Source organism: Heloderma suspectum, chromosome 16 (assembly GCF_057233095.1).
Source record: "Heloderma suspectum isolate Gila_16-S chromosome 16, 16-S_ref, whole genome shotgun sequence".
Lineage (NCBI taxonomy): Eukaryota > Metazoa > Chordata > Lepidosauria > Squamata > Helodermatidae > Heloderma > Heloderma suspectum.
The window spans coordinates 8661071-8790988 of NC_139473.1; the positions used below are offsets into that span (position 1 = coordinate 8661071).

Sequence of the window (129918 nt, forward strand, 5' to 3'; positions counted from 1 at the left end):
GTTGCTGTGCTAATTGCTGATGGGCAACTTGAAGGCCTTGCTTGGCCTCAAGGACACAAGAACACAAGAAGAGGCCTGCTGGATCAGACCAAGGGTCCATCTAGTCACAAGAACATCAGCGAAGCCCTGCCGGATCACACCAAGGGTCCAACTAGTCATAAGAAGGGCTGTGGTGGATCAGACCAAGGGTCCCTCTAGTCCAGCATTCTGTTCACATCACGCAGTGGCCCAGCCAGCTGCCCGCAGGCAACCCACAAGCAGGACACGAGTGCAACAGCACCCTCCCGCCCATGTTCCCCAGCCACTGGCCTTCTTACCGTTCTTTGTTTTTCAGTTATTGAACAGCCCTTCAGTTAGAGGACGCCTTCAAATAGAGGACTGCCCTCTGTGAAGTAGTGCACATGGCTGGAGGCACTGCTCTGTTGACCAGCTGGCCAGGCTCCAACTATTTATAGCAAGCCCAGCCAATCCAGAAGGTCTTTGTTGGCAGCCAGTCACAGAGGCTGTTGTTGCTCACCTCTGCTCCTTTCTCTGCCTGAAGGAGGCACTGAGGTCCAAAGCGGATGCACTGCAACCTACTGCAGATCACTTTCGATGGTATCCGAAGTTCTGATACATGAGAGAGAGGGAAGCATTCACATTCCTCTGCTTGCTCCACGATATCCACCATTTCATAAACCTCTATCATGTCCCCAGGCCGGCACCAGCACCGGGCATACTGGGGCATTGGCCAGGGCCCATGCAACCCTGGAGGGCCCCACTGACATCGGAGCCACCAGCCTCCCCTGGTCCACCCCACTGACTGCAATTGTGGCTATTTTCATCGGGCAAACCTCCAAGAGGAACGGAGCGCCGCCCCATCCCAGCCAGGCGAACGCAACAATGGATCTCACAGACACCAGCACGGATGCTTGGGGAGTTAACAATGTGTACAAACACAGAGGCGAGTCTCCGAACGCAATCAGTTTCTTCTGAAATCTTCTCGGCGTGCCACCGAAGAAAAGCGGGGGCTCAGGCTAAGCAAACCTCCTGGCTGGCAGACTTCAAAGGACCGGCAGGTATTTGCTGTCTGCAGGACAGCCACAATGGCTTTTCTCTTTTGACCCAGCTCCTCATCAAAGGGGCTCTGATGCCACATTTAAGCATTGTTGACAGGGAGGCGTGAAGGTGTTTGCTAGAGATGCTCTGGCATCGTCTCCTCTGATGTGCCTTCTCGGGGACTTCCTGTTGCTTCACAATTGGCTTCTCTTCGTGCAGTGCATTCTGGGAAAGCACCCTGTTACTCAGCAACTCTGATCTCTCCCTGCAGTGTGTGAAGGAAAGGAAATGTCACTCCTCAAGTATCATCTCCCACCCGCAATGCATGCTGGGAAACTCCCTGACACTCCACAACTAGCACATCTCCCTTGCAATGCATGTTGGGAAACTCCCTGTCACTCCACAACTAGCACATCTCCCTTGCAATGCATGCTGGGAAACTCCCTGTCACTCCACAACTAGCACATCTCCCTTGCAATGCATGCTGGGAAACTCCCTGTCACTCCACAACGAGCACATCTCCCTTGCAATGCATGCTGGGAAACTCCCTGTCACTCCACAACTAGCACATCTCCCTTGCAATGCATGCTGGGAAACTCCCTGTCACTCCACAACTAGCACATCTCCCTTGCAATGCATGCTGGGAAACTCCCTGTCACTCCACAACTAGCACATCTCCCTTGCAATGCATGCTGGGAAGCTCCCTGTCACTCCACAACTAGCATATCTCCCTTGCAATGCATGCTGGGAAACTCCCTGTCACTCCACAACTAGCACATCTCCCTTGCAATGCATGCTGGGAAACTCCTTGTCAGTCCTCAGGTTTCATCCCTCACGTTTCGTCTCTCGCTGCAATGCATTCTGGGAAAACTTACCCTCCTCCCTCCCAATCCCTTTTCCTTTTGTGCCATGTCTTGCAGATTGTAAGCCTGAGGGCAGGGACTGTCTTAATATTCATCTTTGTAAGCCACTCTGGGAGCCTTTCTCTGCTGAAGAGTGGGGTAAAAATGCCCTAAATGATAAATAAAGCTCCCTGTTACTCTTCAAGTATCGTCTGCCTTGCAATGCATTCTGGGAAACGTATTTATTCATTTATTGTTATTACATTTATATCCCTCCTTTTTTGCCCTTGTGAGGAACCCAAGGCAGCCTGCATGATCCTCCTCCTCTCCATTTTAGCCTCCCAGCAGTGTCTCTCCCTGCAATTCATGCTGGGAAACTCCACAACTAGGCATCTCTCCCTGCATTGCATGCTGGGAAGCGCCTTTCCCTCCACACATAGCATCTCTCCCTGCAATGCATTCTGGGAAACTCCTTTCCCTTCACAACTAGTGTCTCTTCTTGCAGTGCATGCTGGGGAACTCTCTATTGCTTCTTGCATTCACAAAGAGGGGAATTGTGCTGAAATGGCGAGGCCCCTCACACAGAGACAATCCAAGACCTTTTGCTATCAGAGGCAGAAAATCCTAATGGTGCCCACCTGTAGTGGTAAATATATAACAACAAACTAAATTGACTTTCCTGCTCTTCAGTAATGCCCCCAGACTGCCTCATCCTGCATAATGCTTGGGCAGTCTTTCCTCAAAGAGGAAACAGCAGTGCCCTGCTAGAACTGAGAAGAGGTGAGTAGACTGTCTTATCTACCAGGTGACTGTTTTATTTTTTAAATTTTCTGTCAGGGTAGATTCCTTTTGCCTTCACCCCTTCTGTAATTACCCCAAAAGGCAGTTTCTAGAGGCTACAGGTGTTGGTCTTTTGTAGCAAAAACAACACAGAGCCTTGTGGAACCTTAAAGATTAATACATTTATTCTGGCATAAGATTTTGTAGACTATGAGCTTTTCTATAGGAGGTGTTTATTGTGTGTTCTTCATTCTCTACTCACAGTTGATTACAGGTTCTTTAGATGATGTTGTGACCCTTATGTGTCTAAAGAGCACTTTCAGTGATTTTTTTTTTTTTTTAAGAGCAGGGAAAATGTGGTATTCTTTGTGAAAGCAAAAGAAAACCTCTTTTCACATGTATATTTGTGCCATTCTACTATACCACAGTGCCACCTAGGGGTTATATAGTGGAAAAAAGGAAAGGAAATGCTCGTCATGTAGTGCTCAGATCTCAGTTCTGTGACAAAACTGAAAATAGATGCAGCGCATTAACAGCCTCATGTAGAAAAGCCCTGTACTTCACTTCACTTCATCAGATGCATGGAGTAGTATGGAGAGTTTCAGGTTTTAATACAGTCCATATGCTGGTGGGGCTGGTGAGGAAAGAATTGTGAACAGTGAGGTTTATGGAAATGAAATGCAGAAAGTGGCCATAATATAATTATTGTTGGTGGTCATTTACAATGCAGTTGTTGTTGGTCATTTACAATGCAGTACACATAGGTAAGTCAATTAATCCATGTAGTGTGGTAAAAATCTTTTATCCTGATTTGAGCCGGGTTGTTGTGAGGATAAAATGGAGAGGAGGAGGAATATGTCAGTTGCCTTGGGCTCCTTGCAAGAGGAAAAAAGGCAGGATATAAATAATAATGATGACACAGAGAGACAGACAGAGAGTGACAGAAACTTTTTTTTTTTAAGCAACAACAAACAGAACTCAATCTTGCTCTGGATCCCTGTAAGGATTCAGTTAATCACTAAGTGTGTGTGTGTGTACACACACACACACACACACACACACGTAACTGTGATTAACAAACAGAGATTTCAATTTAACTAACAAAACGTTGTGGCCTCCACCTTCATCAGCTGTTAAGAACTTAGAAATAGCATTTGTATCTTAACAGCTGATGAAGGTGGAAGCTGAAACGTTTTGTTTTATATAGAATCATAGAATAGTAGGGCTGGAAGGGGCCTATAGGACCATCGAGTCCAACCCCCTGCTCAGTGCAGGAATCCCAGTCAGACCATCCCTGACAGGTGGCTGTCCAGCCTCGTCTTGAATGCCTCCAGTATGAGAGAGCCCACCACCACCCTAGGTAATTGGTTCCATTGTCGTATTGCACTCTCTCGCTCTCTGTATCATCTATCTATCTATCTATCTATCTATCTATCTATCTATCTCTGTCTGTCTGTCTAATGTAAATAGAAATACAGTACCTCTCACCTTAGTGTGGAAGACTGTGACCAGGTGACCTGTGTGTGTGCCCACCCACTCAGCCTGCTGTTCAAGGGCTAACTTGTTAATGGGCAACACACTTCTTATGGTTCATTATCTTTAAATCGGTCTTAGACTGGACAGCCCTTCAAACAGAGGACGCCTCCAAAATACAGTCCTCCGGCAGCCCTGCGAATAGAGGACTCTCCTATGTAGAAAAGGACACATGGCCACCCTCAATGGTGTGCTCTGCCATGCCTTCTAGCAGAGGCCAGTGGCTCCGATGACAGTGGGGCGGTGAACCCGCTTCAGGTTTCAGTCAGAACCAGTCAGAACTCTAAAGGAGCTCTCCAAGGTGCTTCCTTTAGAGTTCTGATTGGCTCTGACTGAAACCCGGAGCAGATTCACTGCCCCGCTGACATCGGAGCCTCAGCTTCCACTGGTGACTTCTCATGACTCCATGGCCATCATTGGGCTGTTTTGGAAGGTTTCCCTCTTCCCATTAGATTTTTTCCCCTAAAGATTTTGTTTGTTCTACTTCTGCAAACCTTGGGGTTTCCCCGAGTATCCTGTACCACCCTCTTGTTTCTCAGGGATAAACTGCACACTATGATAAATGCATAGTGTATATGTGATCCTAACTTTTTGCTCTACTTTAGTGTAAGCGTGTGGGCCCCTGATCTGAATTGGGACCAGCACTTATGGCGCATCCCCTCCTAAATGTGTCCCTTCTCCACAGGGGCTAAAGAAAGGGGGAAACTCCACTGATGCTGACTGAGTTATTTTTCTTCCTTTCTTCAGCCCTTTCTGCAAGGACAAACTTAGGAGAGAAAGGAGCTGGGTGGAAAGGTTTAACACCCCCCCAACTGTCCCTGCGCATGGTGGTCCCAATTGGGGGCCTGTGCACTTACACTAAAGTAAAACATAAAGCAAGAATCACCTACACCTGCCTCCCCGAACATAGCCCCTTCCAGATGTTTTGGACTACGACTCCCAGCATTCTTGTCCATTGGCCATGCTGCCTGGGGCTGATGGGAGTTGAAGCCCAAAACATCTGGAGGGCATGAAGTTGGGGAAGGCTGATTTCCATGCTATGCATTGAATGTCACAGTGGCACTGAGCTCTCAGTAGCTCTGTTTGGGCGACTTAGGCATCGTAACCCAGCACCCGATTTTGTGCTGGATATATATGGTTTTATTTTAGCTTGGCCGGTGCGTGTGGGAGTTGGCGATTAGAAATCCAGGGTCCGTCAGCTCACAAGTGGGTTGTGACCTCGATGTGTGGAGTGCCGGCATCATACCGCCCTGCCCCCCAAAACAGAGCTGCTGCACTGTCAAAGGCCCTAATGCCAGGGCTACAGTAGGAGTCGGTAAACTCGCTGTGACCCAGCTGATCTGCCCGCCAATCTCACCGGTGCTGCTGCAGAGCAAACACTAGGTCTGTTGGCAAAGAGGATTTGCCTGTCTGAACAGGTGTGGGCTGGGCCTCACTTTCTTCTGGGGGCGGTGAGCCAGAGGTCATCTGCTTTTCCCATCGGCTTTGGGACGTTCGCCGCAGCCGCCGATGGGTCCCTGGCCTCACAGCAGAATTTTCAGTACAGTTGCCAACCTGGTTCCTTCCTGATCAGCATCTTCTCATCGGGGCCACTGGATGAGAAGTCTTGCGGTACCTATCCTGGCTCTTCTGCTTGACGGCGTGTGGCCTTTTCGAAGGATAATCGCAGAAGCGAACGGTCCCGGTCTTCCTTAACCTGGTGCCGTCCAGATGGGTTGGACTACAACCCCCATCATACCCAGTCCAATCCATCTGGACAGCACCAGGTTGGGAAAGGCTGCAATAACTGGGTATGCAGAATAACACCAGCATAATAAATCATGGCCACGTTGGTCATGAGCCAGTCCTGAGTACAGCTCAAAGGGCAGCCGCCTACTCCCATCAGGCCAGGGGCTCAGTTGTGTTCCTTATTATTTATTTGTTTATTTATTTACAGCATTTTTACCTGCTCTTCAGCCAAAAAAGCCCCCCGGAGCACCTTGCAAAGATTAACACTAAGACAATTCCCTGCCCTCAAGCTTAGAACTGAAAATACATGTTGTTGTTCAGTCGTTAAGTCGTGTCCGACTTTTTGTGACCCCATGGACCACAGCACGCCAGGCCTTTCTGTCCTCCGCTCTCTCCTGGAGCAAGAGGAAAAGGGATTGGGAGGGAGGAGGGGAAAAAAGCAACCTGGCCACCACTGTTGGATAAGCCCAGTGGCTTGTGGGCAAGCATGAGGAGTGACTCAAGCAGCAGCAGGCACAGGAAAGGGGACCACCAAAGCCAGCTTTTCCATGGCCCCCCAAACGCTAGAGCCAGACTCGCATGTCCCCACCCCTCCATGGTCTGTTTTTTTTTTCTAAATGAAAAAGACCCAGATACTTTAGCCTGATCTATGATTATGATTTTGTTTACATTACGTTACATGTTAATGTATTACATTACAGATTAATGTAATGTAATATTACATGTCAAAGATTAATACTGATTAATATTGATTAATATTAAGACCCTGCCCTTATTGATGATTATGATTTCGTTTACAGCATTGTTACCCCCCTCGTCAGCCAAAAAGGGCTCCCAGAACAGCTTACCTAGATTAATATTAAGAACGTCCCTGCCCTCAGGTTTACAATCTAAAAGAAACGACACAAAAGAAGAAGGAACTGGGAGGGAGGAGGAAAAAAGCAAAAACTCAGCTCCAGTTCTTAGTTTCAAACTTCTTCTTGGTGAAAAAACTCAGGCACCAGTTCTTAGTTTCAAACTTCTCCTTGGTGTTCTTTCTAGGAAGGAAGGGCAAAAGAAGCTCCCTGCAGTTGTTCTTTCTCTGGCCAATGTATGAGGCTAGTTTGGTTTCCCCCTGGCATGACATTTACCCTGGGAGTCGAGGAGGTGCAGTCTCCAAATGGACCTTGGTTCTCTGGCTGTCGGATGAGTCCAGAGTCTGCAGTCCCCGGGAACCGCCGGTTGGAGCAGAATGTCCTTTCTGGCAGGGCGGGGCGAAGCGAGCCCCGGCAGTTGCTCCCTCCCTGGCTGTTGCTTGGGGCTAGGCTGGTCAATTTAATTTAATTTTATTTCATTTTACCCTCTCGTTTATCATTAGGGTAGAGGGTTGGGTAATAACCCTAAATGTAAATGATGGCTTTTTGTTTGGCAAGCTCCCCAAAGCCATGCCGCTGCAAGCATCAACATGGAGTTATCCAGAGCCATCTCGTGTTGTTAGGTGAAATTGTCATCCAGAGGAAATGCCCTTATAAAGCATTTTTTTCTAAAACCATAAAATAATTACCCTGCCTCATAAAAAACCTCTGTTGATCATGAAACGGCCTTTGTCACGGAATCTGCGTTAGAAGAAGAATGGCTGAGTGGAGCCCTGTACCACCCTTCTTGAACCCAGTGCCCTCCAGAAGTCTTGGACTGCAACTTACATCATCCTCAGCCAGAATGGCCAGCGGTTGTTGTGATGGGAATTGTAGTCCGGCACATCTGGAGGATGCCGCGTTGGGAAAAGCTGCCTTATATGCTGTCTTGTCTGCCTGGGAGGAAATGTGGGGTATAAGTGTAAGAAATGAATTATCTTGGCATGTGTACAGGCCTGGCACCACAACCTGGTATCTTAGGGCAGCTGCTAGGGTCCCCAAACCCCAGCCGGACCCACTCTGGACACCTACCTTAAAAATAAAAAAAACCCTAGGGTAGCCATATGTCCTACTTTAGAGAGGACCATCCTCTATTTGAAGGCATCCTCTATTTAAGGGCTTTCAAGTCCTAGTCCAGTTTCAAGATAAAGAATAAATAAATAAAAAGGGAGAGGAGAGGGCTTGAACGTGGACCACCAACAGCTCGCAGACGGAGCAGGAACACAGGTCACCTGGTCAGTCTTCCTCACTATAATCCCAGGGCATCGCCTGAAGGCACATGGGGCGGCCACCTTGCTGAAGCTCAGCAGGTCTGGGTCTGGTCGGTGCTTGGAGGGGAGACCACCTGGGAACCATTTGGAGCCACCTTGAGTTCCATGATGGAAGAAAGGTGGGATATAAATGTAATAAATAAAAATAAATAAATAAATATGGTGAGATGTATTGTATTTCTATTTAAATAATAGTAATTATTTCCAAATGTGCATCTATACATATAAATTAGAACATGCACATCTTATGCAAAACGGCACCCTCTTTTAATGGTGGTGCCTTTTCCTCATTTTTCAGTGACTCATAAGTGGCTGCCCTCTTCTAACAGGATCATGTCCGTGGCCATGTTTGTTCAAACAAGGCCCCAGAAGTCGACTCAGCTCCATTCGGGAACCAGCATGACCACTGTAAGCCCCCAAGGACCCCCACACACACCCTAGATGGTGCTCAGCCCACCATTTTAAAAAGGGGGCATCAATCCTAGAGTTGGCCCTGCATTATCTGAGTGTATTATATGTACAGATGCAAGCCCTGTTTGCTTAGCACTGGCATTAAAGTGACAACAGATTTAATTAAGTACCACCCAGAGCTATTTTGCGTTGTTAGGAGCAGCAGTTGGGACTGTGATGGGACCAGCAGCCCTTCGGGGAAGCACACAATGGCAGAATTCCACAGTGCTCACATGGAAGTCTGAATCCATTGTTCAGTTATTTCACTGAGCTGCCATTTTTTTTTGTTTTTTAACCAGGTTGTGCCCCTCTCCTTTAACACTAGCTTGATCTGCAGACATGAACAAGCAATCCTGTTTCCCTCCATGCAGGGAAAACCTACACCTCCTGATAGTTATAGGTCGAGCGGCTGACAAGGCACAAGAGCAGGCCACACCAGTTGTTTCTGGTCAGGTGGCGACCTCATATCTACACTACACATTTAGATTAGTTTTATATAATTCCATTGCCAGACCTCCCCCTTCTCCTGGCTCCGACTGCCAGACAAGAATTCTGAAAAATGTAATTTGATGAGGATGCTGAGGATCAACTTGTGCATTACAGGAAATGCATGGCAGCCACACAAGAGAAGCAGTGTAGTGTAGTAGCTAGAGTGCCAAATCAGGGCAAACCCACGTTCTAATTTGCCCTCCACAACCATGAAGCTTGCTGGGTGAACTTGGCCATCGCTAACCTGGTTTGCACGTAAAAGCTCCAAGAGTTCACAACCCAACAACAAACCATAGGTTCTCTTCCTGGGTTGTTCGTGGTTAACAACCCATAGTCAAACCATGGCGCAGGGTTTGCACATAACAACCACCCATGGTTCAATGATAAATCATGTTCAGGGTTGTTGTTAGGTGTTGATCAGACCATACAGGGTTGTTGTGAAGATAAAATGGAGGTGGGAGGTGGGAGGCACAGAGTGGTGCAGCGAGGGCTAGAGTTTAGAGCTAAAGTGCAGGGCCTCAAAGCCAAAATGACCACCCAGAGAGTGGCAGGTGCAGAAACAAACTCCATTTTATTCCTGCCGTCATGACGGTGCTATGATTTAAGCAAGTTTAAAATGCAAAACTGCACACGTGCTCAGTGTGTGTGGGGGGGTTATATCGGGGTTGGCAAGCAGGCGTATCAGGAATGTAGAAGCAGTTTGGAAGCATGGAATGGCAGTTGGAGGGAGTGGGGGGACAAACGTTAGTTGTTTGCTTCACAAATGAAGTAATACAGATGGCCATTGAAAGACACCCCCCCCCCCCGTAATAAAACCATTAAGTCCAAGATCTAAAATGACCTGGTGAGGAACAAGGAAACCAGGTGTGTTGCCTTTTGGAGGAAGGCAAGGATAAAAATGAAATAAATCCAAATGAATAGACGGAAGTCATAATCCAAAGGATCTGGAGGGCACTGACTCGGGGAAAGCTGATGTAGACACAAGTCCAGGGTTGGGGGAATAACCATTCCATGCCCCTCCAAGCCTACACCCCCTTCTCTGAGGATTGGAGATCCTTCAAGGGATGGCCCACCAACTTTGGAGTCAAGTCCCTGCTGGATGTGCTCCCTGTACCCAAGGTTGCAAGACAGGGCAGAGCTCCTGCCCCTTTAATTGCTGTGCAGAAGAGGGCATTTGAGCTTGCTGGACAAACTACACCCACTGAAATTCCCTCTTCTGCACAACTATTAAAGGTGCAGCAGTCCTGTCCTCTTTTGCAACTGGTCACCCTCAGAGGCTCTGGAGCGAGAGAAGTGCCTCATGCAATGGGGCTCAGTCCCATCTCGGGAGTCTCAACAGCCAGGAGTGGACTGGATATCAGGATCTGGTGCCTTGCACCTCTGCAGGTTGCAGTGGTGATCTAGGGTTAACTAGCTCATCCTCTGGGCTTCTCCACACAGAGGCTTTTTATCCCTCCATTTTACCAGGACTTCTGCTTCCAGATTCTTCGCAGGATTAAGATTGGCTCTTTACATGCGCTTCCCTTTCCCCCATCACCTTTCCCCCCTTATCTGCAAGTTCTATATGTGTCATTATGCAGCCACTAGATGGCGTTGTTGATATAGCCCCACTTCCTCTTTACATAGACAAATTCAAACTGATTCAACCCGCTTCTTTTTATTAGCTCATGATTTCCGTTTCAAATTAAGCCGTGGAAATGGTCGGAAACCACAGGAGAGTTGCTGGAGGTTGACGACATCATGTAAAGGACCCGCAAATTTCTGTGAGTGACCAATCTCAATTGCAGGATAACAGCCCCATGTGGAGAAGCCCTCTGTCTCTGAGTCCAAGGCAGGGGTCGTGACAGCCCCCTTCACAGAACTACAGCACCCCCGGGGAGATGGAGCAACTACTCAGCTCATACGTCTATAGTAGCAATAAACTCAAAGCTTAGACTAGCCATTCACCCATTGTGAAGTAGCGCTTGGATTAGGGGGAGTGGGGAAGGCCTGCCTGCCTGCCTTTTGGAATACCGCTCTTAACTACGTTTACAAGGCTACAGTCAGGGGTAGCGTGATTTGGCTAAAATTAGAAGAGATCGGGGGGCTGATAGATCTTATTAAGCACCCCTACCTTATTTCCAATACTTTGAACACTGCTTCCTGTCCTCACTTTTGACAGTTGGCCCAGAGCCTGTGCTGGCTGCACTGGTTTTGACAGCCCTTGGGCAAGACACCCTCCCTCAGTGAGTCCACCTCCTCACGGCCATGGTCACCAGCTGCCCTTGCTCCCCCTCCTCTTCCTCATCATGGCTCCCACTTGCTGGCTTGATAGGCAGAGAGCCAGGGAGCAAGCAGGCTGTGGCACCTCTGCTCCCCTTCTCACTACCACCGTTGTCGGGGCCAGAGCAAGAGGCAGGTGAGCAAGCAGGTTGCAGTGGTCAAGAGGAAGAGCAAGTCCAGGGGGCTCTGGTCAGTGGGCCCCTGCTGGGGTGTGGGCCCTTGGCAAGTGCCCGACCACACCTACCTTTGATGCCACTGTGGAAAGGCACTGACACTTTCCACACCCCCCCCATCTAAAACACATCATACAAAATGCCGCTAAATTATCATCCTTCGCCAAGGTTTTTTTTTCCTCTAGTGTTCATCAAAAACAACAACCAAGGAACATTGCAAATTAAATCTTGTCCTTACAAAACAAAACAAAAGAGAAATAATAGATCTTGTGACGCTATGTACAGGTGTGGAACATTGCACTTAATTTCTTATACATCCATTGGACATTAACTTCCTTTAATATAAATCTCTGTGGATAGACCATGGGGAAGGGAAAGAGAGGAGCCAAGAAATGGAGTTCCTCTATATACAGTTCAGTCGGCTCAGTTCAACGGCACAGGGGAATCCTCCTTTGCAACCTGAAGTAACAGCTCCAAACTCTCCCTCCAGTCCACTTTGGCAGAGGAATGTAACTTTATAAATATGATTGATCATCAACTTTGCACTCTCTCCACGCTCCTTCTCAGTTCAGTATCCATTTTGTTCTTGTGTCTCTTGCAAGAAAGGAATGCCCTTGGGAAGGAAAATACTTCTGAAATCCTTAAGATGAGAAGTCTTGGAAAATACTGTGGGGAAAACCCTGTCTTTGGGGACCGGGGCCACGCGGCTGCGATTTTTGATCCCGTTACCACAGGTCACCCAAAGGTGTTGTTTTGAAACTCCCTGCCCTCTCTCCAGATTGAGTGGGCTGGAAAAGCAGTCCGAGCTTTGCTATGGCAACTCTCTGGGCCCCAAGACTCTTTCGTCGGTCACTGGCAGGATGATGTGGACAAAAATCAATTCCGGTTGCTAGATGCAAAGGAAGTGAAGTGTGGAGCATCACCAAGCTTGAAGTGGACACTAGAAAAAGAGAGATGCAGAGGTTATAAGTCATCCATTAAACGTTACCTTGGGGAGAAGCAGAAGCATTATGGGGAGTGGGAAAGAAATCGCATTTCCTGACACTTGAGGAAACAGGATTTCTCCGTGAAATTTTCAAGGCATTTCCAAATGGCTTTTGTCAATGAGGCTGAAGTTGATTACCAGTTCCCAGTTCTTTATGTGAAAGTTTGAAACGGAGCAGTGCATGGTTGGTCTCAATAAGGAACTGAGGTGCATATGCCCTTAGTGCAAACCTTATTCTGGGTTGTGCATGAGCATATCCACTTACTGAGGCTCTTTATTGTGCAGCTGTATTTTGAATTTATGAATAAAGAACCGGGAATTCGTAGCAACGAACATCCCTCTCGTCTTTAGTGGTGGGAACTGGAGATGCTCGGAGTTGCTGTGCTGAATAGACTTGTTCTTAGGGATATATGGGAAACGGCTGACTGCTGGTGATTATCCCAATCAGCTTTCTTTCAAGGTAGACTGAGTTTTCTTCGCCGCCACTGAAGCCCCCGCTAGGCTCCCCAGCAAGGCTGAGCAAGTAGCATCTTGCTGAATTTTGATTAAGGGAACGCTTCCTGAATTTCGGCGGGCTTGTTTCAACAGGCAAGCATCAAAGTCAACTGGAGGGCAAGATGGAATAATCAATCAAGGGCAAAGTTAGGGTTGAGCGCGTGGCAGATGAATCGATAGAGCCTCTCGAAGGAAATGGTCTTCCCCAGGAGCACCGACGCGCCTGGTTGCTTGACTAATGGCGATTGGGAGGCAAGCTGTTTCCCTGACTGGTTACAAAGGCTGGGAACCCAACGGGAGTGGCGGGCCTCGAAAACAGCCCCTTTGCCTTCAAATACAGGGAGATCAATGTTGCTCAGGCCTGATACTCTCCCCACCAGTGGAGACTTAATTCCCAGATAACTCAATTACACAGGATGGTGTGAAAACCCAAGCAGAATGTGAAGAATTCCACAAGGAGCTCGCCAGACCAGGTGCACAGGCCACAAAGTGGCAAATGAGGTTCAAGGAAAGTGAGTGGGCCCAGGGCCCAAATCCAGCCCACCTTGGGTCCCAATCCAGCCTTCCAGGGTCCCCCAGATAGCCACACCGCTTTCCCCGGCCCCACCCACTTCCACCAACTGGTGATCACTCAGTGGTTTCCTGGCTTTTGCGTAGTTCCCACCAAGACCACCACCATTCTTAGGGCTTCTCCACACAAGGCTGAAATCTCGCACCCTTACCGGAGCTTCTGCTTCTGGATTCTGTACGGGATTAAGATCGACTCCTTTACACATTTTTTTTTCCTCGGGGTTATTTTCTTTCTGGGCAAGTTCCACAATGGAACCAGTTACCTAGGGAGGTGGTGGGTTCTCCCACACTGGAGGCATTCAAGATGAAACTGGATAGCCATCTGTCAGGGATGCTTTGACTTGGATTCCTGCATTGAGTAGGGGGTTAGACTCGATGGTCTTATAGGCCCCTTCCAACCCTACTATTCTATGATTCTCTATGGTTCATTATACAGCCACTAGATGGGGATGTGGTATAGCTTCAATATAGCGGGAAATTCACTGGAAATGTATCGTGCTTCAAAGCACAGTAAAATCTCTTATTGCATTGTCCCCATTAAGAATAATGTCGCTATAATGGCCAGAAAGCATGGGAGGGGCCCTGGAGGTTGACAGCGTCATGTAAAGGATCCACAAAAAACCATGAATGACCAATCACGAGCGCACAATAAAAGCCTCGTGCAAAAATGCCCTAAAAGGTTGAAATAGGCTGTTGTTTTGGCCCTGTGCTTTTTGCCTTTAGCCCCACCCACCTCTGGAATGTGGCCCCCAAGAGCTTCTCTGGAATGGAATTCAGCCCTTGGGCTGAAAGAGGTTCAACAGCCCTGGTGTAAAGTAATGCTGGAGTTAAACATTTTAAAAAAACATGCACACTGATTTTACATAGATGTTGATGGGACCTGAACTGTCTGTAACAGACCAAAGGCCCATCTAGTCTAGAGTCTTTTCCCAAGAGTAGCCAGCCAGCTCCTTTCAAGAAGACAATAGCCCCCTTCACTGGTGTTCAGAAATAGACTGCTTCTGAACCTGGAGGCTCCATGTATAGCTTATAAATATTGACAGACCTCTCTCCTGCTCCATGAATTCGTCTCATTCATTCCCTTTTAAAGCTGCCCAAGCTGAGAGCCATTACCAGGGCTGGAATCAAGAGTAAGCTTGGTTGGGCACCTGCCAAGGGCCCATACCCCAGCAGGGGCCCACTGACAAGAGCCCCCTGGACTTGGTCTTCCCCCTCAGCCTTGCAACCAGCTTGTTCCCCTGCCTCTCGCTCTGGCCCAGACAACAGAGTTGGTGAGAAGGAGGAGCAGGAGATGCCACGGCCTGCTTGCCCGCTGGCTCTCTGCCTGTCACGCAAGCAAGCGGCAGCCATGATGAGGAAAAGGAGGTGAGGCAAGAGCAGCTGGTGACAATGGTGGTGCAAAGGAAGTCTTCCCGAGGGAGGGAGCCCATTGAGGGTGTCTTGCCCAAGAGCCCTCAAAAACCTGGATCCGGCCCTGGCCCTCACCACATCTTTTAGCAGCAAATTCCCTAGGCTGATTATTCACCGTGCAAAGGGCTTTCTTTTATCTGCGTTGAATTTACTGCTAGTTTACTGCCCTCAAAGCCAATAATGCAAGAGACAACAAGCAGCTGGAAGCTGGAAATAAAAGCCCAGCAGGTAGGCAATTGGGTGAGAAGGACATGGACTGATGCCTCCATCTCCACAGCCATGAACTTGAGTCACCTCGGTTAAATTACTCTCTCTCGGCCTCAGGTCCCCATCTGTAAAATGGGCACAATGGAGACCTCTGTCTTTCTATTGCGGAGACAAGCAATAATAACCAGAAGGCAGGAGGGAGAGCGTGGCGTGATGTAAGTCACGGGGCAGGAGAGGAGGCAGAGAAGTTCACAGCTCAGGTCTCTCTGTAGCAATGCTCGAATGATAGGGGGAGAAGTTAAGGAGGCCCTACATTAAATGCTCAAGCCTCACCCTCTGACTTCACCCCAATTTTAGCCAAATTATGCCCCTTGTAGTTACAGGAGAGCATCACAAAAGATGGAGATGACAAGGATACACCGCCCCCCGTAAGTCAAGCTACGCAGGTTCCCAAAGGACTACTAAGCTCATCCTCATTTAGAGGCAGCACCAAGAATGCCAATCATAAAGTTGCCACCAACATTTAACCTCAAGTGAAATATTAAGTGGATTTGGGGGTTCTTTCTCAGACACGCCATCTAGAAGAGGAGCCAAAAGTATCTTTTCACAAGACTAGCAAAATGTTTTGGGGGATGTGTGTCCCTAGGCTGTTATTGCTGGAGACTGGGTGAGGTTCGGCAATGATTTGTCTTTTGTCTCAAACGAAAATGATTGGATGAATCTTGAAAGAAATTGGAGCTTTGATAAGGAGCAACATTTCTCAAGGGGGGTTCACACAGATCTCATTGAATGCGAGTGGCTACGGTCACTAGGCTGTCCAGAAGATTGTGCTAGTCTATTAGAACTAGCAGCAGTCAACATAGGGCTTCTTCACACAGAGGTTTTATCCTGCTATTGAGATTGCTCCCTCACGGAAGTGTGCGGGGCCTTTTAGATGACATTGTGAAACTCCAGGGCGTCTCCTGCACTAAGTGACCTTGATTCCATTGTTTAAAAGATCGGAGATAATGAGCTATGAAATTACTGCGCTTGAGTTTCTTCCGTGCAAAAGGAAAAGCCACAATCAGAGGAGCGAGACCTATCTCAAGGAGCGCCTCCAGCAACATCAGACAAGCCGCTCAACAAGATCGGCCTCGGATGGCCTTCTCTCTGTCCCATCAGCCAGGACAGCTAGGCTGGTGAGGACGAGGGAGAGGGCCTTCTCTGTGGTGGCCCCCACTCTGTGGAACTCCCTCCAGAGGGAACTCTGCCATGCTCCCTCTTTAATGAGCTTCCGCCAACAAGCATTGAAAACTTGGTTGTTCAGGCAGGCATTTGGGGTGGGTTAGGGTATTTTTAGACAATGTTTTAATGTGTAATTGTAGTGTTTTAAATTGCATTGTTGTACATCGCGCAGAGTGGCTAGGTGACGGACCAGATAGGTGATTAAGAAATTTAATAAATAAATAAAAATGAAACATATGGAAGGCTCAGATAAGGAGGAAAAGGAGGGGGAAAGGGGGGTGAAGGAAGCGTAAAGGGAGTCCATTGTGATCCTGCATTTAAAGCAGAAGCAGCAGAAAGCCCCGTTTTAAGTGTGAGATGCTCATAGTGACTTAGCAGGGTGGGGTCAGGCACATGGATTTGATGAATCTGACACTCATGCAAGCCCAACTAGAAGCACCCACAGACTTCTCATCAGCTCTGCAAGCTCTGAGCACACTCCAGGAAATGTTGGTCCTCGTTGGAAATCCAAACTCTCATTCCAAACATTCTTGAACCCACCCCATTACTATTTTTTTTGGCACACCGAGGTGTGTTTTTTTTAAGTGCAGAAGCTTATCTGTTGAGAAGTTCAAGGTTTTCTCTCCTACCTATCTACTAATCGATAGAGGCCACATATTTCTCACACTCTGCAAAGCTGCCTTTGAAATAGGCGTGCACACACACGCGCGCACACACAGACACAAAGTAAGAAAAGAAGCCCTTTTGTCTGCTCTGGAATAATTTTTCATCGCGAAAAGCATCATGGCAGGTTTACAGCAAAAAGGAACCCTCTTTTTTTCTTCCTTCCTTTCAGGTTGATATAGCTCAGAACTTCCATAAAGTGGGCAGGTTTAAGGGCCAGGTTGTCCTCACCCAACTTTTCCAGTATTTGGCTTCATACTGGCTTCCCTCCTCACTTATTGCTGCAAAATGTACAATGGTTTGTTTGAGACACATCTCCCACCCCCACCCCTCCACCCCAAGATCCACTTTTCCTGGGAAGTCTAGCTGAACCCTTCAGTCCTTCTTTCCCTTAATGCAAGGCAACTTTCTGCTTAGCATGAGAGCTTGTACTATTTGCTTTGCCCCATGTCCATCAAGTTCCACCCCTGCAGCTCTCCCCCTGGCCCAACAAGTGTCATCCATTGGCCTTGCTAGGAACCATTAGGCCCTGCCTCATCCTACTAAGCACAACCCCTTAGCTCCCAGGCCCCGCCTCCTGCGCCTCAGGCGACCTTAGCAAGCCTAGAGGTACACCAGCGTTCTCCATCATTTAGGCCAGAGCCACCCTTGTGTGTGAACTGGCAGAACTCCAGCTCACATCAGGCTATGTTTCGAAGCTGTAACTTAATTTGGCGCATGTGTGGGCAACCCGTACCCCACGGGCCTCATGCGGCCCTCAGCCACTCTCTGAGCAGCCTGCGGAACCCGCCCACTATTCCCCGCAACACAGCTGATCAGCCTCTCTTCTCTCCCCAACCCCAGCTATCCTGATCAAGACTGCTGGGGAGCGGGGGGCAAAATTGAAGCCTCTTCCCTCCCTGCCCCCAGCAATCTGGATCAAGGTCACTGTTTCTCTGCAGCAGTCCTGAAGCTGAATGTGTGTGTGTGCTCTGGCTCCAGTCACCAGCAGCCCCGGCCACTTTTGCACTCCCCCAAAGGTTTCTGCCGTGGCCAATGTAGCCCCCTCACCCCACGAGAAGGCTGCTCACCCCATGAAAAGGCTGCCCACCCCTGATTCCCTTAGCAAGACTTGACTCCTCATTTACCTGTTTACTGGAAGACATATTGGTTAAGGAACTGATGCTGCTGGTATCCGTGACTACCATGGCCGAAGGGAACCGGGATGTGTGGGAATACTGAGGGAGTTCCTGCTTGTGCGCATACACTGTGGAGGGAAACAAAACAGCCATTCTGTAGCGCAAGGCTGAGAGAAAGACTGACAGTCATCTGAGAGCACAGCCATAAACTGTCCCTGTGCAGGAAGCCTCCCTCCACACATTTCAAAGCCAGATCGTTGTTTCTAGAACCTTCTTGGGTGAAACCAACAACTCCTTTGAACTTTGGCGTGTGTAATCAGAATAAGGGTTGAACTACACGTTACATTAATTGCCCAATGTGTAGCTGAGCCTTTTGTTTCTAGAACCTGCTTGGGTGAAACCAACAACTCCTTTGAACTCCGGCATGTATAATCAGAATAAGGGTTGAACTACATGTTAACAATAATTGCCCAATGTGTAGCTGAGCCTTTTTGTTCCTTGAGAGTAAGTCTGTGCAGCCCCAGTTTGGACTGAGGTCAATGGAGGCTTTCCCCCACTTCTTTTTAATCCTTGCGTGGGGGTGGGGGTCCAGGAAGCAAACGGATGGGGGGAAGGTTTAATCCTTCCCTCCCGTTGCATGCTGGTCTTGATCCAAATTGAGGCTGAGCACATTTATTCTCAAGTAAAACAGAGAGAGAGAGAGAGAGAGAGAGAGAATATTTATTTATTTATTTATTTATTTATTTATTTATTTCATTTCTATACCACCCAATAGCCGAAGTTCTCTGGGCGGTTCAGCTCTCATAGGCTCAGCTACATGCTATACAAGTAATGTAATATGTGGCTTGACCCCAACACCGAAAAAATGGGACTGGTAGCATCCACGTTTGATCAAGATACGCTAGAAAGCAGGTCAGCCCATTTTCCTGAATGAGTTCTCCTTCCCTCAAATCATTCCTCAAACCAGTCTTTGATTTAGTTTTCATGTAGCGACAACCCAGAGCAGGAGTTAAATATGGGTTGTCATTGAATCATGTCACTGTTCATATAGAATTGTGGGTTGTCATTATGTGCAAACCCTGCCCTATGGTTGAACAACGCAGCATTCACAACCCAACAAGAAAGCATGGGTTCTCTTCCTGGGTTGTTTGTGGTTAACAACCCATAGTTAAACCATAGTGCAGGGTTCGTATGTAAAGACAACCCACAATTCAACAATCCGTACTCAACCTGTACTTTGGTTGTCAAGCCTTTGTCTTAAACCCAGTTCAGTGGGACTTATTCCCAAGTAAGTATGTATAGGATCGTAGTCTTATTCCCAACAGAAACAAAACCTAATTATCATTTTTATCCCATCCTTCCTCCAAGTAACTCAGGGTAGTGTATATAGTGTCTCCCCACCTCTTATCCTTGCAACAAACCTGTAATGTAGGTTGGGCTGAGAAATAGTGACTGGCCCCAGTGTCACTCAGTAAGTTTTCAAGCTGAGTGAGGATTTGAACCTAAGTCTCCTTGGTTTCAGTGCAGCAGTCTAACCCAGCCTTCCCCAACCTGAGTGTCTCCAGATGCTTTGGATTACAACTCCCATCAGCCCTAGCAAGCATTGTCAATGGTCTGGGATGATGGGGGATGGTGGCCCAAAACATCTGGAGGAATCCAGTTTGGAAAAAAGGCTCCTGAATGTGTAGCTCTGTTTGCTCATATCCATTCCCCTGTTTTTCTCTGTCTTTCCTCCCATGTTCCCTTCCCTCTATTGTCTCCCCTGTCTGTTTCAACTGTAAGCTCCTTGGGGCAGCAATTTGTCCTTGTTTGCTGACATTACTCCATAAAGTGCCAGGTATAGTCATGATGTTATATTAATAATAATAGTTTCCAGTAATTAGGAGGACTGCGTAGCTCTTTGCCCCTTCTCCAGAAGCAATCATGAAAAACTGTAAAAACAGCAGAATGATCTATGCAATGTTAGCTCAATCAAGCTATTTGGCTTAAATTACATAAGATATATAGGTTGCAGAATTCAGTTGCATTTCTGAGTTTGGGCTATGTTACAGCAGAATTTTGTCCCCCCCTTAAAAACAGGGGTGCAAAATCTCAGGGGTCCGAATCTGTTCCGCAAATGCTCACGCCCCCTTCCCCTGGCTCCAGACCCTTTCACCTGACCACCACTCGTTTGGTAGTTTCCTGGCTTTTGTGCAGTTCTTTCCCCATTCTAAAAGGCTGAAATGCCTCTCCTAAAGCTGGCAGTAAGAACTTTAAGCAAAAAATATGCTGGTATATTTTGGCCCCTCCCGCTTTGCATTTGGCCCTGCCCACCACCGGAATGCGGCCTCCGAGAGATTCTCCAAAATGGAATTCAGCCTTGGGCTGAAAGACATTCAACACCCCAGCTTTAAAAGTACATCACTCTGAATTTAGCCCCCAGATGCATGCTTAGTTGCTCCGTCAGACATATTAGCAGTTTCCATATTTCAGGCTCTTCCTTCATGCCAATACTAGCACCAAGGGTGCAAATCTCCAGGTGCTTAAAACATTCAGCCCGGGACCCTGGTGTATGGCGTTGCGGGGCAGGGGACTCTCAGACCAGGACATCCAGCAGCCATGCTCAGCAAAACTAGTGCTCTACTTCCCGCTCTGCTAGCACTCTTGGTCCTCAGAAGGCCAGATGGACTAGGCCTTCCGGGAAAAGGCTGCAGCTCCAGCCTAAATTGAATCGGCTGATTCTCCAAAACAACGAGGACATGCAAAGCCCTACGCAGCTCTTGCAGCCAAGCCAGCTCATCAGTCTGAGCAACTTGTCTGAAATCGGAGTAGTCTGCTTATTTGCCTGCTTCCTCTTCCTGAATGCTGGACTGGGACCCCTGCTTGCTTTCTGGCCCCTCCAGTCCTCCACTGCTGCCCTACAGCCCAACTTTCTTCCTGGCTCTGGTTCTACATTTGCCTATGGGCCTTTGCTTGGTCTTGGTGTCTGTGGCCGTGTCTACTGGTCCAGTCTCAAAGCTAGCCCAAGACCTGACAGAGGACAAGAACGTGGTTTCTCCTACCATGTGTGAGGAACAAGCCTGCAACCCCCAATCCTTACTTGCTCAGCTCTTAACCACATGCAGCAGCTGCTTACTGGAGGAAGGGCTCCCAGTTCAGAGACTAGTACTTCCTGGGAGGTTTGAACCCCAGGGCAGCTATCAAGGGACTTGCAGATGAAAACAAAGATAGCTCAGAGTATGTTCGCAGAGCTATAAGCCTCCATTTATATTTACGTGTGGCTGTAGCATAGCAGGGAATCAAATGCTGGTATATCATCTTTCCGGTATGTCATCCATCCATTCTGCCACCACCTTCTCCTGGGGACCCGAAAGGAAGCCTTCCGCCACACAACCCTGCTCAAAATTCGCAGCCATCTTTGGAGGCCGTCTTCCGTGTCTCCCTGCCATCCGTAACCAGACCCCGGCCTGTTCTCACTGACCAGAGTTTAAACAAACCACTGTCTCCAAAGTTTGGATGTCCCACTGAACTATGGTTTGTTCAAAATCTAAAGCGATCCATGGCAACGAAAGAGGAGAAGGGAGGGGGAGCGCGGCAGCCCGAGGTTTTTGCAGGCTCATTCATGGAGCACAGAGGTGGGCAACAAGTGGCCCTCTAGGAACATAGGAAGCTGCTTTAGACTGACTCAGACCACTGGTCAATCTAGCCAAGTATGGCTGGCAGCAGCTCTCTAGGGATTCAGGCAGAACTTTTTCCAGAACCTAAGAGATCGTTACCTTGTCGTGGTGCTGGAGCTTGAGCACCTCAATGACGTCATGAGCTAAACCGTGAAGGGACACCCAAGACGGGAAGGTCATGGCGGAGAGGTCAGACTAAATACGATCCCTGGGGAAGGAAACGGCAACCCACCCCAGTATTCTTGCCATGAAAACTAAATGGATCAGTACAACCAGAGATATGTTGGTGTACCATCGGAAGATGGGACTCCCAGGTCGGAAGATGGTCAAAATGCTACTGGGGAGGAACAGTGGATAAGTTCAACTAGCCCCAGATGTGATGACGCAGCTAGCTCAAAGCCGGAAGGACGGCTAGCAGCCGATGGTGCTGGTGGTGAACGACAAATCCGATGTTCTAAAGATCAACACACCACAGGAACCTGGAATGTAAGATCTATGAGATCTATGAGCCAGGGCAAATTGGATGTGGTTATTGGGGAGATGTCAAGATTAAATATAGACATTTTGGGTGTCAGTGAACTGAAATGGCCTGGAATGGGCCACTTCACATCAAATGACCACCAGATCTACTACTGTGGACAAGAGGACCACAGAAGAAATGGAGTAGCCTTCATAATTAATAATAAAGTGGCTAAAGCAGTGCTTGGATACAATCCAAAAAATGACAGAATGATCTCAATTCGAGTTCAGGGTAAGCCATTTAACATCACAGTGATCCAAATATATGCCCCAACCACAGATGCTGAAGAAGCAGAAGGAGATCAGTTCTATGAGGATCTGCAGCACCTACTGGATAGTACGCCAAACAAAGATGTTATTTTCATTACAGGAGACTGGAATGCTAAGGTGGGTGGTCAAACGACACCTGGAATTACAGGCAAGCATGGTCTGGGAGAACAAAGTGAAGCAGGACATAGGCTGATAGAATTTTGCCAAGACAACTCACTGTGCATAACAAACACTTTCTTCCAACAACCTAAGAGATGACTTTATACATGGACTTCACCAGACGGTCGACACCGAAATCAGATTGACTACATCCTTTGTAGCCAAAGGTGGCAGACATCTATGCAGTCGGTAAAAACAAGACCTGGAGCTGATTGTAGTTCAGATCACAAACTTCTTATTGCACAATTTAGAATCAGACTAAAGAGAATAGGGAAGACCCACAGATCAGTTAGATATGAGCTCACGAATATTCCTCATGAATATGCAGTGGAGGTGAAGAATAGATTTAAGGGACTAGATTTAGTAGACAGGGTCCCGGAAGAACTATGGACAGAAGTTCGCAACATTGTTCAGGAGGCGGCAACAAAAAACGTCCCAAAGAAAAAGAAAATCAAGAAGGCAAGATGGCTGTCTGCTGAGACACTGGAAGCAGCCCAAGAAAGAAGGAAAGCAAAAGGCAACAGTGATAGGGGGAGATATGCCCAATTAAATGCAAAATTCCAGAGGTTAGTCAGAAGAGATAAGGAATTATTTTTAAACAAGCAATGTGCAGGTGGAAGAAGATAATAGAATAGGAAGGACAAGAGACCTCTTCCAGAAAATTAGAAACATCGGAGGTAAATTCCAGGCAAAAATGGTTATGATCAAAAACAAAGATGGCAAGGACCTAACAGAAGCAGAAGAGATCAAGAAAAGGTGGCAAGAATATACAGAAGATCTGTATAGGAAGGATAATAATATCGGGGATAGATTTGACGGTGTGGTTAGTGAGCTAGAGCCAGACATCCTGAAGAGTGAAGTTGAATGGGCCTTAAGAAGCATTGCTAATAACAAGGCAGCAGGAGATGACGGTATCCCAGCTGAACTGTTTAAAATCTTGCAAGATGATGCTGTCAAGGTGATGCATGCCATATGCCAGCAAATTTGGAAAACACAAGAATGGCCAACAGATTGGAAAAGATCAACTTATATCCCCATACCAAAAAAGGGAAGCACCAAAGAATGTTCAAACTATCGAACGGTGGCACTTATTTCACATGCCAGTAAGGTAATGCTCAAGATCTTGCAAGGTAGACTCCAGCAATTCATGGAACGAGAATTGCCAGATGTGGAAGCTGGGTTTAGAAAAGGCAGAGGAACTAGAGACCAAATTGCCAATATCTGCTGGATAATGGAGAAAGCCAGGGAGTTTCAGAAAAACATCTATTTCTGTTTTATTGACTATTCTAAAGCCTTTGACTGTGTGGATCATCACAAATTGTGGCAAGTTCTTAGTGGTATGGGGATACCAAGTCATCTTGTCTGCCTCCTGAGGAATCTGTATAACAACCAAGTAGCAACGGTAAGAACAGACCACGGAACAACGGAGTGGTTTAAGATTGGGAAAGGAGTACGGCAGGGTTGTATACTCTCACCCTACCTATTCAACCTGTATGCAGAACACATCATGCGACGTGCTGGGCTTGATGAAGCCAAGGCTGGAGTTAAAATCGCTGGAAGAAACGTTAACAATCTCAGATATGCAGATGATACCACTTTGATGGCTGAAAGTGAGGAGGAGCTGAGGAACCTCATGATGAAGGTGAAAGAAGAAAGTGCAAAAGCTGGGTTGCGGTTAAACCTTAAAAAAACCAAGATTATGGCAACCAGCTTGATTGAGAACTGGCAAATAGAGGGAGAAAACGTGGAGGCAGTGACAGACTTTGTCTTTCTAGGTGCAAAGATTACTGCAGATGCTGACTGCAGCCAGGAAATCAGAAGACGTTTACTTCTTGGGAGGAGAGCAATGACAAATCTTGATAAAATAGTGAAGAGCAGAGACATCACACTGACAACAAAGGTCTGCATAGTGAAAGCAATGGTATTCCCCGTAGTAACCGATGGCTGCGAGAGCTGGACCATACGGAAAGCTGAGCGAAGGAAAATAGATGCTTTTGAACTGTGGTGCTGGAGGAAAATTCTGAGAGTGCCTTGGACTGCAAGAAGATCAAACCAGTCCATACTCCAGGAAATAAAGCCAGACTGCTCACTTGAGGGAATGATATTAAAGGCAAAACTGAAGTACTTTGGCCACATCATGAGAAGACAGGATACCCTGGAGAAGATGCTGATGCTAGGGAAAGTGGAAGGCAAAAGGAAGAGGGGCCGACCAAGGGCAAGGTGGATGGATGATATTCTGGAGGTGACGGACTCGACCTTGGGGGAGCTGGGGGTGGCGACGGCTGACAGGAAGCTCTGGCGTGGGCTGGTCCATGAAGTCACGAAGAGTCGGAAGTGACTGACCGAATAAACAACAAAGACCTTCTGCAAAGAAGGTGCTCCACCAGTAAACTATGGCCCCTTCTGTCTAGATGTTTTAGCCTACAACTCCCATCATCCCTCGCTACTGGCTACACTGTCTAGAGCTGAGGAGAAAAAGGTAAAGGTGTCCCCAACCAGTCATGTCCGACTCTAGGGTGTGGTGCTCATCTCCATTTCTAAGCCGAAGAGCCAGCGCTGTCCGAAGACGCTTCCGTGGTCGTGTGGCCGGCATGACTGAACACCGAGGTGCACGGAATGCTGTTACCTTTCCCGCCGAAGCAGTGCCTATTTATCTACTTGCAATTTCTTGCTTTCGAACTGCTAGGTTGGCAGGAGCTGGGACTGAAGACGGGAGCTCACTCCGTCACGCAGCACTCGGGTCTCGAACTGCTGTCCTGCCGACCTTCCGGTCTGCAGTTCAGCGTCTTAACCACTAAGCCACCGCAGCCCCTGAGGAGAACTGTCAGCCAAAAAATCTGGAGGCCCGCAAGATGTAATGAGAAACTGTGGTTTCCTGCTATGTCAGAACCAAGCCAACATCTGTAGAACCCGGATATCAGAAAAGTCGTCTCTTGCATGAAAGCGGTGATTGTCAGACTGTTCTGGAGAACCGGGAACTGAAGGGGAGAGCCAGCATGTGGCCGCTGTTCTGGCCCCTGCTCCAACCACCCCGCCCAGCAACACACACAACGAAGCACCTAAGTCCCGCTGTTCCCCATAGCAAATACCTGACAAGATCCTTACTGTGTGAATTCTGCAGCTGCGTCACCGTGGCCATGAACGGCTGCTGCGCCATGGGGTTGGGCGACTGCTGCATGATGGGCTGCTGGTGAGGGCTGTGCAGCTGCTGGGAGAACTGGACCGGCTGGAGAGCTGCCAGGCTGCTGGCGACGCTGTTGATGACGGGGACGCTCTGCGCTTGGGAACTGTTTAAGCCTGAGAGAGAAAGACGAGGAGGAACACAATTGGAGGCTTTCAGGGGTGGCAAGCGTAAGGCTGAAAGGCTGGAGGGGCTGTCATGGATTCTGTTAAGAGACTGTAAGAGTGGATCTTAACATGTTTGTTTGTACTGAAGCCACGTTATATTTTAATACATGTTCCCTTTTGAACAGACATTAAGGGCTTCTCCACACAGGGCTTTTATCCTGCAATTGAGATTGGTTACTCATGGAAGTTTGCGGGTCCTTTACATGACAGCATCAACCTCCAGGGCACCGCGTTAAATGACCTTCATCCCATTTTTAAAAGATCAGAGATAATAATCATGATTTCCTCATGAAAAGAGGAAACCCCGCACTAAGGGGAGCTAGATCACCCTGCCATCTAGTGGCTGTATAATGAAACGTATAGAACACACAGATAAGGGGGAAGTCGGGGGGGGAGCACGTGTAAAGGGAGCCTGTCATGATCCTGCAGTTAAAATGGAAGCAGAAAGACCCGGTGAAGTTGCAGGGTTTTAGCCTAGTGTAAAAATGCTCCAAGAGCACAATCCTATGTATATTTCGATAGAAAAAGTCCTACAATGCCCAGCATGCATGCTGGGAGTTGTAGGACTTTTTTCCTGACTAAACATGCAGAGGACTGTGCCGTTAATATTTCTGATATTTTAAAAAGAAAATCAGATTTCAATTTTTTAAAAATCTGATTTTTAATATCAGAGAGAGAGAGGTGAGAGGGAAAGCAAAGCCATTCCACCAGCCCTGTTGAAAGACTTATTTATTTATTACATTTCGGTTTTTTAAAAAAAAAATTAAATTATTTTTCCATTAAACAGATAACCAAAACTTTTAACAACACTTTAAAGTATAACAGCTCATGATACTGTATAAAGATCCACATTCAGTCTTGCAGTGCCCAAGTGACATTAGATAGGAAGAGTTGCACAAGGTATATATTCAACTCTGAAGACATTAAGTCTGTACAAAATGATCTCTGTGTGAGTGAAGGTCTGAAGTCATTTTCTTTTTCTGAACAAAAGTCAAAAATGGAAACCATATCTTTATGAAATTGTCTTGATTGGTCAAGCCCCCTAATCCATCTACTGTGATGAGTGAGCTTCTTCTATAGTGCCACTTGCCAAATTTTGGTATATTTAGGAAGCAACCCTATGCAAATTTAAACAGAAAAAAAGCCCACAACTCCCAGCATGCCCCAGCCAGCTGTGCTGGCTGGGGCATACTGGGAGTTGTAGGCTTTTTTTTAATCTAAAGTTGCATAGGATTGCACTCTTAGTACATTTCCAGTCTGTCCAATAACTAATGTTCTCTGGGCAGATTACAACCAGTTACAAAACTAAAATGCCATTTTAAAAGGAGGTGGTGGGCTCTCCCACACTGGAGGCATTCAAGACGAGGCTGGACAGCCATCTGTCAGGGATGCTGTGACTTGGATTCCTGCACTGAGCAGGGGAGTTGGACTCGATGGCCTTGAGGGCCCCTTCCAGCCCTACTATTCTATGATTCTAAACACAGTTTAAAATCCAAAAACTATACAAATATTTAAAAGAATAAAATACAATATAATGCAAAACAATAAACAGCACAGTAATCTATAAAGCAGGCATAATAATCTAGAATGACTACTACTACTACCAGTAAGCTAGTCTCCTTAATATTTTCATCTTCCCACCGCATCCCTCTTTCTTTGTGTCTCGTATCTTTTCAGACTGAAAGCATATGGCTAGGCAGGGACGGTCTTATTTTACTGATTACATGCAAGCTGCTCCGAGATAAAATGCTTTACATAAATACATATCCGTTTTTATTTGCCCTGCCCTCCACACCTCTCTCTTGCCTCTGGGTTCAGGCTCGGCATATCAGCTAAAAATAAAAATGAGACTGGGAGGGGCTGTAAGGCGGAAATGGCTAACCACAGGAGGATTTGCATCAAAGGGGGAGGGGGTGGTAGTGGGCTAATGAAAGTATGGGCCCTGAGAGGTGCATATAAGCAGCTGCAGCCTAGCCAGCTTCATCAGTGTGATCAGGATGAGCTCTGAGATCGGTTACACCTGTACTATCCACCTCCCATCCTTCGATCTACTGACCCCTGCCTCCCAGGAGGAGAATGACGACCACAAGCTGGACCTCTGCTGGGGACGCAACTCTCAGCTCCGGCCAACCAGTCATTTCTCCTGAAGAGACTTTCCTTGGAGTACCTGTATCCGCTGAACTGTGGCGGTTGGGTAACTGGCTGCACAATGCGTTGCGGAAGCATTACGCGAAAACGCTAGCGCAACCACGCTTGTGCACCCATAACCTTAGTTGGATTCTTCTCTTGCGCATAGTTCAGAACCTAGTTTCTGCTAGCGCAACGTCACTTGAGCTAATGGAATGACACAGTTGGATACTGCCCTAGGGCAGCAAAATAAAGCATCAGTGGAGGCTACGTGCCTATAATCTTCTTTGCCCCACAATGCCAATGGGCCCTGAAATTGTGAAAGATTTCTGTAAAAATGAAAGACAAAAGAGACCCCTGCTACCCAATGCCTGGTAAGCTTACACTGAGGGTAGAACTGGGGTGATGTGTGGGGCAGCAAGATAGTGCTGCCCCCCCCCCGAATGCCTTGCCCTCTCAGACCTGATGCTGGTTCCGTCTCAGTTGATGATAGGGTGGGAGGAGGTAATCCCTCCACCTTTCTTACTTCAAATGCCTCTTCAAAACCCATTGTTTCTATGAAGCCTTTGGCCTAACCCTTTAGTCGCCATTTGCTTCTCCTTCCTCAGTTTCCCGTGTTCAGCTTAATTTGCGCAAATCTGCACTTTTGCTAATGCACATCAGCGCTAATGTTCACTTGCGCTGATGCACATTAGCACTAATGCGCACTTGCGCTAATGCGCGCTTGCGTAAGTGGAACGAAATTCTTGTACATCCCTAAAAAAATCTGATTCTGTCAATGAGCAAACGACGGAACAAAAGATGCCTGTCAATCCACAAAACACAGACTGATGCAAACTGATGTTGATATATAAATAAATGCATATTAGAAGAAGAATCTAGTCAACCAGCATAACAGAAAAGCACTTACTTTGTGTGATAGCCATGACTCCTGATAATGGCGTCATAATGAGGTTCTGCGACTGTTGTGGATTGTGATGGGAAAAGCTGTGGATATTGGTGAGAGTACTGACTGGGGGGAGCCCACCTCCAGAAACCGTAATCTGCCAAGGAAAGGAAGAATGGAGGACAGTTCAAAGCTGAGGCATGGCATGGGTAGTCAACGGCAGAGCTGCAGTGCCTCATACTGCAGCCGAAAAGCAGAATATATTTTAAATAGATAGAGAAATAGATTGTTCCAGCACCATTTTTAGGAATGTGACTTGTTCTACCCAAAGCCCTTTAGCTACCCTTAGAATTCCTACAGAGGTTTGGTCTGAACTGGGCCTTCCCAATTTGCCTCAGATTTGGTTTTAGGTGAAAAACCAGTATCATTTCAGAGACATGAGATCTCCCCACCAACCTTGAGCGATTTTGCTAATCTTATCTCTAAATCCTTTTTCACTTCCCTCCAAACGCCTACAGATGTTTCACCTGAGAAAGAAAGGTCCTCCCAAAATTTGTCTCACATTGCACTTCAAGGGGTTGGGGGGAAATCCCCTTGGCAACGTTATTTCTAGAGTGCCGTGTGACCCTGGCCAAGGTAGTTAGAAAACGACTTTCTGGATGGAAAGCCAGGCTCTCTCAGAAGAGAACTATGCATCCCCAGCCAAGGGAGAGAGAGAGACTATAAAAATCACCCAGTGTGACATGAGTCAGTCGAGCTAGGCCAAGAAAAATAACCCCACAGGATGAATTTCTAGAATATTCTCACACTTCTGCCACTGAGGGCTGGCAGGGCCCAGACGAAGAGGGGGAATAGGTATAACTCTAGCAGCATCTAGGAACCCAGTACGAAAGAGCCCAAAGCGGTGTGTGTGTGTGGGGAAAAATAAACACCTCAGATTAAACCGTGGATGTTTGACATAGACTACTTCTTGGCAAGTGTGTTCGCGGCAACTGTTTTCAAGATGGCCGTCATGACTCTCGTTGGCAAGCTCCACCCGTCCGGCCCTGTGGCATCGTCACCTGTTCTCAGGTGCACATTGGCCAAGTTATGGGCCTCACTGAGAGCACATCAAGTACTCCTCTTTGGCTACACACCGAAGGGAAGATAGGTGGTGGCAGGCAAGCTCTCTTTGAGGGAAGCTTGTCCACCATTAGTGATTTTTTTGAAGATTGGCATCATCCTGACTCCCTTTTCTACTGGGCAGCTGCCATTTTAGTTGCCCATAATGTCCTGCAGCAGCACAACATCGCTGTGAGGCATTGTGGGGGAATTACAGTGGCGGCTGACTCATGTTCATCAGGACATTGCTGACAACATCGTCCTTCTTCTCCGTCAGCAGGTCTGCCCACTTGCCCCTGTGACTGGGTGGAAATAAACAGGGGAAGACGAGGCACCTGTCGATATAGGAGCCCACACAGACATGGGGGACCCCACACCAACATGAGGGCCCATTAGAGGGACTCATGGCAATGGCTCACTCAAACCTGGAGCCTGCACTGCTCAAGGTTCTTACTGAGGAACGTCAGATAAGCTTCTCCAAGGTTCACCATAGGGTGACAGTGTGTCCTCTCTTACAGCAGGAGTGGGCAACGTGTGGCCCTCCAGATGTTCTGGCCTACAATTCCCATGATCCCTCACCACCGGCTATGCTGGCTAGGGCTGATGGGAGTTGTAGGCCAAAACATCTGGAGGGTCACAAGTTGACCCCCCCCACCCTGTTTTAGAGGGCTGCCAGAGGACTGTCCTCTATTTGAAGGGCTGTTGGGTCCAATTCTAATTTAAAAATAAAGAACTGTAAGAACTGTTCACCATCCAGAGTTAGCACCTGAACAGGTGAGCACTCACATCACCTGGGCACAGTCTTCTGCACTATGGTGGGATGTACTGTTTTTCCATTTAAATTTTAATAATTGTGTCTAAGTTTGCATTGATATGTATAAATTAGCATATGCAATTTTTAAAATGCAAACCGTCCTCTTTTGTCCTCTTTTTTGGTGATGCATTTCCTCTTTTTTGCCATTTCAGAAAGGGCCACCCTAGTGCCCCAGAATACACACTGAATGCCACTAATGTATCCAGCCCTTGTGCTGAACATAAACTATGAAAAGAATCCAAAGTTACTTCAAAGCATGACACAATTCCTTATATTCTTACCCTGAGGAAAGAGACATTCCTCAAGGCCAGTTGGCCTCAGCCAGGCATGCGTGTGAAACAAAAATACGCCATTTACAAATGCCCATATAACGTGCCAGCATATCTTGGAAAAGTGATTAGGACAGAAAAATATGAATTAATAAGGACAGGGGAGCTGAGTCACCTGACCAGGAAAGAATTTGACCCCATGGTAACAAACAAAAGCTGCCAATGTACTCCCCAGAATTATGGCCCCGAGTGCAGAGTCATAAAAGACCGTGCCTGGAGAGACCAGACTAACACATGCCTAGAATTCAAACATCGGAATAATTCCTAGGCAAATTCCAATGCAAATTCTGATGATTATTATTTTAACCTGCCCAGGGCTAGGAGACAGATTTTAAAATTTATGTTGCGTTTCGCTACTTTTACAGTGCCAAACAAGGCATGTTTCCTCAGAAGTAAGCCCCACTGAATTCAAAGGGATTTTATCTTCTCCCCTACGTCCCAGTCCGCCACCGAACAAGCTGTGTTGTTTTATTGTTGGATTTTTTAAAAAATGTTTTTAGTTCAAAGTTGTTTTTAGTTATATGTTGTTTGTATATATTGCCCGTATGTCTTTATGTAAATGGTTTTTAAACTTTGCATATTGTATTTTAATGTTTTAACTTTTGTAAGCTGCCCAGAGAGCTTTGGCTATGGGGCGGTATAGACATATAATTCATCATTAGATGAATGTGCATGGGATTGTAGACTAAAGCCCCAAACAAGTGTATTTTAATAAATAGCAAGCGCCCCACACTGAAACAGACTGGGGGTGTGGGCAGCGTCTCCTACTTGCAATCGGAGGAAAACTCCAATGAGCGCTTTCCTCCCATTGCGAATAGTGGGTATCCCCCCCACCCCCACAATTCAGATAGGGCCATGGAGTGTGTGAATGGTTAAAGCCTCTCCCACGATCCTGATCTGGTGTGCCTCCCTCCCCATATTTGTTTTGTAAGAACAGCCATGCAAGGGCTAAAGACACAAAAACCGTCACATCTAGTCTCGCCCTAACACAGAGCATTTGTAGTAACGGTAATAATTCTATTGCTAAGTTATAAGCCCTAACAAAAACCGAAGGGACATTCAGGGTTGAGCAACAAATTTAGCTGTCAATTTCGTGGCTGGCACTGGGGCAGGCAAAGTAACATAGTTTTCACTATTAAACAACAGGAAACGTACAAGATCATTAGGTGTAACAAAATTCTTCCTAAAGTCAGACAAGTATTTTTCATGTGGATCTTTATAAAAAGGACATTCAGTAACAGAATGGCCAATATCCTCACTCAGATTTTTACAAACAATGGCAATTTTTTATAATGCCCTCCTAAGAAAGGAGGCATAACATTAAGCATGTTTGTAGTGGAACAGCCAGCCTGCCGATTCTCAAAGGTCTCCCAAATACAGTTGCCACTATTATTATTTTTCCTAAGAGGGAGAAAACCTCTGTCCCATTATTACTGCATGATAGGGCAAAATCCAACAGGGGCAGCTTTCCCGGCAATGATGGGGAAACCCGCTCCTGTTGAGTTCCTGTATACTGTGATAAGAACATATGTTTCTTTTCTCTTTTTCTTTTTTATTGATTTGTGGTTGGATTATTTTACTGACTGAAATTTGTAAGCGGCCCTAGATTGTTTTTAACAAGATAGACTGGGATATAATTTTTAAAAATAAATAAAGTCAATCTTGAGCACAGCCATGCCTTTGCCAGTCAAGCGCTTTGATCCAGCAGGGAGTATACATAACCCTTTAAAAAAGCTGAAATTCTGGCGATCCATCATTTGACAGGGAGAAGGGTGAATCTAGTCCCCGCTATACTCCCAACTGGCAGGATTTCCATTTCATTTACAGGGTGTACATGCGTACAGCCCCAGCTTTTGGATCAGGAAAGGGTGTTTACAACATCAGTTTTATTTCATTTGGCCTCATTGATCCTCCAAACGATTTCATTTCTTTAGATTGTGAGCCCATTGGGGACAGAACTAAAACACCGTTGTAAGCTGCTCTGGAGTTCATGAGATACAGCGGGATATAAATCATCTCTCTCTCTCTCTCTCAATGGGAATGTTGTCAATGGAGAAGAGCAAACAGAGATCCATCCCATCATTCCACTTTGGGAGGCTTTCAATCAATACACCGAGAACGTCTCTGTGTCACATTTATTGGCATGTTTCAAAGCCTATGCCATTACCCACTGCCATGGAAAGGTAAGGTCAGAGCACCGACTTTTACTGAGCGTACTCGGGGTTTTTCCCTCCACATCTCCACAAATGCTTCCTTGTTCAGTATAGGTCTTGTGCAAAAAAAAACAACAACCCCAATACCCAGACAGTTTCCAAAAAGTAGAAAAAGAAAGTCTTGTTTGCTTTGCCTGCTAAGCCATCTTATCTTATCAGCACCTCAGCTACAATAGGCCAGGTGTACTCACCATTTTGCCATCCGGTGAAAGCAGGCTGTGGCTGTGGCCTGGATCCAGACCGGCTGGAGACACTTGCTGCAGGACAGCCTGACTGGTGGTCACCATGGAGCTGTTCCCGTGGTGACTAATGGTGGAGGAGGAAGTGACTTCATTGCTCCCTGGTTGGCTGTAGCGGACTCCTGGGGAGAAGAAATAATAATGATAATACTAATAATAATTTTATTTGTGATATTTATATCTTGGCAGCCAAGAAGCTGCAGTCTCACCACATCAAGAATTATGATGTACTAGAAATCTAACCCTATTCGATATGGGTGGTCAACCTTTTTAGCATATGGTAGATATGGTTTGTTCTTAATAGCTTTCTTGAGTTTAAAAAAAAAATTTTTTTTATTTAAATCAAAGTTTTGTATTAGGAAAGGTTTCTTTCTTTTTAACATTGTAAAGGCCTATGGCCATACACAATAAAGTTTATAAGTCTCTATGATATTTATAAACCACTAAATATAATAAAATCTCTAAGGGAGCCATCCTTTGGCCACTAGGAGCGGCCATAGGATATGTCGGTTTCCGGGAACCGACCATCCTCCCCTTCTGCGCTGCTTCACAGACAGCACAGAACACCCCCGCACTCCGTGCTCAGAAGAGGAGCACAGAGCGGCCAAAACGGGGCGTTCCGGGGCGGGTAAGGCAGAAATGCCGGTACAACACATTCTATGTGTTGTCCGGCAGTCTCCTCCCCTACTCCACCTTCCCGTGGCTAGACAGCCAAAATTACTCCACCTTCCCGTGGCTAGACAGCGCCCAATACGCTATTTGCGTTCCCCTTTCTTTTCTTCATCTTAGTCTACGTAAATATTTACGTAGACTAAGACGAAGAAAAATAAGGAACGCAAATGGCAGCGGCCATAGCCGCCGCCATTTGCGTACGCGGGTTGTTGGTTTTTTTTACCCAGAGCCCTCTGTGGCCAGAAATCCGGCTGCGGACGGCCCTGGCCTGGGCCTGGCTGGCTGCTCCGCGGAGCCGCTGTGGAGCACAGCCAACTGTCAAGGATTCCAGGCAGGAGGACTGGATCACCTCCCCCCCCCGTCGAGGATTCCGGGGGGGTGGCGGAACGCCTCCCCCCCCATGAATAGAATCCGCGAAAAGGTAAGTGACTTTCATACATCCCTAGCGCTCGTCACTCACTTTTTTTGTGCATCCTTTAGATGACATCATCAACCTCCAGGACCCCTCCTGTGCTTTCTGGCCATTATAGCAGTGTAATTCTCAACAGGGAAAATGCAATAAGAGATTTTATCACGCTTTGAAATGCGATAAATTTCCAGTGGATTTCTGGAATCCTGCTTTACCACGGCACCATCTAGTGGCTGTATAATGAAACATAGAATTTGCCCAGAAATAAGAAACCTGGAAACAACCATGTGTAAAGGAGACGATCTTAATCCCGCAAGGAAACTGGAAGCAGAAGCCCCGGTAAGGGTGCAGGATTTTAACCTCGTTTGGAGAAGCTCACAGTGACTGGCCCTCAAAGTCAACCAATGAGCTTCATGGCTGAGTGGAGATTTGAACCTGGGGGTCTTCCCAGTTCTAGTTTGACACTCCATTGTCTACACCAAACAGGCTCATAACAACAAGAGTAGGTGCCTGTCTGGAGTCATAAGGCCTGTCATTGGGCTGTTTGGGGGGTTCTCCTGCTTAGGTTTTTTCTGAAAAGTTTTTTATACCTTTGCAAACACTGGGCCTTCCCCAAGCCCCAAAACCTCTTTCTTGTGCATGGGTGGTGTCGCATCAGCATCACACCTGAATATCAGAAATCGAGGGAATGATAAGAAGAGCCCTGCTGGATCAGACAAAAGGCACATCTAGTCTACTGTTTCCAACAGTGGGAAGCCAGGTGTTTCCGGGAAGCCCGTGAGCAGCCCTCCCCTGCTGTTTGGCCCCTAGCAGCTGATATTCAGAAGTACACTATCCTTGACTATGGAGGTTCCATGCCTCTCAGGAATGTCATTGTTCAGGCTGTTCATTACCATCCGATTTTAAGAGAGTCACTAATAAGGTCTAAAAATGGATGCAGTGTGGCATAGTGGTTGGAGTGTCAAACTAGGTCCAGAGAGCACTGGATTTGAATCCCCATTCAGCCACAAATGTTTCGGGGTGTTCTTGGGCCAGTCACTATCCGTTGGTCTAACCTAACTCACAGGGTTGTTGTGAGGATAAAAGGCAGGGCGGAGAACCACGTACACTGCCTAGAGCCCCTTGGAGGAGCGGTGGGATTATAATATCTCAGTAAGTACATAGTGTTTGCCCTTGAAAAAAACAGTGCTTTGGTTTTCAAGAAGAAAAAAAAGGATGATGTCAGAGTGACTCTGAGCATGCACAGACTGCTTTTCCTGAACGAAAATATATAGAGCCATAGACTCATACGGCCTGTTCACAGTGGCTGAACTGTGAACTGAGAAATCTCCAGTACAAATCTAATCTCTGCTTTGAATGCACAAGGGGACCACTCTCTCTCAGGGATAATAATGCTGGCCTACCTTACACAGCTGTTGTCATCCCTGTCCTACACAAAGCATATTTGTGCTACAGCAGCTCTCTCTGAGCTTTGCAGGACAAAGCCATGTGCTGAATGTTTGGTACACACATACTCCATTCAGGATGAATGAGGAATTAGCTCCTCATAGTGGGATGCTGAGCAAACAGCACGTACCAGCAACTTTCAAAAGACAGTACTTCACCCCCCAAACTGCCCTTGGTCCATGTTCCAAAGTTGTTGTTTTTGAGATTATGTGCCATGTTGTGGCTTTCTGCGATGTTCACAACCACAGTGCACAAGCCTGTAGCATCTAATACCAGGCAGAAATTCACCATCCAGGTAATATTCATTTTTACTTAAAAAAAAATCCATCCCATAAAGTTGCAACAATTAGTTCAAGGTCAGGACTGTGATAAAGCACATGTTTTCAAATCATTTCCAGAAGTGTTGAAAGACGCCTTATGAAAATCAGGCACCAATTTCATTTATGACTTACTTACCATATTTATAGATTACAGTTTTGTTTCATTTGCAAGTTCCAACTCCCACCGCCTCTCATCTCTGCTGCTACCTCCGAGACTGGAAATGGAAGCGGGGATAAAAAGTGGCAGGACTCACCCACACGGGGGGCTAGAGCACCTGCTTTTCCCCATGCACAGGTGAGTCCTAACCTGTGCATGGGGAATTTATGAGAATTGGTTGTATATTTAGCACACCTAGATAGATGGATGGACGGACGGACGGACGGACAGACAGACAGAGTTTCCTATAACCAATATTGTTTGGATCCTAACTCCTGCCTCTGATTGGAGACAGCAGTGTGGATGCCCTAAACCGTGCCCCCTGGAGGAACTCCAAGAGGCAGCACAGGCCGGGTTGGGATGCTCTGTGGGCCAGGGGTTCTGCAACCCTGGTGTAATGCATGTTCACCACTTTTCTTCCCAGAGCATGTCATTAATTATGTCAGGTACAAGCCAAATAGAAACTAAGGTTCTCCAGCCCAAATTCCAGTCCCACAAATCTCGACGTTTCCCGTGCTAGGAATGTATTCAATACACGCCAGCAATTGTGAGAAAAAGAGGTGCTGCATCTTGTTCAACAGGTGCACTTGGAAGGTATGAAGTGATTCATTGTACACATGTTTAACTTAGTTAAAAATAAATGTTCAGAACCTTCAGAGACAACCACAGGGCACCCTGGATGCCACACTGCAAAGTGCATCAGGCAGATCAGAAATAATTAACCAAGGAAGCCAGCTGGGAAAGAAAATGCCTTTTGTCAGTCCCGGGGCTCAAAGATAAATTTGGTATGAAGCGCCATGCACCACAAACCAAACGCGTCGTTAGAAAGCAAGACACAGAAAAGATGCAGTCTGGGCATCAGGTAATACTGGAGTAAATGGGCAAAGAGTCTGACTTCATAGGAGGCGGCTTCCCATGCTCCTACAGGAAGGACTGTAGCTCAGAGCAAGAGCTGCAGAAAGACCCAGATCCAGTCCCCGGCACCTTCAGGTGGAGCTCGGAAAGGCCTCTCATAGGAAGCTGGCTTACACTGAGTCCATCTAGTCCGGTATTGACACTGATTGGGAGTGGCTCTCCAGGTCCACCCCAGCCTGATCCTTTAGCTGGAGGAGCCAGGACTGTGGCCTTCTACATGGTCCCCCAGTTATGGTCCCTCCCCGTGACATGCACCCAAATGTAATCTCAGCATCACTTCACTGTGTACTGCTATGTATGTACCATCTGCTAACCCAGAGGAGGGGAGCATTTTTTCTGTCAGAGGCCACATGTCAGTGATGGGCAGGAGCAGAGCCAAAAGTGGACAACCACCCCTTTTCTCTCTTTGTCTCTTTCTACTACCTCCTTTTTGTCTCTGTCATCCCCTTTCTCTCTCTCTCTCTCTCTCTCTCTCTCTCTCTATCTCTGACACCTCTTTCTCCCCCCCTCTCTTCCAATCCTTCTCTCTCTGTCACCCCTCCTCTCTCTCTTTCTCTCTCTCTCTCTCTCTCTGACACCTCTTTCTCCCCCCCTCTCTTCCAATCCTTCTCTCTCTGTCACCCCTCCTCTCTCTCTTTCTCTCTCTCTCTCTGACACCTCTTTCTCCCCCTCTCTCTTCCAATCCTTCTCTCTCTGTCAACCCTCCTCTCTCTCTCTCTCTGACACCTCTTTCTCCCCCTCTCTCTTCCAATCCTTCTCTCTCTGTCACCCCTCCTCTCTCTCTCTCTCTGACACCTCTTTCTCCCCCTCTCTCTTCCAATCCTTCTCTCTCTGTCACCCCTCCTCTCTCTCTCTCTCTCTCTCTCTGACACCTCTTTCTCCCCCTCTCTCTTCCAATCCTTCTCTCTCTGTCACCCCTCCTCTCTCTCTCTCTCTCTCTCTGACACCTCTTTCTCCCCCTCTCTCTTCCAATCCTTCTCTCTCTGTCACCCCTCCTCTCTCTCTCTCTCTCTGACACCTCTTTCTCCCCCTCTCTCTTCCAATCCTTCTCTCTCTCTCTCTCTCTCTCTTTTGACACCCCTCTTTTCTCGTTCTGGCACCCATTTTCTTTCTCTATTTCTGACACCCCCTTTCCCTTCTTGCTCAGAGGGCTGCCATGGAAGGGGCAGATCATTCTTGTCAGAGCTCTGAACTGATGGTTTGGAGAGGGCTTTTAAAATTAGCCAGAGGGCCATGTGAAATTAGGCAAAGGAGGGCAGCAGATTGGCCACCCTGTGCTACTAGAACCTAGATATCAGCTAGCTTCTGTAGCAAACAGGGAGCCTGGATTAGATAGACTCTTGGTCTCATACAGTAGGGCTCTCCCTATGAATGCATCTGATAAACATTGAACCACTCATGCCATTCAAATCCACTGCATTGATTTCAGCCCTGAATATATGGTTGAATGCATAGAGCCAATGTTGCCAACTCGCTGAGAGGACTTCTTCTCAAGATGTCTTTGGCTCCCTCTCTTTTCCCATCCCTGATAATGGAAGAATGCTCTCTGACAAATGGACATTTGCCAGCACAAGTGGACGTCCCGGACGCGAACAGGGTAAACATTGCTCAACCTGAAGCAGTGTCACCCGCATTCTTGGGCTGTATTCCTAACCTCATGCAAAGGGTGCCCAGACTCGGGGCAGATCAGAAAATCTGAAACATTGTTTGAACAATGGGAGGGAAGATAATATGAACAAAGGGAGTCGGGTCTTTGTGGGCTGGGGTTTGTTTTTTCTTTAAAAGAAACATAAATAAAACCGATGCCTTCATTTTCCTCCTCCCCACACAATTCACACGGACTTTGCAAATTAAAAATTAGAGTTTGTGCTAAGGAATGTGATCGAGAGAGAGAGAGAGAGAGAGAGAGAATATATCCGTCTAAGGAGGGATAATTAGAGCTTTGTGGCACCATCCATAAATTATTTATTTGTTACATTTATGTCCTGCCTTTTTTCGTCCAAGGAGTCCAAGGTGGTGTACACGACCTTCTTCCTCTCCATTTTATCCTCTTGCAAGGAACCCAAGGTGGCTTACATAACCTTCCTCCTCCTCCTCTCCAGTTTATCCTTACAACAACCTTGTGAGGTAGATTAGGCTGAGGATCAATGACTGGCTCAAAGTCACCCACATGAGCTTCATGGCCGAGTGGAGACTAGAACCCAGGATGCCTAATTCCCAGTCCAACACTCTAACCACTCCTTTAATTAATATATATGAATAATAATGATATATTTACTATTAATAATTTAATAATACATTTTACTATTAAATAATGTGAAACATTAGGCCTCTGGCTCTTCTTGTGAGAATTCTTCCCTCCCACATTATATGGTAAATTTTTAAGCCCCCTCAGCCTAAAATTTCTAGCTATCGGCTTAGTTAAAGTGTAAATCCCCTTTTCCTTGATCCTGTTCTCTGATCTCCTGTGGTTTTTAATCTGGTGTTGTGTTTTATATCTTGATTTATGTTTTAAAAACAACATACTACATGTTTTAAAAAGCAAGTGGAATGCATCGTCAACTGGGTCTTATCTTGGATTCCCACCAACCACACGCTGTTCTTGGAGTGGCATTGGTTTGGTGGGAAACCAGCATATCAATAGAGGAATAAACAAATTATACTCTAATTGGTTTTTAAAAAATTGAGAGCCACTGCAGCAAGCTGGGATGGTAAAAGATTCCCTTGCTGCTCATGTCTTAGGATAATGTATAGCGCAAAGGATGTTGAATGTGGTTTATGGAAAACCTGGTCATAGCAGCCATTGAAAACTCCAGCCTATTGTTCACTCTTTTCCCCTGCCGCAGCTTGAGACAGCCCCAGTGTAAAGAAATTTAATTCTTCCCTGCGTGTTCCCTCCCATTAACTCTTGGGCCGACAGAAACCTGCCCATGAATGCCCTCCGGTCTGCGTGACTAGGCCGTGCTTCGTGGATACAGCTTTACTAGAGTTGCAGACGGAATATAAAAGTCTGTTTACGGGACCTGGCCTATTGTTGCCGACACCGGGTTGCAGAGCCCATGAAATGCCTTTATGAGCTTTGCCGTGGTGTTTTTTTTTTTGCTGCCAGTTCCAACCTGAGCCCAGAAAATGCCAGCGTCCAACCATGTGGGCTCGCTCAACAACTTTCAAAGGCAGGCTCCGCCTCAAGCTGGGCTTGAGGGAGACGAAATTGTTACGTGAGGAAGCGATGTGCCAGTGGTGTAGAGTCATGGTGGCTAAGTGTGAACTAGGAAGTCTCCCCTGCTGATCTTGTGCCAGCCACAAAAAGCCACAAAAAACGAGTGGGACTTTTGCAAAACAGCATTTTCTCAACTCCAGCCTCCTGCCTCCCACCCAATTTGCACTCTGGGGATAATGATACAGACCTACCTTGAAGGGTTCTCATAAAGATTACTGAAATAATGCATACGAAGCACTTTGAATGCACAAAATGCTACTATGGGCTTTTCTACCTGAGGCTGGCCCAGACAACAGAGGTGGTGAGAAGGTGGAGTAGGAGACACCACGGCCTACTTTCTCCCTGGCTTTCTGCCTGGCAAGCAAGCAAGTGGTAGCAATGATGAGAACGAGGAGGAGAAGCAAAAGCAGCTGGCGATGAGAAGATAGACTCATTGAGGGAGGGGACCCATTGTGGGTGACTTGCCCAACGGCTCTCAAAAGCCCAGAGACAGCACTGACTTTCTCTCTTTCTCTCTCCAGTTTCTCCATACCATGTTTAATTTTATAACCTTTATTATCATGTCTCCTTTTAGTTGTCTTTCTGCCCCGCACACACACACACACTGGGGCTGTTCACATAACACATTAACCCACATTCAGTGGTTGAGTGCGGGTTGTTTTGAACCATGGGCTGCCTGTTGTCTGAACACAGCCAGGCTGGCTTATTAACCATGCAGCGTGGCTTATTTTGCTTGAACAAGCCACCTTGAGAACCCATGGTTTGCTGTTGGATTGTTCAGGGTGGTTAACAAGCCACACTGCATGATTAACACACCACCCTGGCTGCGTACAAATAACACAATAACCCACCCTGTGGAAAACGTGCTGTGTTCAAACAACACACTAAGCCGTGGTTCAACAAACAACCCACGATTCAACAACAACCCACGCTCAACCACCGAGTGTGGGTTAACGTGTTGTGTGAACAGCCCCACTAAATTTAAAACCCCCTAAATGTGTTCTCCATTCCTTGTCGAGAAGGTGTTCCTACCCCCTTATCATATTGCCCTTTTCTGCTCCTTTTCCAGCTTTATGATACCCTTTTTAAGATGGGCCAACCAGTACCATACACAAATATTCCCACAATGACGCTGCCCCATAAAGGCATTACGATACTGTCTATTTTATATTCAGTCCCGTTTCTAATAGTGGATGTTTGTATTTTCAGTTTGGAAAGCACACACTGCAAGGAAAGGCAACCCTCACTCCCATGTATGCACACTCACACACCTCCCATCTGACTTTGGGGGAAAATTCCCTCCAACCCTCAAAAGCTGATCAACCAGACATTCCTGCCATCTTAACATCCCATCTCCAAGAAGGAATGGAATGGATTTGATGGATGGGAGGCTGCCACTCAAACCAGTGCTTGAAAGTGTTAATCTCTCTCAGCTGCCAAGGCGGAATCGTTTATGTCCATTATAAACCCGTTTACTGTCACTGCCCCCTCTCCCGCCCATTCGGATGGTGCCATAAAGCTCTAATTATCCCCAATAAAGCCAGAAAAGGTTCCTAAACAACATGTTGGCCTGATTCAACACTATAACGAGCACGAAAGTGTAAAATACGAGATTGGATGGGCCGTGCTGCTTTTGGCATTTGGGTCTGGCATGGGCATCCCAGTGGGGAGCAGGCCACAAAACCTTATCACACGGAACCACCTCGAGTCCAAAAAATCCCCAAACAAGTTTCTTCGAAAGATCTCAACATCCGAAGACACACGGAGAAGGGAGGCATGAAGAACAAGGCTCTCTGGATTTGATAAAGTAATGCAAACTGCGCAGAAGTCTCCAGTTTGGTTTACTTTGGTGTGTAGCATCGCTTGATTTGTAGAAAGAGAAATGCCAGGGTTGACACCTGTCAAGAAACACCACCCTCCTACCCGGAAACCTTTCATGCAATTTCTGGGGTGTTTTTACTCTCTGTGGCACTCTGTACTTCCTTGGGCGGTTGAAAGCAGATGCTGAGGCACAAATTAAGCCCTAGGGTATGTACCCTTATAGTCTCCAGGATGAGGACCCTAGAGAAACCTTAGCAGGCAAAAAGCTGGAGAAGGGGATGATATAATGACAAACAGAGCTTAAAAGTTAAGTTCAAATCAAGGACATCTCGGGTAATCAGGGACACTGAGACAGAGCTATGAACTAGGAAGCCCTGGTTCAAATCTCACTAGGAGGCCTTAGGCCTGTCACTGTTTTCTCAGCCACTCCCCTCCTCTGCATTAACAATCAGCATCATTCCTTCTATTACCAATGTCCAGCTGTGCGTGCCGTTACTTACGTTAGCCAAAATCGCACCACTCACGTAGTCCTCAGACCATCTTGTAAACTGTATATCGGGGTGCACAACCTTGTTGGTGTCAGCTGGGGTAAACACACACACGTGCACACGCGCAGAGGAGATGGTCTACTTTTGGGTTGCTGGAGGAGGTTAAAGCCTCCTCATTTCCTCAGCAACCCGGATCAGGACTGCTGCTTTCCCACCACCATTAGCGGCTGAAAAGCAGCAATCCTGGTAGTTTCAGGGTCACTAGGGGAGAGACGGGACTAAAGCTTCCCCCTAACAAACCCAAATGGGTGAGGCACGGGGGTACCTTAGAACAGCCTTCTTCAACCTGGCGCCTACCAGATGCATTGGACGACAACTCCTATCATCTCTACCCACTGATAATGCTGGTTGGGGCTGATGGGAGCATCTCTCCTATGAGAGAAGGTTACAACAGCCGGGATTATTTAGCTTGGAAAAAAGGAGGGTCAGGGGAGACAGGACAGAGGTCTACAAAATTATGCATGGGGTGGAGAAAGTGGGTAGGGAGACATTTTTCTCCCTCTCTCATAATACTAGAACCCAATGGGGTCATCCCATGAAGCTGATGGGTGGGAGATTCAGGACAGATCAAAGGAAGGAGTTGCTCACACAGCACATAGTTAAAACTATGGAACTCGCTTCCACAGGATGTAGTGATGGCCACCAGTTTGGATGGCTTTAAAGGGGGGTTGGACTAATTCCTGGAGGAGAAGGCTATCAATGGCTACTAGTCCTGATGGCTGTGTGCTACCTCCAGAACCAGAGACAGTGAGCCTATGTACACCAGTTGCTGGGGAACATGGGCGGGAGGGTGCTGTTGGTCTCATGCCCTGCTTGTGGGCTTCCCATAGGCAGCTGTTTGGCCACTGTGTGAACAGAATGCTGGACTAGATGGACCCTTGGTCTGATCCAGCAGGGCTTTTCTTACATTCTTATGAGTTGTAGTCCCAAAAATCTGGAGGGCACTAGGTTGGAGAAGGGGAGGTAGAATTTGAATGCCAGTAAGGGCAGCAGTGTAGAGCAAAAAAGCAAAACACCCCCCCACACACATATTGTAGTTTAAAGCTTTTATTGCCGGTATCTAAGCCTTTGGAGAGGTGTTTCAATCTTTTAGAATGGGGGAAAACCCTGCACAAAAGCCATGAAACCACCCAACCAGCAGTAGCTGGGGGAAAGGGGGGGGGGGCAGGAGAAGGGGAGTGGCCATCTGGGGAACCCAGGTGGGCTGGATTTGGCCCCCAGGCCTAAGTTTCTACATATTGCCTTAATACTTTTGGAATTTTAATTTAGATTTTATTTACTGCTTTGTAATGTTGGTTATTGAGCTTTGTAGTGTTTTTCTATGCTCCTTTGATGCACTCCCTCCCTTCTTGGTTTTATTTTATGGTTTATTACAATGGACGCCTTTGTGGCAGGGATTTGATGTTTTACTGTTTTATTCTGTACGGTGCACTGATGGTGCTATATAAATAAATAATACTTCTATCAGTATTAAGAATTAAAAAGAAAATATAAACTCGTCCAGTGTTAACTACTGTTGCAATGAGTTTTCTGTTGTCCAGCGGCAAAGTAGAGCTCAAAAAGTGGAGTGAGTTTACAGGTGGGTCACGCTTTAAAACATTGGAGAAGGGCTAAAGATGGGCAGATCTGACCCACAAGCATGATCCAGCAGGACGTTATTCTGCACACTGTGTACAGTATTCTGCCCACTGTATTCTGTGTTGGCCACTGTGCAAACAAAATGCAGACTAGAGGGACCTCGGTCTGATCCAGCACAGCTCTTATGTTCTTAGAGTCCTGATGGCTCTATGCTACTTCTAGTATCAGAGGCAGTGTGCCTTTATACACCAGTTGCTGGGGAACATGGGTGGGAGGGTGCTGTTGCACCCGTGTCCTGCTTGTGGGTTTCCTGTGGGCAGCTGTTTGGCCACTGTGTAAACAGATAATGCTGGACTAGAAGGACCCTTGGTCTGGTCCAGCAGGGCTCTTCTGATGTTCTTGAAATGAGATGGTGAAGCTGGTGCAGATACATAAAAATGTGTTAAGGATTCGGCTTCATGATGTGTGTGTGTGTACACATATATAGCCATTTAGGGTGCATGCCTATGCATACTGAGAGACAGAAAAAGGTCCTATGACTCCCAGCATTCCCCAGCCACCTGGCTGGGGAATGCTGGGAATTGTAGGACTTTTTTTTGTCTCAACATGCAAAAGATTGTGCCTTTAGATTTTCTGCTTCAAGCACCAAATAACTAGGGGCAGCCCTGGGCTTAGCAAATCTCTGGATCCTCACTCACCATCTATAAAATTGGAGTTAGGAACTACAGCACAGGGCCGTTGTGAAGGCAAACCCAATCAAGACTGTCATCTGCAATTCAACCCCCACCCCACCCCACCCCTGTGCTATTCAGAAGGTTCAGGGGAAGTTCGCACATTTTAAATACGTGTAAATGAAATCATGCTACAACTTCACCCCCAAATTAAAATCTTGTGTCCTGCACTTGCAGATCATTTAGAAAGGGCTGCAGGAGCTCGGGACAGGGGCCGGCGGAAGCAAAGGACGACAGCCCTATCGTCTGAGGCATGCTATTAAGCAGTTAAGGAATTTAGTGCTCCAGACAACCCTACAAAAACAGGGCAAGGACAGTTCAAAGCCCAGCATGGGGAGCCATCAGTGAAGTCCCGGGTGTGGGGAGCTGGCTGCAGCTTCAACCTCGCCTCCCCTCCCCACCTCCTGCTCGCCTCGGGCAGCAGGTTGGTATATTAAAGCTGGGATATTAAGCCTCCAATGAAATGGTTTACAGCAGCTGTTTTCAGACAGAGAGAACCTTGGGCGCATTAGCTTGTTTGCTGAGGAAACCCCTTGTGTGCCTGTCTGATATGAAACCCCAGTATCTTGCAAGGGGTTGTTCATTTATTGATTTGTTACTAACGTTTATATACTGCCCTATTTACTAAAAAGCCATCGAGGCGGTGCAAACACACGAAGATTGCAGCAAACACACGTAAGAACTTAAGAAGAGCCCTCCTGAACCAGACCAGAGGTTTGACTAGTCCAGTGTCCTGTTTCACAGGGAGGGATGGATCAATCGATATCTGGCCCGCATCAGTTTCTCATGGGTTCATTCGTAAGCCTGCTCTGACCTGTTTCCCCATCAATCTGCAACCTTTATTTTAAAAAAACGGAACGGATTGGTCTACTTCTGGCCTGTGTCAAGTACTCAGGTGTTCGGTCTTAAGTCCGTTCCATCCTTTCAATCTATCGTTTTTGTTTTTATTTTTTTAAACTGCCCCCAAATCTGCACTGAAATATTGAACTGAATATGGATTTTTGATCACATTTAACCAAAAATAGGCATTTTTGTATGCATTATGTTCTGAAATACCTAGAGTTGTACGCAGCTCGGTGTGTGTTTTTGAGCTCAGGACTGTATCGCAATGTTTGTGTAATCCAACAGATAACTGCATTCTGATCAGCATACAAGTCCAGGAAGTGTGATTCAGGTCAATTCGCTTCAAAATGTGGATACAGAAAAATTGGAAACCATCCCTGTTTCACATACTGGCCAACCAGATGCCCCTGAGAAGTCCACAAGTAGGACCTGAAGGTTAACAACCCTCTCAAATGGTTGCTCCCCGGTATATTTGCTCCTGAACTTGGACATTCCGTTTAGCTGCCATGAGTAGTCAGCACTGATAGATTTCTTGGTGAATTTTCGTTGGTGAACATCTCCATATCTTATGGTAGGCGAACTGCGTAAATGAATTAGGACAGGTCTTACAGACCATACACCAGTTATGGGGCAGGACTACGAGCTTTTGTACACAGGGCTATTAACCGCTGTATCTGTTTTTTGTTTCATCGCAGAATTGAGATCTGAGTTCTACGCAAAGAGCTTTTGCTTTTCCGTGACACAACCTCTAGGTGGAGCTGTGCTGTAGCAGAACATCGCAAATACACAAGGCGAAACAGTGCTTTCAGAAAGAATACCCCATTTTCCCTTTCTAAAAAATAAACAGGGGAAAGTGCTCTGAAAAAACAGAAGTGAAACTGAAGGATTACGTTGTCGTCTAAAGAACCCATAAATAAGCATGAGTAAGGAATCACAAGCGCACAATAAATGCCTCGTGTAGAAAAGTTCTATAGCTCAGTGACAGGCAGTTCAATGTTTTGCATACAGAATGTCCCAGGTTCAGTTCCTGAAGTCTCCAGTTAAAGAATCTCACGTAGCAGGACCGAGAAAAAGACACCTCTCTGTCTGAGACCCTGGACAGCTTCAGCTGCTATTCAGTGTAGCCAAGACTGGGCTTGATGGGCCAATCATCTGCTTCTTACAAGGTGACTTTCTTAGAATCATACAAGTTGCCATTTTGACTTGCCCATTTTGATTCCAGAGGTTTACCTCCTGTTCTGCAGCTAAGAGCTGTAAGAGCATTTCTACACCAGGCTAAAATCCCGCAACTTTACTGGGGCTTTCTGCTTCTGTTTTAAATGCAGAGTCATGATGGGCTCCCTTTACATGTGCTTCCCTCCCCCACCCTTTCCCCCTTATCTTCGTGTTCTATACATTTCATTATACAGTCACTAGATGGCGCTGTGGTCTAGCGCCTCTTATTGCTGGATTTCCTCTTTTCACTAGGGAACTCAACGCGCTGTAATTTCATAGTTCATTATCTCCGCTCTTTCAAAAAAATGAGATAAACATCATTTAGCATGGGAAGGTTGATGACATCATGGAAAGGACTCACAAACTTCTGTGAGTAACCAATCCCAATAGCAGGATAAAAGCCCCATTTGGAGAAGCCCTAAATCTATCCCTCCCGTGACCTCTCTTTTTCTTAATGGCAAAACTAGACATTGGACGAGGCTTCCCCAATCTGCGGGCCTCCAGATGTGTTGGACTACAACTCCCATAACCATTGGACTTCTCTTTCCATCTCTTCCTGGTAATGTCTACTGTTAACATTGCACGCCACGTTGCCCGTATAGCATGGTGATGGGGGCCAGGAAATGCACAGCTCAACAACATCGTATCGTGCATTGCATCAAACTAGCCACTTTGAGCACCGTTCAGTGGAAAGACAAGGATGGTTCCAGGAAGAGTGAGGGCAAAGAGAGAGAAAGACCATCATCCAGTAGAAGACAACATGCTTTGCATGCAAAAAGTCCCAAGTTCAACCCATTGCAGTTAAAATAGGTGATGGAAGTGACATCTGGGACCAAATGCCAGTCAGTGAAGACAATATTAGCTAGATAGACCAAAGTCTGATGTCGTATAAGGCAGCTTCCTATGTTCCTAGAGATGGATTGACATTGCTCTCACAATGTTCATTTCCACCTTCAGTGGACTCCTCGAGAGAGAGTCCTCCTCTTGCAAACAAATACTTGAGCCCTCTGAGGCCGATGGGATCTGCAGCGAAGGGCAGCTGCTCGTGATCTAAAATCCAGTGCTAAAATAAAAAGGAAGGGATGGGGAGGGTGGAAAAAAAAGCCCCTCCTTAACGGCCTTTCTATCCTCTCCGAATAAAATGGATGCTGCTTAAAACAATCCTAGTGGCCCCAACAGAGAAAAAACAAAAGGATGCCATGGGGTAACTCAGTAGATGCTGGAGGGATGAAGAGGGCACATCAAAGGCACCCAGAATGGTTCAAAGCTCCAACTTTAATTGTCAATTAAGCATGCATAACCGGGAGGGTGGTGGGGAGGGCGAAACAATGCCATGACAACCCCCGGACTCCATGCTGGTGTATTATTGTAAAGGCAGGCTGGGGAAACACTGAAAACAGCTGATTTTGCTGACAATGTGCTCGTAGGACATCTTGTAAGCAATCAGGCCCCGACAGAAGGGCGGGCACCCCTCTCCGTCACCGGCATTGTGTGGGACATTCCACGGCAAGGGTCACACCCTGGTCAGCAGGGAAAGGGGAGCGGGTAAAGACGGCTGCTGAAAGGTGCATTACTTTGGCTCATTACATATGTCCCAAGTGCCCAGTTTACCAGGGGCAGTTGGGCTGGCCAGGTGTCCTCTTTTACAGAGGACGGTCCTTTATTTGCTGGGCTGTACTGTCCAATTCCTGTTTATAGCTAAAGAACCATAAGAACCGCTGTCCACCCACAATTAGCTCCTGGAGAGCAGACTTGACAGGCAGGCACACAGCTCACCAGGTAACCGTCTTCTGCACTGTGGTGAGATGGACTGTATTTCTATTTAAATTATAATAATTCTTTCTAAATTAGCACAATTTCCCCCCAGTGCAAATCACTGTCTTTTTTGGGGGAAGGGTGATGCATTTCCTTTTTCGGGGGCTCATAAATGGCCACCCTAAGGGTAGTTTCTATCTTCTTTTTTTCATTTTTTGTTTCAGTGCCTGCACCTTTTGAAAGTGCTCCATTATGTGTGTGTGGTTTGCAAAGCTAGCATATCACTCTTTTCATGGTTCAGCCCCCTCTCCAGAGTCACAAGAAGTTAAATCTTGGAGCAGGAAAATGGGAAGCTGCCTTATACGAAGTGGTTAGATCTTGTTGCTAGTGTGCATGTATCAAAACTGATGCGCATGAACACTACGGTGCAATGCTATTTGCGCTTACCCAGGAGTAGTCCCACTGAGCTCAAAGGAACTTAACACTGAGTAGATTTGTACAGGATTGCGCTGAAAGGCACCATTTAGTCACGAAGCTTCCTATTGCACATGGTGAAAATGCTGGTGTATGTTTTGAACTGGGACCACGTATTATGATTTTTTATGACAATTATGTTTCCCCCCCTAATATATCTTTAACTAAGAGAATGGACACCATCCTGCCTTTTTAATCATTGAAGGACAGGCTATTACTGCTTGATGAACATAGCTTACAACAGATTAAATAAACCTTTCAGCAGCACATGATTATGATTTGGGGGGCAGGGGATACCCAGTCAGGGATCTTTGGCATGAGAAAAAGGGTATTACAAGCATGTTGGCGGGTATGTACTTGTCGGTTCCACTGATTAATCAGGAATGGGATTTCAATCTATAAGCGAAGCTGTATCTGATTAACCAGATCAGCCTTCACCAACCTACAGCCCTCCAGATGTTTTGGAATACAACTCCCAGCATTCCTAGCCATTGGCCATGCTAGCTGGGACTGATGGGAATTGAAGTCCACAACATCTGGAGGGCACCAGCTTGGGGAAGGCTGAACCAGACTGATTAAATCTGTTCAAGTCTTGTATAAGAATGTAAGAAGAGCCCTGCTGGATCAGACCAAGGGTACATCTAGTCCAGCATCCTGTTCACACAGTGGCCAACCAGCTGCCCACGGGAAACCCACAACCAGGACAGGAGTGCAACAGCACCCTTCTGCCCATGTTCCCCAGCAACTGGTGTGCATAGGCAGACTGCCTCTGAGACTGGAGGTAGCATAGAGCCATCAAGACTAGTAGCCATTGATAGCCTTCACCTCCATAGCCTTCTATACATTTAAGATCGGGGCAATTTTTCAAATGACGGCAACGTATCGTATGGGTTGGGGAAGAGCGCTCAGCAGTACAGCCCATGTCTTGCATGCAAAAGGTCCCAGGTTCAAGTTTCCAAGTACATTAAGCACTGAGTCCTTGGGAGTTTCCTTGTTTTCCTTTCCCCTCCCTGTTGCTTTGCCTTTTGTGTCGTGCCTTTGTCGAGTGTAAGCCTGAAGGCAGAGACTGTATTCTTTTTATCGATCAGGGAGCCTCTGTGATTGAAGAGCAGGGTAGAAATGCTGTAATCCAACAAACAAACAAACAAACAATCCCGGCATCTCCAGCTAGGGATGGGAAAGACGTCTGTCTGTGACCCAGGAGAGCTGCTACCAGTAGATGGTCTTACTCAGTATAGGGCAGCTTCCTATGTATGTGTCCTCAAATGGTGTAAGGTATGGGTGGCCTCCAGATATTTTGGCCTACAACTCCCATCACCTCTCACCATTGGCTACACTGGTTAGGGCTGACGGGAGGTGTAAGCCAAAGCATCTGGAGGGCCACAAGTTGCCCATTTCTACTGAAGGGCAACTTTCCTCAACCTAGTAACCTCCAGATGTGTTGGACAACATGGCTATTAGCCATGCTGGCAGGAAATTATGGGAGTTGTAGTCTAACACTTCTGGAGAGCATCAGGTTGGGGAGGGTGGGTGTAGGGCCTCTTTGCCCGCACCATCTGATGCCGCAATTCATTTGCCATGCCGATGTCGTGGCTTCCCCCAAAGCATCCTGGGAACTGTAGTCTGGCGAGAAGAACTCACAGGCCCAGTCCAGGTGTGGTCCTGATTATATGGAACTCAGTTGCCACTCTGAACTGCAGTGGCAGGCATCAAGGGAGTGCTTGCAACGTAGAGATGACTTGACCTGTAAAGGCCAATTAATGAAGGGGCAGAACCCCTGCTTTGCACGCAGAAGGTCCAGGTTCAATTCCTGGCATCTCCGGGTAGGGCAGGCAAAAATCCTGCCTGAAACCCTGGGGAGCTGCTGCTGCGAGTCAGCGTCGACAGTACTGGGCTACATGGACCAAGGGTCTGACTCCATATCAGGCAGCTTCCTATGCCCCTATTTAAATCAACCCTTTATTCAGAACCATGAGGACTAGAATCTTACTTCATTTTTAGGGGAAGGATCATTGCCCAGTAGCAGAGCACCAGCTTTACATATTCAAGGTCCCAGATTTGATCCCCACAGCATCTCCTGGCAGGGCTGGAAAAGCTCCTGCATGAAACCCTGGAGAGCCGCTGCTGCCAATCAGTGTCGACAATACTGGGCTAGATGGTCTGACTCAGTACAAGGCAGCTTCCTACGTTCCTATGATAAACGAGGCCGTCTTCCATTTGCAACCAGCAACGCTGGAAGCAGCTGCTGTCCAGGAGACACACACCAGTTATCCTTGAAAAATAAAAGGAGTTCCCAAAGGTGGTGGCCGTTTGGCAGCCTCCCATTCCAAGATGGGGTACGGTTTGGTCAGGGGTCCCTCCACCCACTCCTTTTTAAAAAGGGGAGGGGGAAGAGAGAGAGAAAGAGGATGCGGCATTGTTTCAGGAATCAGCAGCGAGACCCAAAAGAAAAGGGCTGGTGACCCCACACTGACCCCCACGCGACCCTAGCGCTTGTCAGAGAGGCGATTTCTGTTGTTTGCCTCTTGAGCTGGCTGACTTTGGTGTGTAGATTACAGGTACCAGAACAATGGGAATTGTTTTCCCCAACAATGCGCCTTGCTCCACACCGCTCACTCAAGATAGCTTCTCCCCACCCCCAGATTAAGCTCCCTTCTCTTCTAGCCTTCCCCCTTTTCAGGGTCTCCAATTTAAACTGAGCTTGCTTTTTCCTCCCCTCTTGGAGCACACTGGCTTGCTTTTGTGACAATCCTCTGCCTGTCGAAAGAATTGCAAGATGAGAAAAAATGGCCATAAATGTACACAGGGAGAGGAGAGTGAAAGCAGGCCAAGGTTATTCAGCCCTTCAGAGAAGGAGGGAGGGAGGAGGAATCCCAACACCAAAGAATCAAGATTTCGTTCTGTCTCCACTTGGCTGTATTTAAACAGGTGACCCCCTCCACGGGCACAATGCATTCTCTTCAGTTTTATAAATGTATTTGGATTCTCTGGTTCCACAATGGATTGCTTTCAGGTTAGAGAGGAATAGTTAGATCAGGTTTATTTGACTAAGTTCATCAGCCAAAGTCCATAGCAGAAAATAACAGCCCGCAATACGCAGCACATAATTTAACCGCAGGGCAAAAACAAAACAAGCACCACCGTCAGGCTGCACCAAAGGGCCAAAAGACAGCATATTTACCATTGCTAGACAAAGCCTCCATATATAAAGACAGCATCGCTCCCTCTAACAGTGAACTCAGGTGGTGAGTGCCGACTGAAACAAAGCCCCCAATTCGCTCTATTTCTGATGCTCAGGTTGTGAGTGCCGTGGCTTATGTAGCCAAAACAGCAGCATCCACACACAAGCAGGAAGTATAAGCAGACTCAGGAGAACTCCAAGATAAGAACATCAGAAGAGTCCTGCTGGATCAGACCAAGGGTCCATCTCATCCAGCATTCTGTTCACACAGTGGCCAACCAGCTGTCGACCAGGAACCCACACGCAGGACATGAGCGCAACAGCACGCTCCCACCCATGTTCACCAGCAACTGGTATACATTGACAAACTGCCTCTGATACTGGAAGCAGCAGATAGCCACCAGGACTAGTAGCCATTGGTAGCCTTCTCCTCCAGGAATTTGTCTAACCCCCTTTTAAAGCCATCCAAACTGGTGGCCATCACGATGTCTTGTGGTAGCGAATTCCATAGTTTGACTATGCGCTGTGAGAAGAAGTCCTGCCTTTGATCTGTCCTGAATCTCCCACCAGTTAGCTTCATGGGATGACCCCATCGGGTTCTAGTATTATGAGAGAGGGAGAAAAATGTCGCCCTGTCCACATTCTCCCCACCATGCATCATTTTGTACACCTCTATCGTGTCTCCCCTCACTCGCCTTTTTTCCAGGCTAAACAATCCCAGCTGTTGCAACCTTCCCTCATAGGGGAGTTGGTCTGGCCCCTTGATCCTTTCAGTTGCCCTTTTCTGCACTTTTTCCTGCTCTACAATATCGTTTTTTAGGTGCGGTGACCAGAACTGTACACAGCTTTCTAAGTGTGGTCACACCATAGATTTGTATAAGGGCAGTATGATCTTGGCAGTTTTATTCTAAGTTCTTTTCCCAATTGTGCCTAACATGGAATTTGCCTTTTTCACAGCAGCCACACACTGGGTTGACGTTTTCATCAAGCTGTCCACCACAACCTCAAGATCTCTTTAGGGGAGGGAAACACCTAATGGGGGAAAAGCCCCAGAACACCTCCTTGAGAACTGAGCAAAGGGGACGGCAGATTCCAGCTTTGGCTTACCTGGCATTTTACTTGGTGGGGAAGAGCTGGGTTGAGCATGGTGAGGGGAATTGTGGGAGAGCAAGAGGTTCATGGTATGAGGCTGGCCCGTGCTGTAGGCATCCATGGCCAACTTCTGGCGAAAAGCCTCCTCTTTCCTCCGGTTCGCAAACCAGTTGTAGACGCGGACTTCCGTGACCAAATTCGAACCCAGGCCATGTGCTTTAGAGGGGGACACACCCCGCTGGAGGCATTCTGCCCTAGGGGACAAAAATCAGAGGAGACACGTTGGAAAGGGTTGTAATAAATAAAACACTGTTAGGTAGCTGGCACTATCACGGCACTAGGCCCGGTCCAGTGTTAGAGGCTTGGTAGTTCTGTCAATATCATGGAGAATGCTGAAGATGGAGCCACTCCACTCCGTTTTCCTCACTCCTAATTGCGGCTGCTTTTCTTTAAGGCCAACTCAAAGATCATAGATAACGAGCAAGCTTTTGAGTTCTTCAGATCTCTTCATCAGGCAGGAGGTTGCAAGGGCAGGATGGAGGGGGGGAGGCTGACTGGATGTTGTAGTCAGGATGTCTACATAGTCAAGAGTCTTAAGATGATATGGAGGAGTGGGGGGGGGAGGTTTGCAGATATTCAAATTGGCCTCTGCCAGGTGATGCAATGGTTCCAGGTAACAGAGCCCCCTAGGACCACTGGGAAAAAGAAATTGTAGATCCTCCATTTTTGAAAATATAAAAACCCACTGCTAACTCAAAGCTGTGATCTTGAAAGCTTGCATATTGTTTGTGATCCTTGAGTTGGCCTAACAAAAGTATTACACGATATGGATTTTTGGGATTTTTCTTAGGGCCAACAACTGGCTTAGTTTTGTTTTCTTTACGGGTGTATCTGCGCTATAGGCTAAGATTTCTACATAGGACACTGCCTTCTACCAGGCCAGACTATTTGCATTGTCTCCTCGGACTGGAGCTGCGGCTGTCCAGGGTCCCGTGAAGAGGTGTTTCCCATCACCTGCTGGGAAATGCCAGGCAGGGCTGGCCCTACCATTAGGCAGAGTGAGGCAGTTGACTCAGGCAGCAGATTCTGGGAGGTGGCAGCAAGGTACCGGAGGAGAGAGCTGTGGGCCACGCAGCCTGCCCTGCACCCCCTAAGCTAGCCTACTGCCTTCAGGTATGCTGGTGCATGCTGCCCCATTTCCAGTGCTGAAGATTCAGCTTCTAGTCCAGTCATCTTTTGTACATGGCATGGGAGAGGGAGCCATCTTGTCTTTCACCTCAGGAAGCAAAATGTCTTGGTCCAGCCCTGGTTCCAGGGATCAAACCAGGGACCTTCTGTTTGCAAAGAAGATGCCCTACCGCTAAGCACCCTTCCCCAACCTGGTATCCTCCAGGTGTGTTGAACTACAACTCCCAGCATCCCCCAGCCAGCCATACTGGCTTCCTTGGAGAGGGAAGAGGCTGCAGACAGTCTAAGGGCTCAATCCTATCATGCATATTTAGACAGAAAGAAAGTCCTACAGCTCCCAGGATTCCTCAACTAGCCATGCTGGCTGGGGAACGCTGGCAGTTGTAGGACTTTTTCGTCTGTCTAAACATACATAGGCTTGCACTCTAAACCCCACCAGGAAATTATCTGGTTTTGACAAGGGAGGAACTAACATGCCCCCAATGCAGATCACCACCCCATCACGAATACTAGATCCAGACTGTGAATTTCCACACTCCAGAATTAAAGTATAGGCCTTTCCATGCGGTTATAAATATAGTGATTATAAGTATAGGCCTTAACTTGTTCGTTTGGATCAAACAAGGTTATTCTAAAACATAGACGATGTAATATTATTTTACCGTCAATTTTAAAACGTGATTTAAAATGAAAAGTTTTTTTTTAATTATTAAAACAAAAACCACCTTTGAAAAGGCTTCATAGCCCTTCAATCAGATAAAACGTAAATATAACAACACTTTGAAAATAAGTGTCAAAACTACTCCAGGCCTAAGGTGGGGAAACAAAAGCATATTATTCAACATGGATATTATGTTCAACAGGTGCCTGCAACAGACACATTATATATATTAGGAGAGCCAGTGTGGTGTAATGGTTCTAGTCCCCAATCACCCATGGAAGCTCACTGGGTGACTTTGGGCCAATCTCTGACTCTCAGCCTGACCTACCTCACAGGGTTGTTGTAAGGTTTACATGGATGGGAGGAGGAGGATTGAGTAAGCTGCCTTGGGTTCCTTGCAAGAGGAAAGGAGGTGGGATATAAATGTATAAAATACAAATTTATCATTACATAACACATGCCTAAGAATGCTCTTGGGATCATAGAATCATAGAATAGTAGGGTTGGAAGGGGCCTACAAGGCCATCAAGTCCAACCCCCTGCTCAATGCTGGAATCAAGTCAGAGCATCCCTGATGGATGGCTGTCCAGCCTCGTCTTGAAGGCCTCCAGTGTGGGAGAGCCCACCACCACCCTAGGTCATTGGTTCCATTGTCGTATTGCTCTGACAGTCAGGAAGTTTCTCCTGATGTTCAGCCGGAATCTGGCTTCCTGTCACTCGAGTCCATTATTCCGTATCCTGCACTCTGGGATGATCGAGAAGAGATCCTGGCCTTCTTCTCTGTGACAACCTTTCAAGTACTTGAAGAGTGCTATCCTATCTTTTACCCTTTTCAGTGGGACGCAGTAGAGAAAAGGTATGAAAACAGAAAAGGTTCTGACATATTTCAGAGAGGAAGTGTGGTTTTCCCCCCACTGTTGCTTCAGACCCGAGTCCCACAGCACCTCAAATGGATTATGGCAGAAGCGTTTATGGGCATGGCTTTGTCAATGAAGCAGTCGCCTGTGTTGGCAGGAAACTCCCATGCCAAGTTCATTAAATCAGCCTCTGCTTAGTTTCCCTACTCGTCATCAGATAAGAGCAGCCGCAGTTCGAAACAGAGACTGGGGGGCTTTACATCACTTGCTCCAAGGCTGTGGGATATCCCCCACCCCAAGGTGTGTACTTCTCCTTCCTTGCTGGCTCGGGGTCCACAGCCTCGCTTTTTTTTTTGGTTTCGTTTTCTTCTTCTCCTCTTTTGAAATGGCCTGCCTGTTGGCCTTCCTGCTGGATCACTTTTTTATCTTCTATGTTTGCCTTAAGATTGGATTTGAGTTCGTTTATACCATCTATGCAAGCCTGCCTTGGAGCCTCAGAGATGTGGTGTAGAAATGTCCTAAAATCAATCAATAAATTTGGGGGCAGGGTGGGGAGGCCGGGAGGAGGGGAAGTTAGCACAAAGAGAGTCTTGGAGGCCCAGCCGTGCAAGAGATATGGGTGGATGTTGGAGTGGAGCTGCGGTGATAATGAATATCTGTATCATGTACAGATTTGGAAAGGTATTGTAGGCACGCAGGCTTATTGTTATTCAGGAATACAAGGGCTATCTCATCTCTGTTGATGGCTACATGGACAAGCAGCTTGCAAATGCAGGAGGCTATATGTGTGATGCATTGTCTGGCCACCCTGCGGATGTCCTGATAAGATGCAATAATGTCAAATAATACCGGCCAAAGCTCTTCCTGGGGTTTTATTTCAGTTGGTGCATTACTGGGTGATTTTATTTATTTTTCGTTTCTCTGCCCCTCTGCTCTTCTAGCGTTGCTTCGCCATGGCTTCCTTGTTTCGTGATTTCCTGACGATGATGCAATGTGTGTTTTGTTCCTAAGCTGCTCTGAGTTGCTTTTAACAGGAAAACGCGGGATACAACCTTTTAAAACAGACACATGGAAATGGCTGGGCGTGAAAGCTTTTAGGGACCAGGCTGCGCAGTCTGGATTCCCTCAGGCCCCTGGTGTGTCGTCTGTTGAACTTCGACTGCACGCTGCATATCATCCGGGCTCCCTATAAACGGTGGTAACTCACAGGCAGTGCCTAACAGGCTCCAGGTTTTGGAAGGCCCTTGGGCAACTCACCCTCAATGCCCCCCCCCCATTGAGTCTACCTTCTCACCGCCACTGTCACAACCTGGCTCCTTCTCTGTCTCATCATTGCTACCACTTGCTTGCTTGCCAGGTAAAGAGCCAGTGAGCAAGCAGGCCATGGCCTCTCCTGCTCCTCTCGCGCTGGCCCAGACACTGTTGTCTGGCCCAGAGCAAGAGGCAGGTAAACAAGCAGGTTGCCATGGTGAAGAAGAGGAGCAACTCCAGGGGGCTCTTGTCGGTGGGCCCCTGCCGGTGTGCGGACCCTTAGCAGGAGCCTAAGCATGCCTACCCTTGACACCAACCCTGCTTGCAGGTTCATTAGTAGGGTATAGAATCATAGACATCACCTTGCCGACAAAGGTCCGTCTAATCAAAGCTATGGTTTTCCCAGTAGTAATGTATGGCTGTGAGAGCTGGACTATAAGGAAGGCTGAGCGCCGAAGAATTGATGCTTCCGAACTGTGGTGCTGGAGAAGACTCTTACGAGTGCCCTGGACTGCAAGGAGGTCAAATCAGTCCATCCTAAAGGAAATCAACCCTGAGTGCTCATTGGCAGGACAGATACTGAAGCTGAAGCTCAAATATTTTGGCCACCTAATGCGAAGAGAAAACTCTCTGGAAAAGACCCTGATGCTGGGAAAGACTGAAGGCAGAAGGAGAAGGGGACGGCAGAGGATGAGATGGCTAGATAGCATCACGGATGCAATGAATATGAACTTGAGCACGCTCCGGGAGAGAGCGCAGGACAGGAAGGCCTGGCGTGCTATGGTCCATGGGGTCACGAAGAGTCGGACACGACTGAACGACTGAACAACAACAACAGAATCATAGAATAGTAGGGTGGGAAGGGGCCTACAAGGCCATCGAGTCCAACCCCCTGCTCAGTGCTCAAAGTCAGAGCATCCCCGACAGATGGCTGTCCAGCCTCGTCTTGAAGGCCTCCAGTGTGGGAGAGCCCACCGCCTCCCTAGGTAATCGGTTTCATTGTCATCTTGCTCTAACAGTCAGGACGTTTTTCCTGACGTTCAGCTGGAATCTGGCTTCCTGTCACTCGAGTCCATTATTCCGTATCCTGCACTCTGGGATGGTCGAGAAGAGATCCTGGCCTTCCTCTCTGTATATATATACACCTCTCTTGCTAGGGCTCCTAATGCAGGCCTGCAGCAGGGTTTCTCCTAATCCAAGAGAAGACAGGGAGCGGGGAGTCTGAAAGCAGGGTTGCAGTTTTACTAAGAAGACACCACACAGTTAGTTCCCTGCACTTGAATACAGCACACTAGGTTGCTCAGCGGTGCGACCTCACACCAGGTTTTGGAGGGCTGTTGTGCAAGACATCCTCAATGGGGCACCCTCATTCCAGGAGTCTGCTTTCCCCCCAGCACTGTCAGCTGCTGTTCCTCCTGTTCGTCCTCTTCCGCTTTGTTCCTACCACCTGCTCCCTTGCCAGGCTGAGAACCTTTGCGCAAGCAGGCAGCAACGTCGCCTGTTCCGCCATCACATCACCACCACTGTCTGGGCCAGAAAGAGAGAGTGGGTGGCAATGGAGAAGAGGAGGAACAGGTCCAGGGTGCTTTTGTCAGCGGGCCCCCTGCCGGGCGGTGGGCCCTTGGCAGATGCCTGACCATACCAACCCATGATGCCAGCCTTGAGGCTAATACTTTACCCACTCGAGGCCTGCACAGCTTGTGGCCCCCAAGCCACACATGGTGGGGCCCACCAGAAGCTCCAGAAGCCCCTTGGTTTTTAACCGCCTGCGAAACACAGCTGGCCGAGCTAAAGGCAGGCGGCAGTTCGCCATTAGCTCAGTGGCAAGGTTCAGTCGCAAACGGCAGGCCCGACCAGACCTCCGAGTGGTTTTCCTCTGTTGTTGACTTATGCTATGCGCTGAGAATAGCAGGTTCTCTTCCCTTTGACACAGAACGTGCCAGACGCTTCACACAATGGGGGGTTTGGTTTAAAAACAACAAAGGCTCCATCCTCTGCCAACAAGCTGCGAGTTAATTAGGCGCAAGAGAGGAAGGCGGCTGTTGCTCAAGTTCTCGTTTGAGGGGGGCTTGTGTGTGTGTGTGGGGAGTTACCTGTTGCACTCCTCTACCAGGGTCTCCCTTTCTTCCTTGCTGGGGTTCTTTTGCCGGTCATAGGCCTGGTACAAAATCTGCTGAGAAGCGGGCCCCCACTTGAAGCGATTGCGCCTCATCTTCTTGCTGGGCGTTTCAGCGCAGGGGTCATCGAGCTGGCCCACGCCCTGGCTTTGCTGGTTGAACTCTGGAAAGAGAAACAGCAGCTGATCTTGACTGCTTTTGTCTGTCATATTTCCAGAACCCTGGACTGTCTGGTTGAATTCTGAAAGAGAAAGGAGCAGATTTTGATCGGGCTTATAGCCGCAGCCACTCAAAAAGTAAAAACCTTCATGCACAGATTCAGACAGCTTGCTGAGGCTGGCCAGCCTGAGTTTACTAGGATGCAACCAGGGCTGTTGAGCACATGGCTGGACCATCACAGAGGCAAACTAGGCAATCGCCTAGGGTGCCAAAATTCAAGGGTGCTTGCCTGTGAATTGGCAGCTATGGAGGACAAAAAGCAACTCTTCAGGAGATCTGATTTGGCCCGGGGAGCTGCAGTTGCTCCGCTTTATCGGGCCTCCATGCTACTGAGGACAGTGTTTGAAACTGCTTTTCAGGACAATATGGCCCATGATGTACCCGTAAAGCAGTGGGTGGGGAGGGGAGCCCTTCTCTGATGGAAAAGCAACTGATAGAAGGGTGGGGGTGCTTAATCTTTCCACTCTGCACATCGATTTCTACTACCCCCCCCCATATGTTTTTCTCCCATGTCCTGTTAAGGTTGGTCAGATGCAAAAGAGGACAGGGCTCCTGCACCTTTAATAGTTGCATGACAAGCTACACAACTAATAAAGGTACAATAGCCCTGTTCTCTTTTGCATCTGGCTATGTCCAGTCTTAGCCTCCAGGCAATGTCCAACCTTGGAGCTCAGCTGGGAGAAAAACAGTGGGAGCAAAGTATCTCAGGAGAAATGTGGTGGGTGAGGAAAGAGTTTAGCACCTCATCTCTCCCACCAGCTGCTTGTTCACTGGAAAAGGTTCAGAGGTGATCTATGTTTGAGGATGCTGGCGTCACATATATATTGCTCTCCCTGCCCCCTAAGACCAGCAGTACTGAACCGTTTGCAGAACAAGTTTAATCTAGCAGGGTCAAGAGAGGTCCAACTGTGCTTATTATTTATTTGTTTACTTTTTTATTTAGGAAATGTATACACATCCCTTCAGTTAAAAACTCCAAGGACAGCTAAGAACAAAAGCAAAAACAAGGACTAAAGAACATCAATAATGCTCAGTGTTTAAAAAACAGCAGAGACTCGGAACAGCAGAATAATAAAATCTGGCAGAGATAATAAAATCATCAGTTAAAACCAGCTTCAGTGATATGCTGGGCGTGGGGTGCCACAGGGTTCCATCCTCTCCCCGATGCTATTTAACATCTATGTGAAGTCGCTGGGGGCTATCATCAGGAGGTTTGGGGTGCGGTGTCATCAGTATGCGGATGACACGCAGCTCTACCTCTTGTTCAAATCTCCACCAAGGTTGGCCATAGAATCCCTGTCCAAATGTCTAGAGACGGTGAGTGGCTGGATGGGGAGGAATAAGCTGAAGCTGAACCCTGACAAGACCGAGGTACTTTTGGTGGGAGACAAGAGGAGGCTGGGGGATGTTGACCTGGTGTTGAATGGGGTATGGCTACCCTTGAAAGACCAGGTCCACAGCCTGGGGGTCATTTTGGACTCCCAGAAGTCCATGGAGGCTCAGGTGTCAGCTGTGAGCCGGACAGCGCTGTATCAACTCCATCTGATACAGTGGCTGCGCCCCTCCCTTCCCGACCATCTGCTCCCATCAGTAGTACATGCCCTGGTCTCCTCTCGTTTAGACTACTGTAACGTGCTCTACATGGGGTTACCCTTGAAGACGGTTTGGAAGCTGCAGCTGGTACAGAATGCGGAGGCTCGCCTGATTAAAGGCATCCGCCGGCAAGATCACATCACTCCAGTGCTGAAGGAGTTGCACTGGTTACCAGTTGTTTTCCAGGCCAAATTCAAGGTGTTGGTTTTGACCTTTAAAACCCTATATGGTCCCGGCCCAGCCTATCTTAAGGAGCGCCTCCAGCAACACCAGACAGGCCACTTAACAAGATCAGCCTCGGATGGCCTTCTCTCTGTCCCATCAGCCAGGACAGCTAGACTGGTGGGGACAAGGGAGAGGGCCTTTTCTGTGGTGGCCCCCACTCTGTGGAACTTAGAGTTCCCTAAGGAACTCCGTCATGCCCCCTCTTTAATGAGCTTCTGCCGTGCATTAAAAACGTGGTTGTTCAGGCAGGCATTTGGGGTGGGTTAGGGTATTTTAGAAAATGTTTTTATTGTAGAATTTTATTGTTTTAAACTGTTTTATTATATGTTGTACATCGCCCAGAGTGGCTGGGTGACCAGCCAGATGGGCGATTAATAAATTTAATAAATAAAAATAAAAATACAGAGGTTCTCAACTGGTAATGGAAGGAGACATTTTTCTGAAGCTGATTGGTGGGAGATTCAGGACTGATAAAAGGAAGGACTTCTTCAAACAGCGCATACGGAACTCGCTATCACAGGATGTAGCGATGGCCACCAGTTTGGATGGCTTTAAAAGGGGGTTGGTCAAATTCATGGAGGAGAAGGCTCCATCATCATAATCATGATCATAATCAATGGCTACTATTCCTGATGGCTATCTGCTACCTCCAGGATCAGAGGTAGTGAGCCTATGTGCACCAGTTGCTGGGGAACTTGGGTGGGAGGGTGCTGTTGCACTCATATCCTGGTGGTGGGTTTCCTGTGGGCAGCTGGTTGGCCACTGCTTGAACAGAATGCTGGACTAGATGGATCTTGGTCTGATCCAGCAGGGCTCTGTTTATGTTCTTATGATTTGGCACCAGCTGACTCTTGTTCCAGTAGACAGTCTGTATATGGGGTGTCACAACTGAGATGAATGCCCTCCCTTTAAGCTACAGAAGTTAGGGACAAGGGAGATGACTCAAAGGAAGTCCTCTGAAGATGACCACAAGGTTTAGGCAGGCTTGAGTATGTGAGAAGGTAACTGATCTCAAGTTAAACCCTTTAGACTGTAATCCTGGGTACACACACACTTTGGAATAATCACCATATTGGGATGTACTTTCCCATAAATATTTAAAAGGTCAGACTGTGTGTCTGAGAAAAACTTTTACAGTGCAATCCTATGCATATCTACTTAGAAGTATGTTCTATTAAGTTCAATGGGACTTACTCCCAGGTAAAGATGTATAGGATTGCAGCCTTAACATAGCGCATTCTAAATACTAATAGCAAACTATTTTTCGAGTGTGCATCTGGATGAAGCCAAAACAACAACACCCATGCACAAAAGGGAGGCATCAGCAGGCTTGGGAAAACCCCAAGGTTTGCAGAAGTACAACAAATCTTTAGGGGGGGGGGATGAAATGTGCAGGGGACCCCAAAACATTCCAATGAAGACTGAGCATGCTCAGTAGGAATGAGGACTGACTTTTGGGGAGGAGCAAGAAAACCAGGTGGTGGTGGTGAAATGGAGTGTCCTAGAAAAGGGTATGGTTGGCTGGCCCGAAACCTGAACTGAAACACTCTGCACCACAACTTTTTGTTGCAGGTCCAACTTGTATACCTTATAAATGTTATTCATGCCATATGAAAGAAGACATTTTAATGTACTTTCTAGAGACTGGAGCTGGAGGCTGGGGAATAAAAATTATATCGTATGTTACTTGTGATAACAGCCTGAAGGTACATCTATACTACAAACCTAAAGCATTTAAAATATCCTGATTATTCCCTAATAATTGCTAGAAATGTATATTTTTTGAGAAAGTGATGGGAATTCTCTTTCTGAGAGCCTTCACAAAACTACAATTCCCAGAGTTGAATTCATTCAACTACAATTCATTTTCCCAGAGTCCGGAGAGGAAACAGAGATGAGAGGAGAGGCCATAACTCAATAGGCAGAGTACATGTGGTTTGCAGGCAGAAGATCCCAAGTTCGATCCCCAGCACCTCCAGTTGAAAGGATCAGGTAGCAAATGCGAAGAGCCATTACCAGTTAGAGTAAACCAGCCATCCGCAGCCTGGCTAGAGTACAAAATACGGGGCTAGATGGGCCAATGGTTTGACTCAGGATAGGTGAGTCTGAGGAGATTTGCATAGAAGGGGAGGGGCCAAAGCACGAAGCCTGTATAGAGCAGTTTCAAAGTGCGCATTTATACCTATTTTATTTTTTACGCCTTCATATGTAGGATTGCCTCAGGATTCCTTTTGTGTGCAACAGTAACACACTGCAACAAACAGAATCTTGATGCAATTCTGCCATCATACAAATGCTTCAAGTTCATTTAGTGGTGCATTTTATCAGCATGTGATAAAATGTGCATGTATGTGCATATGTACATTGATAATGAAAACTGAGGGTTTTTTTGCGGCGGGGGGGAGAGGCACACATTGATCTGTTTTGCACTTAACTGTGGCAAAGTGTGGGTTAATTAGCTTTCTATTAATGGGGCTGTTTTACATACAGTTAATTTACCCACGATTTACTGCAGTGTGTGCCGGGCACATTCCATGGCCATTTTGAATATTCAACCCCTGATCAGACTGATGGGGGATTGCTCTGTGATGTCCCAACCCAGACACTGTATGTTAATTGTGGGTTAAACAACCCACAGTTAACCTACAATTAGTTAGTTAACCTACAATTAGTGGCTAGATTAACTGTGGGTTGTTTAACCCATGATTAGCCTATAGTGTCTGGGTTCAGACATCACATGTTGTTGTTGTTCAGTCGTTCAGTCGTGTCCGACTCTTCGTGACCCCATGGACCATAGCACGCCAGGCCTTCCTGTCCTGCGCTGTCTCCCGGAGCGTGCTCAAGTTAAACAATATTATTCTTTACAGCATCGGATTTTCTTTTCACCGCCAGACACATCCACAGCTGAGTGTCCTTTCGGGTTTGGCCCAGCCGCTTCACTCTTTCTGGCGCTACTTGGAAATACCCTCTGCTCTTCCCCAGTAGCATATTGGACACCTTCCGACCTAAGGGGCTCATCTTCCGGCGTCATATCTTTTAGCCTTGTGATACGTTCCATGGGGTTTTCTTGGCAAGAATACTGGAGTGGGTTGCCATTTCCTTCTCCAGTGGACCACATTTTGTCAGAACCCTCTGCCATGACCTGTCCGTCTTGGGTGGCCCTGCATGGCATAGCTTATGGCTTCACTGAGTTACGCAAGTCCCTTCGCCACAACAAGGCAGTGATCCATGAAGGGGCAGACATCACATAGCAACCCCTGATTGGCCGGAATGGGGGTTGAATATTCAAAATGGCCACAGAAAGCACTGAGCACGGGCTGCAGCAAATTGTGGGTTTTCACCCACGATTTATTGCTTTTACATGCAAACAGCCCTATGAATTGCAAGTTACAGCTAACTCTGAATGCACAATGTTCTGGACAAAATTTAAAAAATGGAACAATGGAACTAGATAAGGTAATGCAAAAACCCCAAACCCAAGGAGAAATTTAGGTGAGAAGCTTTTGTACAATAGGAAGGGTGATCAATCAGAGTGCTTGGAACCCTCCCCCAGTCAGACCTGAATTTGAACTGTCAGCCTAAGGTGTCTTTTTTTTTTTTCCCCAGGCCTCAACAGCAATCAAGCAATTCAACAGGTGAAGCTCTTCCTGTATGGGGCTCTGGCTATAACCTGTATTTGGTTGCCTTACTACTAATAAAGTGAAAGGTATGGAGATGGTGAAAACTTCACCTGCTATATTTCTGCCTTTCATGCAGCTGTTAAAGGCCCAGAAGCTTTGCCAAGGAAAAGAAAATAGCAGGGAGATTTATGCATGCCGTGATGGTGAAGCTCTGATCTAGCCCAGATCCATTCATCAAAACAATGATAATTATACCGTGCAACACCTGATATCTTGTGCTCTGCTGAAACCTCCGGTACCATTAAAAAAAAGAGTCAACAAGTTAATCTTTGGATGTGCCAGACTGCAGCCAGCTAATTGGATCACTCTGTCCTAATGACATTGTTCCCCCAAGGAGAACTGGTTGCCTTTGACACAATAGCTTATTTAATGTTACTCAGATCTCTGGAGACAAGAGAGGAAGGTATTTCTTCTTGGAGAAGAAAGCCTAATTCCTTCTCCTATTCCCCCAAAGAAATAGAAAAAATACCTGGGGGTTTGGAAACGCAGCCTTCCAGGTGGGAGACTGTAGAATTTAGTTCCCTGATGAGCGGGGTAGGGATTGGAGCCCATTGCTCAGTAATAGAGCACTGAGATACCTTTGACAGAGACCTTGGAGAGACACAACCAGTCAGACTGGACAATTCTGGCCTAGGCGGATCAAGGGTCTGATTTTGTATACGTGCAGTGCCTTTTTAATTAGTTCAGGTAGGCCCTGAAAAAGGAGTTTGTCTCCAAAAGAACTGGGCAGGCTTACACAAAATAAACAGGCACTTCTGTGATTCTGTGTCACTGAGGGTTATTTTTTGGCTTTCTTACCTCCCTGTTTTTAGCTGATTCCATATACAGAAGCTTCCTATGTTCATTTGTAGATGTTATATTGGTGAGAGGCCACAGTTCAGTGGTAGAGCTTTCATGTTTTCCATGTAGAAGGTCCCAGGTTCAATGCCCAGCACCTCCAGTTAAAAAGGTCTCTGTCTGCCACAGTGGACAATACCGGGATAGGTGGACCAGTGGCCTGACATATGTTCATAGCATCATAGAATCATAGAGTTGGAATGACCTCAAAGATCATCTAGTCCAACCCCCTCTGAATGTAGGCTCTTCACTGCAGGCAACTTGTGACATCAGCAGCTTGTTACAAGCAATGACAAATATTTTCAGTGCCAAGCCCTGCCCCCAGAATATGCAAAGTTAATTTTTAAAAAGTTCTATAGTGTGCAATATAGCATAGAACAGACATCATACGGCAGTGGTTAAAAGTGTTGGATCGAGACTATGGACCCAGGGTTCCAATCCCTATTCAGCTGTGAAGCTCATTGGGTGACCTTGGGCCAGTCACTATCTCTCAGTCTAACCTACCTCACTGGGTTGTTGTGAGGATAAAATGGGTGGAGGAGGTAATGCCATGTATGCCACCTTGAATTTTTTTCAGGATAAAGAATGGGATAAAAATTTAAGAAAGACATTCGTGCTTGAGCATGTACAAAGTGCTTTCCTTCCAATATTGAAGCAGCCATTCCAGCAGAGGGAGAGCCAGAGGTCTATTCCATTGGCTCTGCTGAATCACCAGCTGCCTTTAGCTCCCTTCAGCTGTCACCTAGAAGTAGCCACTCCATCTCACTGCTGCAGAGGGAGAGAAGGGAAGCAAGCTATTCCATCACCTCTGCTGGGACCACCTGCCTTTGGCTCCTCTTCTCCCTCAACCGTCACTGAGCAATAGCCGTTCCCTCTGGCTGCCTGAACTCTTTCCAGCCCAGCTGGTTGTTATAAGAACTGCAACTTTAAGAACTGGTGCCTGAGCATGCTTTTTTCCCTTTCTTCCCTCCTCATCTCTTTTCCTTGTGTGTCGTATCTTTTAGATTGCAAGACCGCAGTCAGGGACTGTCTTAACTACTGACCTTTGTAAACTGCTCTGGGACCCTCTTTGGCTAAACAAATAAATAAATAATTTACAGGTAGCGCGCGCGCACAGACGCACATCTACATAGGCATAGGCCTGTTCCTCACCGTTTACTTGTTTGAAATGCCATTTGTTTAAAATGAAGCCGATGTGTCGACGCAGAGATGTGGATGTGGAGAAAGGAACAGCTTGATTCTCAGTAGCCGAGGACACTGGGGTGGGAGCAGGGGTACAACGCGCTCCACTGGTGTACTCCAAAAACACCCCTTTTGTCCATATAAATGAAGCATCGCTTTCACTCCCACTAGGGTGGGGAGGAAAGTACCAAACTGAAGAGATGCTACTGCGGTAAGTAAGAGCAAAGCTTAAGCTCCAGTCCTGGCTCTAGACAGGGATGGCTGTCCAGATGTTTTGGCCTACAACTCCCATCAGCCCTAGCCAGCACAGCCAAAGGGGAGAGATTATGGCAGTTGCAGTCCAGAAATATCTGGAGGGCCAGAAATGTGTGTTAGGGGCTGTCAATGACGGAGGCCGCAGGGCAGATGCAATGCACAGAGTTACTCAGCGCATGCAATATCAGGATGAGCATTTTGCGGGTGCATGTGTATATGGGAGAAAGGCCATGATTGCGAGGCCAGGATGCACCACCCACAACGTTGGTGGGTGTTAGAGTGGCCATGTGTCCTCTTTTACAGAAGACAGCCCTCTATTTGAAGGGCTGCCAGAGGACCATCCTCTCTTTAAAGGCATTGTCTATTTGAAGGACGCTCCTGTCCAATTCTAGTTTAAAGCTAAAGAACTGTTTCCCATCCAGTTAGCACCTGAACAGACAGGCACACAGATCACCTGGTCACAATCTTCCACACTACGGATTTACTGTATTTCTATTTAAATTATAATAATGATTTCTAAATTTGTGTCTACCCATATGAATGAGCGTATGCCAATGTTACACAGATGGGTGTCCTCACATAGTTGAGAGGTACAAGTTAACGTGGATCATGGCCTCCTAGATACAAGGGCTAATTCACACATGCACGCACATCCTATGACCTCTTATAACTTCATTACTCAACATTTGATATTTCGCAGCAGAAAGGGTTCCAAGCTGACTCCCTTATAAAGCATTTTGTTTGACCTGTTAGGATAAATCAGTCTTTTTTTCTTTGCTTATTCTCTTTTGATGTAATTGCACAATGTTATGTTTATCTAGATAGATATGTCCTCTATTTTATAATCTTTATTAGTATTTTATGTAATTTTTAACATTTGAGACTTACTTTTATTAGTATTTAGTCTACATAGATGGGCTGTGTACCAACCTACGTTTGTGTTTCTTATTGGAAAATGTGAGATTTAAAGATTATATATATGTGTGTGTGTGAGAGAGAGAGAGAGAGAGAGAGAGAGAGACTCACAACAGTTTTTTTAAATATATATATTTTGAGCAAAATGCTTCAGCTTCCACCCTCGTCAGTAGCACAGCACAGCTACTGACAAGGGCAGAAGCTGAAACTTTTAGCTCAAAATATATATAAATATATATAATATATATTTTTGAATACTCTGTTGTTGGTCTTTCTATCTCTCTTATACATATTTACCTTAAGACTGACTACACCCATAGTGAATCCAGAACCTCGTTGTTGCCTTACTGTTGTGTCACTTTACACACATACACCCCACAGAGAGAGAGAGAGAGAGCATTTTGTTTTAGTTCCCACAGGGTTAATGTGGCAATTCAATCTGAAAATTCACACAGACTTGACATCATGGGTGAAAAAGCAATTGATGCACATACGTCAATGCAGACCATCAATCGAAACACGCAGCCTGTCAAATTTCATAATTTGCACGCACACCAGAGTGTCCAGAAACACAATACTTACGCCTGAGGATCTCCCTCTGCTTCCGGACGTACCACGTATAGAGAGCCTCTCGCTTCTGGGTTTTCATGGGTGTCCCCTTGTTGAGATGCTGGGAGAGATGAGACTGATTGAGTCCAGTGACATCCACCACCTCTCTCTGGGGGATGTTGTGCTGTTGCATGTAACCCTTGATCATCTTTGCAGCCCGCCATGGGTCCTCGCTGAAGTGGAGGGAAGAGACAGTTAACTTCCAGTCAATGGAAGGTTCTGGAAAAAGCTTGCTTTACAGCCAAATTACATGTTACACTAATCATATAGATGGGTCTTGTCTTTTTTTAAACTCTAGTGTAAGTGTGCGGGCCCCTGATTTGGATTGGGACCATGGCACTCTAGGTGGGGAGGGTTAAATCCCCACCACCCGCCGACACACACACCATTTTTTGGTGAAATTCCCCCCTATAAGCCAATGGAGACTTTTTTTTCTTTAGTTAACACTCGGCTCCCATGGGAGGGATTTTGGGAAGCGAATGGTGGTGGTTGTGGGGGAGGTTTAATCCTCCTCTCCTTGAGTGTGATGGTCCCAATCTGAATTTGGGCCGTGCATACACACTAGAGTAAATGAAAAGATAACCCGGAGCTACTCTTAGTAATATCAAATGTCTGGAAATTCTGAGGGGGAACATTGGAAACATGGAGGGAAATTATGTCCGCCCCATCAAGCGGAAAATATAAACTTGGAGGGAAATTATTTGAATTTACCTCATAACTGAACCTGACTGGAAGCCATGATGAATTAGCAATTCCCAGGATCAGATTGTCAAAGAACCCAGGAACTGCCATCCCCAATATACAAGGCCATTTGCATTTTAACTTTTATAACATTAATCATACCGCTATGCTGGCAAATTCTAGTAAGCATGACCAGCTGCTACAGGAAATCAGCCCCAAGTCTGATTCAAATTTCACCTCAATTATATTATTTATTATTATTTATTAAATTTATTAATCGCCCATCTGGCTGGTCACCCAGCCACTCTGGGCGATGTACAACATATAATAAAACAGTTTAAATAAGTTTATATAAACTTATTAAATAAGTTTAATAAAACAATTATGGCCATGTCTGCTTCGCTCTGAAGTACTGCCCTCCATTGGGAGGTAAACATCATGGCTGCCATTTTGGCCAGTAGATGTACAAATTGTGCCCCTTTCAGAAGTCTGTGACCATTGGGCTGTACTTGGGCTTCGCATGGGCCAAATTTTAGTCTCTCGGTCAAGTGGAGGTGGTCTAACATATTGATACCCAGAGATTGTGTGTGGGGGGGTGTCTTTTGTATCAGGGGTGGGGAACCTTTTTCCACTCAAGGATCGAATTTCCTCCAGGAAAAGATGTCAGGGGCCACGTACGGAGGGCTGAATAGCCCCAGGGAAAGACTTCAGGAGCCATATACCAGCAGTGGGCAAAGACATATCTACGCACCCCATAATTGGCCACCCTATTGTAAGTCAGCCAGGTTGTTAGCGAGGCCCAACTGTCTTTTTATATATCTAATCTTCCCATCTTTTGTCACCTCACAACTAACCCCCCCCACACACACACACAGAAAGACCCAGCTAACATCAACAAAAAACTGTCAAGTCATTTAAGGTGCCACAAAATCCCATGTTGTTCTTGTTGCAACAGGCCAGCATGACTACCGTTCTGGAACTGGTCACAAACCAACTATTTCTTTTAGGAGAGGGTGGGAGAGAGTCAAAGTGAGGCATTCACCCCTGAACAGAAAGCAAGGTTTAATGGTGCACTTGTCCGGCGTGTACAATGTTTAGGGTGGTAATTTTAAACACACATACAAAAAAACCAGTTTGTGATTGTTGCCTTCCTTGTGTACCCAGCGTTCCTGGATCAAAGTCGGACATTTGCTGAGTCACAGAAACGCATGACCGCTACATACACCTGGTCACGAAAACAGGCCGTCCCTCTCTGATTTATGTTGCTGCAGAGTGGAAATTACCCAATCCCAGATGGCTTGGGTCTGTGGTTCTGGGCAAGTTTCATCATCGGGTTTACCTGCCCTCCTCTCCCACCCTTCAACTTCTCCCAACAAGAGTGGGTAAATACAACTCGACAACATCCTCTGCAGAAATATGCCAAGAATTTATTCTCCTGGATTATAAAACCCCCGGCTCTCTCCGGCATAAAACAACCTATCTAATCTGTATCTCTCTGTGCACACACATAAAAGGGGATTCTGCCAAGCTGTGTACGGCCGCCCCTTCACTCTTACCCTTCAGAGGTCTATCTACATTGAGTGTAGGTAGGAATGGGTGAGGATTGCATTTGGTTCAGTTTTTGATAAGAATTTACCAACATGTGCAAATGTCTTCATCAACGGGACACAAAGAACTTGAGATTTTAAAAATTGTGAATATGGAAGAAATCAAAATGGACTGATTCCTCATCAGGACCGGACCAAGATATTTTGGTGCCTGAAGCAGAGCAGCAAATGGCCCCCACCCCACCCCAATCAAAGTATATAGTGCCCAAAGACAGCCGAGTTATTTTGGTCCATGAGGCAGAAAATCTCATAAGCACCTCTCCCCATCCCTGGCAGTAGAAATATAATAACTAAGTAAATAAATAATACTTCACTGCCCTTTTAGGACACCCCAGATCTGCTGCCTGAGGTGACTGCCTCACTCCGCCTCATGGTAGGGCCGGCCCCATCGTCATGCATGCAGGCAGAGGGCTTGCAGTGCTTAGCAGTCAAAAGGCTGGCTTCAAATCCCTGTAGAGGCAACCACGTATGTGCTGAATAGGGTTGCCACTTCTTTTTTTCCTGACAGGCTCATCTTTAACAGCGACATGGCGTGCAGGCTGGAAAAAGCTGTACCTGTCCAATTCGGCCAGCGTAGATGGGTTAGAATTTTGATTTTTTTTTTAAATTTACCAACATTCGCAAATTTCTTCAAAACGCGGGACAGAAAGAATTTGAGATTTTAAAAAATAGGACTGTGGGAGAAAGTGCCTCAGTGGTAGAGCCCCTGCTTTGCGTGCAGAAGGTTGCAGGTTCAATCCCTGGCATCTCCAGGTAGGGCTAAGGAATAATCCTGCGTGACACCCTGAGGAAATGCTGCCAGTCTGTGTCAACAATACTAAGCTAGACAGACCAGTGCTGCAGTGTAAAAAAGGTATCTCCCAACCCTTAGAAATCTAGCAACGAAACAACTGGGCTGAGCTTACTGGTGATAATAAATATACATAGAACAGAGCCTAATAATAACTTCTGTTATCTATGTAGTTAAAAACTATATACATAAAAACAATCAGAAAGAATACACTGCTATTGTGCGGTAAAGAAACATCCATCAAGCCAATAAGGGAGAATACAATGTTGTATTATAAAGGCCTAATCATACCAAAAATAACCAACACCAAGTAAGCTGAATGCATTTCGACCACTGAGGAAGACTGTATGTCAAAACGCGTTTGGTTTATGTGGTATTGGTTATTTTTGGTACGGTTAGGCCTTTATAACACAACAACATTGCATTCCCCCCCTTATTGGTTTGATGTATGTTTTGTGGTTAAGACGCTGAACTGCAGACCAGAAGGTCGGCAGGACAGCAGTTCGAGACCCGAGTGCTGCGTGACGGAGTGAGCTCCCGTCTTCAGTCCCAGCTTCTGCCAACCTAGCAGTTCGAAAGCAAGAAATTGCAAGTAGATAAATAGGTACCGCCTCGGCAGGAAAGGTAACAGCGTTCCGTGCACCTCGGTGTTCAGTCATACCGGCCACATGACCACGGAAGCGTCTTCGGACAGCGCTGGCTCTTCAGCTTAGAAACGGGGATGAGCACCGCACCCTAGAGTCGGACATGACTGGTTGGGGACACCTTTACCTTTTATGTTTCTTTACAGCACAATAACGGTGTATTCTTTCTTATTGTTTGTATGTATATACTTTTAACTACCCATGCTGGCTGGGGAATGTAGGGAGTCTGTAGGACATTTTCTGTCTAAACACGCATAGGATTGCATCCTTAGACAGTTTCTATGTACCTATGGAACTGACATTCGCCAGTCCCTACCTCAATGCCCTTTTCCTGGCACACTAAAACATCTCTCCTTACAAATTACGCCTGGAAGAGGAAGCTGTTCAAAGGCATATGGGATAGATAGTTTTGTGATGGTAATGTAGGAATCTCTTTTCAGACAGAAGTTACAATCCTGTTCCCATTTACCTGGGAGGAAGCCCCATTGAATTCCTTGAATTTCTGCTGAGTAAACATGCATAAAATTGCACGGTCAGGCTAATCTGGATCGCTGCAACATCTAGTATGGATTTTCCAGATTAACCGAGGGAGCAAGTCCTATTCAGCTCAGTGGAGCTATTTGCTACAGAAGTAAAGCTGAGACTGGCCGGGTCAGAATCGCTGAGAAACTATGGGTAGTCCACTGGTAGCTGTCCCGTGTTTTCTCACCACCTCTTCTATCTTTTTTCTTACCAAAGAAAGAATTGCTGATCAAACAGGGCTGGACCAAAACATTTTGCTGCCTGAAGCAGAGCAGCAAATGGTGCCCCCGCCTCCTAAAGGTACAGAGAATGCAAAGCCAGCCAAGTTATTTTAGGAAGAAAATCCCATAAGCATCTCTCCCCATCCCTGGCCGTAGAAATTCAAATGATAACTAAGTCAATAACTAACCATTTGCTGCCCTTTTAGGTCACCCCAAATCTGCGGCCTGAGGTGACTGCCTCACTCTGGCTCATGGTAGGGCCGGCCCTGTGCCATTGGCCATGCTGGCTGGGGATGATAGGAGTTGCAGTCCAACACATCTGGAGAGCAGCAGCTTGGGATCTTAGAGAATATGTGACCCAAAACATAGTTTGTGTGCCCTAAATAGTGTCTCCTGGTGATAAACTGAGTTTCCTCGGGATGCCAAAATGTACTTATTTTGGCCTCAGCACCCAGGCCTGCTGTGGGTGTAGCCAAAGTGGTTTCCTAACTCCCTGCCCGCCCCCCGCCCCGCCCCCAGCTCCTTCTCCTACTCATACAAAGGCCCCTTTTAAAGCAAACAGGGAGCTCTTTGCAAAAGCTTCCTCAGGGTCAGGGGCTTGAGCTCTGTTTGCACAGGAGGGGAACTTTGCCCTGAAAACACCGGCTCTGGGAAAGCTGGAGCCCGCTGGGGCCTCTGTGACTCTCTTCCACACAAAACCTTGCCAGGTTGCACTGGGAACGGATCAAGCCTGTGGAGCGACAGAGGATGGCAGCCTGGCTAAGGGCAGTGTTTCCTCACCTTCTGTTTCCCCCACCTCCAATTTGTTTGTTTGTTTGTTTATGGGATTTAAATAAAGGGGGGGAATAGGGTGGCCGTTTATGAATCTCCCCTAAAGAGGACATGCAGCACGACAAAAGGGGGCATAAGAGGACACTGATTGGCATTAGATTTGCATTAGAAGAGTGTGACCAGGTGACCTGTCTGTGTGCCCACCTGTCCAGCTGTCCAGATGAGCAACAGTTTTCATACTTCTTTAGCTTTAAGCCAGAATCAGGCAGGATGGCCTTTTGAGTAGAGGACATCTCCAAATAGAGGACTGTCCTCTGCAAAAGAGGACACACGGCCACCCTAACTCCAATAGCCCAATGACGACTGAGCATGCTCAGCGGTCACAGAACACAGAGTGTCTGTTGGAGGGATGGGGGGGACACAAAAAACCAGGCAGCAGAGGGTGGGGGAATGAACCGTATCTTGGACCAGGCCTTGGCTGGCTGGCTGGCAAGGAGCACTGCACACTGCAACCTTTTGTTGCAGTGCCTGCTTGTTCCTCTTCTTCTGTTTCCTTTTCTCTTTGTTCTTTTTTCTCATCTATTTCATTTTAAGGAAGAGCCCAGCCCAGCCTTCCCCGTCCTGGTGACTTCCAGATGTGTTGGATTACAACATCCATCATTCCTCAGCTCACTCAAGAAGGGGGCCCACGGAGGACTCCCAAGACCAGCACTGATAGACCACAGCCTTCTGTTTATGCAACACCCACTCCCCAAATAAACATGACCAACTGTAAACAGCATTGCTGGGGGTTTGGACAAGATGACCTTTGAGGTCCCTTCCAGCTGTATCATTCTACGCCAGGGATCAGTTCAGACCCCTGGCAAAAGTGATCAGTGCCTTGTTTGGCAGTCTGCTGCATGGGAAGAAAAGGGGAGAGAGGGAAATGGGGGCGGCAGGAAAAGAGAGTGGCAGAAAGGGAAAAGCGTGATCCGCCCATTTTTGGCTCTGGTCCTGTCCACAGCTGGCTAGATAGCTATGGCACTGTTTGGATTTTACCTCCTTGCCACCAAAAGACCGCCCCATTCCATTTTAGGATTGCCTGCATATTGCCAGCATTTTCTTTGCTTTATAATTACGCATTGGCGATTTGACTTTATTCTTTTATATTTTTGCCCTCTGCTTTATGAGCCATGAGAGCACACCATTCGTCAGTCATAAGAGCTGACATTGCATTCCCCCCACCCCTCGTCCTGGCAAAAGAAGCAGCTCCCAGGCTTGGTGGCACCAGGTGGCTGTTCTATGGCATCTCCGGCCCAATCCAGTTCATGACCAGTCTGCACACATGACCGACTGTGGAAAATCACCTACACTCCTCAGATAGAAGGCAGAAAGACAAATAAACAAACAAATGATGGGGAAATTAAAAGGGCTGGTGGAAGAAGATCTGCAACTAGAGATCCCCCCCGCCACCCTCTCAAATGTTTCAAATTTACATTATTCCTCAATAGTATATCTGTGTCTTCAGTTATTACATGGTTCAAAAGAGAAAAACAAAAAGAAACCAGAACAAATGACTTAAAATATACAACTCGGGGGGGGGGGGAGGCGAGTGCAGTTGATATTGCAGGTATCCAAAAGAAGGCCTTTGAATTTGATATCCCCACACCTCAAAGTCTCTTTTCAGATCACCCCCCCCCTCCCCAGAAATGTTTTCCCTGCATTCAGGAGAACATGGGGCTGAATTTGCAAACTTATGTCTAGAATGTTCCCCCCTCTGCTTTCTCTTTTGTTTTCACCATTGAGATTGTGAACTCCTTGAGTAAACGACAATGGAACCAATTACCTAGGGAGGTAGTGGGCTTTCCCACACTGGAGGCATTCAAGATGAGGCTGGACACAGCCACCTGTCAGAGATACGTTGACTTGGATACCTGCATTGAGCAGGGGTTGGACTTGATGGTCTTATAGGCCCCTTCCCACCCTACTGTTCTATGATTCTATGACCTGCCTATGTAATTCTGTAAGGCGTTATGTACACCAGGGGTGGGGAAAGTGTGGCCCTCCAGATGTTTTTGGACTACAACTCCCACAATCCCTGAGCATTGCCCATGCTAGCTGGGGCTGATGGAAATCGGAGTCTGACCACATCTGGAGGACCACGGCTTCCTCTCCCCGATGTTCACTGATGGTGCTGTAAATAGCAACATCAGTAATAACAATAATTCTCATTGTACAGGCATGGGAATTGTAAAGGCCCATTTTTATGCTTTCCTTCTCAACATCCACAGAACCCACGCCTTGCTCTGTGGCATTCAAATGCGGGTTGCCCTGGATGATGGATGACCATGAACATGGGCGATTCTACCTTTGTGTCACGGGTGAAAGACCGCTTGTTTGATTATGGGTGAACCAAGCCATTTATATGGTACATCCATTATTCTCAAGTGATAAAGAATGACTGATAGAGAAAGAAGTTACACCCAAGTATAGAAAGGAAGGCTCATTTTAAATATTAGAAGGGAAAACTTTGCATCTATATGAGTAGTTTGGCAATTAACAGCCAGTTGAGGGAAATTAGGGAATCTCCTTCCTTAGAGGTTTTCAAGGGAATGGTTTAGCTTAGGTTCAGTTCAGCGTTTTGTGGTAGGATCTTGGTTTTGGAGAAAGAGACCATGATGGGACTCTTTCAAACTCTTCTTTAAGGCTGATTCAGACATTTATCATCTTCCCACGAGGCGTTCAAGACGGGTCTAGTATTTACACCAGCCTTCTCCAACCAATGGCCATACTGGCCAGGAATTATGGGAATTGCAGTTCAACACATCTGGGGGGCACCAGATTGGGGAAGGCTGATTTGCACTAACATATTTGATTTCACTACACTATTACTGTACACCCGCTCTAGAGGCACCCCCAGGACCATTGCGTGAGGACTGCCACATTAAGTTATGACATTCATGCCTGCCAAATGTATTCTTACAGATATAACCCCACAGGTGGAATTTCCTAGGCACCCCCCATCCCTTCTAAAGCAATACTTCTGGGGAATCAAATCCACGTTGTCAGCTTCCAGCCATCAAGAGTGGAGTAATCAAAATGTAGATCAAGGAGGCGGGAATTTGCCATCTGTGGGACCCACACCTTCTACAGAATACAGCTGTGGGTTCTCTTGAAGCAGTTTTGCACCCACTAGTTTCATGGAAGTCAATCTATGAACCACAAACCTGAGTGCAACCAGAGCTGTGGCAGTCCCATGTCAAGTTCTCTGTGCACATATGTCTCCATGGTTGGGATGTATTGGAGTTTTTAGGGGGGAGATCACGGTCTCATCCCCAGTGGGATAATGGAAGGGGAATGCGAGAGAGTACATCTCCAGATCTTTTTTCAGAGCAGAAGCAATGGCACAATCTGACAGAGTCCTTGACAAACCCACCTCATCTGGCAAGTGAATGAAGTGATAACAAGGCCTTCAAACTCAGTTTAGCATAGATGAAGAGAGAGAATGACGAAAATAATCAAGTCAAGGTTGCAGACTCCTTTCCTTTCCTTTGCTGGGTTTCTACTTTATGCTAGCAGTTTAAATGTTAACATTTACTTTCAAATTGTTTGCATTTCTAATTAAAAGCTGGCCTATCAGATGCCTGCAAATCTTTCATTAAAGCTCAGAGGGTTTACAAATTGCACTTAGAAAGTCGGAAGTAAGCACCACTGAGTTCAATGGCGCTTACTCCAAGCTAACTATGCACAAGATTAAAGCCATGGCTCCATAAATATGAGATTTCATAGAATCATAGAATAGTAGGATTGGAAGGGGCCTATAAGACCATCGAGTCCAACCCCCTGCTCAATGCAGGAATCTAAGTCAATTTTATTCGTGGTTTGTGTTTGTCTGGGATGGATGTGTTTATGATGAAGTTTTAAACCAGATGGTTAGCTCCTTTGCCTATAAGTTACAGAAAAGCAGGATATAAATATTTATCTTGAGGGTGTGGCTATGGATTCTCCTTGGGGGTGTGGCTATAAGAGCTGTCATTATGAGCTGCTGCCTTTCAAAATGTCCTACAAGACCACTGCCACGAATGGGGGGTTGAAGATGGAGGGGGGGTACCCCATGGTATACCAGTGTGGTCTGTTCTATGGAACCAAGGCGTCCTGGAGAAAGTCACAAAGTGCATTTTCGAAACCACTTAATGCAGATGACTTAATTAGCCTTATTTTATTTTGACTAACACTCAGGAATGTCTTTTGTTTTTAAGGGTGAGTTGGTGTCCTCACTTTTTCAGCTGATGGCGGATGTGGAGTTGTTCACAATTGTGAGCCCAGAATTCGTTAAGACTAGAGTACAGGCTGTTTCAGGGCCGGCCCTACCATGAGGCAGAGTGAGGCAGTCACCTCAGACAGCAGATTTCTGGTGTCCTAAAAGGGCAGCAAATTGTTAGTTATTTACTTAGTTATTTTTGTATTTCTACGGCCAGGGATGGGGAGAGATGCTTATGGGATTTTCTGCCTCATGTACCAAAATAACTTGGCTGGCTTTAGATACTATGTACCTTGATTTGAGGTGGGACAGGGACAATTTGCTGCACTGCTTCAGGCAGCAGAGTATCTTGGTCCAACCCTGGGCTGATTTGTAGGATCATACCAAAGGTCAATCTAGTCTGTCCAGCAGTCGTCCAGACAAATGCCTCCAGCCAAGGTCTGCTCATGAGAGACAAAGGCAACTACATCCATCCCTGTTTGCTCGCCTCCAGTGCCTGGTTTTGAGAGATCTCATCTAGATGCCATAGCAAAGAGCTATCCTATATACCCTTTCATGCAAAAACACAACAGACTGGTCCATTGAGCTATGGGGGAGGGCTGCAGCTCAATAGTACAGTCCATGAAGACTGTATCTTAAAATAATCTTACATTATTTTTAGGGGAAGGATCATCACGCAGTGGCAGGCAGAGCAATTACATTTCAAGGTCCCAGGTTTGATCCCTGGCATTTCCAGGTAGGCCCGGAAAAACCCCTGCCCGAAATCTTGGAGAGCCATTGCTACTAGTCAGCATAGACCAAAAGTGGGCAATTTCTGCCCCCCCCCGATGTGTTTTGGCCTACAACTCCAGTGGCCCCTCACCATTGTCCCTGATGGCTAAGGCTGAAGGGAGCTGTGCCATCTGGAAGGCCACGCTGGCCACCCCTGCCTAAGGTTTTTACCAACATCCGTAGTAAGGTCATACTTTTATTAGGCCAACCAAAACATGACAAAATGGTGAGCAACCTTTCAGGTACTCCAGAACTAGATGTTAAACTAAGTGGGGCAGGGCGGGGAAGGGTGGGAAAAAACTGCTACTAGCCTGATGAAGAATTCTGGAGAACTCAAAAGCTGGCCTGCTATTTTGCAACATTTTGGATGGCCAAAAAGAACCAGTGTGGTGCAGTGGTTAGCGTGTTGGACTGGGACTCAGGAAATCTGATTTCTAATCCCCACTCGGCCGTGAAGCTTACTGGGTGACTTTGGGCCAGTCACTGACTCTCAGCCTAATCTACCTCACAGGGTTGTTGTGAGGATAAAATGGAGAAGAGGAGGGGGACCATGTAAGCTGCCTTGGGTTCCTTGCAAGAGGAAAAAAGTGGGATATAAATGTAATAAATAAATATAAATAAATAAATAAATAATATACTGCCCTACTATCCATTTTGGAATTTAACTGATGGGCTGAAGGATTTTTACCACCTCCTATTTTATTGGATTTTGCCATTCCTCTTTGAGTCATCTCCCCGTCCCTCTAGCATATGAGAATCCAGAGACAAGACAGGGATGCAGCTTTCACCAAGCCACGAGTTCGAATTCATAATCCTGTGGGGTCAACATATCTTACTACCATTCAGAATAAGCATGAATTGGGTGCCAATGGAACAGCGCCTCTTCCGCCCTGGAATAAGAGCCACACGCCAAGACAATATTTGAGGAACCTCCCAGCAGGACAGTAACAACTACAAAGCTCCTGTTTATTTATATAAGATCGTGTTCTGAAAGAAGTGGAAAATATCTCCACTTAAGTTTTCCCTTTTCCCTTCTTAACCAACCAACATTCCACAACACACACACACACACACACACACAAAACCAGGGTTTGATTTACAACTGCACCAATGAATAACCCTCCTCTTCCCCCCCTTTTTCTTTTTTTTTATTCACACACTCTTGTGTATTTTTCTGTTGATGATTTATAGAAATAAATTAATAACAGCCAGAGTCCCACGTGCTGGAAGTTTATATGGTGTGGCATCTTCCACGCCATCAGGTTCGGGTCAGATACACAACAGACAGATTAACCTAAACATAAGAACCGCTTTCTTGTATCAGGCAAAGGTCTGTCGAGAGTCCCACACATTCTGCTTCTGACAGTGGCCACTCAAATGTTTTTGGACAATCTCCCTGCAAGGTAGGGCTATTCCTATTGTTGATCTCCAGCAGCTGCTGTTCAGAGGTATGCTGCCCCAAATGTGCAAGTTCTCTGTACTTATACTGTCCAACTTATTCCATAATAAACCAATACATACAAAACCAACTCCATCACGTTGTTGATTAAACATTTCCAAAAAGACAGTGTCCTATGAAATAATTCTTCTGTGGCTGCACCCTGATGGCATTTACATAGGCAATGAAAAAGTCTTATTCTGCTTGCCTTATAATGGGGTTTAATATGTGACAGAAGTTTTTTTTAAACTACTCTTTTTGATTTCAAAGTTTTATTTTTTGTTATTTAAGAAGTGGTGGCCAAGTCTGATTTTTCCACTCTTCCTTCCCCATCCCCTTTCCCTTTGTAATCCTGCAGGCAGGGACTATCTTGTTTTCATTGACTGTATGTATGCCATTCTGGGAATCTTTTCAGCTGAAGAGTGGAATAAAAATGCTTTAAATGAATAAATAATTATACATATTTGATGACATTTGCTTTGATTTTGTTCTTTCATGGGAACTGCTTTGGGGGCCCTTGTTAGAGCCAAAAACTGGTAAATAAATATGTCTGAGAAGGGAAGCTGCTTTTAGTTTTGAGGCAAATACGCTTTGCTTATGTTCAGAAGTACTCTTTATTAGATGGGGGGGGCATGTCCGTGCTTTGTATCTTTCATATGGTTTATTTTCTCTTTCCTACAGTTAAATATAACTGCATACTTGGTGTGTGAGAGTGAGTTTAAAAGCATACAAATATAAATGGGAAAAAGGGGTGGGGAGAGAAAACTTTAAAACAATGATGTTAAGGTAGGCTTAGTCAAAATAAAATGAGGTAGCACCGGGACATTTTAAGGAAACTGTCAATAAACATTGATTGATTTATTATCCTTTACATATTTTCCAGGCTGTGTTATGGCATTCAAAACAGGTTCCTGATAAACTCCTTTCAGCATGTACAATTCTGAAATGCAGCCACTGGAGATAGATAGATAGATAGATAGATAGATATAGATAGATTACATACACACACACACATAAATATGTCTCTTTCAAGAATCTATATAGTGGAAGTGGTACTGAAATATCTGAGAGGTCAGAAGGACCCCCATGAAATTATCCTAGGCTGGAATCTTATGCACGTTTACCTGGGAGTAAGTCCCATAGAATAGGATTTACTTTTGAGGAGGCACACATAGGATCGCACTGTTAGCCCCTGAAGTTGGACAATTATGTTAAACCAGAATTTCGGATGTTGGGTTTTATATGACAATATGACTTGACTGCAGTTGTGACCCTCTACACACCTAGCTGGGAGTAAGTCCCTTTTAAGTAGACACACATACGGTTGGGCTCTTAACTGGGCTGGTGTGTGGATCGAGACTGTCAGGCGCCTTTGAGAGTAAAGGTCATTAAAATGAACCTGGATGTAAATAAGATTAGAATCCACCAAAGTGGCTGCAAAAAATAAATAAATCGCTTTATACTGCAGATCCTATCCGTGCCTACTCAGAAGCCCCACTCCATTCAAGGGGAACTTACTCCCAGGTAAGTGCCCATCTAATGGGATTACTTAAACAGATTACTTACTCCCAGATACTCTACATGGATCAAGCAGACATCTTGGGAACCTACTCGCAGATTAGACCGAATATATTTTCCTGCAGTGCCATCGAAATCAATGGGTTTTGCCCCCAGGTAAACCTGGCTAGGATCGGACTTCCTTCACCCCATCGCCAAAATCAAGGAGAAGAGCGGCTCCGATCCTGCAAGTTTACCCAGAAGTAAATCCCACTTCGTGCAGATGGACTAAATGGGCCCTAGTTTTGCAGCCTACACTGTCCCGATCGACGCCACGCTTGTTCGGAATTCAGCTTCTTGGAACTCAGTTGGGGCGCTGAACACTTACTTTAGAGTAAGTCCAACTGAACTCATGGAGATCGGCTACCGAGTAAAAACAGGAGTAGAACAGGGCGCTAGTAAGACCTGCCCTAAGAACTCAGGCTGCAATCTAACCCGTGCAATCTTATCCATGTCTAGTCAGAAGTAAGTCCCAAGAGTTCAAGGGGATTTACTCCCAGGTAAGCGTATTGCAGCCTCAACCACGTTTCCCCACTTCCCTTAGAAGTAAACCCCACTAAATCTGGTTGAGCAGAACTGGAAACAACTCGGATTTTCCTCCGAATCAATAGGTTCCTAAAAACAAGACAAAACAACCCCCCCCCCTTCATCTTCTACTCAAGAGTTTGAATTTTGAAAAGGGAGAAGGGAATAAAGGAGTTATATACATGTTTGGTTGTCCTTCCTAACCCAGCTATTATTTCTAATCAGATACATTCCATCATCATAATCAATCCAGATACATACACACACACACAGGATTGATTCTGACAATATATAATATTCTTTAAAAAGTTACCTTCCGACTGAAAGCCATTTCGATCTCCTGGCTCCCTTAGGCTGAGCTGCAAAATCGACCTAAACCAGGAATAAATTCGCAGCTCCTCTTTAAATTGAGGGGTAGGTTAATAAATAGCAGAGTTTATTTAGTTGATATTTTGCTAAAGGAAAAAAAAACACACCCGTAAACTATGAGGGATAATTAGTAACCAACTTGTCAAAGTCGTTCAGCTTTCAGTTAGAAGACACACACGCACACACACGCACACACACACACGGATAAACTTAACTAACAAATGGTGTTTCAGAGCCGGAACGAGAAGGAGATGAAAGTAGAAAAGTTCCTTATTAGACAAAAGGGGTTGGGGGGGGGGGGAAGGAGACAAAAAAATAATCTTACTAGGAAGTGAAAGGGTTTCCATGTAGTTAATTATTATTAGATTCCCTTTTCATTAAGCTCACGCCTCTCTACGAAGCCAATCTCCAGAGACTGAGACTGGATATATTTATTAGTATTCATATTCGTATTCTTCAAAGAAAATCATGGTTTATTGCTGAATGATGGAGTTTGGGATAATAATGCGGGAGAGATCTCGGGAGACTCTTATACATTCGTGAAAACAGAGATTAGAGAATTCTAGAATATCACTTGGATCCCTAAAATGTGGCAATTTATCGACATGCAGACTTTATGAACGTCTGAAGACCCGGAGGTTATACGCCAGTGAATGACGAAGCCTGATCGCTCACATGTGTTATGCCTTCTGAACGGTGGGGGAAAACGCGTTCAGGCAATCCCAAAGTCCACTTGGAAATTTTCTGCGTTTACCTACACGCAGAATATCCGCGTTGTCGGACAGTCATAAAGTTTGTGTCTCGATAAATCATCACATTTAAGGAATCCAACTGACATTCTATAATCCACTAAATTTTGGACATTCAACTGTGAAGTGTAATGTTATGTGTGTGTACGTGAGTGCATAATATATACCCTCTCAGTATACAATATCACATGTGTATTATGCATATACTCAGGCAAAGACATATGTAAACCATCAGATCAGATATTCCCCACTTTATTTCGCCCAAATTATTTCCCCTCATACTTCTTCTTAACTTCTCCTTTTCTTTTCCTTTCTGGCTTCGCCTTGGACAATTTTTAATAAGATTTTGAAGGGAACAGCAGAGGAGGAGAGAGTTTAGAGAGAATCAAGAGGGCCACTGGAAATGCAACGTTTAGGTAAGTCGATCTCAAGGAAAACTCTAATAAGAATCCGGTCAATGGATTCTTTTGACTCTCCTAGAACGCAGTCCTATGTCTGTTTACGCAGAAATGTCTCAACTCCCAGGGATGTGTAGAGAATTGCAGCCCTGGTATTAAATCCGACAGAACTATTTTTCAACTTAAATTTTTCACACGCAACCTCCTTCAAGAGGAAAGAATACCCTTTTTTGTCCCATTTACCACCCTGAAAATAAATTAGGAAATTATCCTTGGCATCATGGTGTTTTGGGTTTTTTTGTTGTTTTGTTGTCGCCCTCCCCCCCCCCGTTTTTCAACGTTCGTGTGCGTGTGTGTGAGCGAGCGTGTGTGTGCGTGTGTGTTGAAGGGAAGGATTTTTATTAGGAAGGAAGACATGGAAAGAGAGACACGTTTTCCATCTCTGGGGGTTGCAGTCCTAAAAACACTCTTATCAGGAGTAAGCCCCATTAAAATACCGTGAGACTTATTTCTGAGTCAACTTCCATAGGATTGTGTCGCAGGATCATTTCAAGCACGGTCCAAAGAACCCACGAAACGGATCTCTGGTGGCCTTGCGCACACGACTGAGGTCCTCGCGTTAGAAAGGCATACTTGCATTTTTGGAGATTAATTTAATCAATCCAATACATTTTAATGGGGGGAGGAGAGAGAAGAACACCCCCCCCAATTAAAAAACAAAAAACTTTCCCCCCAGAATGGACAACTTTTCTCAATTGGGCGATAAAAATCGGGTGAAACTCACGTGGCTCGATTTTGTGCAGTATAAAGAGGCGAAGCGTTGGGCAGAGGCATAACAACAAAGTTGTGTGATCTTACACACGCGCTCACGCACGCACAATCGATTGATGGAGTCATTGTTTCGATGGAAAGATGCGAAATAATGGGTATGGGGGGGGGGAAAGTTTGGGGATATATTTTAAATTTTAAAAGATATTCAGTCCAGCGTCATTTCTGCTAGCTTTATAGGTGAGCTTTTGCCAACGCGGAGGCGAGGAAGGACGGAGGCGAGCGAAGGCAAAGGTTTCGCAACGCCCCATCCGAGTTCGAACGTTCCCCGCCGCGAACGTTCCATCCCTTCCATGCGAACGTTCCATCCCTCTCGCTCCAACGTTCCATTGCTCCGAACCTTGCGCGCAGCGCTGGGCCTTTTTCTCCGCGCCGCACAAGCCCAGCGGCTTCTGCCACCCCTTTGGCAGCCCCCTCTTACCTGATCATCCTGGCCACTTCGGCTCTTTGCTCCGCCGCCTCCTCGGTGTTGAGCGCCTGCAGCTCCCGGATGATCTGCGGGGTGTCAAAGTCGTCCCCATCGTCCGAGCCTTCGTCCCCCGACAGCTTGCATTTGGTGTGCCCGTTGGTGAGGGTGTGGAACACCGGCTTGCTATCCGCTTCGATCCCCGCGCCTCCGCCTCCGCCGGGGGACAGCTGCAAGTTCTCCAGCTTGACCCCGTAGCCCCCGCTGGCCGTGGTGGTGCTACCGGAGGCGGGCATCAGTTCCTCCAGGGCTTGGATCAGGACCTCTTTCGTCACTCCCGAGAGGACCAGAGCGTCGAGAAGTTCTTGTTGCAAAGCGCTCAGTTTGGACACCATTTTAAAAGAGGAGGGAGTGGGGGTGAGGGGGGGAAGGAGAGGGAAGGGGGGAGGGGAGAAAAAAATTCCCCCCAAATCCCCCCCCAAAAATCGCCCTTCAAAAATCCACCTCCTTTGCTTGGTAAGGCCCCAAAACTCGAAGCTGACACCTGTTCCGTCTGGAGATCGCTGGGGAATAGTCTCCCCTGAGGATGTCTCGACGGGCCTCTAGTCCAATTTGATGATCTCCATTAGGCAATATAAGATATGCAAATGAAGTGGGCAGGCGGGGGCATTCTTGTAAGATGCAAATGATGGGCAGGGACTGGGGGGGGTAGTAGTAGTGGGCAGGAGAGGAGGGGAGAAAAAGAAGAGAGAAGCAGCTGGGATTCTCTCTGCGCGCCTGGCGTCGCGTGGAATTGACTACTACGCTTCGTACATCCCTTACAATAAGAGAGACCCAAGAGATCGCCAAATCTTTTTTCCCCCCCTTCACTGTACTTTGAACCTGTTTGGGCAGCGAGGGGGAGAGAGAGATTGGCTGGGGGGGAAGGGGAGGAGCGGAGCGGGCGCGGGGAAGAGAAGCCAGGAAGGGCGACCTGACAGCCTCTCCTTTTAGACATGGGCCGGGGGGATTAATCTGGAAACCAATGAGAAGAACTAAGTCGACCCGAATCCCCCCTTCGTGATCTAAAGGTTTGTTTAAAAAAAGAAAAATTAAACCTACCTACGCATGGAGGATGGAGCCCCCACCTCCCCGCTTTAAATTTTTTTTTTTAAGAAAAAGATCAAGAAGTGGGAAGGGGGGGTGTTATTTGTGGATCCGATTCCTTGAACGGGCGCTACGCGCTGACAGTTTCCGACGACTGTTTAAAGGAGAGAGTTGGTCAATTTCACTTTCTGTGTTGATCTCTAAACGGCAACCTCCCTTCCTCCCTCTCCCTCTCCCTCTCTCTCTCTCTCTCTCTCTGAATTTGTTTGGGGTCCAGGTTTCATTAGGAAAAGTAAAACCACCCAGATATAAATGTTTCCCTTTTTTCTTTTTTAAATACTTCTTGTCATTCCATTCCCCCCCCCCCCCGTTCCAGTTTCCTGAGGTTCTTTAAAGAGAAATTCGTCTATTAAAACCTAATTTGAAAACAGTAACACAAGCCACACCCTGAAAACTTAAGATGTATACATTTCTATATTTCAGATTTGGATTTGCCTTCGAAATTTTGAACTATGGTAAATAATATGTAGCGTGGCTATCTATAAGGATCTAGTAAGTACTTACTATTTTGTTGGAGTACACTAAATACATTAAAAAGATACACATTTCTAATTAGCGAGAATTGCTGTTATGGTTTTGGATTCCAATCCTAAAATCTGTTACTTGGAAGTAAGTTGCAGTGAACTTAAGATGTCTGATTTTACTGCTGTTGTTTTAACTTAAACTTGCGCTTTGCAAAAATGTGTGAAGTCACTTTCCTTCTGTGCGCTTGTGTTAGACGTGTAGAAAAATATTTCCGAATTAAAAAGAAAGAAAACAACAAAAACATTATTTTGCATCAAAGCACAAAAGCAAACTTTCATTTTAACTGGATAAGATACACTTAAGGAGTTTTTCATCTCGGTTTGAAAAAACAAACAAAAAACAATGTCATGATCCAGCTAATCTTAAACACTTTTAGCTGCCTAAAGTTATGCATGTTTACTTAGAAGTAATTTCCACAGAGCTCACTGGGACTTCCTTCTGAGTAGACATGCAAGGAATTGGGCTACACAGCTGGAGGCCTATGTATGTTTACTGGGGAGTAAGTCCCATTGTTTGCAGCCGGAGTTGCTTCCAGGTAAATGTCCAGAGAACAGCAGTTTCAAGCATGTATTTAACATTCTCCCGTTGAAACCAATGAGACTGCAGAACCCTATGCATGTTTGCTCAGACAAAAGCCCCACTGTGTTCAATGAATTTTACTCCCAGGAAAGCATCGGAATGTAGTCTTAAAAGTGCTTAACTTTGGTTGGATCATGCCTTAAGTTTAATTTGGGGTGGGAGTGGGTGGGGCGTTGCCTTTTAAATATGTCTAAGAAAATCAACAATTATCATCATCATTATCATCATTACTGCTACTACTACTACTACTAACAATTCATTTTGATCACTTCAGCTAGTGACTTGGAGAACAGTCTTAACTAAATTGGCGGGCTCTTTGTTACAATTGTACATGAACCTTACCTACACTGTGCATCACAGTTTCACCACAAGCTGTGAATTGCAAATTCCAAGGACTCCTCCTTATATCTCATTTACATCTTAAACCTCTATAATACATTGCCTTGGAAGTAAATGCTGCTGCTGATAATTCCAACAGAACTGTGTTCAGGACGGGGCAATCAAATATTACAACTAGGGCTACAATCTTGAATTAATTAATCAGTTAGATTAATTAAAACCCCATTTATTCAACTAAAAAGGCATCACTGATTAACTGTACAACACTTTTTTTTAAAAAAAAGTTACTTATTGTTTAATATGAGTACTTATAAAAAAAAAAAAGGTAGGTGGTCTGCACAACCTTCGAAGAGGTATCAACACAAAATGGAATGCCTCTTTTTGGATAGACCACCATCTAAAAACAAATCCAATGTAAGTTCTACTTACAGTAGACCATTGAAAGGAATAGGACTTCAGTTAGTCATGACTAACTTAAATATCATTCATTTCAATGGGTGTACTCTAAGTAGGACTTATGTTGGATTTTACCCAAAGCAAGCCTGTTTTTCAGAAGGGGTTGTTTTAGTCATATGCAAATGTATGAAGATTTATACCACACTCATAATGGGAGGACTAAACTGCATTCAACTTTTGTGTAAACATGTTCATAATGTTGCCCTGTTAGTTGATTTAACCTCATTTGATTAATTTACTTCCTAAACACACTTACAAGGAGAAAGGCTCAGTTCGCACAGAGGTACTTACTTCTGAGTAAACATATGTTGGATTGCACTGAAAGGTTTCTTTTTTTAAGCAACAACAGCCCTAATTATAATGAGATCAGGTTTTGTTGTTGTTATTTAGTTTAGTTTTGTTAAATCATAGGAACACCCAATCTCATAGGATTGAAGAGAAGTATATAACTCACACACACCCTGGGAAAATGTCAAAATATCGAAATTCAGATAAGAAAATCCCAGTGAAACACCCTTCTCTTAAATAAATAAATAAATAAATAAATAAATAAAATCAGAATGCCTTTAATTCTGGAGAGCAGATTCAATCTTCCCTTTGACCCTTTCAACATCTTCTAACCAGCAAATAAACAAATAAATAAAACAAATAACACTTTCTGGGGACTACAAAGAATATTCCACACACACACACACACACACACCCAATTATTTGAGAGACGTCATGACGTTTAAAAGCCACAACAAATACAGCTGAGTTTCTGTTCGCTTCGGGTGTTTACCTGCCTTCGCTAAATCGGCATGGCTGTTTCCAAGGCCATTTAACCAAAGCAAAGAATCCCAGGCAGTTTTGTTTAAACACTTTCCAGTTTTTCCTTCAGAGGTGTATTTGAAGGCGGAGTGAGGTGGTGTATGTGTGGATGAGAAGAAGGCAGACTACACAAGGACGTGCCCTAAATCCTCAGGGTGTCAGACCGCTTTCTCAACAAAAAGGAAGCTCACTGGTGGAACGGGCAGTGGTTATTTTAAGGAGAGCTGGAATGGGCCACAGGTTGAAAGAGAGTTCAAAAACCATTGCTTGATGTAAACCATGCAGATTCCAAGAGCCCCCCCTGCACCGGTTTTAAAGTAGAAAAAGAAACATGTCAGGAGATCTGATCACGGATCTCCTGAGTTATGTGTCTCTTGGCCCCAGGTATTTTTTTTTTTTACACACGTGCCTGTTTAAGTGCCAGCCAGCCATGACCTTTTTCATGCTGTTCCATTCCATGCCTCTTTGTCCTGGATTTTTAGGAAAAAGCTGGTTTTTATCCAAGGACACTCCAAAGTGTCCTCTTGATACATATTGTATATTGATGGCACTGCATTATTTTTATTACTATTATTATTTAACAATGTAATAACAATATAACTATGTAATACTGAACAATCCGTGTTTTATTATTATTATTATTATTATTACTGATGACGCTGATCTGGCATGTGTAACTGAGACCTGGGTGGGCAAACAGGGAAGAGTTAGTCTCTCCCAGTTGTGCCCACCAGGGTTCTTGGTCCAACATCAGGGCAGACTTGAGAGTCGAGGGTGGGGAGTTGCTGTGATCTATAGGAACTTCATCTCTCTCTCTCTCTCTCTCTCTCTCTCTCTCTCTCTCTCTCTCCAAGCTCCCTGTCTGTCTGTCTGGCTGCTAGTCTGCAGTGTTTGCACCTTCTGTTGTGCCCGTGGGAGAAATTGGGGATCCTTTTGGTGTACTGCCCACCCCATTGCCCAACAGTCTCCCTACCTGAGCTGACAGAGGTAGTGATGGAGGTGGTTTGGAGGCAGTGTTGGGGTCCCCCAGATTATGGGTGCTGGGGGACAGCAACGTTCATGCTGAGGGCACCTTGTCTGGGGTGGATCAGGATTTTGTGGCCTCCACGATGACCATGGGACTGTCCCAACATGTCATCAGCCCAACGCACATAGCAGAGCACACCCTAGACTGGTGGTCTCCAGCCTGGTCAGACCTGAGACCAGTGGAGGCTGATGGCTCCAATATCAGTGGGGCGGTGAATCCAGTCCGGATTTCAGTCAGAACTCTAAAGGAGCTCGCCAAGCTGTTTCCGCACCTTGGAGAGCTCCTTTAGAGTTCTGACTGGTTCTGACTGAAACCTGGAGCGAATTCACTGCCCCACTGACATTGGAGCCAGCAGCCTCCACTGCCCAAGACCCACCTCTGAGACCCACTGTCATACACACTCAGCCACCACACACAAACACAAACACAAACACACACACAATCACAACTAGCTACTCCATGCAGAAAACAGACACAAGCCCCATTCACATAGCCAGCCCACACAAATGTCACACAAACATATCCCACACCCACAGAAAGCACACACATGCCCTCAGCCCCCAAAGGGAAGCAAAATGCCCCCAGGCCCAAAGGAAAGAAAACATTTTTAGTACCTCAGCCCCAGGCTCAGCCACTGTGTCCCCCAGCTGACACTCCTGCCTCCTCCTCTGCTATTAGAGCCCCACGTGTGTGCGTGTGTGAAGAGCAAGAGAAGGGGCTGGGGGCGAGAGAGAAAGAGCAAGGCTAGGCTCAGAGAGGAGAGAAGTAGTGAGGTAAATGGGTGAGGGGAGAGAAAGAGCAAGGTTAGGGTCTGAGAGGAAGCAGAAACACTAAGGTAAATGAGTGTGAGGAGAAACAGTGAGGCTAGAGATAGGGCAGAAACAGTGAGATAAAGACTGACAGGGAGAGAAAGAGGAAGGCTCTGGATGGGAAAGGGAGAAAGTAGCAAGGTAAAGGGGTGGGAGGAGAGAAAGAGCAAGGTTGGGGAGGGGAAAACAGCATGGTGAAGAGGTGGGGGAGAAAGAAAGGCTGGGAGGGAGCATGACTAGAGGCTGGGAGAGAGTGGGAAGCAGCGATGTAAAGTGGTGGGGAGAGAAAAGGCAAGGCTAGAGCTGGGAGCGGAGAAAGAGCGGGAAGGACAAAGGTCTGTGTGGGCAGAAGAAGATTGGACAGGGGGATGGAATTTCAAGAAGAAAATGGGTTGGGTGACATTTAATCTCCCCTCCCAGAGCTTACTGGACATTTGGCATGACTTGGAAAAACTTTGTCCCAGGGCCTTGGAACAGATTTGAAAGTCACCCATCCTGGAGAGGGAGAGAGAGGGAGAGGGGGAGAGAGAGAGAGAGAGAGAGAGAGAGAGAGAGAGAGAAGGTAACAAGAGTTAAATCACACAATGGAAGCTTTAGAAGTGTGTCGTTTCTCCACCCAACTGTCAAAGCAAAGCACTCACCAAAAAAGGAACAAGGCCTTTTAAACCAAGACAGGCAAACTCAAGATTGGCACTGCGTCCCCTTAATGGGGTGGGGTGGAGGAGAGGCCTCTGGAACCAATAAACCAAGGACCAGTACAGGCAGATGGGCATTTACGGGGGTTTGGGTTAGTCCAAGCAGACACTGGTCATGATTCGTTGCAGGCATAAGTGCCGGGGTGCTTCCGGACGGGTGGGCTCCTCGTGCTACCAATCCAAAGACGTCGCGCAACTATTCCATCTCCCCCTCCTCAACAGATTTGTGTGTGTGTGTGCGATAACAAGACAAAAACCACACCCTCAGTCATGCAAACCGGGCCAGTATCTTCTTCTGCATGGTTTTGCCCAGTTACTCAAAACTTTGTGGGGAGGTCTCGCTCCACATCTCACCACTGATGGAGATCTGGTTGGTGGGTACCCCGTTCTTCTGGTGACCAGACTTTGGAACTCGCTGCCATGAGAGGTCTCTCGGTCTCCTCCTTTGCTGAGGTTTGGGTGCCAGATGATAAATGTAGTATTATTCGGCAGGTTTGGGGCCTTTACTTTGAAGTCACTTCCTAACTTTGATACTGATGCTGTTCTAGTTTGATTATTCATGCTGATCTCTCTCTCTCTCTCTCTCTCTCTCTCTCTCTCTCTCTCTCTCTCTCTCGGCACTTTCAGATGGAGTGCTCCTAACACTCAAAAGACAGTGAGCAGCAGAGCTATTCTGTCTTTTTCTCCTTAACAGATTTTTCTGACTGTGGTAAGACAAAAGACAGAAGAAGCAGTGGGAAAACACGAAAGAGTTACAAGTCGACAACGGTGTTTGAACCCCATGTAAAATTATGTGAATGAGGCAGGGCAATTACTCCATAAAAGACTTGTCTAAAAGCATTTGGTCTGCCTTTTCCATTCTAAAATGTTTATCCTTTTTTACAAATTGAACTTAGATTGTTTTAATGTCGAGTTGTTAAGCTACCCAGAGGGTTCTTCAGAATGGCAAGTGCAGAGTATAGCCATCCATTCATTCTCTCTCCCCGCTTGGGCTCTGAGCCACTTGGGCTCTGAGCATTTGGACATTATAACAACTACATGAAGATTTTACAGCACACTTATTATTAATTTTTTTCTCATTTTTATTGCATTAATTCAATCTCATGTAATAGCCCATTGGGGCCCAGTTGTTAGGGGACTGTTCCCAGGGTCTTTACTGCTACGTTGTTTTTGATTTTTTATTCTCCTGATATATAATAAAATTCTTTTAAAAATTAACTCTCTCTCTCTCTCTCTCTCTCTCTCTCTCATAAAAGTAGAACCCCGGGTCATCCCATGAAGCTGATTAGTAGGAGAGTCGGGACAAATAAAAGGAAGGACTCCTTCACTTCGCTCAATAACGCACATAGTTAAACCATGGAATTTGCTACCACAAGGTAAAGTGATGGCCACTAATTTGGACAGCTTTAAAGGGGGATTGGACAAATTCCTGGAGAAGGCTATCAGCAGCTTCTAGTCCGGATGGCTATATGCTACCTCCAATGTCGGAGGAAGTCTGCCTATGTACACCAGTTGCTGGGGAACATGGGCGGGAGGGTGCTGTTGCACTCATGTCCTGGTTGTGGGTTTCCCGTTGGCAGCTGGTTGGCCACTGTGTGAACAGAAGGCTGGACTAGATTGACCCTTGGTCTGATCCAGCACAGCTCTTATGGGTTTTTTCCCCTCTCCTTCTCTCTCTCTCTCTCTCTCTCTCTCTCTCTCTCTCTCACACACACACACACACACAGAGAGAGAGAGAGAGAGAGAGAGAGAGAGATGGTTTGCAACATTGTTAGCTGCTTTGGGTGGGTCTTTTGGACAGAGGGAGGGTATAATCCCTTATCTGTAGTAACTCAGGTGTGCATTTGTACTTGTATATTCAAGTCATTCTAGCATATGTTTCTTGGAGTGTGCAGGAGGTGTGCGACCCTGCCCACTGAGCCTCCGTTTTGCATCTGGCCCTGCCCCCAACCACTATTTTGCACTAACATGGCCACGTGAGCATCGCCAGAAAAGAAGAAATGCATCACCCAAAAAACAGGACAGAAGGGGACACGGGGCTGAATCCAATTTATATATGCTGTGTATAGCTGCAAATGTAGAAATAATTACTAGAATGTAAACTGAAATGGAATACATCTTCACATAGTGTGGAGAGCTGTTACCAGGTGGCCTGTGTATAGGTTGGCCCTAAAAGAGGACAAAAAAGAACACTGATTTGCAGAAAATTGGCATACACTAATTTATACATATAGATGCTAGTTTAGGAATAATTATGATAATTTAAATAGAAGTACAAGACATCTCACCATAGCGTGAGCCAGGTGAAGTGTGTGTCTTCCCGTTCAGTCTTGAAGTTGGTGGTTGGGCAGCCAAGTTCAAGGCCCCTCTGCATTCCTGGTTTCTTACGGTCCTTCGATTTTAACACAGCTTTGGACTGGACAGCACTTCAAAGGGAGGTCAGCTTCAAACAGAGGACTGTCCTCTCTAACATAGGACACTGGCTTCTATTGGAGGACATCGGGGATTCTAGTGAACATACATAAGAACATAAGAAGAGCCCTGCTGGGTCAGAACAAGGGTCCATCTAGTCCAGCCTTCTGTTCACACAGCAGCCAACGAGCTGCCCACAGGGAACCCACAAGCAGGACAGGAGTGTAACAGCACCCTCCCGCCCATGGTCCCCAGCAACTGGTGTACAAACAATATGAAGTCGATCCTGCAAGCCTGAGTCCTGCCACCCTGACCTAAGCTACTGGAAGGACCCCGTTTTAAGGATGAGTTTCTGAGGCTTTAAAAGTGAAAGAAAGGAAAAAAACACAAATGCCGAACGGCCCAGGTAGTCAGCTCTCATAACGACTGGTTGGTGCATTAGCAGAGTTTTTGCCCTGCAAAAAGCCAGCCATGTGTAGAGGGGGGGAAAGTGAGAGGGTAGGGTGACCGCCTCAGCTTGGCCTCTGAGCAAATTCCACGGCATTTGATTATAATAATGTTCTGTCACAGTGGGTAACCCGGACTTTGGCCGCTCTCCACACTTTTGGAAACGTTGAGCTAATTGAGTGGATATTGTTTTCTTGCCTCACTGCTGTTCTCTGCCACCCCATCCCCTTTGCTGACCCCCACCTCACATACCCCTCCTCCCACCAGGATGTCAGGAGGGTATTGCAAGGTGCTTTGCTGGTCCCCTCTCTACACACACCCATCGCTGTCCTACACGCCTCATGAATTCTTCTCAGGCGAAGATCACAGCCACTGCTCTTCAACTTCTTCCAGGGGCTCAGAGGACGCATCGTTTTCTCAGAGATGCCAACCTCGAGAATTCACAGAATCGTAGTATCATAGAATAATAGGGTTGGAAGGGGCCTATAAGACCATCGAGTCCAACCCCCTGCTCACTGCAGGGATCCAAGTCAAAGCATCCCTGACAAATCAGCTTCATAGACTCAGAGACTCATAGCGTAGTAGGGTTGGAAGGGGCCTACAAGGCCATCGAGTCCAACCCCCTGCTCACTGCAGGGATCCAAGTCAGAGCATCCCTGACAGATGGCTGTCCAGCCTCGTCTTGAATGCCTCCAGTGTGGGAGAGCCCACCGCCTCCCTAGGGAATTGGTTCCATTGCCGTATTGCTCTAACAGTCAGGAAGTTTTTCCTGATGTTCAGCCAGAATCTGGCTTCCTGTAACTTGAGCCCATTATTCCGTGTCCTGCACTCTGGGATGATCGAGAAGAGATACTGGCCTTCCTCTCTGGGACAACCTTTCAAGGACTTGAAGAGTGCTATCCAATAATTCTGTGGGTTTGCAAATGGGATCGTGGGAAGACAGGGGTGGGGCACTGTCATGGCAGGTGGGTGTTAGACAGAACAGAAGCTGTTGGGTCCCCAATGCAGCACCCATGGGCACCTCCAGTGGCACCCGCACAGCTCTTCACTCCCTGAATGAAATGAAATTTCCATTTAAAAAAATGAGAAATGTTAGGGTGCCAGGTTCTCCTTCCTGTTCTTGAACCTGCCGCTGATCAGCAGTTCAGCGGGCATGAAGACAAAGCCAGGCAAAGAGATAGAGAGGAAAGAAAGACCAAGGCTAGAGGCTAGGAGGGGGAGAAACAGCAAAGAGGCGAGGAAGCAGGGAGAAATAGTGAGGGTGTTGTTGGGACGGAGAGAAACAGCAAAATAAGGGGGTGAGTGGGAGAGAAAGAGCAAGGCTAGGGGCTAGGAAGAGAAAGAAGGTGAGGGTCAGGGGAGGGAGAGAAATAGAGAGGGAAGGGGTTGGGGGAGAGAAATAGTGAGCCTAGAGGGTGGGGATGGAGAAAGAGAGCAAAGGGGAAACCTCTGTGTGGTCGGAAGAAGATTGGGCGGGCCAGGGAACAACTTTTTCCATTCCCCCCCGCCAGACTCCAGCCTTGCTATTTCTCTCCCTCTACACCTCTTGACTAGCCAGGCCCCCATGGCAGCCATTATATGACTAGACACATCCTCCATGGGAGCCATTTTGTGGTGGTGCCCACAACTGTGTCTCAAATCCCAAAATGTGCCCATGGTTCTAAAGAGTACCCAGCTTTAGGTACTTGAAAAGTGCTATCATATCCCACCTCAATCATCTCTTCTCAAGGCTAAACACATCCAGTTCCTTCAATCTTTTCTTGTGGGGCTTAGTTTCTACTCCGCCGATCGTCTTGGTTGCCCTTTATCTGAATCCTTCCAATTTATCTGAATCCTTAAAGTATAGTGTCCAGAATGGAACACAGTACTCAAGATGAATTATGACCAGCACAGAGAACCATTACTTCCTGTGATTTTGAAACTATACTACTATTGATGCACCCTAAAATTGAATTTGCCTTTTTTGCAGCCACATCACTCTGCTGACTGATATTCCGTCTGCGATGACTACAGCTCTTTCAATCTTCTCTCTCTCTCTCTTTCCCTCTTCCTTCCTGCTGAACAGGCTGGCAGGGAGGAGACCAATTGCTCTTGCCAGATGCTTGCAGAGGGCTTTTGAAATTTGGCCCAGAGCCACATGAAATTAGGCTGAAGGCCTGCAGGTTGACCACCCCTGACTTAAAGGTTTCCTTCCCTCTTTTTCCACTCTAACCAGAAGACCATCAAGAGGATGAAGCTCAGCTACTACAAGGCAAGACTTTCATTCATTCATTTTTTTAAAGCCCCCTTGTGAGGGCTTGGCCCTAAAAGGCAGGATACAACTAATCTTAATTAAATAGCTAAACAAATAATTTTAAAATGTGTTTATTTGGGTGATTCATACACCTCGCTTTTGTTTATTTAAAGTAAATAAATAAAAGTGGCCCAGCAGCACAACAGCGGGTGCTCCAGAGAGCCCTGACAGCCCCACTGTCCTGCTGCATCAAATGCCGTAGGGGAGAGCAACCAGAAAGGCTCTCTGGAGCAGCCACCTGCCCTCTGGCTCTCTCTAAGTATCCTCTCAGGTTGATCCAGAGAGCAGATGGGCAGGCGGTTTCTTTGAAGAGCCATGTCAGGCAGCACAGCTAGACCCAAATGTGATCTCCAGGGATACCCCTTCCCAGAATGCCTGGCACTAAGGACCCTTCAGAGCCAGGCATTTGGCAGTGGCCACCTCTCTCTGCAGAGCTGCGCCAGCCATGTTTTATGGCCAAGGAGGCTCTTCAGAGAGAAGCAGCAGCAGCAAGAACAGCCATGGAGTAGCAGGTGATGGAGATGTGGTGCACAGCGAGGGGGCGGGGTTGAAGACATGGCAGGCAGCAGGAGGGGGAGATGCAACGGGCAGTGGGCTGGTGTGGGGAAGCACGGCAGAGGTGTGCACGTGCTCTTCTACCTCAGGCGGCAAGAGAGCTTGCGCCTGCCCGGTTCGGCTGTTCGTAGAGGCTGCGAACGGGTGAAGTCTTTAATCCAAGGATCAGAACCTCAGGCTTGTGGGGTGAAATCTGGCCCACCTGGAGGATGAAATCTGGCCCACCTGGAGGATGAAATCTGGCCCACCTGGAGGATGAAATCTGGCCCACCTAGGGTCCCAATCCTTTGCCTCAAACACTGATCGTTTGGTGGTTTCCAAGTGTTTGTGCAATTTCCCTCCTCCCATTCTAAAAGGTTGATATGCCTCGCTTAAGACTTAGTTGCTCGTAGTAAGATATTTAAGCTAAAATATGCTGGTATTTCTGGCCATGCCCATTTTGCATTCGGTCCAGCCTTCAGCCCCGCCCACCACTGGAATGCAGCCCCCGAGAGCTTCCTTGAAATGTGATTCGGCCCTCTGGCTGAAAGGGGTTGAACACCCCGGGTTCAATTGGTCTGTTTTGATGCTGCTGTTAGCTTTGATACTTTGCATCTCATTGTGCCCAGTCCTCAATTACATGGTTTAATCATACGTGCTAGATACGTTGCTAGGCACTTTTATGGAAAAGGCAATACAGAAATGTATTGAATAAATAACAAATACTGGCATTGAACATGGGGGCTCTTTAGCTTGGGGAAAAAGAGTATAAGGGGAGACATGATAGAGGCCTACAAAATTATGCATGGCATGGAGAATTTGGATAGGGGGACATTTTTCTCCCTCTCTCAAAATACTAGAAACCAGTGGGGTCATCCCATGGAGCTGATGGGTGGGAGATTCAGGACAGATAAAGGGAAGTCCTTCTTCACACAGCACATAGTTAAACTATGGAATTCGCTACCACAGGATGTAGTGATGGCCACCAGTTTGGATAGCTTTAAAAGGGGTTTGGATAAATTCCTGGAGGAAAAGGCTATCACTGGCTATTAGTCTTGATGGCTTTGTGCTACCTTCAGAACCTGGGGCAGTGAACCTATGTGCACCAGTTGCTGGGGAACATGGGTGGGAGGTTGCCGTTGCACTCGTGTCCTGCTCGTGGGTTTCCCATCAACAGCTGGTTGGTCACTGTGTGAACAGAACACTGGACTAGATGGACCCTTGGTCTGATCCAGCATGGCTCTTATCTTCATCATGCGCAATACCTCCCCACCCGGGCCCCTTTTGTGTGTAACAACAATACGAACGAATTTGCTGTTTCGCAGAAGCCCCCGCAAAAGGCTCAACAGGAACAGCTCCTTCAAAAACCTACGAGGTCTAGAATGGGGTGGGGAGGAGAAAGATCCATCCTGAACTCAAAAGAGCAATTAAAAAAGCCCACGCTAGTTTCCATTCGGCTGGGACGGAGTGGTTAAGAAGGAATATGCGATTTAAAAAGAAAGAAAGAAAACAAAGGTTCTATTTAACAATTTCTTTTAACGCCTCAGTGCGTCCGACAAACTGCACTCCGACCTTTCGGTCTGTGGGTGAGAGGTGTTGCTCGCAAACAGGGCCATTAAAATGTCCACAGGACTCGTATTCCTTCGGCTACAAATGGTGTTCCTTCTCTTTCCCCCTCGCTCTCTCCAGCCGTGAGGTAATATGGCCAGCTCCTTTACCTGCATTTCGGCTCCACCTTTTCTAAATATGACCTAGATTTGATCTCCGGCCCTTGGCTGACGGGGAAGCTGTGGTTTTTAGAAAGGAGCCGACATAAAAGGGATGGCTTTTTATGCATACAAACATAAATACATATTTGGCCTCCAGACTCAGTCAACAGGCATTACTGGAGAGTTGCTTCCACTTGCATGAGGGAAGTTCTAGTCCTAATATTTACAGTCTGAATTGCTGTAGGTGCAGAAAGGACTACAGTTAGTGGGCCTAGAGGGAACGAGTTATTCTCTCATTAACTGAGAGGGCAGGAGGAAAAGCTGACATTTCATGCTGAAGCCATTTCTTGTGGCTCGTGAGTGGGAAAAAGTTAAGGCAACAATCTTTGAACGGATTTTTTAAAAAATTATTTAATTTATAGTAAATTTGGAAGAGCAGGAGGCCATAATGATGGTGTGTACGTGTGCTTTTCCACCAAGGAGCAGCAGTACACAGATTATTTAATTTATATCCCGCCTTTCTGCCAAATAAATGGTGCTCAAGGAGGCTCACAAAATTCAGATTAAAAACATCTGAATTGAAACATTTGTATTATTATTAATTTTGGTTGTAAATTTCAACAGCACAAAAGATAATAATACATTATTATTAAATAATAATTAATTATTATTAATCATTGTTAATTATTATTATATAATTATTGTTATTAAATAAAAATTAATATCATAATTATCAGTGTGTGTGTGTGTGTGTGTGTGTATATATATATATATATAGTATAACTACATGCATTAAAAGTATACATTTCAATTGGTTACAACATTCTAGAAAAAGTGAATTATACACAGTGGAGGCTGATAGCTCCGGATTCGGAGGGGCAGTGATTCCATTCTGGGTTTTTGTTAGAACCAGCCAGAACTCTAAAGGTGCTATCCAAGGTGCTGGACCCTATCCCCAAAATGGGTTCAGCCCCTTGGAAAGAACCATTATTGCTCTGGCTAGTTCTAATTAAAACTCAGAATGGAATCACTGCCCCTCCAAAACTGGAGCCATCAGCCTCCACTGATTATACATAAACTTCAGCAAAAGCAGCCCAAATATCTATATATGTGTCCATTCGCGAGTGGCACCTACATACCACCATCTGAATGGAAACGTAACATAAAGATTGAACATCGACATCTTGGGAATCAGCGAACTAAAATGGACAGGCATGGGCGAATTTAATTCAGGTGACCATCGTATCTACTATTGTGGGCAAGAATCCCTTAGAAGAAATGGAGTAGCACTCATAGTCAACAAAAGGGTGGGAAAAGCAGTATTGGGGTACAATCTTAAAAATGATAGAATGATCTCAGTACGAATCCAAGGCAAACCATTCAACATCACAGTAATTCCAGTCTATGCCCCAACCACTGAGGCCGAAGAAGCTGAGGTTGATCGGTTCTATGAAGACCTACAACACCTTCTAGAACTAACACCAAAAAAAGATGTCCTCTTCATCGTAGGGGATTGGAATGCTAAAGTAGGAAGTCAAGAAATCACCGGGATAACAGGCAGGCATGGCCTTGGTGTACAAAACGAAGCAGGACAAAAGCTAATAGAGTTTTGCCAAGAGAACATGCTGATCATAGCAAACACTCTTTTCCAACAGCACAAGAGGCGACTCTACACATGGACGTCACCAGATGGTCAATATCGAAATCAGATTGATTATGTCCTTTGCAGCCAAAGATGGAGAAGCTCCATACAGTCAGTAAAAACAAGACCTGGAGCTGACTGTGGCTCAGATCATGAGCTGCTTCTTGCAAAATTTTGGCTTAAATTGAAGAACGTCGGGAAAACCACTAAACCGTTCAGGTATGACCTAAATCATATCCCTGATGAATATACAGTGGAGGTGAGGAATAGATTTCAGGGATTAGACCTGATAGACAGAGTGCCTGAGGAACTATGGACGGAGGTCCGTAACATTGTTCAGGAGGCAGCAACGAAATCCATCCCAAAGAAAAAGAAATGCAAGAAAGCCAAGTGGCTGTCTGATGAGGCTTTACAAGTAGCTCACGAAAGAAGGGAAGCGAAAAGCAAGGGAGAAAGGGGAAGATATACCCAACTGAATGCAGAGTTCCAGAGAATAGCAAGGAGAGACAAGAAGGCCTTCTTAAATGAACAATGCAAAGAAATCGAGGAAAACAACAGAATGGGAAAGACTAGAGATCTCTTCAAGAAAATTGGAGATCTCAAGGGAACGTTTTGTGCAAAGACGGGCATGATAAAGGACAAAGAAGGCAGGGACCTAACAGAAGCAGATGAGATTAAGAAGAGGTGGCAAGAATACACAGAAGAACTATACAGGAAAGATCTGAATGTCCCTGATAGCCATGATAGTGCGGTCACTGAACTTGAGCCGGACATCCTCGAGAGTGAAGTCAAGTGGGCCTTAGGAAGCATTAGTAACAACAAAGCTAGCGGAGATGACAGTATTCCAGCCGAGCTATTTAAAATCCTAAAAGATGATGCTGTTAAAGTGCTGCATTCAATATGCCAACAAATCTGGAACACTCAACAGTGGCCACAAGACTGGAAAAGGTCAGTTTACATTCCAATTCCAAAGAAGGGCAACGCCAAAGAGTGTTCAAACTACCGCACAATTGCGCTCATTTCACATGCCAGCAAGGTGATGCTCAAAATCCTACAAGCTAGGCTTCAGCAGTATGCGAGCCGAGAACTACCGGAAGTACAAGCTGGGTTTCGAAGAGGCAGAGGAACTAGAGATCAAATCGCCAACATTCGCTGCATCATGGAGAAAGCAAGAGAATTCCAGAAAAACGTCTATTTCTGCTTCATTGACTACGCTAAAGCCTTTGATTGTGTGGATCACAACAAACTGTGGCAAATTCTGAAAGTGATGGGAGTACCAGACCACCTTACCTGTCTCCTGAGAAACCTGTACGAGGGTCAAGAAGCAACAGTAAGAACCAGACATGGAACAACCGATTGGTTCAAAATTGGGAAAGGAGTACGACAAGGCTGCATATTGTCACCCTGCTTATTTAACTTATATGCAGAGTACATCATGAGAAATGCCGGGTTGGATGAATCAGAGGTCGGAATTAAGATTGCTGGGAGAATTATCAACAACCTCCGATATGCAGACGATACCACCCTAATGGCAGAAAGCGAAGAGGATCTCAAGAGCCTCTTGTTGAGGGTGAAAGAGGAGAGTGCAAAAGCTGGTTTGAAACTCAACATTAAAAAAACGAAGATCATGGCATCTGGCCCCATCACTTCCTGGCATATAGAAGGTGAAGAAATGGAAGCAGTGACAGATTTTACTTTCTTGGGCTCCAAGATCACCGCAGACGGTGACTGTAGCCATGAAATTAAAAGACACGTGCTCCTTGGGAGGAAAGCTATGGCCAACCTAGACAGCATAGTCAGAAGCAGAGACATCACCTTGCCAACAAAGGTCCGTCTAATCAAAGCTATGGTTTTCCCAGTAGTAATGTATGGCTGTGAGAGCTGGACTATAAGGAAGGCTGAGCGCCGAAGAATTGATGCTTTCGAACTGTGGTGCTGGAGAAGACTCTTATGAGTCCCCTGGACTGCAAGGAGGTCAAATCAGTCCATCCTAAAGGAAATCAACCCTGAGTGCTCATTGGAAGGACAGATACTGAAGCTGAAGCTCCAATATTTTGGCCACCTAATGCGAAGAGAAAACTCCCTGGAAAAGACCCTGATGCTGGGAAAGACTGAAGGCAAAAGGAGAAGGGGACAGCAGAGGATGAGATGGCTGGATAGCATCACCGATGCAATGAATATGAACTTGAGCACGCTCCGGGAGAGAGCGCAGGACAGGAAGGCCTGGCGTGCTATGGTCCATGGGGTCACGAAGAGTCGGACACGACTGAACGACTGAACAACAACAACAACAACAATTAAAAAAAAAAACCCTTCAACAACATAGCATAATACCCAAATCATTAGGATCAGCATGACTGCAATCCTATGAAGAGAGATCTAGGAGTAACCACCGTTTTACCCAGTGGTGCTTATTTTGGGCTACATACCTCTAAAAGGCACTGAGCTTCTTACCTGGGAGTAACCCCCACTGAAATTCTGCACAGACATGCCTGGGATTGTGCCAGTCGTTACAATAGAGCAGCCTTCTCCAAGCTGGTAGAAGTGTTGGACTACCATCATTCTCAGCCAGAACAGAGAAACAACTCCTTGTCAGTGGCTCTTGTCAGTGGGAATGTGGGCCCTTAGCAGGTGCCCAAACATACCTACCCTTGACACCGGCCCACCTAACAGGTTTATATAGCATGGTATATATACACCTCTCTTGCCAGGGCTCCTAATACAGGCCTACAGCAGAGTTTCTACTAATCCAAGGGAAGAACGAGAGTGGGGCATCTGGAGATGGGGCTGAGGAAGACACCGCATAGTTAATAAAGTTCGCTTAAATACAACACACCAGGCTGATCAGTGCCAGCTGTATATAATAGTTCTTAAATGTCTAGAAATTTTATAATTTTTTTGTTTTTATACATATATAGTCTTATTTCTTGTTATTGGTCAACGTGTTTTATATTGATTATTGTGTTATTCTGGTCATTCGACCGTAATAAAGAGTGATTGATGATTGATGTATATAATAAGGTAGTCTCTAGTCCAATGCTAGGCATGGGCGTCTGTACAGGCAGTCCAGTTGGGCTGGTAAGGACTACAACCCCCAGCATTGCTGACCATTGGCCATGCTGGTTGGGGATCTGAAGGGCGCCAGGTTGGGAAAGACTGGAATATACAATCCAGCCATCAGAAAAAATGAGCCCCAACCTGTCAATCGGTGAGAGCCTTGCACATACAGATTGGCGGCTTTAAGCAACTCTCATGCACTTTCTTTACTGTACGAAGATTCTCAAGCCCCATGTTTTTGACAAAAAGGCATTTTTTAGCATCACTCGTTAAGAAGAAAATTAAATTAAATGCTCCAACAACTTCATCCACTGGATTTCATACATGGCCTCCGCTGCGATCGTAAAATGCCTGCGCCACAGTTAACAAGTCAGGTCTTTAATGTCTGTTCTCCTTGGTCCCATTTTAGCAGTAACCATAATACTGAGGGCTGTGGGAAGCACTGCAATCTATTCTTGCAGAAATGTAGCGTAACATCGACCAAATGTGCCTTTCAAGTTGCAGGTGTAGAACGAATCCTGTAGCGATCAAAGATTCCCAGCGCCTCCTTCACCTCCCACGGACTGTACTTTTCTTTGGCACATGGAAAACAAGCGTATGTGGATGTAACGTGGATTGGATGTGGTGGTCACAAGGGCCTGACTGGATTAGACCAAAGGTGAGAACCATTCTAGAATTTTTAGCCAGTTTGGAAGCACCCTCGCCATTTTCTGTAAAAAACATAACTTTTCCTCGGGGGCAGGGGGACACACACGTTCTGCACATTTGCAGCAAAAGCCAGAAAGCTGAAAAACTCCAACTGGCTGGCACCAGTGACATCCCCAAAATAACTTCTCCTCTTTGGTTCTTGAGCAGTTTTGAAACCTTAAAAAGCCCTTTTATAATGGGGAGGGAGGACTGGAGGAAGACAGCTGTGGGCGCTTCCAGACAACAGGCTCCTAGCACTACTAATTGCAAGCAGGACCGGCCCTGCCGTTAGGCAGAGCGAGGCAGTTGCTTCAAGCAGCAGATTCCATGAGGCGGCAACAAGGTGTTGGAGGAGACAGCTGTGTGCCACTCAGCCAGCCCAGGGCCGCCAAGCTAGCCTGCTGCCTTCGGGGGGACAACAATGCTGTTCAGCTGTCAGTGTTACAGAAAGGTTCAGCTGTCAATCCAGTCAGCTTTTGTACGTGGAATGGGAAGGGGCGCCATCTTGCTTTCCACCTCAGGAAGCAAAATGTCTTGGGCCAGCCCTGATCAGAAGGAACTGTGCAGCTATTCTAGCTTTCTCCTTAACGGGTTTTCTGCAGCAAGAGAACAACCGGAAAAAGTGGTAGGAAAACACGGGAGGGTTATGAGTAGAAGGCATCATCTAGACCCCCGGTAACATTATATGAATGAGGCGGGGCGATTGCACCCCAAAAGCCTCGTCTGGGAGTGCCCTGGATAAGCCAAGAAGCAAATGTGTGCTGCTTAAAAATGTAAACAACAAAAAAGCCACCCAATTTGAAGCATGGGGGGGGGGCAAGAGTGATACAGGATTTGATATGCAGGTTTTTTTATGTGCAAGGTACGTTGCAAAACCCAGGTCTAGATCAATCAATCACTAGCCTATAGTCACTAGCTGGCTTCCTTGTTATAAACCTGAAGATATAATATTGAAATTGATTTCTTATGCTGTATTGATTAGTAAGATTGGCAATATTATGGCTATAATTTCTAAGTAGAGTGATATTTGAAGTTTATGTGTAATGTAGTTTATATTTTGCTTTGTTTTGCTTTGGGGTTTTTTTCTGTTTCTTTCCCCTTTGTCTTTCTCTCTCCTTTTTATATTTTCTCTTTCCCTTCTCTCTTTCTTCTTCTATTTTATTATTGATGGGTCCTCTTAAGAATACTGCAATGTTGGAAACTGTAGAAGATGATTATGTTGTTGGTGTTCTTTATTATAAAGATAAAAATAGAAAAAAAAGTATTATTAAAAAAAAGTCACTAGCCATAACATTTATTTATTTGTGATTTATTCAAAGCATCTATTACCCTGCTCTTTGGCCAAAAAAGTCTTCCAACATGGTTTGCAAAGATTAATCATAAGCCAGTTCCTGCTTTCTGGATTTTATTAATACTTTGTTTGTTTTGGATGTCTGTGTTTCTTGATTGAGTTTTTATTTAACCAGAGTGTTAGTAAAGAATAGAAAAACAGGATCTATCTATCTATCTATCTATCTATCTATCTATCTATCTATCCATCCATCCATCCATCCATCGGCAGTGGCTTCAGATTCTCCTCAGGGGCATGGGTACAGGGGCTTGTTTACTCCTAAAACAGGAGTAGAATCAATGGCTGGAAATTGCAGAGAAGCATATTTCAGCTAAAGATTAGGAGCAACTTCCTAACAGTAAGGGTTGAATGGCAGTGGAACAGACTGCTTCAGGAGCTGTTGGGTTCTCCTTCGTATTTAAGTAGAGGCTGGATGGCCATTTATTCATTCATTTATTATTTATAACATCTTATCCTGCCCTTTAGCAAAAAAAAGCTCCCAAGGCAGTTTAAAAGGTAAGAAATAAGACAGTCCCTCCCCTAAGGCTTGAAATCTAAAAGACACGACACAAAAGGAAAGGGGATTGGGAGAGAAGAGGAAAAAAACAAATTCAGGCACTAGATTCTTAGTTGCAAAGTTCAGCAGGTCATGGGCACAGTGGAAAGCTGCTGTGTCCTCTCCTTGTGCTGGCCTCAGCAGTGACAGACAGAGCAGGAGGGAGGGAGTTCTCCGCTGAAGCTGTGTCCAACGGAGGGGTGTGCCATGATGGGATTATTTAGTAATGATGCCTCCCGTTAGGCAATTAGCAGAGAAAAAAACAAAGGGCAAAACAGAATGAGCATTTACCAGTCCCACATGTACACAGGCTATCTTAGCATAATAAAAGAAGATCAAACCCTTCTTCAGTAAAAGAAAGAAAACAATTTACTAACAAATATTCTTGCATGTACAATGCAGGTATAGTGTAGAGTTTCAAAAAGAAGTTTTTTCCCACAGAGCACCTTGGATAGCTCTAAAGGACTGGTTCTGACTGGAACCCGGAGTGGATTCACCGCCCCCCCCGATATCGGAACCACCAGCCTCCACTGGATTGGACTAGATGTTCTCTGAGGTTCCCTCCAACACTGTGATTCTATGATGAGTCTCTGCACTTCAGAATTCACCAGTGCACCACTGGGCATACTGCCACTGAACGCAGAGGCCGTTCTATTTAGCTATCATAGCTGATAACCATTTCTATCTAGCCTTCCTCTCCACGAATTTGGGTGATCCATTTTCCTTTTGGAAAAAGCCTTCTGAACTAGTTCCCTTCCCCATATCTTGCGGTGGTGAATTCCTTATGTTAATTAATTATGCTTTGTGGGAATAAATCCTTTCCATCAACCCTGAATCCCCTGCCAATCAGTCAGCGTCGTCTTGCGACCGGCGACTTCTAGAATGTTAAGGGTGGGGTCTGCTTAAGGACCCTGCTCAGCAAGGAGATGGTGGCGGGCCCCGAAAATTTGGCTTTCTCCTGCTCCAGTAATTGATGTCTTTCTAACACTTTGCAAACAAATCCCAGATGTTCTTGTACAGGAGTAAACAGCAGCCCCTTTGAAGTTTCCCTCCATTCTTTTGGAAGGCAAAGAGGAAGAAAGCCTCCTCCATAATCAACCTTCAGCTTTCCTGTATTATTTTTCTTCTTCTTCTTCTTCTCTTTTTAAGAAGATGCCAGTGGGCACGAATCAGAAGGCTGAACGCAATTTCTCAGGTCAAATCGCTGCAATAATTAATACCGGGTTGCGGATCAGCAAATGAAGAATGCTTCTAGGCTGCAACAGGAGAGATAAGATGTTACTATAGAGATAAGATGTTATAGATCTATAGAGATAAGATGTTGCTATAACCTTACCATCCTTAAGGTTCTTTTAAATCAAGGGGAAAAAATGTAAATATGAAATTACAGGTGGAACCTACAAGAAATGGTTGCATGTTAGAATGCTCCTGTTCAGAATACAGTATACTCCTTTTCAATCCCCCTCTGTCTTGGTTTTCCGCTTTCTCCCCTCAGAGTCAGTCATCATTCCATGTCCATGCTGTGTCTGCCTTTTTTGTGAGGGGTGTGTGTGTTACCCCCTGAGGGATCCCCCCCCCACCCCCAATCTCTTTGCACTGCTGAAAACTTTGGAGTTATTCCTTGTGTCTGCTGGGAACTTCCCCTTGTGTATGGGTGTCATTGTTTTGGCCAAGTGGTTCATGGATAATGCCATTTTGGAACTTAGAAAACTGGGAACTGTGTCTATAGGGGCTACAGCTGAGTAGCAGAGCCCTTGCTTTGCTTGCAGAAGGCCCCAGTTTCGATCCCTGGCATCTCCAGGTAGGGCTAGGAAGGAATCCTGCCTGAAACATTGGAGAGCCGCTGCTGCCAGTCAGCGTCGACAATACCGGGCTAGATGGACCCAGGGTCTGACTCAGTATAAAGCAGCTTCCTACGTTCCTATGTGATTGCTTTTAGCATATATACAGTATAATTAGAAGTCAAGGGTATATTGCTGCTGGTAGTATGCTCATGGTGACACAGGCATTAGCCAATCAGTCCTTTGAAAACAGAGGTTAATACTGTAGGATATCATGGCTCACTGATAGACTAATCCTCCCTATGTTCATCTCAAGCTTCCTTGGGAGTAAGGTCTAATAGAAGAAGGTAACATTACCTCAATTAACCAGGGGAGAGGCGGGAATGAATCTTCAGCGGAATTGCGCCCCCCCTCCAAACCCTCCTCTTTCCCCCACCTGATACTTGCACAAGACACCTGCACTTTGAACATGGTCCCTTTGCTCCATTGAACACGCATCCAATGGCTTTTCTGTTAATATTTAAGAAGAAATCCAAGGAAAAGGTAAAGCAGTTGAAAAAGAAAGTTTCTGGCTGTTCTTAGAGGACAAGCTCTGATCGTTTAAATTTTGTTTTATTTTAGTCCTCAAAATCTCTCTCTCTCTCTCTCTCTCTCAGATAGATAGATATAGAGATATAGGGATAGATCTATATCAGTGTATCAATGGCTTAGATCAGCCTCCCCCAACCTAGTGCTCTCCAAATGTGTTGGACAACAAATCCCATCATCCCCAGGCAGCACGCCTGCAGGGCACCAGCTTGGGGAAAGCTGAAATGTGCAGAACACAACTAGACATGAGAACATTTAAAATTCAGTAGCAGCCACAGAGGGTCCAAATCGGATCATCCCCACCCTCTGTCCCCAAGCTGCTGTTTGCCCTATGGGGGTGAGGTGTGGGGGGGAAACAACGTGGTGTAGTCTGGAAAATTCTGCTGGTCGTCCAAAACAGGGCAGCGAGACTGTTAATGGGACTGGCCAACGTGATCATATTTTGCCAGTACTTTTCCATCTGCGCTGGCTGCAAGTCCATTTCTGGTCCCAATTCAAAGTACTGCTATTTACATTCAAAACCCTAAATGACTTAGAGCTAGGTTACCTGAAGGATCATCTCCTCCCATATACACCTGCCTAAACCCTAATATCATCTTCAGTGGTCCTCCTCCGGGAGCCCCTGCCAAAGGAAGTGAGGCTACTAAGAAGAGGGCCTTTTCTGCTGTGGCTCCCTGGTTGTGGAATGAGCTTCCCAGAGAAGTTCTCCTAGGGCCTACATTGTGCTCTTTTCGGCATCAGGTGAAGACCTTATTTTCCCAGGCATTTTAGTCTTTTAGTTTCTGTTGTTTTAGAACTGTTAGTGTATTTTAAATATTTGCATTACAGCTAGGTTTTATTTTTATTTTATACTGTAGTTTAAACTCTTAAACTTTTACATTGTAGCTGATCATGTTGTATTTTATTGTCTTAATTGTGGTGAACTGCCCAGACAGCTTCGGCTATTGCAGGGTATAGAAATGTAATAAAACAAACCAATAAATAATAAATGGTGGTTAGTGTGTTGGACTGGGACTCTGGGGGATGCGGGTTTGAGACCACGCTCAGCCATGCAGCTCACTGGGTGACTTTGGGCCCATCACTGACTCTCAGCCTAACCCACCTTGCAGGGTTGTTATGAGGATAAAATGGAGAGGAGGGGGAGGACCATGTCAGCTGCCTTGGATTCCTTGCAAAAGGAAGGGATATAAATGTAATAATAAATAAATAAAACATACAAATAATTTTGCCAGGACAAGTCTATACATGGCTATAAGCATCCTCTCCAGGTATGCTAACTATCGCTGCCAGAGAGTAGCACCAGGAGAGGTTTGTTGCCTTCGTGTCCTGCTTCCGAGAGGCATCTGGTTGACCAGGGCTGGCCCTACCATTAGGCAGAGTGAGCCAGCCACCCCAGGCAGCAAGTTCTGGGTGTCATGAAAGGCCAGCAGATAGTCATTGAGCCAGTTCGTGCATCATGATAAGCCACCATGGGTTAATTAACCCTCAGGATGAAATGGTGTACCGGGCGGCTTCCGTTTTGAATTAGGGACTTATGGACTGTGTAAAATCTATTCCAACTGTGTTTCGTGGATTGTCAGGCACCTTTCATTCCATGGTCCGCCCATTGACAGAATCAGATTTTTTTTAGTTCCCAAATTTGCAGGAATGCGCATTTGTGCAAGTTCTCACATGCAAAAATGCACACACTCCTCCAAAGTGTGCAAAATCCTGACAAAATGTGCATTTTCATGCTTTAGCCTATGAGGAAATGTTCATTTTTGGCCGGATTATTATTATTTTTTGCGTATTTTTAATGACAAATTTGCGCAAAAACTGGGAAAACAGTTAGAAAAACAGTCCGCAAGTCGGCGGATTCTGCCCGACAGGGGAACAGACGCTCCACTGCAGAATCCGCTGGTCAGTTTATCAAAATCTGAACTCATTTGGTTCTGCTGCGGATTTCTACAACATCCCAATTTTGAATATGCAAGCCTCAGCCAGCAGTTACCATGGGTGGTTGTGCTGTGCAAACCCAGGTGGCAAGGGTTGTTTGAGGATTAGAGAACCCTCAAATAACCTTCATGGTTTGTTTTATGGTTATTTGAGGGTTGTCTAATCCTCAAACAACCCCTTTCACCTGGGTTCTCTTGACACGGCAAGGCGTGGCAAGCCAGGTGTCTGCAGGTGCCATGCAAAAACAGCTCCCACAGGCGCCCTGGCATGATGTGGCAGCTCCCGTGGGTAATTTAACATCCCGGTGGGCTGTTGTGAGAACCAAAATCATTGACTTCATGGTTATGGTATTTTTACTGCCAGGGACAGGGAGAAGTGCTTGCAGGGTTTTCTGTCTCATGTGCCAAAAGAATTTGGCTCACACTGGGAACTAATATGCACCTTGACTCTGGCGGGGAAGGGGGCGCGAGCCATTTGCCACTCTGCCTCAGGCAGCAAAATCTTTGGGGCTGGACCTGTGGTTGGCCAATGTGGGAAATGGGATTCTGGATTAGATGGGCTTTCGGATCCAGGAAGGCTCGTCTTATATAGCTTTCAAAAAAGATGGCTGGATGTCTGAATTTAAATTGATTTTTTGTCACTGTATCTACTGTACGCCAAGCTGTTGTTTTGGGCAGAGGGGGTAGTGACGGAAAGGGTTCTCACTTATTCATCACCAAAACAGAGGGCAAAAGGGGGACACAGATTTGCACAAAATCTGAATACGCTAATTTATATGTATAGATGCAACTGCAGAAATAATTACTATCATTTAAATAGAAATACAATGCATCTCACCATAGAGGGGAAGACTGTGACCAGGTGATGTGTACCTGCTGCTCAATTTGCTGTCCAGATGCTAACACCTGGCCCAGCCGCTCTCCCTTGTGATCGTCCTTTTATCTTTAAACTGGACTTGGACAGGAGGAATGTCCCTCAAACAGAGGCTGTCCTCTGGCAACCTTTCAAATGGAGGATTGTCCTCTGTAAAGGTAGGAGACATGGCGGCCACCTTAGTACTGGTTACTGAATTCTTTGCCCAACAGCTGTTTTGCTGCCAAAATTGCCCACCCTCCTGACACAGCGTTCCAGATGTGGATCTGCACAGGTAATCAGTCAGATCCCTGTGTCTGCATTAGACCCCTGAGAGGGAAAAGCATCTCCAAGAGGGGCAGCAGTGTGTGTGTGGGGGGGTGATTTTGAGCAGGGAAATGGCTGATGGTGAAAGGGTTAAGAACACTCCACCACGGCTCGGGACCACAGTACCTGACGGAACGCCTCTCCCGGTATGAACTGACCCAGACGCCACGCTCTACTGTGAAGCCTGAGAGAGCTTTGTGAACTTCCCAGAGAGCTTCGGCTATGGGGTGATATAGAAATATAATAATGAAATGAAATGAAATGATTCTCTCATTCGGAATCATAACCCTCGGAAGCTACTTTTCTTTCACTAAACAGAACACCCATTTATGGATAATGCGCGGCCTGTCCCATAACATACCATGGAAGGCGGATCCCTGTTCCAACTTGTGAGATAACCCTGCACAGTCATGAAGTGGCCTCCGCAATGCCAGCCTGCAATTCAAAAACACAGGAAGTGAATAATGGCACATAGCCGTGGGCAACCGAAACGAGATGCGGTGACCTTCAGACCCGAAAGGACCCATTTCGACAGGCTGAATAAATTGACCGCGGCAGAGGAGGCATTCCTGGAAGATTCTGTTAAATTTAAAAAAAGGAGGAGGAGGAGAGCAAAACATCACTTCTGAGAAAATTCGAACCATATGCCCATTAAAGGCTGTATAAGATGAGAAGCACGGAAGCCCTGAAAAGTAGGCTATACCACTTCAGACTATGTGGGGGCTCACACATATAAAAATATTCGCCCCACATAGAAAACTAGCATGTCAGAGAGCCTTTTCCTGATATGCTAATTTTCTAAGTGCAGGGATCTTTCTTTCTTTCTTTCTTTCTTTCTTTCTTTCTTTCTTTCATAGAGGTGACCTCATGAGCCGCTATCCAGTTACAAATTGTCCACCTCAGCGAGAACTAAATCTGACTATAATTACAGCCGGAAGCCAGCGTGGTGTAGTTGTTTGTGGACAGAGGTCTCATTGGTCCAAATCTGGCCATGAAGTTCACCGAGTGAACTTGGGTCAGTCAGTGGCTACCTTTCCACCTAATCCATCTCACAAGGTTGTTAATGAAGACAAAATGAGGAATGACTGCTGTCCTGAACTTCCTGGAGGAAGGGTATAAATGTAATAATACTTAACACCAAGGGAAAGAAACTCTGGTTATGCTTAGAGGCACTCTTTTCTCTAGCCAGCCTTCAAGTGTAGACGAAATCAAAGATCCCAGTTCAATGATGGTGGAAATTAGGGGAAAAAAAGGCTTTCAGTTTCTATTAAACTTCATCCATTCATTCACTCATTCATTCATTATATTTCTATACTGCCCCATAGCTGAAGCTTTCAACTTGACTCAGAATTAAGACAGCTAAATAGAATGGCCACTTATGCAATTGCCAAAAATGAGGAAATGCATCACCAAAAGAGGTGACAAAAAGGGGTACACAGAATATTCAGACAATATTCTGAGAATATTCAAAGGGCTGAGAATTTGTAGATGTCGAAGAGGGGGCTACTCTTGTGGGGTGGTTTGTCACATTGGGAGGGTGTGATGTTGGTTTCTGCCATGACAGGTGACCATGCAATGTTATGAGGCCCAATTCTGTTTGCCTGGACCATCTTTTCAGCCTTGATCCTGCTTAGTCACCAGTCCATCCTGGACTCTTGTGGACCAGGCTCCTGTAAATAAAATACACCCATAATCCAGACTTCTATGGGACTCCAATCCTGAGAGAGTGGAAGGAATCTTATCTTTTGCTCCTGTTGGCTGAGTGAGGGACTGGAGGGAGTTAGTTAATCAATCAATCAATCAATCAATCAATCATTATTATGGTCAATGACCAGCATGACAAGTGAAAATACATAAAACACATGGAATACACATAGAATACACAAGGTAAAGTAAAATAAAAACATAGGGTGGGATAAAATGGGGAGAAGAATAGGGCAACAATATTATAAAGTTTATGATCATATTGCGATCTCCCAAAAGAGGATGACAAACGTCTCTGAGGACAGTTCCTGGCAGGTTTTGCATGCAGTAGCACAGAATCTGGCAACACTAAGAGGGGTGGATGCATTTTGATCAGAGAGAAATGAAAAGGCATAAAAAGCATCCAATCAACCTGGCAGTCTTAATAAAAGAGTTCCAAAAAAGAGGGAGTTAAATCTAGCATCCCAAGACAGTTTGGGATGCTGTAAAAAAAAAAAATACTTTGGCCACCTTTCAGACTTCTTTCCCACAAGACACAAAGTGTCTTGATCCAGCTGGAGACCTTTGCTAAAGGCAGAATTTGTTGTTTGGGATCCTAATTTGATTTTTCTTCTGTTTCCCAAGCAGAACTTGGATTTCACCGCCCTGGGGGAGGTGCAGTGAAAATTGCTCACTTTCTCGAGCATGTTTCCTACTGGACGCATCAGCCTTTTCGGCACAGAGAACTCGATCCGGGGGGGAGCGTCGGCGGAGGCAGTCTCCCAGAACCCAACGGCAGGCCCAGGTGTGGAATAATCTCCCGTCACCAACTGGGGGGCAGGGGACGGCGACTAGGCCAGAGCCTGAGGCTTTGAAACTCCGACCGGGGTCAGTCTGGCCTTTAAAAATAAAAAGCGAGACGCCTCACATGCACACGAGGAGAATGAGAAAGATGGGAGAGGGGAGGGCAAGAAATAAAGATATTTAAAAAAAAAATCAAAGAAAATTGGCCAAGGCAATGGCCCGTGACGGAGTCGGCCTCGGCGATGGTAGTGTGTGACTTTGATTCTCCTATCATAACCCTCCTGAATTAAAAATGCAAGCAATTACGTGCATGGCTTCTCTCCGATTAGGTCCAGGCCCGGGTCTCATTAATGCAAGGGCACAGAGGAAAGCCGTTAGCGCTTGCGAAATGGAATGTTTCCCTGAGAACAGTTCTGCTTGAGGGGGAACTTAAAAAAGAGCGAGCCGAACAGAGTCCAGAAATGAAGAGGGAGAAGAAAAAGAAAAGTTAAATTTCACACATTTCGGAGTAAAGAGAGCGAGAGATTCACTGCAGCCAAGCGGGCAGGGCCTGGACGACACCGTTGCTCGCCAATGCCCGCGCCGCACATCGCTGAAGCAGTGCGCGCCGAAAACTGAACACCGCCGTTGCCTCTCCACAGACCACCCCTTTCCCTTTCCCTGTGCGAGGTGCAGTTTGACCTACACAGGAGAAGATGACATTTCCTTCTCTGAACAGGTGGGACTAGCCTTTAACTGGATTTCGGCAGCCAGGCGGAAGGACGGATCCTATTGCCAGTGGGAAGTTTCACACACGCCTTTATTTAATTTATTTATTTATTTACCACATTTATATACTGCTCCACATCTAGACAGATTCCGGGGTGGTGAACAATAGAGGATACAAGGATAAGATAAAAGAATAAAACTCCATGTTAAAAATTATTAGTTGTTGTTGTTGTTGTTGTTGTTTTAAACACTCACAGAATTCTGATAAAAACCGTGGCTGGTCAGTTAAGGAAGGCTTCCTGAAATAAAGATGATTTCAGGAGGCACTGGAAACATCACAGTTTTGGTGCCTGCCTGAACTCCAGAGGCAGGGAGTTCCATAGGAAGGGGGCCACCACATTGAAGACTCTTCTCCAGGTGGACTCCAGTCAGGCCATAGGTCCATGTGGAACCACCAGGAGCATGCCCTCAGTGACTGGGCACGTTGGTAAGGGAGAAGACGCTCTCTCAGATATCCTGGTCCCAAGTTCTTTAGGGCTTTGTAAACCAGAACCAAAACCTTAAACCTGGCCCAGTAGTGAACAGGCAGTCCGTGCAGTTCCCTCAGCAAAGGAGTTGCATGCTGAAAAGCAGCAGCTAGCTCCAGCTTCCAGAGCAGCCTTAAGGGCACCCGATAGAGGAACATCCTGCAGAGGTATCTGGATTCCACAAATGATTTCAGACCAAGTCACTTGAAGAACCACCTTCAATGACATGGATTGCCGAGCATTAGGATCTGCTACATCAGCCCTGTTTGTTTGCCCGCTGTTAGCAGTGATTAGATTCATGGGCACAAATGATAGGGCCTTTTCAGTGGTGGCCCCTTAGGTGCTCATGTATCCCACTTTACACAGGACAGTCCTCTATCTGAAGGGCTATCAAAAAACAGTCTCCTTTTGCAGGCATCTTCTATTTGAAGGGTTGTCAGGTCCAAGTCCAGTTTGGGATCAAAAACCCTACAGAGGGAGAGCAGGGGATCTGAAGTGGCCCATGAACAATTAGCACGGACAGCAGACCAAAGAGGCACACAGGTCACTTTGTATTTCTATTTAAGTTATAATAGTGATTACTACATTTGTGTCTATACATACAAATTAACACATGCCCATTTTAGGGAAATCTGCATCCTCTTTTGTGGTGACGCCTTTCCTCTTCTGTGGTGATGTGTACGTGGCCATCCTGTGAAGGAACTCCCTTTCCCAGGTGAGCTGTTTGGCTCCCTCTGCCACCATCTTTTAGACAGGCCTTTCAGACCTTTTCCAAATGGCCCCCAGACCTCCCAAAGTTGCCCACTGCTGACCTAGTAGAAGACAGTCTCTGACCATGAACATTCTTTCTAGCCTTCATGAGCAAGTCAGTAAATCTGAGCCAATCCTATCTCATGTGAAGCCACTCAGAACTCCTTTTGAGAAAGGGATGGATACAAATGTAACAATTTTAAGAAATAATAATTATCTCATTTGGCTTCACTCCTAGTATGCTATGAACCACTTGACCCACTCAAAGTAAAGTAGAGGGGAACTGTTTTCCTCTGCCAAAGAATCTCTCTCTTTCTTCCCATTTTCCCAGGTTCCTTCACAAAGACATGGACCCAGGTGAGGATGTGCTTTTTTTCTTCACAACGGAAAAAAAAAATCCTTCACAATTGTTTTTTCCTTCACAAAGACACAGACCCAGGTGAGGATGTGCTTTTTTCCTTCACAAAGGAAAAAAAAATGTTTTCCTTCACAAAGAAGAAAAAAAATTGTTTTCCTTCACAAATATTTTTTTCCCCCCTTCACAAAGACATGGACCCAGGTGAGGAAATGCAGACAGAGGCAGTCTTAGTCCTACATTCTATGAGATGTAGGACATCTCATTCTATGAGATGTGGCATATTGTCCCACATATGTTTACATAAGTATCTTGCATGCCCTCCAACCACTAGGGAATCCCACCCAATTTGGCTTCCATCGGCACAACCTCTTTTAGGTCGTCTTCAGACTCTGCTGTCTCCCAGCCTAAGTGAAATAAAATGCCGTTTGGGGAGGTGGAGTGCTTGCTTATTTATTTATTTATCTAGATATTTATACACTGCTCTTCAGTGCGAGTCTTCAGAGCAGCTTCTGTACAAAATATTTTTTTTAAAGCAAGTTAAAACCAACATAATAAAACACAACAGCAACCTAATCAAATTAAAACAAAATCTAAACAGCCTGGGAATTGAAAAAGGATTCTTTTTTCATCTGGCCACACACACACACACACACACTGAGCAAGGCAAACCACTCTGGGGAGAAAGTTCCTCAGTTCCCACCACAAAGAAGGCCCTGTTCTCTGGGTCACCACCACCCATGTTACCTCTGAGGGTCGTAGGACCCGGGGAAGGGCTTCTGAGTTAGATCTTGATGTATAGGTAGGTTCAGATTGTATTGTCCATGGGGCAACGACCTGTCCTCATGGACTACTTTGTAAACCACCCTGTACAACCACCACCGCTATTTAAAGAATTATGGCACTGAGGGAAAGTGGAATGGAATTACAAAACTTATCATGATCTAAATATAGCAACACACACTGTGATTTTATCCAGTTTGCACCCTTTCTCCCGCAATTCTGGAGTAACCACAGCAGAGTCTTCCGATCTACAGATAACATCAACCTCCTCGGCAAAAGCTAGAAACAAACCCTCACCGTTCTTGCCTGCCTTTGCAACCAGCTTTTCCCAGAGGCAGTGCCGATTAGCAGCTCCCAGGCTGAAGCTGGCTGCTGTTATAATTCTTGGGCGCTTGAAAAAAACCCAAAAATCTTTGAACCACTGCCGGGAGGACAAGGGAGTCCGAATCATCCCAGAAACACGTTCACTTGTAACTGCCTCCTCCATGCTGGCAAGTGAGGCTCTTCTGACATACCATAAATCAAGCCGGCTCAGAAATTAGCCACAAAAAATAATATCAAATGGGTGAGAAGGTGGGAGGGGAAAGTTAAGGGGCGAATCAGCGGGTCTGTGGGGTAGTGCAGCCCGGTGCTGATTGACTGACTACAACAGAGCTCCACAAAAACAGTGGTATCCTTGCTAGGATTCTGTGGTTTGTTGGCTTGCTTTTTATCACTCTATGGAAAGCATGAAAAAATTTAGGCTTGCAGGTAACTTGGCAGGTAAGGATCACCCCAGGTGACCACACAGGGAATCGCTTGCAAACCAGCGGACTGTAGAAACTTTATGTCTTTCAAACCATCACAAAGTTGTATTACTGCAATGCGTCTTGCACGGGACTGCTTTTGAAGAATATTTGGGCATTTCAGTTAGGTCAGAACATGGCAGCCAAGTCGTTCTTAACTGGATCAACCATGTATCCTGCTGGCGCTCAAAACATCTGCACTATTTCGAGTTGAGTTGAATTGAATTTCTGGGCTCAATTTAAAACGCTGGTTTTGATCTATAAGCTCAAACTGAGCTAAATTGCACATTGGCCATTTTCAAGGCGAGGGCATGTGATGGGGGCCGGGGGGGGGAGTGCAATTTGCTGGAAAGCCTTAATGGTGGCTACTATCTTTTCTTCTGAAATGTCCTGTTCCAAGGGAAATTCTGGGGGGAGAAACGGCAGCTGCTGTCTTCTTTTCCACAGAATGCTCCTTGGGAAAGGACATCCTGGGAAAAAAGCGGGTAGTTGCCAACCTGTGGGATCTGGGAGGTCAATTCCTCCCCAAACTGTGAAAGAGGGGAGGTGCTGTCTCCCCCCTCTTTTATCCCAAACCCACTAAACTTGGGCAGAGCCTTCTCACTGCCTTAAAGTTCTGCCATGTCCTAAAGACCTAAATGGCTTGGCAATCAGAGTATCTGAAGAACTGCAGTTTTTTTTCTAAGTAGTTGTATTAAATATCACACATTTAAATGATAATAATCTGGTGCCTGATCGATCAGAGAAACTTCTTAGTTCATCAAAAGTTTTTTTTAAAAATCGGTTAATTAACTGATTAATTACATGCTGCAGCCCTAGTATGTAGCATATTGTAGTAGGAAATACTGATTGTATAAAACAAGGAAAACTCTGGTCCATCAGTTTTGCTGATCGATAACCTATTTATAATTGTTGTAAACGTAAATGAGGTTTGAGGGCCTCCAGCTCCTGCTAGGAGAGAGTCAAGCAGAAACAGCTTCCTAGACAGCTATTAGGATATGGTGCCATCTCGTGCTTAAACTGAGCCACCACAGAAGGGCTTTTTCCTTTTTCTTTTCACCTTGAACCTACCTTCAGGATTCGGGATTCCAGCCACCAGCGATGGCCTTTCCCAGGATACCCCATTCCATTCCATCCCTCTACCTCAAAAATGGCAGTCTGTGGCCACTAAGCCTACTTAGTCTTGTTTGGGGGCATTTTTCCTAAATATTTTTTCCTGCCTCTACAAGTCTTGGCGTTTCCCCACACCGGCTGATACCTCCCTCTTGTTTGAGGGTGGGGCCATTTTGGCTACATAAGGATACGCACTTGGAGAATGTATATTAGTATATACATGATGATTATATGATATTTGGTGGGAGATTCTTGACAGATAAAAGGACGGACTCCTTCACACAGCACATAGTTAAACTATGGAACTCGCTACCACAGGATGTTGTGATGGCCACCAACTTGGATGGCTTTAAAGGGGGATTGGACAGATTCTTGGAGGAACAGGCTGTCAATGGCTACTAGTCCTGATGGCTGTGTGCTACCTCCAGGACCAGAGGCAGTGAGCCTATGTACACCAGTTGCTGGGGAACATGGGTGGGAGGGTGCTGTTGTGCTCATGCCCTGCTTGTGGGTTCCTGGTCGACAGCTGGTTGGCCACTGTGTGAACAAAATGCTGGACTAGATGGACCCTTGGTCTGATCCCGCACAGCTCTTCTTATGCTATTATTAATTATTATTAATAATAATAATTACCAGCAATAATTTATCATTGTCAAGTGTTCAGTGTGCTTAATATATATATATTCTCAGCAATCATGACACCAGCCCTGTAAGGTAGTCCAGCATAGTTGTTCCCATATTGTTGTGGGGCAGGGGCTATAGCTGAGACAACAGCAGCTTGCCTAAGGTGGTGGCTTGCCTAAGGCAACTTTATGAAGTATATGGGTGAGGTCACTTCATGTCGCACAACTCACAACCCACTGCCTCCTGTAGAAAAGCAGAGTGTAGAAAAGTTCCCTCCTGGGGCAATTCAGGGGTGGGGCAATTGTGAATACACAATTGCATTGAATGGGTGCTGGGGATAGCTCAAGATCGAGATCAAGAGTAAGGGGATTAATTAACTCTTCCCCTTGCACTGTGGTCCCTCTGAAAGACACCACCTCCTCCGTGCCCAAAGCAGTTATCTGCACCAGTACAGAAGCTTTGATGGGTGGCAATAGAAGTTTCCCTCCTGGGGCAATCCGGGGCCAGGACAATGTTCTGCAGAACTGCATAACCGAAGGAAGAGTTTAAAAAAGTCTTCCCTGGGTGCTGTAATCCTGCTCTCTTCACGCACTCCCCTCCTGGTGGTTGCTATTGCTAAAGGAAAAAATCTAGACACATTGACCTGGTTTGCAAGTAATGACAATGCAGAGTATGGGTTGCCATTGAATTGTGGGTTGCCATTACGTGCAAACCCTGCACTATGGTTTAACTATGGGTTGTTAGCCACAAATCACCCAGAGTTCACAACCCAACAACAAACCATGGGTTTTCTACCTGGAGAAGCTCTTGGAAGCCCCAAGAGCTTCTTCCAGTGGTGGGTAGAGCCAAGTGCAAGGGGGGAGTGACCACCCCACCCACCCAAAAAATACCGGCATATTTTAGCTTAAAGATTTTACTGTCAGTAACTAACCCTTATGAGAGGCATTTCAGCCTCTTGGAAGGGGGACAAACTGCCCCAAAGTTGGAAACCCCCAAACCATCAGTGGTTGGGAAAAGGGGGCGTGGCTAGCAGAAGCGGTGTGGGCTTCTGGCAAACCCTGGGAGGCTGGATTTGGTGCCCCTGCAGGTCAAATTTGGCCCCACGCCTGAAGTTCTGCACTCCTGCTATAGCTGGAGATCCTGCACTGAGTAGGGGGTTGAACTAAATCAGCATGCATACTTCTGGTTTCGTTGCAAAACTGAGATCCAAGCACTACGAGAGGAGTGTTTCCTTTCCTGCTTTTCCACTACATAACCTCTAGGTGACAGTGTAGTGGAGCAGAATTGTGCAAATACGCAAGAGGAAATCACGCTTTCTTTCACCTTCACAGTTAAATGTGGCATTTTCCCTGCTTTAAAAAAACTTGCTGAAAGTGCTGGTTAGACACAGAAGCGAAACTGGAGGGTCAAGACTTCGTCTGAAGAACCTGTAAACAACAATGTGTATGGAATGACGAGCGCACAATAAGTGCCTTGTGTAGAAAAGCCTATACTTGCGGGAATGTTTATTTTTTAATGGAGTGGAGCTTTAAAAAATGTCATCTCCAAGTGGTACAGTCCAATCCACTTCAAGAAGACTCTACCACCTCATTCTACACATAGGCCAAACTTGGAAACTGCTGGAAATCGTACCAGCTTCTCTATAGGAACTTTGTCACATCCCTGTGATTTGTAATATGAGAGAATTAAGTAACTTGTCCTTATCTAAATTGGAATTCTGGATCAGATAATACTGTTTAAATCCCTGTTTATCTGTCTAAGCTGGTTTCCCCACCACTACTACCATCAAGGCAAAAGAGAAGGGTGTGGGTAAGCCAAGCCTCCACCCCACCCGATAAAAAGCCACAATCAGGAACTGGCATAACTTCAAAAGCAGACATGGTCACACCCAGAGCAGCTTAGATGGGAGACGGTTGGTGTTTGATGTAGTTTCAGCAGGTCAACCAGGTTTGGGCAGGAAGCCCAGCTTGTGTGTGTGTGTGTGTGTCTGTGCGCGCGCACACACACACACAGTAAAGGTTGGTGGCTCTGATGTCAATGGGGCTGTGAATCTGCTCTGGGTTTCAGTCAGAACCAGTTAGGACTCTAAAGGAGCTATCCAAGGTGCTTTAGAATCCTGACTGGTTCTGACTGAAACCCGGAGCAGATTCACCGCCCCACGGACATCGGAGCCAGCAGCCTTCACTATGTGTGTGTTTTGGAACCACAAATATCTTTGCCAGCTCACACATTTGTTAATGAAATACAATCAGTATTTCAGTTTGTACCAGTAGAAAAGCTTGTACCAGTAGAAATCGTGGCCTGTTCTGTGCGTGGTAAAGTGGATGCTTATGAATTGTCAAAAAAGAGGACGAAAGAGGGCACACATTTGTATTAAAAAAATGTGCACATGCTAATTTATATGTATGGATGCATATGTATGTGTGTATGTATGTATGTATGTATGTATCATTACATTTATATCCCGCCATTTTTCCTCTTGCAAGGAACCCAAGGCGGCTTACGTGGTCCCCCTCCTCTCCGTCCCATCCTCACAACAACCCTGCGAGGTAGGTTAGACTGAGTCAGTGACTGGCCCAAAGTCACCCAGTGAGCTTCATGGCCGAGTGGGGACTAGAACCCGGATCTCCCAAGTCCCAGTCGAACACTCTAACCACTACGCCACACTGGGTCTCAATAATTTAGAAATAATTATTGTAATTTGAATGGAAATGCAGGACATCTCATCGTAGTCCGGAAGACCTGTGCGCTTGCCTGTTCAGTCTGCCGTCCAGGTGTGGCTGATGGGCAATTTCAAGTCCAACTCATCCTTCCGATGGTGTTTTATCTTGAAAGCAGACTTGGACTGGACAACCCTTCAAATGCAGGATGTCTTCAACAAAGAGGACAGTCCTCTGTAGAAAAACAAAACAAAAAACAAACAAAGGAAAAATGGACCCATGACCACCCTAGCTTGGCTGGCATTTACTTCTGGGAAGGTGCCATAAGTCGGGGTCAAGCACTTGTCTTACATTCATAAGATCCCACGTTCAATATCCAGCATGGGAAAGGCTTGTTGCTATGACCTCAGAGAGGTACTGTCATTCAGAGCAGACAATACTGAGCCTGATTTAGAATAAGGCGGCTTCATATGGACTGGAGACTTAGCCACCGGATTAGTGTAGTAGGAAGAACTGGGTCAGGGGACAGAAGTTTAAAATGCCTCCTCTCACATGACGAAGGATCAACCAGAGCTGTGGAAATATACAAGAAGACGCCCAACCTGACTTCTGAATTGTTTTTCCCTTGAGTTTGTTTGGTTTATATCTGACCAAGGAAGAGAAATGACAAGCCATGGTCAACATCCCTCAAACCCCTCAAACTCAAATAATAAAATGTTCTGAGTGCCAGGCAATTTGGGCATACGATACATTAACAAAAAAGAGAGACACCTTTGTTTCGAAAGGGTTGAGAAACACAGAGAGGTGTGGTCTGTCAAAAGAAAAGTTATAACAGGAAGAACACGTAACTTTTATGAAGCTGATTTCAAGCTGTATGGATAATGCTATGACATCACTCCGTTTATTTACTCATCCATTCCATTTATGAGTTGCTCTATAGCTGAAACTCTCAGGGAGACAAGCATCATAAAAACAAATACAGTAAAACCAATGATAAAACACGGTAAAATATTTTTTTAAAAAAGGTTTAAAAGCAGCAATAATTTAAAATAATTTGAAAGGAAAGAAAGAAAGAAAGAAAGAAAGAAAGAAAGAAAGAACATGTTTAGGCAGAAAAAAGTCCAGTCCTGGCTGGCTGAGGAATGCTGGGAGTTGCATAGGACTCTGCTCTAAATATCCAAGTAGCTAAAACATGGAAAGGTGGCGATTTTAAAATGCAGCATTAAACATAACATTAAAAACAAAACACGCAGCAGTTAAACATTCTTTTAAAAGGCCTTAGATGTCTTTGCCAAGTGTTGAAAAGTCAACTAAATAAACGCCAGGCAGATCTCTCTAGGGAAGGGATTCCATAATTTGGGGGCCACCACAGAAATGGCCCGTTTAAGGCGTTCTTTACAACAAGAAGCACTCAAATACTCTTCCAAGCAATCCAATGCACTTCGAAGGAAGGCAGAAGATTGAGACCAAAACATCTCCAGGAGGAGGCTTCCCATTGTATCTCTGTATGATTCCCTGGGTCTGAATTCCCCTCCTTCTAATAAACTTCTGTGGGTGAAGGATTTTGTTGTGTCTTTGCATTGGGGGGAGATTGGGGAAACAATTCAATCTCCTTCGATGCAGAAATGCCCCAGAATTAACCACCCTTAGAAGTGGCTGGTTGATGTCTCTCTCCATGAGTCTATGAGGGTAGACAATTCAGACTCTTCCACAATTTTAATGTGAAAAACTTGGTTTCGAACATACGAGGGAGGTGTGTCTCCCAGTTTTAATTTGGAAGGGGCAAAAAGGAGTACGTTTCCAGCTACAAGAATTCTGGTAAACCCGGATCTGAATCAAAGATAAGGAAAATCATTGTCGATGTAGGAAGATCCAGAGTTCTGCACCTCACAGTGCTAGAGTTGTACGATGGAACTATCTCCCTTTCCACACAGACTTGGCATCAGAAGATGAATACAAAAAAGCACCCTTGGGGCTGGAGACTGGGTAGTCGGTTTACAGCTGTTCTATCTTCCTGTTTGTGTCAACAACAAAAAAGACTAGATGTATGCTGAGGCTTAACTAATCTGTATTACGTGACCCCAAGTAAGTATTGACAACAAATTGTTCCAGGGTCACTGTTTGGGGGCTGCTACCGTGACCCCTATAGGGATACAAAAAACTGCCATCTAGTCTGGCACCCTGTTTCCCATAGGGACCCCCCAGATATCTCTGTGAAGCCCACAAGCAGGACTCAAGGGCGATAGAGAGCCAGTGTGGGGTAGTGGTTAGAGCGTTGGGAGGCCTGAGTTCAGGTCCCCACTTAGCCATGAAGCTCGCTGGGTGACTTTGGGCCAGTCACAGACTCTCAGCCTAACCTACCTCACAGGGTTGTTGTGAGGATAAAATGGAGAGGAGGGGGACCATGTACCTTGCGCTCCTTGGAGGGAAAAAGGGGGAGATATAAATGCAACAACATAATAAATAAAAATAGCCGATCGGGTTTCCCCCAAGCAGAGGACATTGTTTGTGGAGGTAGTATATAGCCATTCGTAGACCTTTCTTGTAAAGTCACATAAGCTCATGTGTCAGTGAATTCCATGGTTTAGTGAAGAGGTTCGTCCATTTGTCTATCTCGGTTTTATTGGGTGACCCCAGGTCCTACTATTATGAGAAAGAGAGAAAATGTAGGAAGGATAAAAGGACTTCTTCTCACAGTGCATGAACTATGGAATCTGCTGCCACAAGACGTAGTGATGGCCACCAATTTGGATGGCATTAAAAGGGGACTGGACAAATTCCTGGAGGATCAGGCTATCAATGGCTATGAGTCCTGATGGCTGTGTGCTGCCTCCAGTATCAGAGGCAGTATGTACACCAGTTGCTGGGGAACATGGGTGGGAGGGTGCTGTTGCAGTCATGTTATGCTCGTGGGTTCCTGGTCGACAGCTGGTTGGCCACTGTGTAAACAGAATGCTGAACTAGATGGGCTCTTGGTCTGATCCTGCAGGACTCTTCTGGTGTTCTTATGTATCTCTTCTCACTTTCTCTGCCCCAGAGGTGCAGGATCTGAGACCTGGGGGGCGAAATCTGGTCCTCCAGGGTTCGCCAGATGGTCTTGCATGTTCCCTTTCCTCCAGTCACCTATATTTTGGTGGTTTCCTGGTTTTTGTGCAGTCCCACCCCCCACCCCCCATTCTAAAAGGTTGAAATGCCTCTCCGAAGGCTCAGTTACTGACAGGAAGAGCTCGAAGCTAAAATGTGGTGGTATTTTTGTGACTGCCCCTTTTGCCTCTGGCCCAGCCCACCACTGGAAGGCCAGCCCCCAAAAACTTCAAAAAGGAATTTGGCCCTTGGGGCAAAAGAAGTTCTACACCCTTGCTTTATACCATGCGTAATTTTATAAACCTCTTTCACGTCCCCATCCAGTTGCTTTCCCCCCCGTAAACTTAAAAGCCTCGGTCCTTGTAGCCTTTCCTTACAGAGAAACCGATGAATCAGTCCTCTCTGTAATAACAAACTCTGGTGCTGAGTGCAGATAGAAAACAGGGTTGCTGAGAAACAAGAGGGAAGTATCAGTGTGTTTGGGGAAATCCTGATTGCAGAAGCACCGAAAAATCTAAGAAACAAAACCCAAGGGGGCAGATCCCCCTAAAAACAGACCAGGGAGGACCAAGCATGCTCAATATAACCACAGAATCTTGAGTAAGAGCTGGAAAAGAACAATGGATGACTGGGAGGTTAGAATGGCATACTGGGTTGGCAGCCCAGACAGAAGCACAGTATAAGGTGGTGGTGATACATTCTTATTTATCTGAAGTATTTATATTCTGCTCTTCAGTCAAAAAGGCTCCCAGACTAGCTTCCATATAATCAATTAAATGAGACATTCCCTTCCTGCAGGCTTATAATTTAGGAAGACACCACACACAAGGAAAAAGGAATTGGGAGGGAAGAGGGAAAACAAGAACGTTGCAATGTTTTGTCACAGATCCCATTTCTATATGGCTGTGGGGTACCTCTTGCTGAGAGTGAAGTCTCCCACTTAACCCCAGGAGCCTCTGTCTAAAATTACATCTCCTTCCAACTGAACACTTTCTCTCCCACCCTCAAGTGAGCAAGCAGAAAGACAATTAAAGCGAACCGTCAAGGATGAAAGAATAGAGAACTTTCCACACGCTGAGCTCAGCAGATTCCCAGCTGACCCCCATGGAGGGCAGACTTTGGACTCATACCAAAAATTCTCGATGGCCAGTGACGGGTTTGCCGTGCAAAATGATCTGTGTACTTGGGGGGTTTGCTTGACCTAAGATTAACTCTGTGTTTGTTTGCAGCTCTGCAAATTTGAAAGAAAAAAACACACACCAATCCTCTAAATTGAGAATTTTTATCTGTCAAAGGGTCAGTTGTGGTATTTCCCGGATGTGTCTTTATCATCTTTGGAGTGGTGCGGGAGAAAAAAGAGGGACGAGGAATGAATGGATTCCAACCCTGCTTGTCTCTTATCCTTTTATTGCTTTCTTTCCCAAAGTCAGTCACACCGGGGTCATTTTATTGCCACCCAGGTCTTGATTGACGGCAATTTGAGACCCCAAATACTATCCTAATCTAATTCCAGCAGGTGATGTTAGTGCTTCAGGATAATCAAGTGATAAAACCTTTCTTGGGATTGTCCCACTTTGGGTTGCAGGTTGGGGACGGTCATATTTGTTTAATGCTTCCCATGCATCCAGCAAACCTCCTTTACTTCACATTAAAAACATGCCAAAATCCATATAGTGTATAACACCTTTAACCAACTCAACGATCACAAGAAATGCGCAAGCTTTGGAGATCTCTAGACCTCATCATCAGGCAAGGCGTAGATTTTGGCATTTTTCTTATGGCCGACATGGCCGCCTTTGCGTTTTTTAATTAAAAGCATGGCTGCCTTCCTCACAACTAGGGGCAGTGTGAAGGGTAGGCATGGCTGGGCCCCTGCCAAGGGCCCACACCCCAGCAGGGGCCCACTGGCCAGAGCCCCCTGGGCTTGCTCTGCCTCTTCATCATTGCAAGCTGCTTGTTCACCTGCCCCTCATTCTGGACCAGAAAAAGACCGTGAGGAAGAGGAGTGGGAGATGCCGCGGCCTCCTTGCTCCCTGCCTGTCCAGCAAGCAAGTGGGAGCAAAGTTGAGGAGGTAGGACAGGAGCAAGAGCAGCTGGTGACCATGGTGGTGAGAAGGTGGACTCACGGAGGGAGGGGCCTTATTGAGGATGCCTTGCCCAAAGTTTTGGTTTTTTTTTTAAATAAACACCTGGAGCCCACATTGCTCACAACATGCTATTTTTCCTATGTCCGGGGAGGCGTTTTGTTTCACTCGGGAGCTCATCCAAATATGCAAGGTTCCCACTTTCTGCTATATATTCCTCCCTGCCCCATGTTAGCAGAGGCACTTACTTCTTTTTATTTATTTAAAATATGTCTTGGCCATCCCCAAGGTGGCTTAACGGCAATAAAAACAGTTAAAATATTAAAAGTGATAAAAACAGAAACTCAGTAGAATAGCAATAAAAAGCAATTAAAGCCAGTAACACCAACAGCAGCAGCAGCAGCAGCAGCAACAGCAGCCATATCAAGAGAAGCCCATGGTAAAATAATACATTTTCAATTTCAAGGCCTTCTTAAAAGTCTGCAGTGACGGAGTATGGCGGACCTCCGATGGTAACTTGTTCCAAAAGTCTGCAGTGACGGAGTATGGCGGACCTCCGATGGTAACTTGTTCCAAAAGTGTGGGGCCACTGCAGAGAAGACCTTCTCACGTGTGGTCACCCACCTGACTGCTCTCATGGGTGGGCAAATGGGAAGGGCCTCTCTTTCTGATCTTAAAGTGCGGGCAGGCTGATATGGGTGAAGGCGGTCCTCCAAGTAGCTTGGGCCTAAACTGTTCAAGGCTTTAACGGTCAAAGCCAAGACTTTAAATCAGGCTCGGAAACACACCAGTAACCAGTGCAGCTGGTGCAGCATAGACATGATATGATTGCATTGCCTCACCCCCACCACTACTCAGGCGGCTGCATTCAGCATTAGCTGAAGTTTCTGAACTGTCTTCAAAGGCAGCCCCACATACAGCACATTACAGTAGTCCAACTTGGACATCACTAGCATGTGGATAACTGAAGCGAGGTCCGTCCTCTCCAGATAGGGCTGCAGCTGGCGTATCAGCCTAAATTCCTAGACACTGCGGCCTCCTGGGTTTCCCCAGTTAGCTGAAAGTCCAGGAGGACTCCCAGACTGCACATTTAGGTCATCACCTTAGTACCAAGTCAGATGATTTGTCTGTCTAGTCCGCTATTGTC

The 129918-nt window shown here is 46.1% G+C and overlaps 1 protein-coding gene and 1 long non-coding RNA gene across 4 annotated transcripts; one reads left to right on the top strand and one right to left on the bottom strand.

Moving 5' to 3' along the window:
• Positions 1-9577: 9577 nt before the first annotated feature.
• On the bottom strand, positions 9578-87100 carry HNF1B (HNF1 homeobox B). Of its 3 annotated transcripts, none has more exons than XM_084823313.1 (9): positions 86291-87100; positions 69732-69931; positions 60220-60406; positions 54185-54423; positions 33745-33914; positions 29121-29253; positions 25841-26032; positions 18141-18259; positions 9578-12399 (listed from the first exon to the last, which is right to left on the bottom strand). In XM_084823313.1, exons 1-9 carry the CDS (start codon positions 86668-86670, stop codon positions 12379-12381), a joined length of 1641 nt encoding a protein of 546 aa, XP_084679439.1. In that variant the 5' UTR covers positions 86671-87100; the 3' UTR covers positions 9578-12378. The 3 variants fall into 3 exon arrangements, with proteins under 3 accessions (XP_084679439.1, XP_084679438.1, XP_084679440.1); XM_084823312.1 differs by having other exon boundaries at positions 60220-60484; XM_084823314.1 differs by having other exon boundaries at positions 10662-12399; positions 25825-26032.
• Positions 87101-87178: 78 nt separating this feature from the next.
• LOC146334934 (uncharacterized) lies at positions 87179-116214 on the top strand. Its single transcript, XR_014786192.1, has 7 exons — positions 87179-87345; positions 87845-87913; positions 93918-94037; positions 97586-97771; positions 105254-105413; positions 115143-115299; positions 115628-116214. It is a non-coding gene; the product is annotated as an uncharacterized LOC146334934 (long non-coding RNA).
• The last annotated feature ends 13704 nt before the right edge of the window (positions 116215-129918 follow it).

Coding starts and splice junctions, on each gene's coding strand:
- HNF1B (XM_084823312.1), bottom strand. CDS start 86,670: ATGGTGTCCAAACTGAGCGCTTTGCAACAAGAACTTCTCGACGCTCTG. Junction 54,424..60,219: donor CTGGTAGAGGAGTGCAACAG/GTAACTCCCCAC, acceptor TTTGTCCCCTAG/GGCAGAATGCCTCCAGCGGG. Junction 18,260..25,840: donor GCAGCTGCAGAATTCACACA/GTAAGGATCTTG, acceptor TTCCCTCCACAG/TGTATGCGCACAAGCAGGAA.